The sequence below is a fragment of the Pelodiscus sinensis genome, chromosome 3 (assembly GCF_049634645.1).
Source record: "Pelodiscus sinensis isolate JC-2024 chromosome 3, ASM4963464v1, whole genome shotgun sequence".
In the NCBI taxonomy this organism is placed as follows: Eukaryota; Metazoa; Chordata; order Testudines; family Trionychidae; genus Pelodiscus; species Pelodiscus sinensis.
The window spans coordinates 5,704,555-5,848,045 of NC_134713.1; the positions used below are offsets into that span (position 1 = coordinate 5,704,555).

The window sequence follows — 143,491 nt, forward strand, 5'->3', positions numbered from 1 at the left end:
CAGGTGTGCAGCTTCCCTGCTGACGCCCCCTGTAGCCCCAATTTGTTCCTCTTCTGGGATACCCCGATCACTGGGGAAGCTAAACGAGCTGATGTGACTCCAGCTGGTAGAGATGAAATCTGTGGGAACCGTGCCTTTCGTTAGCGATTGTAACACTAGAAGACTTTCCCGGCGCGGCTCGGGTCCTTCAGGGCATGTGGCTGGCAGTGTGTGGGGAGCGTAGGAGTCAGGCCAGCGGCATGGGGATGTGAGGGGCTCAGGGGAGGAGGCCAGAGGTGTGGGGGAAGCAGGAGTCAAGGTTGGAGGTTGAGGAGGGGCTCAGGGCAGGGGGCTGGGAGGAAGGGCAGCTCAGGGGGAGGGAGTGGGAGGCTCAGGGCAGGGGGTGATGTTGGCCACCACCTTCTCCCCATATCCAGCCTGGGTTGGGTAGGCACATCCTGCCCTCCAGCACTCCCTGGGGAGAATTAAGGGGGGGACAGACCTCCCACTGGTGAGCCCTGCACCCATGCCAGGGGAGGGGCCGCCCAGGCCTCTCACCCGCACTCCCCTTGCCCAGGCCTTGGGCAGCGGGCGGGATAGGGCAGGCCGGCGCTCCCTGGGCTTCTCTCCAGCCGGCCACACAGCGCCCGCTGCTCCTCCTGAGTCCTCTGGCTCATGCCACGCACCGCCGCCAGGTGAGCGGCAGCTGGGCACAGCCAGCGGGGAATGGGCAGCTGGGGCATGGGATGGCAGCAGGAGCTGGCGCGGAGCCCCCAGGCAGGACACTGGCTGGGGCCAGGGCTGCCACCGGAGCCGACACGCAGCGCACAGCTGCTAAGGCACCGCAAAATGTGGGGCCTCGTTTGCAGAAGCAAAGGGAGGGGCCTGTTTATCCAGAAACATGCCACTGCCGGGTCCCCATTCAGTCAATTGCTGCCCTGGGTACATGAGCTCAGCCTCTGGTTTTGAAGGGCTGACTATGCCGCGATCCATGAGGGCCCCTGTCTGGCGGCGTCTGGCCACGTAAATAGAAGCGTTTTGCTCTCACTGTGTCTCATCGATATTTCTGTGGGGTCCTTCTCTTTGGCGTGCGCCAGGCCCCATGTCCCTTCTGGCGAAGAAGGGTGAATGCACAGGTCCGGCAGAACCAGGCAGCCACAAAGGTGTGATGTGAGATTTCCCTTCTTCCCGAGAGGCAGAGAGTGCTGCTGGGCCTCGCTAGCCCAGGAACGGTGTTACGTTAAAGCAAGGGTGGGCAGCATAAGGCCTGGGGGCCAGATCTGCCCCCCTGCCAGCTTGCCTGGACCTGGCCCCTGTGGTTTGGGGCTCCCCCCCACAACCTCCGTGCCTCTCGGGCCGGAGTCAGGCAAGCCAGAGCCAGCTCTGACCCACGGGCTCTGCCTAGAGGGGAGAGGAAGCGGCTCCATGCGCTGCCGTTACCCCTCCTCCCAGGCTGGCGCAGTAAAGCACTGCCTGGAGACTTTTTCCTCACAAAATCTACCCCCAGCTCGAATAGGCTCTGCTGTGCGAGGGGCCAGTGGGGGAGGGTCTTTCTGCTTCTCAGCTGGGGGCCGCGTCAGCGAGCTGGTTTGGCTTTTGCTTCTCACGTGCGGCTTCTGTGGGTCCGTGGCCCCCACACAGAAAGGTTCCCCGCTTCGGCTTTAAAGATAGAATGCGGTGATATCTCACTGGGACATCTTGGGAGCATCAGACTCAGTCCTGTGTGTCCTTCCGAGAGCGGAGCAGGGTTATAGTCTCCGTTCTGGCAGTGAGCTGGGACGACGATAACGCTGGGGGAAGCAAACATGTTCTGATTCGTTTCCACAACTCAGCGCCCGAAACATGGGGAGACGACACATTTTGCCAAGACAGACACATGGCACGATCAGGCTACAGGCAGTGACTGGACTTTACTGAGCGCTAATTAACCCTTTCCTACCTGTTATGCACTGGGACAATGGAAACGTCAGACCTGGCCTTGTGGGTAGGGCATGGTAGTGTTTTCCTTTTCCAGCTCTGCAATCTTATCGTGGCATCAAGCAGCACATGGTCACACATCTAATGAGTCACTTTCTCAGGGAGAGCTCATCAGTGACTGTTCAGTGACCTTGATTTGCAGAACACCATCATGTGGCGAGTGGGTATCGGAGCATTGGGTGTGCGGGAAAGCAGCGCATGCAGTTACCAGCAGCAGCCATGTAGCAAGGCAGACACATAACGTGAGCAAATGTGTGAGCAAGAAGGTTATCTCGTGGTGAGACCACGGAGCTGAAAAATCAGGCGATGTTCTAGGAGTTATCAGATAGGGCTATCTCCAGGATGACAGACAAGGCCTCATTCTCCAGTCACTCACAGGAGTACATCAGGAATGAAGTATGACTTAAGTCAACAGTGCTACCTCAGAGTAAAGCCACAGCAAGATAAGAACAAACCCCAGAGTCTTATGTCCACACTCTGCCACTGACATTTTCCATGGCCTTGGGCAAGTCACTTGACCTTTCTGAGTCTTGAGGCTGGTCTTCACTAAGAGTATGTCTACACTGCATGGATATTTCGGGATTTCTTGACAAGCCGCTCATTATTTCAAAATATTCTTTGAAATAACAGGTGCGCTATTTTGGCATCCTGCCAACCCTTGTTCCACAAGGGTTAAGGGATATCTCTAAATAGCACTTTTTTTCACAATTTGGTGCTGTATAGACATGCCAAATTTCGAAATACAGGCAGTCCCCGGGTTACATGGATCCAACTTACATCGGATCCCTACTTACAAACGGGGTGAGGCAACCCCGCACTGGCTGCTTCCCCCCCAGCAGACCAGGGAGACGCGAAGCTAGCGTTCCCCCCCCCCCGCAGCAGACCAGGGAGACGCGGAGCGGCTTTTCTCAGCAGACACCTCAGCTTGAGAATAAAGGACTGAGGGAAGTGAGGTGTGGGAGAATAAAACTGAGCTCTGGAGAAATGTTTGGCTAGAGTTTCCCCTACAATATGTACCAGTTCCGACTTACATACAAATTCAACTTAAGAACAAACCTACAGTCCCTATCTTGTACGTAACCCGGGGACTGCCTGTAGCCTATTCTGAAATTCAGTCGCAATAAGATATACAGTTTGCATAGTGCAAATTGCATATCTTATTTCGAGTTTAAGGGTGCTGTGTAGATGCACCCTAAAACACCAAGTCAACCTAAATTACGCTACTGCAGTTACATAAGTCTACACTGTGCTGTGTCAATGGAAGATGCCGTCCTGCCAATTCACCTTGCACTTCATGGGCAGGTGGAGTACAGAAGCTGACAGAAGAGCACTCTGCCATTGACTTAGGTTGCCTTCCCCAGACCTGCTAAATTAACTCCGCTGCATCAATCACAACAGTACCAATTCAGCCGTCAAGCCCTCAGTGTCCTCATCTATGAAATGGGCGTAATAATTCCCTATCTTTGCAGAGGGCCTGATAACCCTGACCTGCCACAACAGAGTTAACAAACGTGCCAACAGTGCTTTGAGAAAGGATTCTGATCTCCTGACTCGCTTTCCCTCCCTGATTAAAAGCCAGCAACATTACACATTTATACTGACACAGCACAGGAAGGGCATTCCCAGGTTGTGCTAGGAAATGAACCAGAATAACATAAGAGGGATATAAGATCTCCTTGCCAGCCATTCTCTGTGCACCATTACAATTACACGTTACAATGAAAACAGACTGTGCTAGTGGGAGCAAGAAATAACCTCCACAGAGCTGGTGTTTGGAAAGTGCAAGCTCCTTTTGTTTACTCCTCTCCTAATAGCTCCACATTAGCCAGCTGTTCCTGGGAAGAACCTCGCACCTTTTACCAGTCTTCCCTGCAGGCTGGATTACCATGCACAGCCACACGTAAGCCAGCCGTGCCAATGGTCAGCTAAACCAACAGAGTCAGTTCCAGCCAGCAACAGCGTCTGACGATCTGCTGACTCAGGCGCTCGCGTCCTGTCCTGTGACTAAGAGGAAGACATGCAAGGAGGCTGTGATTACAGAAGGGGAGGAAAGCACTCACTTTGTAACCCAGCGGGCTGTTGTGACACATTTTCTGGGGGGAATATAGGAAATTTCACCCGGGTGAGATACAAGGGCTGCACACACCCTGGGTTGCTCAGCAGCTCGTTCTGACACACCCAGAGTCAAGGCCCTGTGCTTGACAACACTGTGAAACAGACACCAGCCGAGGAAGAGCCTGATCCAACTCAATGGGACACTTCCCCTCGAGATCTCTGGCGTCAATCGTTATTATTGAACACTTACATTATGGTAGCACCTAACGGAGCCAGGGTGGCGGGGCTACACTGGAAGCTTGGATCAACCCCAGAATGACACCCAAGGGTGTGAAAAATCCACACCCTAGCAAAACGTACCAAAGCCAGCATCAACCCCCACACAGCCAGCGTTAGGTCAACTGCAGGACCCTTCTGCTGGCCTCGCTACCGCCTCTCTGGGAGGTGGCTTAAAAACAGCAACAGAGGAAGCCCTCCCAAGGTAGCATCTATATTGGGGTGGGGAACCCAAAGCATCTGGCCCCTTGCTTGCCTGGATCTGGCCCCTGGGGCTTGGCACCCCCCCCCTTGCCTTGGGGAGCTTGCACTGATGCTTCAGCCCCCTACAGTGTCTCCCTCTGGGGCCAGAGCCCACAAAATCTACTAGCCTGTCCCCCCCCAGGCTCTGGTGTGTGCAGGGAATGTGGGGAGTATCTTTCTCCGTCTCAGTCGGGGGCCATGTCAGTGATAGGGATGCCAGGTGTCCAGTTTTCACTCAGTCTGGTAATTGCGTCTTCTGACCAGTAAAAAAAAAAAAAAGCCAGAAAATACCGGACAATTAAAATGTCCGGTATTTCCTGTTATTCTCAGATGGAAGGCCAATGGGGACATTTTCCCCTCGCCGCGTCTGGCGGGGAGTGTGGGAATTTAAAGGCACATCGCCTTTTTTTTTTTTTTTTTTTTTTGCTCAACAAGTTTGGTCTCCTTTTTTTTTTTCCTCCTCCCTCAGTGAATTTTTTCCCTGCCATGTTCGGGATTTTTAGTGAAAGTATCTGGCAACCCTAGTCAGTGAGGGTTTGCTTTTGGGTGGGTTGGTTTTTGGGGGAGGTTTTTGCTTGTCATTTGGGTGCGGCTCCTGACTGATCTGTTTGTGGGTCAGCAGTCCCTGAACCAAAGCAGGTTCTCCATGGGAGCTGCAGTCGCCTTTCCAGTGTAGACAAGCCTTCAGTTGGAGGAGCTAGGTGTGGAGCGCTCTCTGTGCCCACTCAGGCACACTGGCAGAGCAGTGTGTGCGTGGGGGGGCATTAGGAGGAGCATTGCCAGCAGATCCAGAGAAGTGATTATTCCCCTTTATTCGGCTCTGGTGAGGCCACACCTGGAGTATTGCGTCCAGTTCTGGGCCCCCCCCCCACTATAGAAAGGATGTGGACGCATTGGAGAGGGTCCAGCGGAGGGCGACCAAAATGATTAGGGGGCTGGAGCGCATGACCTATGAGGAGAGACTGAGGGATTTGGGTTTGTTTAGTCTGCAGAAGAGAACAGTGAGGAGGGGATTTGAGAGCAGCCTTCAACTTCCTGAAGGGGGTTCCAAAGGATGGAGAGAGGCTGTTCTCAGTAGTGATGGATGCAGAACAAGGAGCAAAGGTCTCAAGTTATAGTGGGAGAGGTCCAGGTTGGACTTTAGGAAAAACTATTTCCCTAGGAGGGTGGAGAAGCACTGGGATGGGTCCCCTAGGGAGGGGGTGGAATCTCCATCCCTAGAGGTGTTTAAGTCTCGGCTTGACAAAGCCCTGGCCGGGTTGATTTAGTTGGAATTGGTCCTGCCTTGGGCAGGGGGCTGGACTTGATGACTCCTGAGGTCTCTTCCAGCTCTATGGTTCTAAGACCAGAAGAGTAAAGGGTGGGGTCGTGGGTCAGGAGTGGGATGGACTGGCAGGGCTGTGAGAGGGGCTGGCACGGTCGCGCCTGCCCTTTAGCTGGGCCCAAGCCTGTTTTACGAGTCCTTCCCTGTCCTGCTTTCCTGTCGAAGGCCCCGCTGGAGAAGGAAAGCCTGGAGGAAGATACTGACGCTCTGCTGCATCCCCCTCTCTCGCTGTGTTTAAAGCCCGATGGCAGCAGAACTCAGCACTCGGGGGAAGCATCTTCCTCGTAACGACAGACACAGGAGAAAAAAAGTACGAGCCTTCTTGTAAACAGGAACGTTCCATGTCGCGCGCTGCCTTCCTGCCTCCAACGGCTGGTGTCAGCTCCCGCCTGTGCCCTGGGTGAATGCACGCCCGCCGGCTGTACCGTGTCAGCAGGGTGCACCTGTCCCCCAGGGTCAGGGCAACGAAGCGGAAGGCTGCCAAGCTGAAACGGGAATGAATCGATTACTAACCACGGCTTCCTGAAGTTGCCCTCCCTACAGCACCGACCGGAGACCCTTTGCAGCTTGAGGATTTTCCGGGAGGCTAAAATGTGCTCAAGATGTGCATCCGCTGGCTCCGGGGAGAACAGCAAGAGCTGCCGTCGAGGGCAGAATTTGATTGCTAGAGTCCCAGGCTTCCTTTGACTCTCCAGAGAGAGGGATGGGGGGCAGTTCTCCTTCCTTGGCTGCTCCCAGACTCCCCTAGAGTCTGTGGATGGGTTGCAGGGGTCTGATCGGGCAGTGAGGTCGGGGCTGGACACTGAAGTTTTCTTGCTCAGCTCCACCCATGGGAGGCCGGCAATGTAGGCAACGGAAGGCACAGCCTTCCCAAAATTGCCTACGCACCCCGGCCACCCTGCGGCGCAGTATCCCAGCTCTCCAGCCACTAGGGAGGGCTGGGACAGTGGTACAGCAGCCCTGCTCCCTGGCTACCAGAGAGGGCCGGGGCCAGGGCTGCAACATGGCTCTCCAGGTGGCCAGGAAGGACAGGTCTAGGGGTGGGCGGAGCTTGGCTCCAGGGGCAAGGCCTCATGCAAAAGGGGCAGGGCAGGGGCTTGCCTTCCCCAGCTGGGCTTCCACCCGCCACCCATGGCTCCACCCCTTCCACCTCCCCGCATTGTGGAACATGCCCACCAGCTGCCAATGGGCAGACAGGCCCTCCCGTGCCCATATGGATTTAATATCCATACCCATTCTCAGAGGGGCAGCGCACCTAAGAACATCAGAACGGCCGTACTGGGTCAGACCAAAGGTCCTTCTGGCCCAGTATCCTGTTTGCCGACAGTGGCCAGCACCAGGTGCCCCAGAGAGTGTTGACCGAAGACAATGATCAAGCGATTTGTCTCCTGCCATCTCTCGCCAGCCTCTGACAGACAGAGGCCAAGGACACCATTTTATCCCCTGGCTAATAGCCTTTTATGGACCTAACCTCCATGAATTTATCTAGCTTCTCTTTAAACTCTGTTATAGTCCTAACCTTCACAGCCTCCTGCAGCAAGGAGTTCCACAGGTTGACTACACGCTGTGTGAAGAAGAACTTTCTTTTATTAGTTTTTAACCTGCTACCCATTAATTTCATTTGGTGTCCTCTAGTTCTTCTATTATGGGAACTAATAACTAACTTTTCTTTATCGGCCCTCTCCACACCACTCATGATTTTATAGACCTCTATCATAACCCCCCTCAGTCTCCTCTTTTCTAAACTGAAAAGTCCCAGTCGCTTTAACCTCTCCTCATATGGGACCCGTTCCAAACCCCTAATCATTTTAGTTGCCCTTTTCTGAACCCTTTCCAAGGCGAAAATATCTTTTTTGAGGTGAGGAGACCACGTCTGTACACAGTATTCAAGATGTGGGCATCCCATAGTTTTATACACCTGATGCTCCCATGGACTTTGTCCACAAAGAGGTAGTAACACAAAATCCTTTCACAGCCACATAGCGGGAGGACCTGTAAGGCCGACAGGCAGAATCCAACCTGGGACGCTGCACCACACCCAGTAGGTGTGTGGGTTACAGACACATGGGTCCCGATTGGTCTGTGACCCTGGAAACAGACGTCCCAAGCTGATACGGGAACGGAGCACCACGTAATCACAGCACACAATGCTAACCCTGAAAATTAAACTTGCTTGGTGTAGCCGACAGAAAAACCAACTCACATGGGAAAACTGCACTGGACTGTGTATAAAAGTGGCACATATGCCACGCAGTCGTGTTTGAGAGTGGACAGGGAAGCGCCATGAGCACTTGGGCAGCGGCAGGTGATGTGTAACTTGTCCACTGAACAGGATGCAAAAGAATGTGATGAGGTGGACAATAGCTTGGAGTGCACCACCTGGGGACAAATCCCAGCATGGCACCACAAGTACATGCACCATGCAAAGTCCCATTAGCGCTGAGTGCTGGATGGTGAAACTGGATGTTACTGAGAGACTGCAGACACCAGCTGACCGGGTTCACGGTGTGGTCCCTTAATAAAAACAAACCCATTGGGAATTTGCATCGCTCCAAAAGGTTTGAGCGAGGGCCTCACGTGCAGGCCCTAGCACATGTGAACAGCTGGCGAGGGGATGCCTTGATTTCAAAATACAGAAGCATTGGCAAGGATTTTGGCAGGTCGGACGTGATGCAGAAAGTGCAGAACTTTGCCCCCTCTGCCTCCCTTTGGCAGCGATACGTTTAAACAGCTTCCCTTTGGGATTTCTGCGGCACCGGGTGCACCAAAGCACCCTGGGCCAGATCGGCAAGGGCAGGCTTCCTTACGGAGGGTTTGCTGATTTCACTGTGCAGAGAGAAAGAGCCATGAACAGCACAGGAATTGGTGCTGGGGTGGGCTAAACGAGCTTAGCTACCCAGGACGGTTAGTGACACAGGTACTTGACTGGACTCCGGCAAAGTGGGGGCAGTTGTGCAAAGAGAAAGACTGGGTGCAAGGAAGCTTTACAGAGATTCAGGGGCATGTTAATCCAGCTAAGCCATGGCACCCCTGGTCTGTGCTTGAGCACACCTCGAACGCTGCTAGCAGGGCTCCCAAGCAGCACCAGTGACACCGGCCCAGGCAATCCCAGGAGCCCAGGAGCAACAAGCAGAGGCTCCGAAAAGCCCTTCCACTTCTTAGCCTCCCGTCAGGCCACTGCGGAAGAAACTTATTTTGGAAACACAAAGTGGCCATGTGATCAGAGTGCAGCAGAAGCACCATGGGGTAAGGAGATCTAGTCTCCTGGGAGTGACTTCTTATTGCCCTGGGCCCCACAGGACTCACACTGTTCCACAGGGGCAGACCCCTGGCCTCCAAGACCATGAGACTGGGCCTTCTGCACCAGCAAACCCGTATCACAGGAGAGGGATGTGAATCTGTTGTAAGCCCGACCCGTGCCAGGTAACTGGCTCCAGCAAAGGAGGGCAGGCGACTGGACGTGATGACCTCCAGAGGCCCCCTAGAATTCTATGACCCATCTGTTCCCAGCACCCCTGTGGGTCAGACTGTACATTGCAGCTCAGTCTTGTGCTGTAACCACGATCCCAGCCTTCCTCCAATTGTAGTAGAGGAAAGAGCTACATTTCCACAGCCAGGTGACCCAGGGAAGTGCCCTGGACTCATGCACCTCCAGGTGTCCCAGGTCACGAGAGGCCTGGCTGTTTGGTCTCCACAGTGTTCCTTTGTGTGATCTTTCATGCCTCTCTGCACTCGCTCTATGCCAAGAATGTGCCAGGCTCTCTGGCACTGGAAAATCGAAGTGGGTCTAAATTCCAAGCTGCTTTGTTTGTTCAGGTGTAAATAAATACGGCCCGTGTGATAAATCCACTCACTGAAGCAGGCCACCTGAGAGGTTTCGAGCACTCCTGGCTTGCAGGGAGTGACTGAGCCTCTACCAGCAAACACGCTGCCTCTCCGTGTTTCCAGATGTTATTTGCGGCTCAGTTCAAACGTGATCAGTCATTCCCAGGAAATTTTATTGCCGGCGCATCCCACCCACCTCTTCTAATCTCCCAGGAGCTACAAAGAAAGCACCGCTGCCGACTTTCCTCAGCTTGAAAGGGGGGAAATGGGACGGATCCCAAAGAAACTCTCTGCTCCTCCCCAGCAGAAGTGGCAAGTACAAGCCTAAAGGCAGAAGGGAAATGAAATGGAGCTCGCTGTAATAATGCCCTCCCATGGAAACCCGTGTAGCTTTTCTTTGGCATTTCCACTTTGACTGCACTGTCGCTGAATGATGCCAGACCATGCCAGGACCTGGAGTCCTGCATCTATCCCCAGACATCAGTCATTCAAGGGACAACCACTAGGGAACAGAGGAGACCTTCACTTCCACTGTGTGCTCAGCTCTTGGTCTAGTGCTAGCAAGGCCGCTCTCTTCTGCGACCGAGACCTCCCCCACTCAGATAGGGCCCCAAACGAGACTGTATTGTCACTGACCTTGGGCCGGATTCCAAACAAGGCCCGACAGATGAAAGGAAGGGGGAAGATGCTCAAGGACCCTCCTTGAGATTTCCCCATCCCTCAGTTTCTTGCAGGTTGAATAACTAAAATTTCCAGCCTTTCTGGACACAATTAAAGGTGAAGCAAAGTGCTCCTCTAAGTCTGCAGAGAGGAGACTCAGGTGATATGTTCAGAGAAAGGTGTGAATTGCCTCATGCATTGTGCTGTGTTAACTCTGAAACCTAATGATGCCCACATTATTCAATGTTTCATTGCTGAATCTTCTGAAAGAAACATCCAATGTGGTACTTCATTCCCTGAACATTTTAGATGAATGTTTATACCTTGCCTATGTCTCTCAGACTGAGTCTCTTAGTATCCTCCTAGTGCCCCACCTGTCCTGTATGGTGTTGTGCAAGGCTTGGATGCCCTGTCTGCTGTGAGGGAAGAAGCTCGTTTTCCCAGTAGCTTTCTGGTGGCTACGGAGAGAATCAATCAAACCAAGAACCCAAAGAGAGGCCGAGCAAACAACCCCCTCCCTTGAGGAGAAGACTGGCCTAGTAGTTAGAGCAGTTGCCTGGGTCTTGGTTTGAGTTGCTGCTTGTCCATGACCTGTGACAAATCTGACTCTGTTCCTCGGTGCCCCATCTGTGCAGTGGGGAGACCAGCATGGTCCTGCCTCGCAGGGAGGTAGTGAGCTCAGCTCTAGTGGAGATTACGAGGTGCTCAGGGAGGATGGTAACCGGGGCTGCGGAAATGCAGAGAGAATGTCTCCTTATGGTGCAGGTGCCTCATGCTTCCAGCCTTCCTCCAGGTGCCCGAGCGGGGAGTGGCCTCTCTGGGTGCTGGCAAAGTGCCAGCCAACGCAGAGACGGAGGAGGGGGCCAGGTGTCTGCGCTGGGAATCATTAACCCAGGTATCTGCGATGGCTGTGCCTGGCTCTCTGTGCATGGGTGTGGGTGCAGCCCAGACCGGCTAAGACGCACCCACAAGCCCCAGGAACATTCACAGCGACGACAACAACCAAAGCTATCTTGCTTGCTCCAAAGAACTGTTGCTTCTAATTATACGCTGGCATGAAAGTCTCCCTCTGACTTCTAGAAGCCTGACTTCGGAGATAAGCTGTGAAAGTCCAGGCCGCCCTCCCAGGCTACGCCACACCCAGGGACTGCTGCCGGCAAAGGAGCTGATTCTGAACAGGAGGAGAAAGTCTGCAGGAGGGAAGCTGAAAAGATGTGTGCACTTAGGGAAGGACGGTGAGAGAGAGCATCTCTGCATAGGCCTGCCAGCGACTCTCCATACAACCTTGGTCAGATCCCTTAGCTTTTCTGCAGCTCCATTCACATGGCTGTAATGTGGTGCAACCTGGTGGAACTCACCGCCACAGGCGCCTCCTTCTGGTCACTCTGGGAATTAGCTTGTCATCCTCCTTTCAGCTGGTGTCACGCCTGCTGTTACTTGTTATTCTCCACCATCTAGACCTCATTCAGGGCATTCCAAAGAACTTCAATGACTGGGATTGAGCCCAGATCCTTCTGCCCTAGGAGCACAAGACCCAGCCACTTGAGCTAGTGGAGAATCTCCATCAGCTGGTGGCAGTATAGGGCCGATGACACACCTTTGAACGGTTCTGATTCCATTCAATGGAGGGCAGTGGTGCACATACACACTACCCTTCTCTTACTAGCTTTAGAAAATTGCCAGGATTAATTTATTAATGGAATAAAGTGCCATGTGGTCCTCGGGTGGGGGGAGTTGCAGAAGGTGACAAGTTTGTTATTAAGTGGCAGGAATGGCTGTAAACAGCATCCCTTATATAGTCTCTAGCTCCCCTCCACCTCATCTGACCTGTACATGGAGCAGTGGTAAGGCCTGAGAGAGATTTTGGCCGTTGTAGCTTCTTGAGGCTTTGTCTACACTTGCAACTGATAGACCAAACTGTCACTTACAAGTGTTTAAAGCTTCCCCTCTCCCCACCCCAAACAACAAAAGTTTCGTCGCGGCAAGTGCGGCTGTCAATGCCGCGTTGTTGGCAGGCGCGTGGCATTCACATCCGGCGACCTTCAGCAGCCGGGCTGCGTGGACAAAGCCTTAGTGAAGTTCTTGGCTGGCTGCTGTGTGTCACCTGGAAGGGAAGTAGCGAGAGTCTACTGGCAGCGAGCGCTGAGGTGAGGTTGGGTTTTTGTAATCCAAGGCCGTCGGCCTTAGGAGCCGGCCCTGCCCGGGACGCAGGGGAATGAGATGACAGCAACCAAGCCCCCAAGAACCCGTAAGCTCCTTTCTGGTGGCCTTGCTGCCATGCAGGAAACAGCTGTCAAGGGCCCTGTTGAGACTAGGGACACCCAGAATTACTGTGGAAAGACCCCCTTTGGAGCCCTGGCTCTGGACAAGGTGTACGGGCAACAGTCCCTCTGATCTGATGGTGCTTTGTGGGCAGGGCAGCCGACAGATGTGCCAGACCCTTCAGCAAGGTGTGGGAGGGGGGCTGGCTCCACGCTCCCAGAAGGGGAGAGCCGCAGGCAGAAGGGGTGGGGCTGGTGCTAGCTTCCCCTTCAAGCCCTTCAGTGCTGACCGGCACTCCGGCGGCAATTTAAAGGGCCCAGGGCAAGAGAGGCAGCAGCAACTGGAAGCCCCAGGCCTTCTCTGTGCGCATGTTTGAAGGCATGATGATATTTTGGGACAATATCATGATGAAATCAACGGGGCAAAATGTGTCCGTGGGGGGTCAGATCTGTTCATGAGTCAGAGCACCCAGTCAAGTCACTGCTGCCCGTCAGGGCTTATTCGTCTTTCACAGGCACTTGGACAACCCTTAGGAAACGCTCCCAAATCCCCGTGTTTGCCGGGAAGGGAGCTCAGCCAGAAATCTCTCCCTCAAAAGGCACAGGGAGGTGCCAGGCGTGATCCCGCCTCCACTCTGCTCTTCTGCTGCCTGAGGCGTTTCAGACGTCCAGTCAGGGAGCGGAAGCCATTCGGGGTCACGCACTGTGAATAGCGGGTCCATAGGAACAACTGCCACACAACCCCAGGGCCGGGTGTGTGTGTGGGGGGGAGGGGTGATTTTCCTTGGTCTGCTTTGCAGGTCAGGCCTATGGCGCCATAAAACAAAAACGAAACACAGCGGAGTTTGTGGGTAGGGAGCAGAAGGCGAGGAACACGTAGAAGAAGCTACCAGGTACACCCATATTTAAAGGAATTTTCACATCGGGTCAATGATGTTCCTGATTAGACCTCCTGAAAAGCTGTCCCTTCGGGAAGTCAAAAGCCGGGCTCTGTCTCCCTCTCTCTCTAGCTGCTCTCAGCCAGTTTCCTTCTATTCCTACCTGTCCATTGGCATTAGGTGCTGCAGCCCTTAGCACAGACTGTCTTGTTGTGACCCTACGGCACTAAAACCATGCGCAGCCTTCAGGTGTCAAACTGAAGGGCGATCCGCGGAGGCTGGTTATCGGGAAATGCTCGTGCCCTTGGGATTCGGGAGCAATCGGCTGTATCCTGTGCCTCTGAGCAGCCCTGTGATTGGGTGGCTTCCTTGCGAGCCCGGCCCCTCACCATACGCTGTTGCTCATTCCCTCTCTTCGAGACACCCACCTGAGAACCCACGGTCGTCTCTGCACAAGCACCTGCTGATTACAACACTGGGCTTGCAGCCTGCACTTCGCTGTGCCTTTAAAGCGGTTGTTTTTCATCCCCCCCCCAACACTGGCCTGGATGGTTTGTCTGTTGACTCAGCCTCCTTAAAGGGGTGGGGTCTTTGGGGCTCTAAATTACAAACTTCCCTCTCTGCCTGCCCTGACCATATGCTAATGGGCTTGGGGCAGCTTCCCCCCACCTCTGGCTTCCAACAGGTGTGTTGTAAGCAAAACTCGTGAAGTCATTCTGCCGCTCTACTCTGCGCTCGTTAGGCCTCAGCTGGAGTACTGTGTCCAGTTCTGGGTGCCACATTTCAAGAAAGATGTGGAGAAATTGGAAAGGGTACAGAGAAGAGCGACAAGAATGATTAAAGGTCTAGAGAACATGACCTATGAAGCCAGGCTTCATGAACTGGGCTTGTTTAGTTTGGAAAAAAGAAGATTAAGGGGGGACATGATAGCGGTTTTCAAATATCTAAAAGGGTGTCACAAGGAGGAAGGAGAAAATTTGTTCCTCTTGGTTTCTGAGGACAAGACAAGGAGTAATGGGCTTAAAGTGCAGCAGGGGAGGTTTAGATTGGACATTAGGAAAAAATTCCTAACTGTCAGGGTGGTCAAATATTGGAATAAATTGCCAAGGGAGGTGGTGGAATCTCCCTCTCTGGAGATATTTAAGAACAGGTTAGATAGACATCTGTCAGGGATGGTGTAGGTGGAGCTTGGTCCTGCCTTGAGGGCGGGGGGCTGGACTCGATGACCTCTCGAGGTCCCTTCCAGTCCTATTATTCTATGATTCTATGATAATCCCTCTAGAGGCTAGGTCTACACAGCTTTCTTCTTCCGCAAAAGCCTATGCAAGTGAAATGTGGATTAGCATATTGCCGCACTTATTATTTATTTGCATAATAAATTAGGAGCTGTTTTTGCGCAAAAAGGCGCCATCTACACAGCTCCTTTTTGTGCAAAAACCCCCTCCTGTGCACAAACTTCTTGCGCAAAAATGGTGCCTACGTAATTATGCAAACGAAGCATGGCAATATGCTAATCCGCGCTGCATTTGCATAGGCTTTTGCAGAAGAAGGAAGCTGTGTAGACGTAGCCTCTGTGTGTGGGATTCTCACGGTTCCCAATAAAAGCGGAGCAGGGAGACCGGGAGAAGGGAGGGGTGAGCTGCAAGGCTGGGAGCAAAGCAGGTGTACCAAGTGTGGGACCCACATGACAACACAAGCACTGGGTTGCACAAAGGCGCTTTGGGAGATAGTGTGTGTGCGCACAGGCGCATGAGAAACAGCCGCACGGACACCCAAACCAGCGGCTGCAGCATCCCCGACTACTCCGTGCAGGCACATTCTGCGCCTCGCTTGTTCCCCAGGTCGGCAGGGCTGTGGAGCTCAGGCAGGGCGTGTCTGCACTAGGAAGCGATTTCGAAATAGCTCATCTCGATTCAACAACTCCTGAAATAGCAACATCGAACCAGCGTGTCCCCACGACGGGGGACCCGCGAAAGGAGTCTGAGGCAGGCTCCGAACTGCGGATGCGCTACCTCGGCTTAGAGCCCCGGGAAGCACTGGGGAGGAGTTCCTTCAAATGACTCTGGGGAGTCGTTATTTCGAAGTAGCCGCAGCGGAGCGCCCACGCTACCGCTGTGTCGACATAACTGTTCCGAAATCAGAGTACTTCCCCGAGGAAAGCAGGAGTACCGTTTTCGAAAGAACCGGCCCGTGATTTCAAAATAACGGGCGCGGGCGTGTGGACGCTCAGCTTATTATTTCAAAATAAAGCCCTAGTGTAGACCAGGGGTCACACTGCTCAGCACTTTCCCAAGCCACTTGGGCTGTTAAGACAGGGGATGCAATACAGAGGAGCTGGGAAAGGAGAGGAAATGTCATGATTACATGGGGAACTCCTCGCCACAGTGGTTCAGCTTTCAGGAGGTCCGTACGCAAGGGCACATCCCTATGTCTAGGCATCGTGAACACACACAGATGGTGCCCACCTCACTGCATTTGCACTCTCTAACTAGACAAAACAAAGGAAATATTATTGTCCCCATTTTACAGGTGGGAAACTGAGGCTCATAGAAACAGAATGATTTGCCCAAGGTTACATAGGGAACAGACAGCAGAGCTGGGAACAGAGCCCAGATCCCTCGAGGTCCAGTCCAATGTCTTGGCCATTGGAGTGTCGCTCCAAGCATTGTGAGCGTAACAAGGAGGAACAGACGTGGGGTGAAAGTGCCGGACCCACTTATAGCTCCTGCTCCGCCACAGATCATGTCCTGACTTTGAGCGAGTCCCTTTGTTTCTCCATGCCTCAGTTTCCCCATCTCCATGAGTGGTCATCCATTGATATTTGTAATAAAAGCACTTGGCTGGAAGATGCTTGAGAAATGGAAAGCATCGGTGTTATCCAACCGGCCAGACAACATTCAGGGTGACCTGGAAAGATACGACAAGGGAATTTTCACCTTGAATGACTCCTTTGCTTTTGCTGGAGGCCTCCTTGGTGGAACAGAGACCTTGCCCTTTGCCAGAGTGTCCCAAGAGCTTTTTAGCTCAGGTGTTTGAGTTAAACCAAGAATTGTAAATAGTCTGATTTCAATCTTTCTTCCCAGGAGCTCAGCTCTGAGTTGCTTCTCTCTTCATCATCTTAGAACCTCACTAGTTCTCTGGTCTTCTATGGAGCCTTTTAGCATAGAAAGAGAGAGAGAGAAAAACAGATATTTGAATATGAAAGTACCCGCCCCCTGTCCCCAATTCCCTCCTCCCTTCCCGTCAAAAAAAGCCCACATCCTTTTTCCAGGAGAAGAGGGGAAGCATAAGTTCAGGGCTTCTCTCTAGTCTCTCTCTATATTTTAGAGAGTTTATGCATCTGTCTGTCCTTCTGTGAGTCTGTCCCAGAACTCCTCCAAAAGACTAAGAGCTAACATGGTAGGCAGCTTCCTCTTATACTAACTTAAACCAAGGTCAGGGTTTGGTTGTGCCAGGACAATGGGATGTGTCTGGAATGGGATTGTTTTCCATAATACGAAAAGGGAGGGGGGCTGATAGGAGGGAGAGCAATACTGCAGAGTGACCACAGGAAGAGAGTGGCCAGCTGGGGCCAGAACTCCATGTTGCTGGCCACCAGCACAGGTAAGTGGTCCCGCTGCCCAAAACCCTGCAGTGCTGGATGGGGGTGGGGAGCAGCCAGCAGCCCCACCAGTGGCTGGAGCCAGGCCATGTAGCCCCTGTGAGCCCCAAGAGACTTCTCAGTCCCCTGCCCTGAGCCCTCTAGCCTGAGTTCCCTACCCCATGCCCTGACTCCCACATCCTCACCCCCTTCCCTGTGTTACTCACATCTTTCAGCCTCTTGTCTTGAGCCCTCCCATACCTCCCACTCCCCTGCCCTGACTCCCACACCCCCACCCCACAGACCGCCAGCTCCCAGCCCTGAAGGACCCGGGTAAGCGTGCTAGTCTACATTACAAAGAAACAATTCATGTTGTTTTCAGTAAGGCAAGCAGCCCATGTTTCCTCATGAACACGTCAAGCAACTGGAAGGCCAAGTCACTAAAAAAAAAATAAAAAATAAAAAAATCCCAATTTGTTAAAACCTTTAAAAATCATTGTGCTGGAAAAAAGGGGAAAGTTTGTGTTCCCTTGACAGCCCAGCTCCCTGCTTTGCTGTGCGCACCGGTGACAATTTGTGTAGATATGGCCGATTTGCAACCACGAGCAGCAGCATAAATAACAGCCCCAGACGACAGCAGCTAAAGATATTGCTGAAGACGCCAAGGCAGGGGAGGAAAATAAAGCTTGTGATTTATTACAATCCAAATATACTAACCCCAGCGAGACAGTTACATTTAAAATGAGAGCTGCCTGGGCACCGAGGAGTTTCTGAAGCTTTGTCTGTCTGGCATGCGCAGAAAGGAAACACAAGTCAGACATCGGTGAAGTCCAGGCACCTCTTGGTGGAAAGGTGGAAGCTGGTCAGCCGTGTACAGCACCCCACCCCGGCTATTTCACACGGGAATGGTGTATCCAAAATGCTAGAATTTTACCACATCTATTTCTCTGCCATCAGCTTTCCAAACCTGCCCATCAATGTTCCCTCTCACCTTTTCCATCCACGTGAGGATTTTTTCCATCCGGGTGCAGAACTGAAATAAATACCTGTGGAACTCCTTGCCAGAGGAGGCTGTGAAAGCTAGGACTATAACAGAGTTTAAAGAGAAGCTAGATAATTTCATGGAGGTTAGGTCCATAAAAGGCTATTAGCCAGGGGATAGAAATGGTGTCCTTGGCCTCTGTTTGTCAGAGGCTGGAGAGGGATGGCACGAGACAAATCGCTTGATCATTGTCTTCGGTCCACCGCCTCTGGAGCACCTGGCGTTGGCCACTGTCGGCAGACAGGATACTGGGCTAGATGGACCTTTGGTCTGACCCAGTATGGCTGTTCTTATGTTCTAGAATAAATTTTGTTATGTGCACCAAGGCACATACAAATGTGCACCACCCATACAAACCAAAAACCTAGTTGTGGGCGCTCTGCTAATCAGCGGGGTGGCATTTGAATCCCTCCTGAGCAGTCGCCCAAGCTCCCAGCTTACAGAAAACGCTGAAACCTATTACCCTATCCAGGTATCGTTACAGTCCCTGCGCTTGCAGAAAGAGCCGATGGACTTTCACTGCCCACAAGGGCTCAGGAGCACCATTTTGCATTGCATCTGAGACATGGCAGCACAGCGTCCCCGGCTCCCATCGCTGGGGTAATGGCGATAGTATGCTTCTCTGCAGCCCGCTCCGAGAACAAGAAGGATGCTGGAGCACAGAAAAGAAAGAAAAAACACAAGCAGGAGATCCTTAGACTGGCCAGAGGCTCAGGCTCATTCCCCACGTGATCCCGGGGTGAGGGAGCTTTCAACACAGAGGCAGAGACCAAGCGTCAAGGCCTACCTGAGTTCTGGCTCTGCCACTGAGTTGTTAGCTGACCTTGGGCCTATCAGTTAACTCCTATCCATTAGTTAATGAAGCCCGTACCTGGACTTCCTCAGGTGACTCCCTCCCTGCAGGCTCCATTGTTCATAAGGGGCTTTGGGGAGCTCTTGACATGCAAATCCTCCTTCCAGATCCCTGCCACCCTCCAATGCCACGCGCCCTGACTACTGCAGCATCCTTCTTAGTGGCCTCCCCCGCCCCATCTCAGCGTGTGGGCTGCCGCGTGTGCAGAATGCAGCCATGCCACCTGCCTTCCCCTCCCAGCCACGTTGCGTCACCCATGGGCACCTCCCTTCTTGGCAGGATCCAGCTCCTAGCGGCCCTCCTCCGTGTCCAGGCCCACGCTGCGGATTTGGTCCTGCAGGTCCCTTGGGCCAGAGTCCTCTCTCCATACCCCCCGGCCTTCTCCCTCCTCTAATTAGCCCGGCCGGCTGCCTGCCTGTCCGCCCAGTCCTGCCCCCTTGTCAACCCGAGAGAATTCCCCTCCACAGCTCAGTGCCTGCCGGCTGCCTCGGCCTCCCTGCAGCAGCCACGCTCCCTGGATTTCACCCCTGCACTTACGTGGGACTCCGGAAGACAGAGTTCAAGCCCCAGCCCTGCCACAGCTGCCCCACGGGACCCTGGGCAAGTCACTTAACATCAGTGGGCATGAAGTGCCTATATCCCTGTGTGAATCCTGCCCTCTCTGGCTCAGGTGCTCCTCCGTAAAGTGGGGACAATCGTTCTCCTCTCTAGCCTGACTGGTGAAATCAGGCAGGCCCACAGCATGTTTGTACAGCGCCTAGCACGGTGCAGCACTGGGCTTGCGGGGCATAACCAACAACAGTGGCACGGCACCGTGACCAAATGGCTTAAACCCTGCGTGCCTGGGTCGGCTTTCGTCCTGGCCAGAATCGTGGCAGCCAACACAAGCTGTAGATGCCATCAGTGAATTAAAGCCTTCCTTGTAATCCCTCTTTTACAAGGGAGCACACTGAGGCACAGAGCGAAGCCGTGTCTTGCCCAAGGAGCCTGTGGCACGGCTGAACACACTACCGGGGAGCAGGGCTAAGTGTCTTGCCCAAGGTCACCCAGAGCCTGTGGCACAGCTGAACACACTCTCGGAGTGCAGGGCTAAGTGTCTTGCCCAGGTCACCCAGGAAGTCTGTGGCACAGCTGAACACACTCTCGGAGTGCAGGGCTAAGTGTCTTGCCCAAGGTCACCCAGGGAGTCTGTGGCACGGCTGAACACACTCCCGGGGAGCAGGGCTTGCCTTCCCTTCTTGGAGCCAGAGACTCTCCACGCCCTGGCAGGAGCGGTGCTGGTTCAGTTTTTCTGCCAACCCACCTGCAGCCCTGGCCCATGGCAAGCATCGCGGACAAACCTGCCCTGCACCCTCTCTGCCCAGCCAGTGCCACCAACTCCTTGCTGGACTGTTTATCCGCACCGCAGTGTAAACAAGGCCGAGCCAGGCCAGCCGGCAAACCCCTCCTCTGGGAACAGGAAGGGCACCGGATCTTTGCTGGGAATTCCCATGTGACAGCAGCCAAGGCTGAAGATGAGCCGATAACCATGGAGCGCTGGCCCCCAGAGATCTGACTTCCCTTTCTCCTACCCGCTGCCCCCGGCTCTGCTCCAAACATCGCCAAGCCCTGCCTGTCCCCAGAACGGGGACCTGCACTCCCACGGTGCCTCAGCACCTCTCATCCCTTCCCAATGGGGCAGCCTCTAGCCGCCTCTCCCAGCTCCGCTGCCTCCCCACAGGGTCCCTCCAGCCTGCCCCCTGCTATTGGGGCCCCCTCGTGGATCTCCCAAATTAATTTGCCTCCCTCCCAGCTTCAGGCAGGCTGGATTAGGGCTAACCCAGCCGTGACCTCCTCTGCTTATATATATAGCCCTCGCTCTCCCGATATATCCATATCTCCCTCTCCGGCGGCCTCGCAGATGGCCCTGGAGTGGATTCCAGGACTCCCCACACAGCGGGATCCAACACTTCAGCTCCCAGCTGGCAGAGCAGCGGCCCAGGAGGGAATCCAACATCGGCCGGTCTAACGGGTTTGTCAGCGCAGCAGCAGTCACTGTACTTCAGGCTAAAATCGAGCCACGGCCCCTCCCCTCCCCTCCCATCCCCACACACCCTTTCCAGCCGCCCCACGCTGGAGCCCGTCTGTAAATCTCTCCCTGACTCAAACCCACCTTCCTTTGCAGAGGGCAGACGGGGCTCTGTTTCCTACAGCACATAAGGCTGCGCAGTGTGAACGTATCGCATCACTGCCTTCTACGGGGTGGAATGGGAACAGCCCCAGTGTGTCATAAGCCCTATACTGCGAATAGCGAATGCGGATTCTTCGTCAGGGCTTGTGTTTTTGGAGGAGGGGGAGCCACGCGAGACCTGCCCATGATTAGATCTGATCCTCTTGTTCCACCAGTCTTCCTGCACCCTCCGAGTCCCCCCAAACCACGACCCCAAGCGCTCCAGGGGTTCTCAGCAGGGCTGCAAAATCCCAGTTAATCAGGCTGGGCCTGCTGCAGGTGGGGCTGTTCTGTCCAGGATGGGCCGTGGGCCCCGCATGGGGGGTGAGGGGCTGCCCCAGTCCACTGGTTAACCGAACTGGTGAGCGTCACTCAGTAAGGATGCTGATTACCGGTTAACTGGTTAACCGTTCACACCCCTAGTTCTGAGGGTCCCGATTGCTTCCAGCCTGAAATACCTCACTAGCACCTGGCCCTTCCTTTCCTCAGAAAGCCGGCCCTCCGGTGCCTGGGTTCTCAGCTGCTCTCTGATGGCCCCGGCAGTGTCCCCCACAGGCAGCCCCGCTCTGCTCAGCCAATAGTCTTGGCAGCTCTGAGCTAAAACACCCCCCGTAACTGGCGCCTTGCTCTGGGCTAGAGCAGACGTCCCCTCAGGCTGCCCCCCAAAGCCACTCTCCCCATAGGGGTCTGCAGGGCACTGGCCTCTGTGACCATAGCAACGAGCCTCAGGCAGGCTCCCTCGGTGCTCTGAACCGAGCTCCCACCTCTGGGAGCCACCCAGCTGTGGGGAACATCTGCATCTGCCTTGGGATGCCACAGCCCCATCAGCCGACGGGGGGCCACCCCATCCTGATCGGGGAGCAGGGCCGGCCATAGAGGCAAACCAGGCAGTCGCCGAGAGCGCCAGGCTTCGAGGGGTGCCCCAAACCCGGCCGGTGGGAGGGACGGGCGAACGCCGTTGTCCCAGCGGGCGGGAGACAGGGAGAAGGCAGCGTGCAGCGCCTCTTTCACCCCTGCCGGGCAGAGGTTTCAGTGCCAGCTCCCCCGCTGCTTCGCCCAAACCAGTGAATGGGGGGTGCCAAAGTCATTGTTTGCTTAGGGCACCAGAACCCCTTGGGCCGGCCCTGTCTGGGAGCAATTCCACTGTGTGCAGGGGGTAAAAAGCAAGGACCAGGTGCAATGCAAGGGAGGATCGGAGCTCTGCTAGCGTGAGGGGCGGTACACAGAAAGCAGACTCAGACATTGCCCCCCCTCCACATACTACTCCCCCAGCCAGGGCACCCATGCTTTGGATGTGGAGTTCAGACCAGCAGGCTCAGTCTCGCCGCAGCCTGTGCAGAGACGACGTGACAGCCCAGATGGTCTCCTCATGGAACTGGAGTGACGCCGGGCTCATGACACACGGCTGGGCTCAACTGGGAACACGATAGACTCGCAGCGTGGATGGTTTGAGCTCAGCATTAGGGAGGAAGAAAAGATGGTTGTATGGACAATGCACTGGACAGGGACCCAGGAGCTCTGCCACCGACTCGCTGCACGACCTTGGGCAAGCCACTTAATGTCCCTGTGCCTCAGTTCCCAGCCTGTGAAATGGGCACAACACTTCCTTTGTCTGTCATGTTGACTTAGATTGTAAGTTTAGGCTAAGGATTGTCTCTTAACCAGCATTTGTACTGCGCCTAGCACAATGGGGCCCTGATATTGGGGGGCCTCTAATGGCTGCTGAAAAGCCAGTCAATATGACTAAAAATCATAGAACACTAGAACTGGAAGGGACCTCGAGAGGTCATCGAGTCCAGTCCCCTGCCCTCGTAGCAGGACCAAGCACCGTCTAAATCAGTGGTTCCCAACCTTTTTTTAACCACGGACTGGAAAACCTATTCACAAACTTTTGGCAGATAGGTAATATTTTATTTGAATATTTACATATTCATTACGCAAACAATGAATATGCAAACATGCAAATAAAAACGTTACCAGTCCACCAAAAGCCCCGGCTCCCAGAGCCACCACAAACTGCCGATTTCAGCTCCGGCAGTTGCCACGTGACGGGCGTCTGCCAGAGTTGAAGCTGGCTGTTCGTGGCAGCTCTGTGGCTCTCACCACAGCTCATGACAGCAACTGGTTTTCTTTTGGGCAAGAATCCAGTCTTGGCCTCCCCTCAGCTCTGCCAGTGCCCCGCACTCTGCCCCACAGCCCCCGCCAGCCCAGCCCTGGGCGTCAGCTTCCCTACATTCCACCGAGCCTCTTCTAGCTGAAGGTCCCCAGGACTCCCAAAGATTTGTGCCATTTCTGTCTGTAAAGTAGGGTTGCCAGGTGTCCAGTATTTTCACCTCCTGTCCAGTAAAAAGCTTCAGAAAATATCAGACACCTAAAATGTCCAGTACTTTCGGGGGGGTTTTCCCTGCCAGGAGGCGAAAATACCGGACATCTGGGAACCCTACGACACACTCAGCAACTGGGCCCAGCCCCGGACCCCCCCAGACCCCATGCTTATCTGGTTCCTCTGGGAAGCTGCTTTCTGGCTTGACCAAGAAAACAAGATGGCCACCGGCAAAAAGCCTAAAGGCCCCAAGCAAGGGGAAGCAATGCCTTCCCTGGGTCTTAGTGCTCAACCGCTCCCTATCCTTATTTTGACTCTGCCCACACTTAAAGGGGCCATGCTGGTTTCATGCTGATTTATTTATTTATTGCTTAACTCTCAGGGTCGTCTTTTTTTTTTGCTCAACAACTTTGGTCTCCCCCTTTTTTTCACCCTCCACAGAATTTCCCCCCCCCATTTTTTTAGGGGGGGGAGTCGGCCCTTTGCAGACCCCCCCACAGTGCGCAGCTGGCTTTGCAGAGGGCCCACAGATCCCAAGGAACAGGGCTGGGGTGGGTGCTTTGCAGTAGCTGGAGCACTCCTTTCTGGGCACCCCCAAAACAGCCCAGCATCGCTGCCCGGCTTTCGGCCCCAGCGCTCGGTGTGTTGGGCCTGTCGGGTCCCATGGCTCGGGGCCTGTGGTTTGTTTTGTGCCTCTGCAGGCCTGAGTCTCCTCTCCTAGTTTCACATCCTCATGCTGCAGTTGTGTGGAGCTTGCAAACACTCCCGTGGAGGAATGCAGGCTTGGGGGGGGGGTAGCCCCTGCTGGCAGCAGTGGGGCATTCCAGCTGCCACACGCCTTCCCCCTCCCGCCAAAGCGGGCAGAGCCTGGAAACTGCCCTTAATGACCTAGGGGGGCATCTGTGCTCTCTAGCAACTGTGCTAAGTCTTTCCGCTGCTGTGAACCCACTGACTTCTTGGTGGGTTCCCGTTATGCAGGGCTGGGCTGGCAGGGGCTGCGGGGCAGGAATGAGGGGCAGTGGCAGGGCTGGGGGAGCCCAGGGCTGGGCTGGCAGAGGCTGCAGGGCACAGCCAGGGCTGAGCACCACACACTCGCTCCGCCCTTGAACTTCCATGCCAACCTCCCTCAGCTGGCCCGGCTCCCAGCCGCTTGGCACCAGCCACCCTTGGAGCCACTTCCAAACACCCTCCCCCACCTCGCCCGCCCTAGCCCTGCTCAGAACCCCGCAGGCGCCTTGCTCGCCTGTCGACCTGCCAGGGAGGGGCAAGGGGGACGTGCCCGGGCCTGGCTAGAGCAGGGCTCGGGCGAGGAGGTGCCCTGGTGTCAGCCTGTCGCCCACGGCTGAGTGCGAGCCCCTTCCTCTCCTCTGCAGGCCCCCGTTCCCCACCCGGCTTGGCTCCCGTGGGGTCAAACCCTTGAGGGCGGGCAGAGGAAGGATTCGGTGCATCCAAGGGCAGAAAGGGCCACGCCGGGTGGACTTCTGCCCCGCCTAGGGGCTCGGGCGACCAGGCTCCTAAAGCGCTCCCCAGGGGGAAGCCGGGAAGCCAACCGCAGCCTGCATCCCGTGCAATGATCGGGGGGGGGGGGGGCACTTTTCTTAGCTCTGCCCTACAGAACAGCTTCTTTGTACAGGGCCTTACACACCTATGCCCAGAGCGACCCCCTCCCCATGCCAGCCCTGTCCTGCCCCGTCAGAGGGGTCGGTGAAGGGAGGGTGTGGGTAACGCTGGCAGGAGACTCCTGCCCCATGACAGCCAGCCCCGCCCCATCCCGAACCCCCAGTACCAGCCCCACCCCCTGCACACAGGGGAGCACTTTGAGGAAGGAGAAAGGGCTTAGATTGGTCCTGAACTCATCAGCTGGCAGTGAGACCAGCCCCCAGGGACCCCTCCACTGCCCCCCTGCACCAAACCCCACCTCCAGACCCTCCCAGTGCCGGCCCTAACTCCTCGAGCCCCCCACCCCGCCACTACTCCCCAGCATGAGTCACTGACCCCAAAGTCCCTGCACCCAGCCCCCCAGTGCCAGCCCCCGCCCCTTAGAGCCCTCAACACCAGACCCCCCAATGCCAGCCTCCTATTCCCAAAGCTCCACTGCATCCAACCCCCCCCAAACTACCCCAGTGCCAGCCCCCAATATTAGCTCTGTCCTCAGAGTCCCCCAGTGTTAGCTCACCACCCTGGATGCTCCAGTGCCCCCAGTGTCAGCCCCCCACCTCTTAGAGCCCCCCACCCCTTAGAGCTCCCCAGTACTAACTCTGCCCCCAGAGCCCGCTCAGTATTAACTTCACCCCCAGAGCCCATCAGTGCCAGCCTCCCACCTCTTAGAGCCCCCACCCCCAAAGCCCCCCAGCACTAGCTCTGCCCCCGGAGCCTCCAGTGCCTGGCCTGCCCCCCAGCTGCCAGCTGAGCACTGCTGCCTGGGTCGTGGCTGCTCTAAGGCTGCCGTGCTGGATTCCATGTAGCTCTCCCACCGCACAGCGAACTGCTCTTCCACATCTGGGAGGAGACCCCGCCCCGCCCGGTGCTGGCTGGCTGAGAGGTGGGGCAGGATATGCCTCTCCTAACAGCCATGGTAGGAGGGGAGGCACTGGGCAGTGTACCCCAACCCTGGCCCCCGGTGCTGCCATGGCCTGGCAGTCAGTAGTTCATGGCCCAGCACTGGTCCAGGGAGCGACAGCTGGGAATCACTGATCTAAATGAACCCGATGGACGTTTATCTAACCGCTCTTAACTATCTGCAATGCTGGAGATTCCACAACCTCCCTAGGCAATTTATTCCAGTGTTTAACCACCCTGATAGTCAGAAAGTTTTTCCTAATGTCCAGCCTAAACCTCCCTTGCTGCAGTTTAAGCCCATTGCTTCTTGTCCTATCCCCAGAGGCCAAGGAGAACAATTTTTCTTCCTCCTCCTTATAACACTTTTTTAGGTACTTGAAACCTGCTCTCATGTCCCCTCTCGGATTTCTCTTTTCCAGTCTCAACAAACCCAATTCATTGTCTTCCCTCATAGCTCATGTTCTCTAGACCTTTAATCATTCTTGTCGCTCTTCTCTAGGCCCTCTCCAGTTTCTCCACGTTTCCTGAAATGTGGTGTCCAGAACTGGACACAATACTCCAACTGAGGCCTGATCAGCGCAGAGTAGAGCGGAAGAACAACTTCTCGGCTGTGTCTAGACTGGCATGATTTTGCGCAAATACTTTTAACGGAAAAGTTTTTCCGTTAAAAGTATTTGCACAAGAGAGCGTCTATACTGGCATGTGCCTTTGTACAAAAGATGTGCTTTTGTGCAAAAGCATCCGTGCTAGTGTAGATGCTCTCTTGTGCAAGAAAGCTCAGATGGCCATCTTAGCCATCAGGCTTTCTTGCTCAAGAAATTAATTTGGCTGTCTACACTGGCCCTCTTGTACAAGAATACTTGCGCAAGAGGGCTTATCCCTGAGCGGGAGCGTCAAAGTATTTGTGCAAGAACCACTGATTTTGTACAAAGTCAGTGTTCTTACACAAACACTCGCGGCCAGCGTAGACAGGCAGCAAGATTTTGCGCAAAAGCAGCAAAATCTTGCCAGTCTAGACGCACCCCTCATGTCTGGCTCACCACACTCCTGTTAATGCCTCTCAGAATCAGGTTGGCTTTCTTTGCAACAGTGTCCCACAGTTGATTCATATTTAGCTTGTGGTCCACTATGACCCCTGGATCTCTTTCTGCAGGACTCCTGCAGATTATAATGAAATTATGATGAAACTTAGCCACCCCACGAAAGGAATGTAACCTCTGGGATCATACTGAAACACAAATAAAAAGCACCAGATTAAGGGCTCTTCTCCGGGTGTCTCTCTCTCTTTCTCTCTGTCCCATTGTGGCACTACCCGCCTATCATATGGTTTCTATTGGGCCAGGCAACGGCTGTCCAGCCAACAAGACTTGTGATATGAGGCTGTTTGGGGCCTTAACTCTGAATGCCCCCGCTTTGTTTCTAGTTTAGGCAGCACCCTCACTGCGTTAACATAGCCCCTCTTTGTTAGTTTACTACAACAGAGATAGTAGCCAGAGTTCAGCAAGGGGGAAATAATTAGGTCACAAACAATGTTTTCATTGATGGACAAGTGTGGGAGAAGGGTAGGGGGAGAGGAGTGCGCAACTGGGAGGCGAGCTAGTGAAAACTGCTCATCCCACGGCCACCACCTCACGGCCTGCAGATCTGAGGGGACCTTTCACAATGTCTCTCTCCCAAAATTCAACCCTCTCCTCATGTCAGTTCATGGCTAAGCGTGAGACTTCTGCTTGCTTTCTTGGCTTGCTGTTCCTGCTGGGTAGCGTGCGGTGCAAAGAGTGTCCACCAGGACTTGTTCTTGTTCCCTAGATCCTATTAAAGTCCTAGCCTTCGCAACATCCTCTGGCAAGGAGTTCCACAGGTTGACTGGGAGTTGTGTGAAGAAATACTGCCTTTAAACCTGCCACCTATTGATTTCATTTGGTGACCCCTAGTTCTTGTGTTATAGGAATAAGTAAATAACTTTTCCTTATAACTTTCTCCATATCAGTCATGATTTTATAGACCTCTGTCATATCCCACCTTAGTTATCCCTTTTCCATGCTAAACAGTCTCAGTCTTATTAATCTCTCTTCATATGGGATCCGTTCCAAACCCCTCATCATTTTTGTTGCCCTTTTTATATCTTTTTTTAGATGAGGCAACCACATCTGTACACAGCATTCAAGATGTGGGCGTACCATGGTTTTATATAGAGGTGGTAAGATATTCTGTCTTATTCGCTACCCCTTTTTTTTAATGATTCCTAACATTCTATTTGCTTTTTTGATGGCCCCTGCGCGGTGAGTGGATATTTTCAGAAAACCACCCACGACAACTCCAAGATCTCTCTTGAGTGGTAACAGCCAAATTAGTCCCCATCAATCATTCTAGACGAACAGTTGGGATTATGTTTCCAATGTGCATTACTTTGCATTTATCAACATTAATGTTCATCTGCCATTTAGTTGCCCTGTCACCTAGTTTTGCGAGAGCCCTTTGAAGCTTTTCGCAGTCGGCTTAGGACTTAACAATCTTGAGCAGTTTGGTATCATCTGCAAATGTTGCCACCTCACTGTTGACCTCCCTTTCCAGCTCTACTCTCCTTTTGCTCCCACTCCAAAGGGCTCACATTTCATGCAGCAGCGAATCCCAAGGGACCACGGAGCACCAGTGGCTGACCACCCACTCCACTAGAGACTGAAGAGAGACCAAATCAGCAAAACATCAAGTGACCACCAGCACTGGCTGGATTTGAATCACCTAGCAAGGAATGACTCTGCATCCCCTTAAGTAAGCCAGTCCCCTAGGCTCAATATATATGAACTCTAGACACAACCGGGCATGGAACAAGACGCCAGTAATACAGGTAGGGCCTGTTCCAAAGTCAATTGAAGTTAAGGGGACTGGACACCTCGAGTCTCCCCCCATCCAGATGGCTGCTCCCACCAGTGGCTTATAGAGTCTCTCTCACTTTTGCTCTCTCCGGCCTCCTGCCTCTTTAGTGATGTGTATACAGAGGAACAGCATCAGCCGGAGAGACATGCCCATCCATGGCTCAGCGTTTGGAGCACCCTACCTGGGAGGGTTTCAATATAGGGTTGCTAGGTGTCCGGTATTCACCCAGACAGTCTGGTATTTTTGCCTCCTGTCCGGTAAAAAAATTCAGAAAATACAGGATACCTAAGATCTCTGGTATTTTCTGATTTTTTTCCCCGGGCAGGAGGTGAAAATGCCGGGCACCTGGTAACCCTGAAACACTCAGTGCCCGGCCTCCCTCCCCAAGGCCCCCCCACCTCCCAGCACCCCCGGCCCCATGCTTACCTGGTTCCGCAAAGCTGCCGGCACAAAATGGCTACCAGCAAAAAGACCAAGGGGAAGCAATGACTCCCCTGGGTCTTAGTGCTCAACTGCTCCCCTGTTCCTATCCCTGCACTCACTCTTAAAGGGGATATGCTGTTTTATTTTAAATTTTTTTTTTTTTTTGGCTCAACAACTTTGGTTTCCCCCCACTTTTTTTTTCTTCAACAGAATTTTTTCCCGGTGTTTTTTTATGTGGGGTGGGGGTGGGGGTTCAGTATTTTTGTTTCAACCATCTGGCAACCCTATTTGAACAGGGTTCACCCACCTTGTTCCACTTCTTCTGAGGCGGGAACTGAGCCTGAGTCTCCCACCTCCCAAGTGGATAAACGTTAGAAGTGGACAGCGTCACCTCCTCTTCTCCCCCGCAGTTTTGAAAGGGAGCCGCTCCCAGAGGCAGCCTCTGAGCACACGCCTACTGGGGAGGGGGCCTACCCAGGACGTGGCCCAATGTCTGGATCCCACAGCGCTCTGCAGCAGCAGTGGGAGACAGGTCTCAGGACCCCAAGAATGAGGCAGCCGTGGCCTTGCTCAGAGGCCCGAGCAAAGACGCCTGTTGAGCTTTTGCCCTGCAGACGTAGCTGCACATGCGTCTAGGAAAACGCTGTCCGGACACAGCAGATCTTACAGCCTAATTGCATCTGAGGGAGGCAGACTGAGTTCATGCAAAGACTACAGTAACCCGTGGAAATTACTGCCACAGCAGGCAGCTGAACCAAAGTGTGGGGCAAATTCAGCTAGGCACAGAGCTAAATACAGGATGCCCCAGTGGAGGGGTGCTAGGAGAGTTAGCCCTGTTCTCTTCTGCCCCTTCCAACGGCCGTTAGCTAGTTCCTGTCCCCTCCTACAGCTCCACAAAGGTACTGAGGCACCTATACCCCAGCCTCAGGTATTTAATTCCCAGTTTTAGAGTTTACTAGATGCACAAAACTGCCACACACCGCAAGCGCCATCTGGCACCATGGGGCCCGAACACAACACCGCCGCACAAACAGCAAATAACACCATTCCGCCCTCTTGCTTCCCCATCGCCTACTGCTCAGATTCTGTCCCAGGCTCAGATACCACAGCACAGCAAGAGCACGGAAGCATCACAATCTAGGAGCCATTTATTCGTCACGGAGTGGCCATTTAAAAACTACTTACAACCGGAACTTTAGTACAAAGTGAAAACTGTACACACCTTTCCCAAGGCGAACGGCTGCTGACCCTGCTGGTTTTCATAGCCCCAGGCAGAGCCCAAAGGTGGAAGTTTTGGTTTGGGAGCTGCCTGAGAGAGCTCTTTGGTAAGAGTCCCTGAGCAATGTTATGTGCCAGCTCTTGTACCTCCTGCAATAGGAACACACTCACCTATTTGAGATTACCCTCAGGACAGCTAATGGGGGTGGAGGGTGGGGGGTGAGGTGGGCGGGAGGAGAATTCCCTGGCACAACCCAGCCATTTCCTGCTCAGTGTTTTCCTGTAGGCTTGGCTCAAACTTTTGTTTGTCTTAACTGTGAATAATGGGGTTGATAAGGGAGAAGGAAAGGCCCTTCCCTTTGCACCAAACACAATCAGATGCAGCTCTGAACAATGCTCCATTGCCACTCTGACAAAGTTCCTGAGGTCATACGGATGGTCCTGATGGGACATGCTGAAAGTAGATCTTAGCCCATGGAGAGCATTGGGCCCACTTGGGCTAGTGTCAATCAGCAGCAATGCTCCTGCAGCCAGTGGATTTATACAGTATCAGAGGGCAGATTTGGGTGAAATTGAGATAAGGCTACAAATTACTGTCAAAAGGCCCTAAAGTTCAGCCCGCAGCAGGGCTATAATTCCCAGACTCCACACGGGAGAGAGAGCAATCTGACACGTTATGATTTGGTCTGATAAATATCTGGGCTCCTACACAATTAGACACAAGTTTCCAAAAGCCACCTCTTAGCAGCCCAGTGGGATGTGTCGACATAGACTGATTTGCTGAGGCCTGCATGATGTACTGAAAACACCCTCCCCTTCCCTCCGCTTTCCCCAGGAGACTTCCAAGACATGCTCTTCATTTCTGAAACCTTGTTGCATCCAGGCAGGGGATGTTACCTCAGGGGCATTCAGTTAATAGCCAAGACCTTCTCCCAGCTGACTGCTCAGCGCCTGACCCACGCTGCTGTACAACGCTGGCTTTCAAACCCTGTCGACACAGGCGGGTTCTGGCAGTTGCTCTAACTACAGACTCCAAAAGGACAGACATCAGGTCCCCGTGCGTAGGGCTCAGGAGGATGCTGGTGGAAATCTGTCACTCCCTGAGCCTCCCGGTAGCTCTTACGTGGCGCTCCGGGCTCCAACATGATCGGTATCAGCTTTTTCAACAGCTGCTATGGGTAAGACATGCTCTTCCATGGGGCTGCCAACACGGTGCTGGCAGTGGCAGCGGAACGTTGCTAACTATGATCCGGAAGGTGTGTCCAGGTAGTGCCATGCACAGGGACGGGGCAGGAGCTGGGGGAGCGTTAGTGGCAGGCACGGCTCCTCCATGAACAGTCTGAAAACAGTCTGAGAACAGTCTGTCTCCGGGCCAGTCCGGGTTGGAGTTCTCTCTGTACTCGACGTATCCTCCCCTTGAAGCCGAGGCTCCTCATTCTTCTGGCTGGGCTGTGAGGGTCAGCCCCTCACCATCCTGTGGGGTGACAGAGGGAAGCAGAAGCCCGTTACCATGAGCAATAATTAGAGATGGATCCAAAGAGGCTCCAGATCCAACCTCCTCCAGGGTTTGGCAGTGGCCAGATCCGGGAGTCTGCTCCAGACGTGTCTAGGACAATACTAGGGCAGCTCATCCTTTGCCTCCCCACGGAACCCAGCTCCCTCGCCCCGTGACAAGAGAAGGCTGAGCCTTGATCCTCTTGCCTGCTGCAGGAAGAAGCTTTACGCTCAGTCACGCAGGTTTGTGGACAGGCCCAGGCAAGGGGGCACCATGCTGTGTTGCTGACTTCCTGTACAGGTCAGCACTTCTCTGCCTCCGGTTCTCCATCTGCCGACGGGGGATGATGGAAGGCGGGACACCAGCTTGGACCAGGCCAGAGTTTTGGGGGGTAGAGTCATAGATTCTAAGGCTAGAATGAACGAGCGGGAGTAGCTAGGCCCCTGCCTAGCACAGGCTGGGGAGTCCTGGTTGTGCTTGTGGCGGCGCGTTTGCAGGGGTGATGCCGACGGGACGTGCCAGCACACGAATGGGTCGCAGCCAGAGCTGCTTGTGGCTCACAGGCCTGTCTCGGCTTGGTAAAGAGAGAGAAGAACCCATTTCCCCCTCACCACATCTTGGTAAAGATGTGAACCCCCCCAGGGGACTTCTGAGCACAAAGTCAGAGCTGGGGTCCATGCAGCCTCACCTGCTCACATCAGCTCCCAATATGCCTCAGTGACTTCAGTGACTTTCTGCCATCTTTAACTGAAGGGGATTTCCTGGATTCCCCTCTTCTCCTACCACCAGTGTTCCCTGTAAGCTGTGCGCTTGGGTGGCCACCCAGGAGAGATTCAAATGCCGCCCAGCTGATTAGCAGACCAACCACAGCATGTGTTCCTACTGGTGGTGCACATCCACACATGCCTCAGTGCACACAACAAAATGTATTCTGCACGTGGATGGAAACAATTAGAAGGAACATTGCCTACCACATGTCATTTCCTAGCAGAGGGGCTGGGCTGGGCCGAGGGGCAGGATTCTGTCAGGGAGGTCCTACGCACACCCCCAGTGGGTCTCGCAAAGTGAGCGCTAGCTACCGACTTGGTAGGACTGATGTTAACTCAGCTAGCTCCTCCCCCATGCTGCTGCCCCTCCTGCTACCCGTCTCAGTGTGCCATTGCCCCGCCTCCCAAATTATTCAGCCTGCCCCACCCCCTCCACCTCCAGTGCCTCTCTCCAGCTCCTGCTCCTCCCCCTCTCCTCCTCCTGGTCTCCTCTCCACCTCCCAGATGTAGAAAGGGGGATGCGTGAATCAGAAGCGCAGGGAAGTGTTAAGGGGCTGCCCATAAATTGCATAAGACATTGGAAGCAGAGGGGTCCTCAAGTCTGCAGGAGTGACAAGGGGGTGGGTGGGCCTCGACAAACCCCCACAGAATGTGTTATGCAGTTTATGGGCAGGTCCTACACCAGGTGGAATTCACTCCTCTAGCAGCGTGTTTCCTCTCTGGGCCACTTCCCTGAATCAGCAGAGGGCACAGGCTGCACGGGGCAGCCACATGATAACCCCAGGCCTGCAGGGCGTGGGCCAAGACTGGCTCCGGCATAAGGAGCAGGCCTCGCAGAGTGTCCCAGGCTGGGCTGCAGAGTTACAAGAAAGAAAACCCTCCAAACCAAGCAGGGGCCTTGACAATCGTGGGACAGACTCTGAACTTTAAAGCCACTTTTCTTTCTAACAGTGGGGGGGAGGGGAGCCTTTAAGCTCAGTGGGGCCAGAAGGGGGATTTTGCGTTAACTTCCCTGAGCTTTGGATGTGGTCCCAAGACTGGAGCAGAGGTTTCAAAGCGAATTAGCCGGTCAGGATACAATTCCCCCATCCGGAATTTAGCCAGGGACTGGGGGAACACCCATCCTTGCTGAACCTAGTATGCCAGGATCCCTCTCCCGTCCCATCCATCAGCCCCCCCGACCACACAGTGCTCCTAGCACCCTGGTGGGGCACCCAATGAGCACAGACTCAGGAGGAGTTGCCCATGCCATGTGCCGAACAACTCTCCCTTCAGCCGGGCTCTCTGACCACGTGCGGCCAGGCCCGGCCCCGGGGAGCTGAGGGGAGCCAAGGGCGCTGCAGAATAGCAGCTCAAATATTCCTTGGGAGGCTCCTTGCCGATAGAGAGCGAGCCAGTCGCAAGCCTGCCCTTGGGGATGTCTGTAGAAGGGGGAGCAGGGAGAACCCCCGTCTAGATCAACCAGAACCGCGCAGGCGAGGGGGCTGTGGATAGTCAGGGAACGCAGGGCCCGCCGCACGTGGGGAAGTTATGGGCACCTCGCATTACCTGCTGCAACTCAGACCCCAGGCCCAGGGTTTCATAGACCACATCAAAGTGCTTTTCTGGGAGGGGCGGAGGCTGCTCCTCTTCTGGCTCTCTGGAAGTGTCCGGGCTTGCAGGCTGCGAGTGCCCGGGGGGCTTGGATTTCTTACACACTCGGGCGTACATTGCCCGTAGCTGCCGCTCCCTTTCACTCAAGGACTCGTCCGCGGCGTTGGCCTCCTCAAAGGTGAGCTCCTGCCACCCCTCAGGGGACTCCCCGGGGCCCCTGCTGGAACGATCAGCCATAAGCTGCTCCGGTCGCGGCAGCGTGTCTCCTGGTTCATTCTCCTCACCCCCAGCAGCAGCACGGCCTGAGTTCACGTTAGGCTCCTCTGCAGGGCCAGCACGTAGATCTGACGAGCTCCCTTGGCAGCCACGGATTCCTTTATCCCGGATGCTCTCATAGATTGGACCGTACGTGTCCAGACCGGAGCTAGGCTGCTCTGCGATCATTACCTGCCCATCCCCAGCCACTGGGAGCTCCCGGCGCTGCAGAGACTCTGGGGCCGTCGAGGGTTGGGGAGAAGCTGCTGGAGAACTGCTTCCCAAGCTACCTAGGCCCAACGCTCTGGATTCTCTCTCCTCTCGGCAGTTTGCCAGTGAGGAGCCCAGATCTTTTGGGAGGGTGGAAGCTCCTGGCTGGGGACGGGAGTTTCCAGGGAAGCCGTTCGCCTGCCTTTGGGCATGTGCTGCCGTGTCGCTGGGCACAGAGCCACCTGCCGAGAGAAAAGCAGAAGGGAAGACTGAGCCAAAGGCAGGCGCCTCGTTTTAATTAAGCGAAAGTAGGACAAACGAGGCAACTGCCACAGGCAGCAAACGATCCAGATGAGCACTGTGCTGGCCAGGTAGCGCGCGCATTGCAGCATGTAACTGAGCGTGGTACCCGGAATGGGGTGTCTGCACCCTGATGCCCCCATGCATCACCACAAACTCTCCAGCCCCTCAAGGATCAGTTTCATCTCCCCAAGCCAGTGTTCTCAAAGTTGTGCTCTGGTGACCCCAGGGAAGCTGACAGCCTGCACAGGTGTGTAGTGGGGCGGCAACATGCTCCCGGAAGGGGCGGGGCCTTGGGTGGAAGAGGCGGGGCTGCAGGCAGCCAGCCCTCAAAGCTGCACGGAGTGTGTGGCACAGAGCTCCAGCGGTGATTTAAAGGGCCCGGATCCCGGCTGATGTTGATGCCGCAGTGGTAGTGACAGCGGTTGCGAGCCCTGGGCCCCATTGAATCACCGGGCCCGGGGGCAACTGCCCCCTTTGCCCCTGCCATCAGCAGGCCTGGCTGACCCCTTTCACATACCCGCCTCTGAGGCCAACCCCTCTTATAAAAACACTTTTTTGTGTTTAACCCTATTTTAAATGCTGGACGCAAAGCAGCGTTTCAGGATGGAGGCTGACAGCTCACCACCCTCGTGTAATAACCTCACACTCCCCTCGGGGTCATGACCCCATTTGGGAACCCCTGGCCTACACCCTTAGCAAGCCTGAGACACCCTGGATACGTACGTCCGAGGGCTAACCACCGGGGTGCCAAGCCAACTCATCCTCAGCACACGTCAGTCCATGTGTGTCTAGGATGCCAGGGAGTGATGGCTGTAAAGGTTGGCAAGATGCTTAAGCACAGCTCTGCACTGACTCAGTGCAAGCCAGTTCCACCGTCACATGGCTGAGCACGTACACGCACAAAACCAGAGCACTCAAGCGTCCCGGCCGACATCAACCTTCCTCGCTCAAAGGCACAGCCCTGGGCCCTGGGTGAACACACACAAATAAATGCCCTGTGCCAGAGATTCGCCACCTCTTCCAGGCCAGGCACCTGCCCCAACCTCAGCCCATCTAACTGGACCCCAGGGGCAGCGGGTACGCTGAGCACCACCCGCCTGGCCCCGCCCACACTCCGCCCCCAGAACGCCTACAGTACTGGGGCTCTACCTCACCATGGTTCTGGGAGGGAGCAGCTTGGCTCCTGTGGGGGGCGGGGCCTGGGCAGAGGGGGCGGGGCTGGGGGTGGGGCTGGAGGCGGGGCCTGGGCAGAAGGGGCGGGGCTGGGTGGGGCTGGAGGCGGGGCCTGAGCAGAAGGGGCGGGGTTTGGCTAGGGCTGGAGGCGGGGCCTGGGCAGAAGGGACGGGGCTGGGGGCAGGGCTGGAGGCTTGCCTCCCCCAGCTCTACCTTCACCCACCGCCCATGCTGGAATCCCCATCTGTGACACCATGTGCTATGGGTGACCCACTACTATGGGTCAACAACTCTTCAGGCCTGACATACTCACTGCATCTAACACTGCCATGAGGCTACATAAGCACAAGGGACCCGAAATGCATCCCTGGAAGATTCAGAACTCACAGGTCACTAATATTATCATGTACACACGGGTAATGTATGCAAAACGACAAACATATGCTGAACTTATGTTCTTAGTACCCCTAGACCAGGGGTGGGAGATAATTTTTGATGGGGGGGCCACTCCAAGATTTTGGTAAGTGGTCAAGGGCCGTACTTTATGGGGTCAGGGATGGAGGTTGGGTGCAAAAGGGAGCTCAGGGTAGGAGACTAGGGTGCAGGAGAAGGTGTGGGGTCTGAGAGGGAATTTGGGTGAAGGAGAGGAGTGGCCTAGGGCAAGGGATTGCGGTGCAGGGTCCAGAAGGGGATATGGGTGCAGGAGAGGATTATGAAGTGGGGGGGGGGGGCAGGGTCTAGGAGGGAGTTGGGTGCAGACGGGGATGGGGTGCCAGAGGCAGGCTTTGGCCAGGTGGTGCTTACCTAAGCAACTCCCAGCCAGCGGCACTTTCAAGCAGCCCCCGGCTGGCTGTTCCATGTGGCTCTCTGCACTGGGGGCAGGGGAAGCTTCACACGCTGCTTCCACTCCCAGCAAAATCTCTCAGCTCCTATCGGCGAGTTTCCGATCAATAGGAGCGAAGAGATTTTGCTGGGGGCAGGGGCAGCGAGGAGGGAACAGCCAGCTGCTTGGAGCAGCGCTGTTCCGTGCTGCAGGAGCGGACTGAATGAAAAAGCTTGGCGGGCCAGATCCGGCTCGCAAGAGGTATCTTGTCCACCCCTGTCCTAGACAACCAACGTGGTTCCACCTTGTATCTCCCCAGGCCAGGTGTGACCAAAGACAAAGAAAAGCTCATTTATATGCAAGGTCAGCAAAGCCTTCAAGAGAATCAGCAGGGAGAGATGAATACTTAGCAATCGCAATGGGGGAGGGCAAAGGCACCCCAGGGCGACTCCCTGGCTCTGGAAGAGGGGTGAAGGACCCTTGGGAAGAGAGTTCAGCAGCTCCATTCCCGCGGGCGAGAAAAGGCTGGCCCTGCCGCACTTTTCAATGAACGCACGCCAAAGAATTATTGGGCTATAGGTGGAGACAGGTGGCTTGAACTGAATCGGCTGCTTATATTGTATTATACACGTGCATGGAGTAAGGTCTTTAAGGAAAGTTTGTGACTCGCTGGTGATTAATCATAGTGTCATAGAACACTAGAACTGGAAGGGACCTCGAGAGTCCCCTGCCCTCATGGCAGGACCCAGCACCATCTAGACCATCCCTGAGAGGTGTCTGTTCAACCTGCTCTGAAATATCTCCAGAGATGGGGATTCCACAACCTCCCTGGGCAACTTATTCCAGAATTTCACCACCCTGACAGGCAGGAAGTTTTTCCTAATGTCCAACTAAACCTCCCTTGCTGCAGTTTAAGCCCATTGCTTCTTGATTAATATCATTGTGGAAATGTCTTGATTCCCACTCCAGGAGGAACTGATGTTCTGCTCCAACCAGAGCTTTTCTCCCTGGGAAGGCAGCTATCTACCTGCCTTCAGAGGAAATGAAGCCCGGGGGGATCAAAACAATGGAGGCCGGATCTACATCCGAACCAGCAGGGAGATGGGAAGTCCACAGGAAGGGAAGGGCAGCTGGAAGTCTGTCTGCCTCCAGGGTCCATGAACTCTGGGAGATGGGAGCAGAGAGAGTCAGGAACTCGGTAGCCGTCACTCAGGGCATTAAAGGGGCCAGAGCTCTCGGAATCACAGAGCCCTGGATCGTCCCACTGTGCTTCAATACGGGGGTTTCTCCACACTCAGTTACACTTACGAGCTGCAGTGTTTTGTTTCTTTCCAGGAGCGACACACTGAATAACGGCTGGCAGTGTTGCAGGAGAGGGCTGGGCACTGCAGGGAGATGTCTCTGGGGGGACTCAGGGATTGGGGTTGGTCGTGACCCCCGAGGCAAGGTCTGGGCTGGAAGAACACTGACGCGTTTGCTGGCAAGGCAGATGAGTTGGTGTCACATGGCTGAATGTGAGCCAAACTCTGCCGTAGCACCGTAACTCAGTCCAGGGAAACTCCGTAGATTGTTAGAGGCAGAGGACAGAGCTGGGGTCACTGCACACAGTAACTGGCAGTGGAAGCCAGGGTCAGTCCTGCATGCTGGCAGGCTGGGGGTTGTCCTCCGGGCTGCGAATGGCCACAGGCTGGCATTCAAGGGACCCAGAAGTTGCAGGGCAGGCAGCAACACCACCACCTACTGGTCTGAGTTGAACCCCAAAGTGTCATCCGCCCCCTGTTTGCACTACTGGAAGGATGGGGGGTCATGCCCTGACACCCATTTGCAGGGCTGGGGGGTATGGGGCCTAGGGAAACCTCCCCCCAGGTCCTGCCCTGTTCCCACTCCACCCTGTCCCATTCCATCCCTGCTGCACCCTTCCCCCAAACCCAGCCTCTGCCACACCCCTTCCTACACTGGCTCCGCCCCTTCCCCGGTCTCCCGCGCAACGTAAACCGGGAGATTACCAGGGGCCAGACAGCAGCAGGGATCGCCCTCCTCCTCACACATTCACCATGGTGGCGGGAGCCAGAGCAACTCGTAGCATGCTCCTCTCGTGCCTTGGGGTAGGGGGCGCCTGGAGATGTGGGGCACCACGGGCGGGGCCAGGGTGGCAGGAGGGAGCAGACGGGTCGCTCCAGCTCCTGCCGCTGCGGTGAGTAAGAATCTAAGAACATACGAACACCAGAACAGCCAGGCTGGGTCAGACCAAAGGTCCATCCAGCCCCATAGCCTGTCTGACGACACAGCGGTCACTTGGCTCACTGATGGGGGGGGAAAGGGGGCAACTGCCCCAGGAGCCGGCGATGCTAAGGGGCCCAGGGCTCCTAGCCACTGCTCCTGCTACTGCGGCTGCCACCAAAACCCCGGGCCCCTTTGAAACACGCCAGAGTGGTAGAGCGCCGTGCCGGGCATTTCGCAGGGCTCTGAAAGCTGTGGAGGGGGTAGCACCACCACACAGGCAATTCAGAGGCTGGCTGCTCCTGCCCTGCCCCTTCCACACCAGGCCCCCAGGGCAGAGTCGGCCCCCACACACCTTGCTCTGGGGCCCATGGTAGCTGTCGGTCCCACTGTGCACAGGGGTATATTTCACCCCTTTTACGTTCATTTCCATGGAAGAGCCAAATATGCAAAGGTCCCAGGACAGAAAGAACAGAACCAATAACGCTCCTCCAAAAGGTGATCCCATGCCCGCACTGTGATAGCCCCACAAATCAACAGGCATTAAACAAGGCGGCTACAGATTCGGTCAAATTAGGTCAGCACTCTATAGAATCTCACCACCAGTTCCCAGCTGCCCTTCCATGAAGCAAGGGGACATAGAGAGTAGGAGACAATCCCAATCTGCTCTGAATACAGCCTACCCTCTGCAGAGAGCCAAAACTCACCCGTTCTTGGTTCTGGGTAACAATAACACAACAGAGTTCAGAGCAGCCCTTCTGTCCGGGTTTGGCTGTTCCTTGGATTCCTCCCTTAGGAGTGCTCAACCCACTACCTAGATCCTCTTTTTGTGGAGAGCCGTTACAAGCTTTCTCAGATCCAGGGGACAAGCCACCTGCCTTGGTGAGCAAGAAGAACCCACTTCACCAATTCCTGGTGGGATCAAACACCCAACAGTAGGGAAGGGATGTTTCAGGCAAGCTCTGCCAGCCCATTACATACACCACAAAAGTTCCCTCTACACTAGTGCTGGGCAATAAGTTTTGATGGGGAGCCACTCCAAGAATTTAGAAAGTGGTTGAGAGCCAAACTCTTGCATGATATGAATGGAGGAGCTGCAGGGTCTGGGAAGGAGGCTGGGTGCAGAAGGGAACCTGGGGTAAGAGAGGGAGTTTGGATGAAGGAGACCCTGGGGCACTGGGGGTGTGTCTAGACTACATGCCTCCTTCGACGGAGGCATGTAGATTAGCCAGATCGGAAGAGGGAAATGAAGCCGCGATTAAAATAATCGCGGCTTCATTTAAATTTAAATGGCTGCCCCGATCTGCCGATCAGCTGTTTGTAGGCAGATCGGGGCAGTCTGGACGCGACGCGCCGACAAAGAAGCCTTTCTTGATCGGCACAGGTATGCCTCGTGAAACCAGGTTTACCTGTGCCGATGAAGAAAGGCTTCTTTGTCGGCGCATCGCGTCCAGACTGCCCCGATCTGCCGACAAACAGCTGATCGGCAGATCGGGGCAGCCATTTAAATTTAAATGAAGCCGCGATTATTTTAATCGCGGCTTCATTTCCCTCTTCCGATCTGGCTAATCTACATGCCTCCGTCGAAGGAGGCATGTAGTCTAGACACACCCTGGGCTGGAGTGCAGGGGGTTGGATTATGACCTAGGGCAGGGAACTCGGGTACAGGAGAAGGTGCAGGGCCTTGGGGGCTGTGAGCTAGGGCAAGAAGGGACTGTGATCTGGGGCAGGGGATTGGGGTGCTGGATCTGGGAGGGGATATGGGTACAGGAGGGGGACAGAGGATTTGGGTATGTGGAGTAGGGGGCAGGAGTGGAGGACAGAGGAGTGGAGGGCAGAGGGTTGGGGAAGGGAGAGGCTGGGGCGCCAGAGGCAGGATCTGGCCAGGAGACTTACCAGCCAACAGTGGTTCCTGAATCAGCCTCCCTGCCTGTCCCACCCCACACAGGCTGCAAGCCATGTGCTCTGGAGCCCCCTTGTGCCTTGTGGGTATCTGTTCTTGAAAAAGACATCTCCCATTGGCCAGTTTCTGGGCCAATGGGAGCTGTGCAGGGGGCGAGAGCAGCTCCTAAAGCTTTCCCTCCTTCCCTCCGGACTCAGAGTTTTTAAAGAAAAAACACCCCACAGCCGCGTTTCTGAGCGGTGTGCAGATGGGGCGAGGCAAGCAGGGAGCCTGCCTGGGGCTCTCTGCCGCATCCACAGGTTGGATCCGGTGGCTTGGCGGGCCGAATTTTGCCCAGGCCTGCTCTACACCAACAGAAAGTGGGGATGTTAGAATCAATTAGAAATTTCAATGAAACCTGTTTATTAAAACCCACCTAGAATCTCTATTTTTAAAGAAATAAAAGCCAGGACAAACTCAGGGCCCAATAAATATAGCACTAAGAGGAAGACTTGCCTAGTGGTTACATCACTGAGTCCGGCAAGAGCTGGGTTCCATTCCTGGCTCTCCAACCGTTTTCCTTGGAGACCCTGAAGTAAGTCACTTAATCCATCAGTCCCTTAGTTCTAGAGCTGCAAAATGGGAATGATGGGAACACTTCCTTTCTTCCTCTATGTAGGGTGTAAGATCTTTAGGCAGGGATGGTGTCCCTAGTCTCTGTTTGCCAGGAGTTGGGAATGGGCAATGGGGTGGATCACTCAACAGCTGGCCTGGTCTGTTCTTTCCCTCTGGGGCACCTGGCAGTGGACACTGTCAGAAGACTGGGCTAGATATTTCTTTGGTCTGGCCCAGTATGGCCTCTCTCATGAATCATCTGTGTCTCGTTATGCCCTTGTACAGAGCCTAGCACAATGGGGCTTTGATCTCAGACGGGGTGTGTGTGACGGCGCGTTGGGGGTCCCCCGTCTCCTGCACCCCGAAATGGCACAAACAGACTCCACCAGCCGGTGGAATAGAGGAAGTTTATTGCCTCTCCAGGATACAGTACAGTACAGCACAGATGTAATCTGGTCACAGAGCTGGGCTAGGATGCCTCAGGCCCCCTTGAGATGGGGGAGACTGGGCCCCTAAACTCCAGCCCCTTTCCCTAGGCTGTCTCCTCCATGCTTCCAGCCAGCAACTAATTAACTCTCTTCCAGCCCTGCCCCCCAGCCAGGGCAGCATTCCACCTTCCTTTGTTCCTCTCCATGGGGGGTGTCTGGCCATACTGGTTTGCATAGTGACTCATCCTGTTTTCCTGGGTCGTGGTACCCACGGCAGCCAGTGGGGGTTACCCCAGAGCCAGCAGCATAGAAACCAGCCAGGTACCCCCACTACGTCACAGTGTGAAATTGCAGTACTGATACAGAATATGGGCGTGCTTCTTTAAATGCCATTTTAGAATGTGACGTCAATGAAAACTGGGTACATTTGTGTATCCCACTCATAAAACAACTTAATCATAGCAGCTGGAATTAATCTGTTATTTGAGCATCAGTAGATTTTTGGCTAAGAATGAGGAACAATAATCCTAAACTGTCTATGTAGACACAACTTTCAGGTTTTATAGAAACAGGCATCTACGATACATATGTTCATTGGAAATGTTTCCATGGGGTTTTTTGTAAGCAAATTGTTGAGGGCTTCCGACTTACAATATGTTCCTGCAGCAGTTGCAACCTAGACATCGTAGTGCTGTGCTAGTGCAGGAGGACCAAGGCATGAGACTGTCTAGCAAACAAAAGTTATATGGACCAGTCCAGAAGTACGGGGGGATGAAATAAAACTGAAAGGCAGCAATTTCAAAACTAATGAAAGGCCATGCTTGCTCACAAAACTGAGAATTAGACCGTGGAACTCATTGCCACAAAGTATTATGAGGCCTGGGGTGGAGGAGGGTTCAGCGGGAGGAATGGGACATTGATATGAATGACCGTAAAAGTTCTGGTGCTTGCAATTCAAGAAGGCTTTTGATGGAGGAAGGTTCAGAGCAGAGCCACAAGAATGAGAAAAGGAGAGGCTCTCAGCACTCGGGGTGTGTCTAGACTACAGGGTTTTGTTGACAAAAGTGGACTTTTGCCGACAAAACTATACCTGTGTCTACACTATCGCCGAGTTCTGTCGACATAACGTCGACAGAACTCGGCAGTTTTGTTGACAGCAGTAAACCTCATTCTACGAGGAATAACGCCTTTTGTTGACAGAGTTCTGTCGACAGAAGGCGTTATTGCATCTACACTGTCCTTTGCATCTACACTCTCATGTCGACAAAGCAGCTTGCTTTGTCGACAGAACTGGATGTAGTCTAGATGCTCTTTGTCGACAGAAGCTTTGTCGACAGTTATCTGTCGACAAAGCCTCTGTCAACAAAAGCCTGTAGTCTAGACGTACCCTCAGTCTCTTTAGTTAATCAAAGGGAAGGTTAAGGGTGATTTGATCCCAGTCTATAAGTATCTACATGGGGAACCAAAAGGTCGTGAATGGCCCATCCATCTAGCAGAGAAAGACCTACCAATAGGGCCCTACCAAAAATGCACCATAGACAGGGAAATCTGGTCTCCTACCATGAAATCTAGCCTTTTGTGTGCCTTGACCTGTACTTTACAGACGTCACGGGAGAGACGGGTGTTTCTCAAATTGGGCGTCCGTCCCCAAAAGGAAATTGCCAGGTTATGAGAGGCTCATGCACTAAGCTTCAGAGCTTCCAGGGTCAGTCCCGCCTGTTGGCAGTACATTAACAGTGCAAGAAAGGAAACCAACAAGAAACAATGGTAAAAACTGCATTGGCTCATCCAGGCTTAACCATCTGTGGTGTTACCACCACCCCAGGCAAGGACAATCTCAAGGAGACAATGCCCTCTCTGTGCTGCACTGACTGTAGCCTGTACTTATGGCTTGATAGCCATTACCAGCTCCCTCTGGTCAGCCGGAGCACTGGAAGACAGAGGAGGAGATGCAAAGCGGTTGCCTGTTCCCCCCCACACCGGCAACATGGGCAGGAGAGGAAAAGAATAGCTTTTTGGGGGCCCCTGAAGGCCCAACGGCTGAGGAGTCACTGCTGGTTCTCCCATGGCTCCGATGTTGCTAGTGTCTACGGCAGCGACACAAGGCAATGAGCAAACATCCTGCGATCCCCTTTTGAAAATGGCGGCTGTCCGGGAACCAAACAAACAGGCCGCGTGCAGTGCGAAACCTTCTTCCCTGCCTAGCTAAGAGCTGATGCAGCAAGTCTAGACCAAGGACCCGTTTCTTTCCCTGCCAGGTCTCCACACTGCACACCCCGTGTACCACAACCGGGATCAGGACCAGGCAGGTTCTGGTATTTGCATAGCACGTCTATTCTTCCCAACCACGGCGGACCACAGCGTTCTAGTCCACAGGCCGCTGAGTGTTGGTTCTTGTAGTGAGTTTATTCCTCTAGTCAAATATTTATTTAAGAAGGGCCTCTCCTCTCCGTGCAGGATTTGTCAACATTGGTGCCAGGCAAAACTATCCGCCAAGCAGGTTTGTTCACCTCACCACAAAAGAGCCTCGGAGGCACTGGGTTATTTATATCATGCTTTAAAGGGCCACTGTCCAAGGAACAGGCCCAGTATTTCACATTTCCCCAAAGTCCTCACTCTTTTACCTCAGGGCCCTGCTGTTGCTGAAAATAAAATCTACTTATCCATTCGACATGGGGCTGCTCAAAGCCGAGTCCCTCAGGTGGTGACCCAGAGAGCTGAACATGGTGTGGTCTCAGACATAGAAGCTGTGGTCCAAAGCAGCGCTCCAGCAGGAGTCACTGAATGGAGTCCCATCAGTTCTCTTTCTACACCTAAAGCAGTGTCCAGTCTTTGGAGAAATGCTGCTTTGTTTTGTGACACAGTTGCATTGGGGCAAGCAGCAAGCCGTGCCGCGCTCCCTCTAACCAGTCTAGCCAGAGCTGCTCCCTGGGAACTGGGTATTAGGCTGAGAGTTCTAATGGCGGGGGGAGGGGGGGAAGGGTTGCCTGCATGCTGTTTGTGACCATCTCCACTCCAGGACTGGTGTATGCAAGTAAACAAAGAAGTTAGACAGAGGCGATGTCTAGACTGCAGGCTTCTTGCGCAAGAAGCCTTTGGCGCAAGAATTATTGCACAAAACTTCTTGCGCAAGAGCACATCCACACCTCAAAGCACATCGCAAAAGCAATGTGCTTTTGCGCAAGAGAGCGTCCACGCTGTATGGACACTCTTGCGCAAGAAAGCTCTGATGGCCATTCACAGAACGGCCATCAGAGCATCTGTGCTTTTTCTCATTGGGGTTTCTTGTGCAAAAAACTCCTCTGGAACATCCACACTTGCCTTTTTGCACAAGAGCTGTAGTGCGAAAGGGAGTTCTGCCTCGTAGAAGGAGGTTTACCTAAACCAGCAAAAGCCCTCTGTTCTGCCATTTTACTGCTGATTTACTTGCACAAAAGCACATTTGAAGTGTGGATGCTCTGCAGGTTTTTGCGCAAAAACCTTGCAGTGTAGACATAGCCTAACAGTATACCCAGACACCACGTTTGGATACCTTTCCAACGGGAATGGGAGCTGAAAGGCTCTGACTTCTGCTGCTGCTGCTGGCAGAGAAGGGCAACTGGGGATTGAAATAGGTGGGGAAACTCACCACACCAGGAAGTGAGGAAGGGGGGTTCACCCACATGTACAAGTGAGGGGGGAGGCTCCAGTCGCTTTTAGCAGAAGAGGGGAGCCTGAACTCCAAGTCTCACTTTAATCCCTGTGATGCACGATCACGTCCCCTTTCCTTGCCGGCAGGCAGGGTTACTTGCCGATCAGAGGCGCAGGTCAGGACAGGTCAGTGTCGGGAGCCCCGGGTTGGCTGGAGGGATGACAATAGAATCTACTTATCCAGTAGATAACTGGTTTGCGGTGTCTCTTTGTAACTGACATGCAATTATGTAACGGAGTCTTGAACGCATACGAAAGCAGGGGCAGGTCTATTTATAAGCGAATCCCTCGCAGGCTAATAGGATATAATTGGTTGTTGCGTACTGCAGGCTGGTAATCCGGCCCAGATTACTCGTGCACGAAACTGACTATAATGGACCAACCTGCCATCGCCATCCTCGTGTCAAGCCATTTTACCCTTCTCTGGCCTGGGTCCCACTACCGGCTCTTCCCTGGAGCAGCCCGGCACATCACAGCAGTGCACCAGCAGGGCCAGTGGCCACCGCCTTTGGCAGCTTTGAGATCAGAGAGCGAGGCAGCAAGCAAGGGCCTGCAGAGCCGAGGGGTCACAGCCCAAGCGGTGCTGGCCTCCAACACTGCACCCATGCCCTGTTCTATGGGGCACGACCCGATGCGTGGCCAACACACACGCTCTCCCCTGCGCCCTTCCAAACCCCCTGGTGCCAAAGGTGTCTTTCAGCAAAGCCAACCCCGTGCGGCTGAGACGATGCCGCAGCTCTCTCAGGCCACATTCACACGGGCTCCGTATCCAGAGCTCCCTCGCCGACACGTTGCATGAGAAGTAGGGAGGTAAAATCCCATTTAATTGGTTAACCAGTTAAACGTGAAGTTTAATTGGTTAACCAGTTAAGGGGGGGTTCTCCATCCCCCTCCCTCCGGCCACAGGAAGGGGTGGGTCCAGCCCAGTAGGGTAGCACCTGCCTGTGGCCCTCCCCTACATAAATTCATGGAGGCTGGGTCCATCCATACCTATTAGCCAAGATGGGCAGGGAGGGTGTCCCTAGTCTGTGTGTGTCAGGGGCTGGGAATTGCCGACAGGGGAGGGATCCCTGGATGATTCCCTGTTCTGTTCAGTTCCTCTGGGGCACCTGGCATTGGCCACTGTGAGCAGACAGGACACTGGGCTACATGGACCTTTGTTCTGACCCAGTGTGGACGCTCTTCTGTTCTTATGTCCCGGGGCCCAGTTGCCCGGAGCAGCCACTGGCTGCAATACATACAGGCCACGGCGGACATGGGCCCCTCGGACCCTAGAGCAGCCCCTGTGCACGGCAGACAGCCCCCTGCCCACTGCAAGCAGGGAGCCACTCTGGCCCCCGCCAGTTAACCGGAACCGGGAAGCCTCGCCCATTAAGATTAACCAATTAACTAGTTAACCTCTCACATCCCTAACGAATGACACCAAGGAGCCAATCTCCAGAAGTGACCGAGGGCACGGCCTATGGCAGTACAAGCCGGCTCTCTATTCCCTGGCAGGGAGCAGGGTTCCTAAAGATTAACCTCCCCATCACATGGGCAGGGATCAAGCTGCCCTGGCTTCAGTTCAATGCAAATAGCCACAACTAAAAATAACCACCGCACGCCTAACCCAGCCAGCCATGCACGCATGCACCCAGACACTAGCCAGGTCAGGGCCGGAGTCCTCAATCCTGTCGGCAGCCCAGAGGGTTATTCCGCCTCTGTCTATTGCTGCTCTCTCTCCGCCTCAGAAGGTTTTTTGACCCCAAGGTCCCTTCTTTGCAGAGCCGGCTGTAACACCGTAGACGGGAGAGCTGCTGACCGGCCTGGCTGCTGTCTGTGGTCACTCACTGGGTAGGCCATGGCATATATTAATTCTGTCGTCAGCACGCGGCCGCCTCACCCCCTTCCCAGCCACACTGGCACCAAACGAGAGACTTCCACCACCCAGGCTACAGGGCCCAACACCTCTCGAAAACATTTTCTCTATCTATAAAAGTCTCGTCAGCCTCCTAAGGGGGCTACTGAGATCCAGGGAAGACCGAGGGCCTGTCCATTGCTCTCCTGCAGATCCAAAAAACCCAACCACAAAAAAGCCAAGGGCCATGAGGCTGAAGCGCTACTGTGGCACGGCGGAATGAAGAGGGGGAGGGCAGAGAGCAGCATGGAGTCTGGGCCGGGCTGACCCTGGCACTCCCAATCCCCTACATGATGAGAGATCTGGCTAGAGCAGGGGTTCTCAGACTTTTTGGCCCACAGCCCACCCCACTCAATGCAAACCTTTCTGTAGGCCACCAGCCAACCATCCATGAGGATAAAATGGGTGCAGGAGCAGGCTGAGGTAGGAGGGTTTAGATCGGAGGGAGGATGCAGGAGCGGGTTGGGTGTATGGCCAGGAGGCTGGGTGCAGGAGTAGGCTGAGGTGGGGGGGGGAGGTCTGGCCAGGCTGAGGTGAGGGGAGGGTAAATTAATGGAGATTGCCTATCTCCTAGAACTGGAAGGGACCTTGAACTGTCATTGAGTCTAGTCCCCTGCCTTCACAGCAGGACTAAGTACCATCCCTGACAAATTTTTGCCCCAAATCCCTAACTGGCCTCCACAAGGATTGAACTCACAACCCTGGGTTTAGCAGGAGCAGGGTGTGGGTGCAGGGTCTCGACAAGGTGTGGGTACATGAGGGGGATAAGGGTGTGGGGTCTGAGCATGAGGAGCTGGCGGTGCTTACCCAACTCCCTGCCTCCTGCTGCTCCCAGGCACTACTCCCATTGGCTGTAATTCCAACCAATGGGAGCAGCGGGAAAAGCCTCTAGGCAAGCAGTTTCCTGTGCTGCCATTTCCCCAGCCACGTAAGGTTGCCAGATGGTTTAACAAAAAATACCAAATCCTCCCCCCCCCCCCCCAAAAACCCACTGGGAAAAAATTCTGTTGAGGAAAACAAAGGGGGGGAGATCAAAGCTGTCAAGCAAAAACAAACAAACAAAAAAACAAACAAAAAAAGCCCACCAGTACAGAATTGTCAAGCAAAACCAAAAAAATTTGTTTTTTAAGTAGGCTGCCCCTTTAAGACGGCCGCCATCTTGGAAGCCATTTTTAAAACCCCGCAGCTCCGACTCGCTAAGTACAGGGAAGCCAGGGGGGAACAGGCAGAGGGCGGGGGACAGGGGCTGTTGGGGCGGGGGCACAGGAGCGGCTTTGCAAGCCGTGGGTGGGCCATGGCTGGTGTTGAGGGAGGCATCACGTGGCCAGCTCCCAGGTCTCTGCTGGGCACGTGGGCCAGAGCAGCGTGGCGCCTGGCAAGTGCCCCCCTCCTGCCCCCCTTCACTACACCTCTGCCGTGCTCCTCACTTCCCCACCCTCGCCCCTGCCAGATGTGGCAGGGGAAAATTATCTCCACCGGGCTTCCGTCCGAGGGAAACAGGAAATACCGGACGTTTCACGTGTCTGGTATTTCCTGGGGTTTTTTACTGGACGGAGCCTGCAAATACCGGACTGTCCAGGTGAAAACTGGACATCTGGCAACCATTGGAGCCAGGGGAGGGGGAGCCGCTTCCTTCCCCTGCAAGCCAGATGTGGCCCACCAGGCTCAACCCTCTTTCCCCTCAGTGGGAAGCTGGTGCAGGCGCTCCAACCCCACGGGCGGGGGGCACAGTGCTGGAGTGCCAATGTGGGCTCCTTGCTGTGTGTGGGGGGAGGGGGGTTGGACCACACTTCGAGAACCACTGAACTAAAGCAAGTGCCCCCATAGTTCAAGAAGTGGCTGTGTTACAGGGAACAGCATTTGTTCCTTCTGATTGTGGGTCCAGCTCAGAGCCCGTCCCCCCACCTGCACCCCAATCCGCTGCCTGAACCCACAGTCTCCTCCCACACTCCAAATCCCTCCACCTCACCCCCACAACCCTCTCCTGTGCCCTGAACCCCTCATTTCTGGCCCCACCCCAGAGCCTGCCTCCCCAGTTAGAACCCTCCCCCCTTCCACACCCCAACCCCCTGCCCCAGCCCAATGAAAGTGGGGGAGAGTGAGCCAACTGGAGGCGAGGCTTCAGAGAAGAGGTGGGGCAGAGGGTGTGGCCTTGGGGAAGGGGTGGGCCTACTAGGGTATTCGATTTTGTGCAATCGGAAAGTTGACAACCCTAAACTCTTCTGGGGAGTAGGATGACCCTGCGATAGACCGAGACACTCTGCCCTGCCAGTGAACAACTGGCACCCTGGAAAGCCAAGAACAGCACACTTCCAGGAACACAAAGCGTTCGTTTCTAGCCCTGGGCTCTCCCTGGTCCCTAAGCCCAGCGAGGCTCTGGGGGTCCTGGTGAAGGACCACACGAAGGTCTGAGTGTCAGGACTTGATATGTGACCCTCCCTCCCGGCGGTGCCACTCCTGAAATGGGGGGGTGGCGCAGTTCTGTGGCCTGGGAGTTAAATCGCCCCTGTTGAGTGTCCCGCTGGCCAGGCTTTCATTATTCCCCACAGCGCATTACCCACCTGTGCCCCGTTACCAGGGACCTAGGCTGCCTGCAGCTGGAGCAGGCTCTCCCTTCACCATGCGCTTCATCCAGGGCCCTTCGTAAGCCAAGCTCAGGTTCTTCATGGAGCAGCCAGAGCAGGAAACCCAACCGCCAAACCTGGGCGTGTTTGGACTGCACAGTACACACTTCCCAGTGCTCCACTTGAATGGGCCCGGCCCAGCTTTTCAGTGCACGGCATGAATATTATACTAGGACTCCTCCACTCGCAGCTCTGTGAGACAAGTGGTGTTATCCCCATTTTATAGATGGGAAACTGAGGCTCCCAGGGGTTTTTAGAGATGTGCCCAAAAGCCAGTAAAGGAGCCAGGAATAGAACTCAGAACATCACGTACATAAGCTGCACAGGTCTCAGGTTCGAGTCTGTCCACAGACAACCGGGGTCTGTTGGCATTACACCTCCTCCCAATAGACATCTGCCTGCTGGCTGATCATTTACTCCGGGAAGGGGACTTGCAAGAAGCAAAGAACAACAGGATGAGGAGAGAGCCTGAATGAGCCATGCATCTGCCTGGTCCAGACACACTTGGGTGGCAGTGTTCCATCTAATTTTTCCCCCAATCTGTGTGCAGAATAATTTTTGTTAGGTGCACCAAGGTATGTGCACCACCAATAGGAACATGCTGCTGGCTGTGGGTGCTCTGCTAATCAGCTGGGTGGTATCTGAATCTCTCCTGGGTGGCTGCCCAAGCATGCAGCTTACAAGGAGCCCCACTGTGCACGTCCTACATTCTCTCCTGGGCCTGAGGCCCTGCCTCATGGTGTCCCTGGATGGCTCACCCCACATGCTTCCTTAGCATCCTATCACTGGCATCTGGATCTGCTATAGGAGTGGGGGGGAGGGGTCACACATTCATCCAAAATTGGTTGTTAGGTTCCCAAATATGATCCCTGGGGCTTGAATCCTCAGCTCTAGAACTGGCACAGCACAGAGACGAGCCCAAAGTGGGGGCTGCTGGCACTTGGGGCTTCAGCCCCTCGGAGGAGGGGGGAGGGGAGCTGCCGGTGCTCAGGGCTCCAGCCCCATAGCGGGGAGGAGAAGGAGTCGCTGGCACTTGGGATCCAGCCCCATGGGTGGGGGAAGGAGCTGCCAGCACTCTGGGCTCCAGCCCCATAGTGGGGGGAGGGGGAGCTGCTGGTGCTCGGGTGCACTCGGGGCTCCAGCCTCAAAGGGGTGGGGGAGGAGCCGCTGGTGCTTGGGGCTCCTGCAGCTGAAGTGCCGAGTGCCGGCAGCTCCCCGTCCACCCTGCCCCACTGTAGGGATGAACTTCAGCCCTGCAGCATGCAGGGTGCACAGGGGAAGGGAGTCGCTGGCACTTTGGGCTTTCGCAGCTAAAGCCCTGAGCGCTGGCAGCTCCTCCCTCCCTTCGCTGCAGGGGAAAATTGAGACAACGTGCCCGTTTTTAAAAAAAAGTCGGGATGCTGAGAAGAGGTCTTAAATCTACCCTAACTACATGGAACTGAGGCGTTCAAAGCGCTTCCTTTAGCTCAAATATTAACGAGCTAAACCTCAAAGCTCCTTCGGGAGAGCAGAGAGGTGTCATCTCCTTTTTACAAATGGGGAAGTTGAGGCACAGGGCAGCGAAGTAACGCACCTCCAAACTCAAAATGGAAATCAGCAAGGCTTGGACTCGAGCTTTGATCCTGCGGCTACATGGCTTCCCCTTATCATATCGACGATCTGTCCTCCGCCCCACGCGTCGGCAGTCACAGCACCTCTGTGAGGCAGCCTTGGGCATTTCTTGCAACGGAGGCAGGGAGGTTAAGAGGGGCCCGAAGCCCCACACAGCATCCCAGATGGGATTAGACCTCTAGAAATCCTGGCTCCCAGACCACCCGACCCTTCTTCTGCAGCACGGCAGGTAGAGAGAGATTGTGAAATGCCCAGGATGCAACACAGTGTTCCGCAACCAAAGTGACTCTTGGCCTTTTTGTTCCCCTCTAGGTTTTAACTATTGTTTGGGGTTTACATTCCTGTTCTGCAGGCTGTGGAGAAATCAGCACAACACAGCCTTCCCCCTCCACCCCCAGCCCCAGTCAGGGGGAGTTTAGCCAGGCTCCCTGCTAATTAGCTCCCAAACAACCTATCATCTTCTCAATGAAGCATCTCAGAAGGAAACCACAATGATTCATCGGGAACAGCAGCAGTCACTGTTCCGGGACCAGCGTGTGAGAAGCCTATTCCTCACCCATCACGTCCACACTCCCTGAAAGAAACCCACTGACCAGAGGCCAGAAAGTCAAAAGGTTCCCCTCCCATGCCTTCCCTCAGGACTCACACTTCAAGCTTTCAAAGCAGGGAGCTGGGGGCGGGGTGCCACACCTGGAACACACTGATAGTGTCTCAACACAGAGCAATACACAGCAGGCCCAGAGAAAATCCCTGGGAGCCACTGCCTGCCCAAGCCTGTTGTGAAATCGACATCTCGGTCTATCATCACAAAGCCTTCCCTTCCCACCACCCTGGGGCTTAGCTTCCTCTCGAGAGCCTTTCCTGGGCAGCGGTATCGCCACCCAACGTGCAGAAAAATGAAGCAGCCCCTTGGAACCTATTATTAGTGAGTTCTGCAGTCCCCCAGCTGAGGTCTGTGGAGGGTTCTGTGGCGATCCGGCTGGTCACCGGAGGCTGGCTTTTCCTCCTCCTCCTTCCTGGCTGCAAAACTGCATTAATAAAGCACAAAACACACCCGCGTCCTATTGTCACACTGCCACGGGAGTGACTGCGGAGTGCCACGGGGACACACGGAGATTGTGAGTGAGAAAGGAGTCGATGGTTGCGAATGGGACAGGCAGACAATGGTTACCAGGACGCGAAGGGTCCACAAGGCAATCTCTAGGAAGCAGAGGTCTGCTCTGTTACAAAGTCAGAGACTCATTCAACTGTCAGATTTGGGGGAGTTTTGCTTAGGAGAATCTGCCCTTTTCTAGAGTGACTAATGATTCCTAGGACTCAACTCAAGGTACATTAAAAATAGGCCTCGTTTTCAGAATGTGCAGCATACCCACCCTCTGAAAATCAGCTTGAGACATCTCCAATTGGCAGCCGCAAGCACCAGACACTTCTTGACCTCTGTGTGTCAAGCGCCCTACCTTTACTTTGCTGTACAATGCTGCCCGTCGTGTGAACAACACTGAATAACGTATTCTTGCAAACAGGCAAACAGAACATGCAGCGACCCTTGTGTTTGATAGGCAGGCAGATTTGGAATTGTTAAGTCTGCAGATTAATTTCTTCTATTGGAGTATTCCATTTATTTATTGTTTTGTTAAAAAATCCTTTCTCATGTCAACGGGCTTCTGGCCAATACCGAACCACAACTGACAGGAGCCTGCTAAAAGCACCACGCAGTTCGGGGATGGCTACACTTCATTCCTCTTCTGAGAGAGGAATGCAAATGCAGACACCCGCAACTGCAAATGAAGCATGGATTTGAATTTCCCGCGCTTCATTTGCATAATCGCATTATGGCACTATTGCGGAATAGCGCTATTTTGAGAAACAAAAAGGGGTTATTTCGAGATAAAACACTTCTTTCAAAATAACCTCAAGGGCAATTGCGCCATAATGCGATTATGCAAATGAAGTGTGGGAAATTCAAATCAAATTCAAATTCATTTGCAGTTTCGGGTGTCTGCATTTGCATTCCTCTCTCGGAAGAGGAATGAAGAGTAGACATACCCTTCTTGACCAGACTCACGTCTCTTCTGAACCAGGAATGAACCACTCTAGTGCAGGGTTGCGGAGAGTCTTCACCGGATCCTGGGGGAAGCTGGCTCTGGGGCCCCGAAGGGGCATGGTCTTGGGTGGAAGGGGTGTGGCATCAGTGGAAGGGGCGGGGCTGACGGCTAGCCTCCCCCAGCTAGCCTTTCAGGATGAATGGGTCACAGGGTGCACGCTGTCGGGGGCTTCAGCAGCGACTTAAAAGGCCTGGGGACCCTGCTGCTGCCAAGGTAGCAATGGCAGTGGCCAGAAGCCCCGGGCCCTTTTAAATTGCCAGGCCCTGGGGCAGCTGCTCCCTTTACACTCCCCCCACCCTGTCGGCGACCCTGCGCTAGTGAAGTGGACATGCTAGTCGAGCGGGGTCCTCCAGTGGACATAAACAGAACGGCTTTACTGTGTGTCAAGGTCCCTAGACTAACAACAGTTAAGGGAGAATCTCCTTTCCCTCTGACAGCGGGGATCTGGAGCAGAGTGGCATGCAGCACAGCATATGTCTACACTGTACAGTTAACCTAGACTTTTAGTGGAGTTTTAGCCTTAATCCACCTACTGTCTACACAGAAGTACCCCTGGCCTGGGTCTGTAAGCCTACACTACTCCCCGGGCTGGAGTGTAGGTTACACCCACTAGGCTGCTATGTCTCTCGAGTGCTGACAGTCCTCCAGTGCGTCCCGACAAGCCCCTTCAGCGACAGGCAAGCTCTCCTGCAACTGACATAGCTGCCTGGCAAAAGAACCCTCAGGCATTTCAGCACAAAGAACAAGGGACTCCAGCCCCAGCCATCCCCTGGCGAGAACAGAACCAGTAAACATGCAGGCGGGGACGCTTGCATCCAGGCTAGCTCATCGCAGGCACTGACCTCTGAGGTTAACAGTGCAAGGTAGACAGAGCCTCAGTGACAAGGCTGAGGAAGGAAAGATTTGTCCCCGTGCAATCAGACAGTTGCTCCAAATCAATAGATCTATCCTTCCGCCTACATCTCTGATCGGCTTGTTCCAGTCATGGTGAGCGTCGGGCTTTTTTAAAAGTGAGTCAATCTCTCAGTCATTTTAGAGTCATCATTAAACTCTCACCCTCGTTTCATTCACTGGCCTAATTTCCATTGAGTATTTCCTCCCCTCCCATATACCTAGAGCCTCTATTTTTTCTTGCCTTTACCTTTTCCCTGTGCCACGTTACTGACTCTCAGATGTTCTCTGGTTGCCTTTTCCAGACATTCGAGGTATTTGACTTGACCTTGTGTACACTGGCAAGTTTTGTCGCCCATAAACCCTTTTTGGTGACCAAACCCGGAGAGCGCTCGCAATGCGACACAACAAAAGTCACGACAAAAGTCCAGTTTTGGCAATAAAAAAATTCCACCTCCGCAAGGATCTTTTGTCTCTCCCCCTCTCTTTATTTCTGTGCAGACCATAGAGGAAATAAGACTAAAACCCCACGAAAAGTCTGACCTGTGACAGCCCAATGTACTGTCAATCTGGGGCTGTCCCTGTCCCTCACATAGTCATTGTCTGTCAACAGAGCGCTAGCAATGTGGCCATGGTGTGTGGCTATGAGGCAGAAAAACAGGTTTGTTGCGTTTTCAGTTTTGACAACTTTTGCATGTCAACAGCACTTTTGTCGCCAAACCTTCCCAGTGCAGACATAGGTTTCTTGGCCAGACGTCCTTGAAGCCACACTTGCTGCTGCTTGTTCATAGGGTTCCTTTTCACAGGTCCCGGGTTGATTTGGTCTGGTGTCTGCTGGGATTCCCCAGCCTTCTCCACGGGTTGATTTTAATTCTCCAAAACCATCTCTCCTGAAATCTTATTCCTGCCTGGAGTGATCCATTCCATGCTCCTGTTCCTAGGGTAGGGCATGTGAGAAGCTGCTGCTCAAGGCTAAGTCGTCCCCTTTTTATTTCCTTTGCTCTGAGACACTTGTTCCTTCATCCATATTGATCAGGTGTTGAGCAGAGTTCCAGCCAGAAGTATAAATATCGAGCTCCGTGTAATGTTCCTCTCCCGGCCAGTGGCAGCTGAAACCTTTCAGTATTTGTCATGTATCAGCAAGATACCACTTCCAGGCTGCGCTGTTCCTAGAAACACCAGCAACTGAAAGCCAGATGCAGAGCCAAGTCATTAGTATACCATAAAGGGAGACGGAGGATAAAAACTGAAAGCAACGGCTTTATGGAGGAATCTGTGCCAACAACTCACAGGTGACCCTACAATAGCAAACGGTGGGTTCAATGCTTTGCTCTCATGCTACCCTACAGTCAGAAAGGGCACACAGGCTAGCTCTGCCACAGCAAGCCGGAAATGTTCCAACGGCCTGCCTGTTTGCTGGGAGAAAAAGATGCATTTCTTAAGAATTTTCAGATTTCAGGTACAGGCTCCCAAGACTGGGAACAAAAGTATAACTATTACAGTAATTACTCATTTAACACGTGCCAGCTTAACACGTTTTCGCAATAGCACGATTTTTATTTAGGGAACGTCTTTCGAATAACACGACTGTCCCCGAAATAACGCAAAAATAATCAAGTGGAGGACTACTTTGCACGGCGGTATAAATTGGTGAAAACAGTGCTAATACGCAGGAGCAGATGAATAAACGTGGTCGCAGCGCTCCTCCGCTCACTCATGTGTTTTTCTTTGTGTTTTAACAAATCGCAGCGACTTGTGTTGCTAGTTATCTTGTGTTGCTAGATATCTAATGTTGTCGTTAACGACCCAGCACCAACAAAAAATTGACTTTGCCATCACCACCTGAAACGCAACCCCCACCTTTTCCATTATTTTTAATGGGAAAATTGACCCCGCTTAGCACGTTTTCGCTTAGCACAAACATTTTCAGAAACACAGCTATAGTATTAAATGAAGAATTACTGTAGTTGGTAAATACCATGCAGATGATCCAGAAAATTCAGAGAGGAAGTGGCCAGAAGGGACCATTGTGATATTTAGCTCAATGATTCTCAAACTGCTAGTGGTCCTCAGCCACCTTACAGGCAGTGAACAGCTCGAGCTCAGCCCCCCCACAGTGGGGCGCCTATGCTGGCACTCCAGCTTCCTGCAGGGAGGGTGCAAAGGGGAGGTGAAGAAAGCCCCAACCGTCCCTGCCAGACCATGTGCTGCCCCTCCTTCCACCTCCACCCCACTGGGGGAGCAGCAGCACAGTGACACGCTGTCTGGAGGCTTTCCCTACTGCTCCCATTGGCCGGAGTTGTGGTCAATGGGAGTAGCGGGAGGCCGTGCTTGGGAAAGATGGGGGCGTGAAACCTGGTAAGCACCCCTCCCTCATGCCCAGATCCTGCACACCAATCCCACTCACTCACCCCCCACCAAGACCCTGCACCCCCAGCTTGCTCCTACATCCTTCCTTGCTCCTGCAGCCTCCCTCCTGGCCAGACACCCTACGCCCAGCCTGCTTCTGCATCCTCCCTTGTTCCTGCACCCTCTGTCCTGGCCACACACTGCACCTTCCCCCTTGCTCTTGCCTCCTTCCCCTGGCCAGACACCCAACTCCCAGCCTGCTCCTGGACCCTACTCCAATCCAGATGTTGCACCCTCACCCCCTCCTGCACCTCACCTCCTGCCCATATCCTGCACCCCCATCCCTCTCATTGGCAGCCCTCTCCTGCCCACTGAACACCTCATTTTCGTCCCAACCCCAGAGCCTAGGCGGGTCCACAAAATGGGACCCCAGAAGAGTAAATCTGGCCTATGGGAAGCCCTGAATCTCAGTCCTCCCTGTCCCTCCCCCTTCCCTGGTGGGGCTGGAACACCAGAGGGTGAAGTGTCTCAGCTGAGGGGCCATATCAATGACAGCTGGAAATTTTTGGAGGGTTGTTTTTTTTTTTTTTTGCATCTCATTTGGTGGTCCACTATTGATTTTTCTGTGGGTCAGCGGCTCCTGACCCAAAAAATGTTCACCACGAATAAAGAAAACATGGGAACCTTTTGTGTAGGACGTACATTAATGTTTTACTTTATTTAAAATGAAATTTGATAAACTAACGTGAGAAAGTTAAAGCGCTTCATCTGTGTAATAATTTAAATGAATATTTCCTTTCTTACTGGTTAAATTAAACAGTTCGCCCTAACTGCAGCACTAGCAAAATGGATCGGGCGTAATTATGTAATTAACGGCAAGTTTCCATCAGCAACTGGTGGTTCACAGAAATGTTTGCATCAAGCTAGGTGGGCCACGGGCCCAAAAGTTTGAGAACCACTGATTTAGTTGGACCTCCTGAATAACCCAAGACCTATCACTCCCCTGAATTTATTCCTATTGAGCCTAGGGCAGATCTTTTAGAAAAAAACATCCAGTCTCAATTTAAAATTGCCCAGTGATGGAGCATCCAACCTGACCCTTGGTAAATTGTGCCAAAGGCTAAGTACTTTCATGGTCAACACTGTCCACCTTATTCCTAGTCTGAACGTATCTAGCTTCAGCTTCCAGCCCTTGGATTGTACAAGCTGCTCACCAGAAGATCCCTCTATGATCCAGTGTCTGTTGCACAGGTAGTTACTTACAGACATGATCAAATCACCCCTTAACCGTCTCTTTGATAAGCTAATCAGATCGAGTTCCTAGAGCCCCTCGCTATCTGGCCTGTTTTTCAGCCCTTTAATCATTCCTGTGGTTCTACTCTGAGCACTTTCCAGTTTGAGTCTGGCCCGACTGTCTGGTGACAAGATCTGCACTGCAAGACTGAAGAGCCGGGTTCAGCTCCCTGCTCTGGTTTCTGGTTCCCAAGTCTCTGAGCATCTCCCATGGGAAAAGGGATCACTCCCACCCCTCAGCAGTTTGAGAACCAGCAGGACTGCTCTCCACATGAAGCCTCATCCAGTCCCTTTTGGGCAGATGGGGAGTACGTACAGTTTGGAGTGAGCTAAGGGTATGTCTGCACTACCACCCTAGTTCGAACTAGGGTGGTAATGTAGGCAACCGGAGTTGCAAATGAAGCCGGGATTTGAATTTCCCGGGCTTCATTTGCATATTGCCGGGCGCCGCCATTTTTAAATGTCCGTTACTGCGAACTCCATGCCACGCGGCTACACGCGGCACGGACTAGGTAGTTCGGATTAGGCTTCCTAGGTAGTTCGGATTAGGAACGAGGAGTAACAGTAGTTCGGAATAGGAAGCCTAATCCGAACTACCTAGTCCATGCCGCGTGTAGCCGCGCGGCACGAAGTCCGCACTAGCGGACATTTAAAAATGGCGGCGCCCAGCAATATGCAAATAAAGCCCGGGAAATTCAAATCCTGGGCTTCATTTGCAACTCCGGTTGCCTACATTACCACCCTAGTTCGAACTAGGGTGGTAGTGTACACATACCCTAAGGGAGCAAGAGAGATTCTCAGTGTTCCACAAAGGAAAGTGAAGGATCTCTACCCTGAAACACATTTTTTAAAAAGTGATGCTAAAAACCAGATTCCTCTGAAATCTCAGTCACTGCCCCTGATGGCGTCACGATAAATGGAATCACAGTCCTCTTTAAACAGGAAACATTTATTAGAGAAAACAGCTACTAGGTACAGGCACAAACAGGCTTCCACATAGCTTGAGTTCCAGCTTTGCCTTTACCAGAGACCCACTCCACCTGGTGCTGGAGCTCTACAAAGCACACAGAGCCATCTAGTGGCTGAATACTATACTAGAAGTAAATATAACAATGCGTGTAAGGTAATATCTTTTCCTGAACCAACTTCTGTTGGTAAGAGACAAGCTTTCCGGCTACACAAAGCTATTTTTCAGGTCTGAGAAAAGAGGTGTCACAATGAAATACATAAGTAGTTTGCACAAATTCTAAGAGACCATTCGAGGGGAAGTATGAACACCCACAGCAGAGAAAGGCAAAGGCCAACTGCGAGTTTTTCTTTATTGTGTAGACATACTCTGTGTAGCTTGAAAGCTTGTCTCTCTCACCACCAGAAGTTGGTCTGATAAAAAATAAAACCTCACCCACTAGATCATCTAATATCCTGGAACCGACACGGCTAGGAGCTACAACACTGCATTACCGCACACAGCATGCATTACCCCATAGCACGCAGACCGTAGGAAGTGGTAGGGACATGAAAGGCTTGGGGGTAGCAGTTAAAAAGCTAAAGCAACAGAGGCTCCGTGACACAGGACCGAGCGATGGGGTCACCACCAGACAAAAGATTCGCAGCTGCCATCTCTGCGCTGGGCTCAGTGCCGTCACACGGGGCAGCTCCCTCACGCAGAGCAGGAGAGCGTGTGAATTTACAGCGATGCTCTTACAGCTTTTGGGAAATCAGTTCTGAAGCAGGAGCAGGAAGGGGTCTGCTGGAAGGGGACCTCTCACCATTAGCTGGATTCGAGCTTCCTGGGAGAAGAGGGTGCCCAGGCCCCCTGACAGAGAGGGGCAAAGGGGGCCGCTGCACGGTGGCCTGGTGTTCCAAAGGGGCCCGGAGCTCCTGCAGCAGCGGTGGTGGCCAGAGCCCTCTGAACTGCTGCAGGATACCAGCCCTGCGCTCCAGGTAGCGCTAAGAGCCTACTGCTCTCACCCTGGCCCCTTCTGCCTGAGGGTCTCCCCTTGTGGGCTGAGGGAGCCTCACTGCCGAGGCACATTTGACTCACGGAAAGGATCCGAGCTCTGCCCATGGATCTGTCACAAACCGCTCTGTACAGCAGGGGTGGGGAATCCACGGCCTGTGGCTTGTTTTGATCTGACCCACCAGGCTCAGGGCTATGCCGCCTGCCAGAGCTGAGGTGAGCTGGCATGGAGCCACCTGCGCCCCTCCCTGGAGCTGCTCCAGGCAGACGTCCCCCCCCCCGCCCCCTCTGGCCCAGACTCCCCACCCCCAGCCCGTTCCTGCAACCTCCTGCCCAAACCCCGCACCCCCACCCCATTTCTACACCCTCCCTCCTGCCCAAACCCCGCACCCCCACCCCATTTCTACACCCTCCCTCCTCCCCAAACCCCGCACCCCCACCCCATTTCTACACCCTCCCTCCTCCCCAAACCCCGCACCCCCACCCCATTTCTACACCCTCCCTCCTGCCCAAACCCCGCACCCCCACCCCATTTCTACACCCTCCCTCCTGCCCAAACCCCGCACCCCCACCCCATTTCTACACCCTCCCTCCTGCCCAAACCCCGCACCCCCACCCCATTTCTACACCCTCCCTCCTGCCCAAACCCCGCACCCCCACCCCATTTCTATACCCTCCCTCCTCCCCAAACCCCGCACCCCCACCCCATTTCTACACCCTCCCTCCTGCCCAAACCCCGCACCCCCACCCCATTTCTACACCCTCCCTCCTGCCCAAACCCCGCACCCCCACCCCATTTCTACACCCTCCCTCCTGCCCAAACCCCGCACCCCCACCCCATTTCTACACCCTCCCTCCTGCCCAAACCCCGCACCCCCACCCCATTTCTACACCCTCTCTCCTCCCCAAACCCCGCACCCCCACCCCATTTCTACACCCTTCCTCCTCCCCAAACCCCGCACCCCCACCCCATTTCTACACCCTCCCTCCTCCCCAAACCCCGCACCCTCACCCCATTTCTACACCCTCCCTCCTCCCCAAACCCCGCACCCTCACCCCATTCCTGCAGTCTTTCTCCCTCTCAGAACCACCTTGCTCCTGTACTCTTCCTCCTGCCCAGAGCCCCACCCCCAGCCTGCTCCCCAGCAGCCCCTTCACACACTGGACCTCTCATTTTTGGCCCCATCTCAGGGCCTAGGGGGTTCCATATAATCTGCTAGCCCCAGCCCTCAGAAGAGCCCTGAGCCTTAGTGCCCCCCGCCATGGTGCTGGGTTGTGAGGGAACCGTGTTGCCCCGAGTTACATGAGTGAGGTGAGTGTCTCCTTTTTTTTCCTGCTTATCAGTTCAGAGCTGGGAGGTGGCTCTCATAAGGCCCCTCACCACAAAGAAGTCAGGGACCTTGCACTGGGAAGGATAATGCTCCTGCCAACGGAGTAGCATTCACGAGTGCCCTTAAACTTCGTCGCTCAGAGGTTTGGGTTTTTTTAAGCACCTGTGAATGACAAAAAAGTTGTCCATCAAGTGCAAGTGTAGACACACCCCAAGTCTCTGGTCTGGGCTTGACAGCAGGTGCTGAAACAGACCCAGGCTGGGCGATTTGCCCTCGCAGTGGGAAGGACAACCACTCCTCTGAAAAGCTAGTCACACAGAGCAGGAGGTCAGAGGCACAGCTGGCTCCATTTAATGTATCTTGGCTAAGGTAAGGATGGGCCTGGTCTGGGAAGTGTGAATCTGGATCTACGCTTTCCCCTCTTCTGGCTGGGTTCAGAGGCGAGGTTTTGGGTCAGGCCCAGAAAGAGATGGCGTGGTGATTCTGGGGCCCTCCAACACCTCGACTCCGGAAGCAGTGTGGCCTGTCCAGACTGAGTGAGCCCTTCCCAGGTAATACTATTGGTCTGTCTTCCGAGCAAGTTGTGAACATTTACACCCAGGCTCTTTAAAGCAATCCACTAAGTTCCATGCAGGACGTGGCGAGGGCTGCTCCACACAGACCGGTAAAATGTAGGTCCTGCCTCTCCCATGTGGATGCTGAAGACACCCCAGTATTTTTGATAAAGGCAGGGATTTGCCCTGACATCCCTGGCAAAATGACCCTCTCCCCTGCCTCTTCTGTGCAGCATCCACCCCAGAAGTGGCCGCACTTCACTGGCTCTGGGTGGTAGACGTACATGGAGAAGCACTTTGAAACGAGGCGCTATAGTAATGCAAAAACCGTGCAGTGACTGCATAATCCGCGTACGCGTGTAGCTACAGGTTGGACCTCCCTGGTCCGACACCCCTGGGGCCTGCGTGGTCCCGAAGGAGGGATTTGCCGGACCACGGGCTCTCAGCATCGCCACAGCAAACCACTGCCCTGCCACCAATGGCCCCAGCCCTGCCACGGCAGCCCCCAGTCCTGCCGCTGGGGCTCTCAGCTTCGCCACAGCAAACCACTGCCCTGCCACCAGTGGTCCCAGCCCTGCCACGGCAGCGCACAGTCCTGCCGCTGGGGCTCTCAGCTTTGCCACAGCAAACCACTGCCCTGCCACCAGTGGCCCCAGCCCTGCCACGGCAGCACACAGTCCTGCCGCTGGGGCTCTCAGCTTTGCCACAGCAAACCACTGCCCTGCCACCAGTGGCCCCAGCCCTGCCACGGCAGCACACAGTCCTGCCGCTGGGGCTCTCAGCTTTGCCACAGTAAACCACTGCCCTGCCACCAGTGGCCCCAGCCCTGCCACGGCAGCGCACAGTCCTGCCGCTGGGGCTCTCAGCTTTGCCACAGCAAACCACTGCCCTGCCACCAGTGGCCCCAGCCCTGCCACGGCAGCACACAGTCCTGCCGCTGGGGCTCTCAGCTTTGCCACAGTAAACCACTGCCCTGCCACCAGTGGCCCCAGCCCTGCCACGGCAGCGCACAGTCCTGCCGCTGGGGCTCTCAGCTTTGCCACAGCAAACCACTGCCCTGCCACCAGTGGTCCCAGCCCTGCCACGGCAGCGCACAGTCCTGCCGCTGGGGCTCTCAGCTTTGCCACAGCAAACCACTGCCCTGCCACCAGTGGTCCCAGCCCTGCCACGGCAGCGCACAGTCCTGCCGCTGGGGTCCCTGGCCAGACCACTGCCCAGTCGGAGCACAGAGCCACCCTTCCACCAGCTCAGCTGGCCCCTTGGCAGGGACCCCAGCCGTTGGCCTCCCTGCAGCCTGCCTGGGTGGGTTCCTGGCCCCCGCAGGGCTCCACAGAAGTTGCCGGCCCAAGGAGTCCCGGCTGAGAGAGGTTCGACCTGTAGTCACAGAGGCAGATACTGACACCATCGTGTCGGTGACTGTAGCCAACACCTTGTCGGCCGTCGCTGCTGGTCTGCGGAAGGCGCATTGCCAGTAGCTACTGTGGAAGCCCCCAGAGGCCTCAGTCAGGATGAGATCCACGTGGTGCTTGGCCCAGCACAGGCACATGGGCCCCACCCCGAAGGAGCATGAAACTGGCTGGTTTCAAACTTTTTTCTCATGACCCACTTGAAGAAAATTGTTGATGCCGCGACCCAACATAACCTGACTGGAGGGTGGGCTCTGGGCTGGGGCTGAGGGGGGGAGCTGAGGGAGGAGGGGTTTACTCCCAGTTGGTGGTGCAGCAGGGAGGCTTAGGCAGCCCCCTGCCTCTCCTGGCACCACAGACCATGCTGCGCCCAGAAGTAGCTGCCAGCAGGTTCCCAGCCAATGGGAGTGCGGAGCTAGTGCTTGGGGCAGGGGCAGTGCACAGAGCCCTGTGCGCTCCCCCCCAACACACACACCTAGGAGTCAGGCCTGCTGCCGGCCACTCCTGGGGCACAGCGCAATCTGTGGTGCCAGGACAGGCAGGGAGCTGCCTTATCACCCCCACTGCTCCCCTCTTCCCCTTGCAGCAAGGAGACCCAGGGCCTGACATGCCACGCCCGATTCCTGGGTCGTGACCCTGAGTTAGAAAACCACGGACTAGATTATCCTAGCTATGAGTGTGTGTGCGAGGATGAGGGTGCAAGAAACCCCCTCGCCATGTGCACCTCTGTACTGGGGCTCATCACCCCCCACACGCTGGGCTCCCTGCTGGAGGCTTATGGGGGGCAGCGACGCTGACTTTCCCAGTGGGGGTGGGGCCGAGGCAGGGGCATGGTCGTGCCTCCTTCTGCACCAGCTGGGAGAAATGCTTTATGCAGAAGATCCAACTGGATCAGGGTTTCCCAACCTACGGGTCGTGACCCAAATATGGGTCGCCATTACATTTCAAAAGGGTTGCCAAGTGTCTCCCCAGGTGGCTCTGCCCCCTTTCCTCCCCCCGTTTTTGAATTGCCTTGGGTCACCAAGTCATCCTGAATTGTCAAAATGGGTCCCCATCTGGAAAAGGTTGGGAACTGCTGAACTAGATCCTATTGGCCCCTTTCTGATCTCCCCGTCTAGGAAGACTCTTCCTGCTGTGGTTGCCCTCTCCTTGCTCTGGGTGACGCTCTTTGGTTTCACCTCTCCAAAGCTGCCTTACCAGGACCTACGAATACCGGCAGGGGCACACCGGTTACTGCCTCCTCCTGGGCAGGGACCCGAGGGCTGGGGCAGCTATGCCGTCAGTGCACGAAGTCACTTGTGGCTCTAGTCGACCTGCTCTCAGTCTGTTCCCAGGGAAAGCCACGCGAGAATTTTCCCATCACCTTGAACGGAACCAGAGCAGGGCCTTAAGTGACACACTCCTGTCTGGAAAGCATGCGCCCTCCTTAGAACGGATCCTCTCGCTGCTGTTAGACCCGGGCAGCCCAGAGCCAACCGGGTTAATCAGAGATTTAGTCCTTGTCTCCCCCAAATCATAGAACACTAGAACTGTAAGGGATCTCGAGAGATCATCAAGTCCAGTCCCTTGCCCCACGGCAGGACAGTAATAGAGAGTAAAGACCGGCCAGGCCTGGAAAATCAGCTGGGGAGGAAGAACATAGGGCTGGGAAGCTTCCTTTACCAGCAGAAACCCCTATCCCCATCCCGTAGCCTCAGACATGAAATCCATGCAGTTTAAGCTCCACAGATGTTGTGCTAAACCACAGCCTCCATCTGGCTAGTACTCTGCAGCATAATCCATGTGAAATAAATCCCAGGCGCCCGATGCAGGTTCTACAGCAGCAGAGGCCTGTCTGCTCTCCCCGGATGAGACAGCAGGTTACGCCAGTGTGGTCCCTGTGAAGAGAGCCCTGCTCCAGTCCCATTATCGGTTCACTGGCATTAACTCAGCTGCAGTGAAAAAGTCTTAGAGGGGTCGTTGTGTCACTCTGTAACTAAAAACAATGAGTAGTCCTGTGGCACCTTCGAGACAAAACCCACTTCGTCAGATGCAGTGGAAATAACAGAAACGGATGCTAATGCGGCTAATTAAGTGGGCTCTTAACTTTTGATATCAAAATGAAGTTGTTAAAGGCAGGGGAGACTGGTTTGATAATGCAACATCCAGTTAATGGGACACTTCCAGCCCATTTAATTAGCCTCATTAGCATCGGTTTCTATTATTTCCAATCCGGCTTGTTGGGGTCACTGGGCATGATCCTAGGTAACTCGGGGGAGTGGAAGATCACAAGAATTGATGAAGGCCCCCCGCTCTAGGCCCAAGCACCCTAAACACCCCCCCCCCCGGCATAACTTTTCTCTGGCTCACTAATAGCTGTGAACGGCAAGACAGACCTTGAGGTTGCCTAGTTACTATCAGTGGTATAGAAGAAGAATTCAGATGTCTCTGTAGAGGGGAGGAGGGAGGAGGAGGATAAGGCTGGCAACATGTCCCAGCCTGGGAACCTTGCTACAATTCACTATTTTCCTGCAAGTAAACAACCTGGGTATATAAGGAGGGAAAACTGCTTACGTTGGTGTGCTTGATCTGAGATGTCTAGTCTCCTGGCACCTATTTGAGCGTTCAAATAAACTTTTTTGCTTCTCCACACTGGTGTGTTTATTGGAGCGCGCACACTGGGCAACGAACCCAGCTGTTGCCTCCCTCAGGCACTCTGTGCCGGCAACAGGCTCATCTGATGAAGTGGGTTTTACCCACGAAAGCTCATGAAGCTGAAGCGCTCTAGTCTGGCACCTCTGGGACCTGACCGGTACCAAACCAGAGAATTTGCCAGACCACAGGAGGTCAATATTGTTTAGCGGCATTACCAGCACTTCCACTGTTGACTGGGCTGTTAGAGGACATAAAGGGTACGTCTACACAGCAGCGTTTTTCCAAAATGACATAGTGAGCATCTACACTACAAGCCTTTATTTCAAAATGTCAAGCTTGAGGACTTCTTACTCCGACTCATGGTAGCCCTCATTTCTTGAGGAGTAAAGGAAGTCAAAGGAAGAGTGCTCTTCCTTTGACTTCCTCTGTGTAGACCGTGTCAAAAGCTGAATTAAGCTATTTTGTCTTAAGCTACACAATTGACATAGCTGAAGTTGCATTGCTTATTCCGACTTTAGCCCTGCTGTGTAGACATGCCCTCGGGGATAAATTAGAGCAAATAACAGCACAGAACACTGAGAATGAGGCCTAGAGGCTGTAAACAAACTTTATGGGACCGTGGGAAACTTGCACGCCCGTGAAAAGTGGACATCTGGCTAATTCAAATCATTCCAGACCACGGATGTTGTCAGACCAGAGAGTTCTGGACTAGAGAGGTCCAGCCTGTACTATATATTTTCTCAGCTGCAGTGGGTTTTGGACACTGCATTACTAGACTGTTAGCAACAAATTGGAGACAGATGAATGACAGTGACAGCTAGGGGCTGGAAAGACCAATCAGATGTAGCAATGCACTGCTAGCCAGGACTTCTCCTCTTTACCATACTACATGCCAAAGTCTACTGAAACGTCATAGCTAGCACAGGGACGGAGCTCAGACCAGATCTACCACAAGCCCAGGTCTCTAGAGCTACCAAATTGCCACTAGCAATAGAAGGCCTTTGGCCCAAGCTGACCAGTTCCCCAGGGGCAGTCCCCACACCTTGAACTTCTACAGCATTTTCCAGGAAGGGACGCACTGTGCTCCCCAACATGGGTGACAGGGGTTTCCTGCATGTTGTGAAACTGGTGCGTGGAGATATTGAGCGACTCGCCTAGGTTACACAGCTGTCAGTAGCACACCCGAGAAGAAAACAGAACCAACAAGGGAAGAGACAAGCCGTTGTCTGGCTTGTCTAGACTGCTCTTTGGGGGAGGGTCTGCTTCTCCTGATAGAGCACCTGGTGTAATGGGGCCTGATCTCAACTGGGGGCCTCTACATGCTGATAGAGTAGAAATCAGAACAACATCTTCTGGCTCCTGCTAAGGGGCTCCCTCCATAACTCCCAGCTCACTCACTCGGCAAGCGTGAAAGTGTTTTATTCCCGGTGCGTGGCTAAGTAAAGCACAAAGGATGCACTAAACAAACATCTGAAGGCCACAATCGCCAGGGGAGGAGAGGAAGAGAGGCGCAAGGGATTACAAGCTGGGCGCGAAGGTGGAATATCAGGAGATGCATCCTGGTGGGACCCGCACTGATGGGGGTCACTGGATTGGACAACCGACACGTGTTATTACATTGGCAGGAAGAGAGCTACGCTGGCCTGGGGCAGATGGGCTGGATGACGTGACAAGGCTTGTTCCATCTCCAGGACCCACCATGCCACATTGAACAGGGGACGCCAAGCAGACACGCCAAGGGCTCCGACTTCCACAGCTGCTTAGCGTTTCTCCTTGCTGCAGCCATGCACTTGGCCAGAGGCTGGGAGAAGGGAACCCCTCTCTCACGCTCCTGGGAGGAGGATGGCTCATGCGACAGAGCTTCATTTAGAAGGATATTCAAATGAACATTTGGGCAACTAACTGTGACCCACCACCAGCCACCAGTCTCCTGGCCTTTCCCTCCACTTTGCTCCCAGCTGCTTTGCTCTGGCGCATCAGGGCCAGGAAGAGGAAGTGCTACAGACACAGGGATCTGGGTGCCAGGTGCATAGACACACCCCTGGCTTGTGCCGGGCACCTTTGCACATGGTGGCCACTGGCGTTGATGAGCATGTGGGCGGCCTCCCAGGAGAGATTCAGATGCCATCTAGCTGATTGGCAGAGTGCGCACAGCTGACCGCAGCCAGCAGCATGTGTTTCTATTAGTGGTGCACATCTGCACATGCCTTGGTGCACATACAATTTATTCTGCACATAGATGGGAAAACGTAGAGAGTCTGCTATGAAGTGATATTCATCAGGCTTGTTTTTAAAGCTTCCCCCGTACACGCCCCAGCCTCACAGACCTGGCCTCTCGCTACAACGGCGCCAGCCTCCTCCATCCCTAACGCAGCCCGCCAGGAGCAGGGTGGAAGAGGCACTTATTTGCCAAGCACTTCCTCACTAAGGACAAATACATGGAAGCCGGCACCTTCCCCTGCTCCCCTGGCTTCCCATCTAGCCTGACCCTGAAGCACCCAGCCCTGAGGGGACGAGCAGCAGCGGAGATGGGCCAGACGGAGGGGGGAGAGGGGGAGTTTGTCTCTTTGCTCTGAGCACCGGCAGACAGCAGCAATAGGCACCAGATTCAGATCCCCCGACCCTTGGGGAGCAGAGCTCCAAGCCCACGTGAAATGAAAAGGCGCAAGGTACATCCAATAACCGACAGGGCCAGGATGAGTCATGGGCTGGTTAGTGCCCCTGGGTGCTGCCCCTCCGTCCTGCCACACGAGACACCCAGCTGGGTTTCAGGCCCCTGTGGCTGGACGTGGCGTGGGGGCAGGAGAATGGCTCCCAGACAGGGCACATGGAGGGGCGGCAGGATGCCTGCCTCCATGCAGCAGAACTTGGAGCTATAGGGTGGGCCATGAGGAAATGGGGGCCCTGATGCCACGAAATACAGAGGGCCCCAAAATGAGGGGGGAGGGCGCTCCCAAGCCTGTAGACAGAGGGGACCATGCAGGCCTGAGTGGAAAGAGTCCTGGGGTTTTCCTTCTCTTCCCCACACCCTGTCCGGCTTCCCTTTCCTCTCCTGAGCGCTGCCCTGTGCCAATTCCTGGTGCTGACTCCCTCTGGCGCACTGCCGGGGAAGGTCCCTGGGGCCAACTTCAGCCCCAGCAGCTGCACCAAGGGTCTCGCGCTGCTGTGTCATCTCCCAAGGTCATTTCAGGAAGGTCCAGCTCAGGACAGCCCCGTGGGCAGTGAAACTCCTTCCCTGAGCGGGGTGACACACACCAGGCCTGCCCTGCTCCTGAGATTGAGGTATTCTCCACCTGCCTCTGAAACCTCAACCCTTGGGACTCTGGAGGGTGTCAGGTGACCCAAGGACTACGCCCTTGCTGAGGGAAAACCACTGACAGCCCTCTCCTCAGCCCAGGTTCTCTTTAGCCTTTCCCTCAGCAAGCAACTCACCCATTGTGCCCAGGCTAGCGGGCAAGGCAGGAAGGAAGCTGCTGACTGACTGGCATGCACGTACTTTCACCACCTGACTGGGATGCACGTACTTTCACCACCTCTCCATCAGTGGGCACTTCACTGAACATCGCGACAGAAGTCCACAGCTTTCAGGCCAATTCTGAGCAGCCACGGGTCACAAACCCTAGAGCCGCTGACGGGCACAACTGGCACCAAGGCTGCCTTTGCCGGCAGCCTTTAGGTGAGGCCAGAGAGTGACGGCCCAGGAGCCCAAAGTCCTGCTTATCGACACAGGTGGTCTTGGTGGAGCGGAGGCAGGTGGCCCATGCCGGGTGCACAGAGAGGGCTCCATTCTCCAGGGCTGCCCAGTGGGCACTTTTCACCAGGAACAAACCCATTTCCAAGCTCTGGCCTGCACCACAAGGCCATTCTGAAGAGGCCGCACAGAGCTCTCACTTTGGCTGCTGCTCCTTCCCTCAAAGCAGCGTCTCCCGGCTCCAGCAGAAGCAGGCAGCACTCACACGGGGTCTGGGTAGCACCTTCAAAGGCCAGAGTCTGGATGCCATCAAAGGCGTCTCTTCACCTCCCCTCCCCCGGCCCCTTCCCAGTTCATTTGGAGGAAATTCTAATTACACTGAAATGCAAACAAAGCCCCTGAGGAAGCCAAATGTTTATAGTGACTTTATAAAGGGATTACACAAGATTAGCCATGCAAGGGGACAGGTGCTTGCCAAACCACACTCACACACACACACACACACACACACACACTATAAATCCCGCTCCGCAGGCCCTGCTCAGAGTCAGAGTACATATCCAGCCTGCACTTGGGATACAGGGCTCGCTCACAGGGGACATTAGCAATTCCATCTGGCTTCCATGTCAGCCAGGAATAAACAGATCCAAACAACACCCAGCCAAGACAGTCCCACGCCCTGGCTGGCACCCAGCAGGGGCGGTCTGTCCATATAAGTGAACTAGGCAGTCGCCCAGGGCCCCAAGTTAAATGGGGCGCCAAATGGTGGCGCAATATCATTGAGGGGTTTGGAGGTGGGGGTGCCGATTGCATGGTTTGCCTAGGGCGCCAGTTGCTGGCAGCTAGTCTAGGGCAGCCCCTGGCACTCAGGAGACATTAGGCAATTTCACATTGTATCTCTTTGGAAAGAAAAGCCTCCCCTTCCAATAGTGACCAGTCTCGGGCCGGCTTGGGAGAGACTAGTGCACATGGGAGTTCTATGTGCGGCCCATGAGACTTTTGGCTTGTTCTCATCCACGCGCAGCGTTGCCAGATTCCACCGGTTCCTATCTGTGTAGTTTGTTTCCTGCCAGTGTTACTGAAGCAACACACGCGTGAAGTGAGGTGTGTGCTGATTGCACACAACTGCTGACTGCCGTGCGCTCCCACTGCATCCAGTCACAGCGCTGCTGCGGTTCCATCCGCACACCCTGCAAATTCTAGGGACACTAGTTCAGGGAACAAAACTGCCCCATCCCAGGAGTCCGGCTTGATTATCACAATCTGGTGTGCCTCTGAGATGATGGAGGCCACTCATACAGCCCCCTTGCTGGCCTTCGCTGCCCATCACTGGACTAGTGCAAACTCTGCCCTTCATCCCACGCAGGCAGATTGAACTGCCTTATGCAGCAAAGAAATGGAAATAAAATAAAGTGGGCTCTGTTGTTGCGGGGATCCTCCACATGCAGAGGGCTACGCACATGCTTATTGGATAGTCGTTCCCCCCACCTTGCTGCCTCTATCAACTTAAAAGCCGGTTCCCCCCCCCCCCCAGCACCATCTCTACGGGGAGGGGGGGGCAGAGACGGACACAAGGGTATAGCAGGGGAAATGGACGCAAGTCAGGAATCAGCTGATTCTCAGCTCGCATCCAGTCCCCCCCCCATACACTGCACTTCAGCCTTTTAAATGTATTAAGAACCTGATGGCTCTTAATACATTTAAAAGGCAGAGCCGCAACAGGGTGAGTTTCCAGCCCCGGGCGCTAACCTCGCGGTGGCACTGCAGTTCCCCCCCCCTTATCAACTAATCGACTAGTCAATAGAAATTCCATCGATTAGTCGATTAGCTCATCAAACACCATTTAACATCCCTATCACAAGGCACTAGAGACCTGTTTTCTTTTAACGTATGAAGGACTCCCTGTGGCTGGGCCAATGCCTCCTGCAGGTGAGACATGGTGCTGCGGGCTCTCTGCCTCAGTTTCCCCAACAGTGTCTCCAATGCTTTCTGGGGGCTTTCCCTGCTCTGAGCCAGCATTTTACTATTTAAAATGGTATCAGCTGGTAGGATCCATTTACATAAAGGCGCCAACATTGTTTCCCTAGGGGGATTATTCCAAAAGTCTCTGGTACCCAGCCTTAATTCCCCTGATTGTTAAAGTTGGGCCTACTTCAGGAACCCATTACCCCAAGCATTACCCCTTTAAGACCTCACAACACAGGTTCAATTCCCTTCTGGAGTAGCAGAGACCCAAGTCACTAAACAAAGGGGTCTGTGCCCATAAACTGTCTGGGCTTAAATCTCATCCCCGCTGGGTTATTCCTGCAGCTGCCACCTGGGTGCTCTCTGTCCTCCTGTTTCCTCTGCCATGGCCCAGCTCAAAAGCCTCAGCAAGTCCCAGGTATATCTGAATAGGCCCTTGTCAGGGCCTACAATCCCTCCCGGGAGAGTGGAGCTGGCAGCAGACCTAGGAGCAGCTCTGAACGCCTGCCCACCTTCTCTCCCTATAGGACAGGCCTGTTGCTCTGTGCTCCTCCCCAGCCAGCCACCTGCTGAGCAGCATTCCCCTTCGCCCCACCCCTCCCCCCCTCACCCGCCCTACCGGTGTGACAGGCAGGGCTGACTAGGCTCCCAGCAGCACCTTAACCCTGCGCAGGAATCAGCCAGGTGGCTAACCCCATCACGCTCCCACCGGCAAGGGATTTGCAGCATCCAGATAAGCGAGGCAGACACCCCAGGCATCGTACGAGCTCCCCTATGGAGCTGAACTGATCCACGAGGCCCCGAGACACCCCGGCTGTGATGACTATCCAGCTATGTTATTTATCCATAGAGACTGAGAACTCCAGACTGGACCTAGGAGGAGCTGGGCATAGACCCGGAGCACCGCTGCACTAGGCAGGCAGGAGCTGTGATCAATTAATACCTGGTGTTGTCCCAGCACAAAGCGTCTCATTGTCCTACCTTCCTGCACGGATGTTCCAGCACTCGGTTGCTTCTCTTCAGGGCTGCTGGCTGACTGGTATGCCAGTGGAGTCTGCAGAGAGAAACAGCAGTGTGACAGCAGCTCTATTGCGGGGGGGTTGCTCTCGGCCTGGCTCTGCAAAGCAAGCGGGCACGTGGGGCCGTGTGGTGCTGAAACGGAGTCGTAATAGCCAGACCTGGCTTTTTTCAGACCTGTTGCCGGCAAACAGGACTGGTGAGACACCGAATGGGGACCAACAGACCCCGGTGATGGGCACAGTGTAAATGCCCCGAGATTAGACCCTTTCAAGAGCATCACCCAACACAGCGGTCAGTCCCCTCTCTCCAGTTCCCAGAAAGAGGACTCTGCCAGGGGGGAGGGGAGAGCTGGGGGTGGGAGTTACCTGCAATGGGGGGCGGGTACTCCCTGCTGGGGGCGGGTAATGTTATTCCCTTATACGGTGGCAGGGCAGCTAGTGCAAACCCAGCACTAGTCATCAGTCAACATGGGCCTACAGGACACCCAGACAGACGGTACCACTACTGCTGTGCAATGGGTGAAGGTGGCCAGAAGTGCTGGAGAGAGGGGGGACCTGTGTTAAATAGCTCTGCTCTGAGCCGGGATAGCTGATGTGGTTTTTAACAGCTGGTGGGGCTCATTTATACCAGGCCACCAACGTCATTTCCTGGGGGGATTATTCCAAAACCCAACTAGCCTAGGTTTCCCTGATTATTAAAGCTGGGCCTAGCTCAGGGCTCCATTGTCCTAATTATAGCCCCTTTGGACACTTGCATCTTCTCTGGCCCTTCAAATCCTTACTCCCCGCCCCCTTGGCTTTTGATTGGACCCTGACAGACACTGAGACTGTCGACACTGTAGGGAAACAGTGTGTGTGTGTGTGTGTGTGTGTGTCTGCCAGGGTGCATCCTGGTCCGATCCCATGCTGGGCAGTTGCTCCCGGCTTCCTTGCCCTTCCCCCCTGCAGTTCCTGGGAGCTCCTGAATGTGCTCCTGATGGGATTATCAAGAGGGCTGGGGGAGGGCACGGGATGAACAGAGCAGGGGCCAATCACATCCTTCTCTCCAGCAGAGCATTGGGACCCCGGGCATTGCTAGACTAGAACTGGCTCTGAAGCGTTCATTGATTCCCTCGCGGTCCCCACCTCAGGGCTCCAGCCATGCCCAGAGGTGGCTGCCTGGCCCCCTCTGGTTGTAGAGATCAGAGAGGGGGAGCCTGACCCGGCCACCTACAGCTTAGCACAAGGGCAAGAATGTGTAGGCGCCTGCTGCCACCTGTCTGCAAAAGATATTAGTATCCGTGAAACCCGGTCCTGACCATGTACAGCTACTGCAGCTCCCATGTCCGCTGAATTCCCTGCCAGGGTGCATCCTGGTCCGATCCCATGCTGGGCAGTTGCACCCGGCTTCCTTGCCCTTCCCCCCTGCAGTTCCTGGGAGCTTCTGAATGTGCACAGGAAGGGGAGTGGAGTCCGAGATAGCATCTCAGATCGCCTTTCAGGAAGGTCTTTCTTCCCTCCAACCTGCTCTGGTTCTTCAGCGCGCTGGACCCCCTCTTCCCAGCAGCCGGAGGTACAACCCCCTCACATGTACCCACCCCTTCACATGTACCCACCCCCTCATGTACACCCTCCTCACATGTACCTACCCCCTCATGTACACTCTCCTCACATGTACACCCTCCTCACATGTACCTACCCCCTCATGTACACCCTTCTCACATGTACCCACCCCCTCACATGTACCTACCCCCTCATGTACACCCTCCTCACGTGTACCCACACCCTCACATGTACCTACCCCCTCATGTACACCCTCCTCACCTGTACACCCTCCTCACATGTACCTACCCCCTCATGTACACCCTTCTCACATGTACCCACCCCCTCACATGTACCTACCCCCTCATGTACACCCTCCTCACGTGTACCCACCCCCTCACATGTACCTACCCCCTCATGTACACCCTCCTCACATGTACACCCTCCTCACATGTACCTACCCCCTCACATGTACCCACCCCCTCATGTACACCCTCCTCACCTGTACACCCTCCTCACATGTACCTACCCCCTCATGTACACTCTCCTCACATGTACACCCTCCTCACGTGTACCCACACCCTCACATGTACCCACCCCCTCATGTACACCCTCCTCACCTGTACACCCTCCTCACATGTACCTACCCCCTCATGTACACCCTTCTCACATGTACCCACCCCCTCACATGTACCTACCCCCTCATGTACACCCTCCTCACATGTACACCCTCCTCACATGTACCCACCCCCTCACATGTACTTACCCCCTCACATGTACTTACCCCCACCACTTTTCATTCATAAGCTTGTTTTATGTAGGTTTAGCTGAGGTAAGGCAGGGCTGGCGACGGACATTACCAAACCCTGGGCAAGGTAGGGGGAGGGGGTTTCGCACTGGGCCTCCATGGAAAGGGAGGGGCCTCAGGAAGAAGGGGCGGGGCTGGCAGCTAGCCTCCTCCGCCCAGCTCTCAGCACTGCCTGGAGTGCGCCATGTGGGTCTCCAGACGTGATTTAAAAGTCTCGGGGATCTGGCACCTGCTGCTGTTGCGATAGCAGCAGCTGGGATCTCTGGGCCCTTTAAATCACTGGGTGCGGGGCAGCTGTCCACAGCCCTGGGTATGGCATTGAGCTGTATGTGAGGTGACACAATGGGACCTACAATGAGGAAGTTTTGTACACAGCTCCCGCAACACGCAATGGGGCCACAACCAAGTTGTCCAAGCAGCTCACGAGCGCCTGTAACCATCTTTTATCATTTTCAGTTGAACTTTGTTCACCAGATCAGCCTCCCACTGAGCAGCCTATACGTCGTATGGCAGAACAGGTAGGTATAAACGCATGCAAGCTCCTAATGCAATGCTATTCCAGGTATAGCCATTAGTACACACTGTGGCAAAGCGCCAGCTGTGTCCCATGGGTCCCGCGCTCCTGGGGGTTAGTGTTTGCCTCACAGGCTCGCTGGGGCCCTCCACACGGCTTATTAAAGGCAAGGATCCCAGCCTACTGAGCCACCCTCATCACAGGTTTGGGTGAAACCCCTTCGTAGTCCTGGTCTCCCCTGCTCCGGGGCAGAGTTTGTGATGGTGTGGGGAAGGCTCGGGGGGACCCCGGGTCCACCCATTGCTCTGGCTTCTGTTGCCAGCGGCAACAGGCAGGGCTACTGCCAATTCCAGTCTAGCAGCTTTTCCCTGGGCCACTTCCACAAAGGATCCCTCCCAGCACATTCCCTCTGCTACCTGCTAGTCCGTCCTCAGCTCACACCCACACAGCTCTTCTACATCACACTTCTGTCTTCCTGTCCTTCCCTCTTTCCCTTCCCCCTTCTTTACCCTTTAAAGCAGCTCCACAGGCCTTAAGTGGCTGCAGGTGTCTGATTAGCCTGCACTTCCAGCAGCTCTAATTGACCCAGGTGCCTGCCTGATTATGCTGCACTAGGCTGTTTACTCAGGGAAGAGAAAACTGTTCACCCAGGCCCCAGCATGTCTTCTCTCCATTAGTGTGTGGCAGCCAGCTGGTTTGGGTCTGTCTCAGTACATACTATGTACAGTTTGAAGCTCTCTAGTCTGGTACCCTCAGGACCTGACCTGACCAGTACCGAACCAGAGAATTTGCCAGACCCCAGGATGTCGGTATTGTCTAGCAGCTTTACCAACACTTCCACTGCTTACTGGGCTCTTAAAAGACATTTGGGGTAATTTAGAGCTAAATAACAGAACAGAACACTTAGAGCCAGGACTGGGAGCTGTAAACAAACTTTATGGGACTGCAGGAAACTTGGCCCCATCCACCATAAATGGACATCGAGCTAACTAAAATCATGCCAGACCATAGATGTTGCTGGACCGGAGAGTGCCAAACTAGAGAGGTTCAACCTGTAGCATATAAGATGCCTGGCAGAAAGGTTTTCATTTTTCAATTGCCTGTGCATTCAGTACTAGACTATAAACTAACTTTTTAATTCAGTGACACGTACGCCTCGGTCAGTACTAATGCTGGAAATAACACACAGTTTCATGTTAGAAATATGCAAAAGCTATGAGGGGAATAAGTGGCCTAACAAGAAGTAGAGAAGATAAATCCACACACACAAGTCCATGCTTCTGCCTTGAAGAAGGAGGAAGAGCATGTTACAGCTCTTACTAACTACATCATCAATCATATGACAAACCCATTTGACCCTGAACCATACCCAGAGGTGCCTGTCAGCATAGCTGTGGGACTACATGTCATACCAGATGTCCCGGAGTAAGTACTGAAAATAGCCGATCATGGTGAAGAACAAGGGGAAAGATTTGTGAGAGGTGCATTTGATTCCGATGGGTCCGGGACCAGGCCCTGCTGCGGCTCTGCAGTTTAAATGTAGTAGGAGCTAGGCTGCCTGCACGCCCGGTTCCTACTGTTTAAACTGCAGAGCCACAGCGGGAGTAGCTCCTGGACCGGAATAAAACACCTTTCCTTATCGATTCTTTGTGTAGTCTATACAAATTGTATCAACGATATGATTAGTCAATTACCTGCCCTTTCACATCCTTACTTCCTGTAGTCTCGAAGGGCCCACTGCCATTTAAGCTTCTACAAGATCTAACTTGGGACCCTACCATGAGAAGTTGCTGCACAATTGAGTCTGTCATCAGAACAATCCTCTCTGTTCACATGCCAAGCCAACAAAGACTGTTGTAATCCGTGCACTTGCCTCCGAGATCATAGAGATGAACAAAATGTGATGATGACGACCAAAAATCGCACCAGCGCTATGACATTTCAATAATACCTGTCCAAATGTGCTCGATGGTGTAGACTGTTGTAGTGAAGCTCCGAGGTCACAAAACAATCTGATTTCAGGTCTTGAAATAACACACGGCCATTAAACTAACAGAAACGAATGCCCATGTTTCAAAGCAGTCATTTTAATGGGCCGATGAGATCACTGTCTATCTCAGTTTCTAGGGTAACAGCATCACCTGACAGCTCCGCATACCTCAGCCTAAACTAGACATAATAAACCTTTCAAATGATGCAGGAGGTGTATGCATGAGGCAAGGGGGCAAATCGGTGGCAGTTGCTGCGCACATCCTGCCAAGTCAATGGCACAGCCAGCAGCAAGCCAACCAGACCAGAACTGGCCTGAAAGACACCTTTCAACTTCAATAACCTTGGTTCAGGCTCAGGAGAGGTCCTGTAATGGAAGATTATTCTCTCTCCCTTTGGGGATTCTTAGCATGGAGAGTAGCTGCAGAAGAAGTTGCTTGCGCTAATGAAGCCAGTCAAAAGAGTGCTCTTCCTTGGACTTGCTGCTGTGTAGACAGCGCCAAAAGCCAAGTCAAGCTACTTCAACTTCATCTACATAATTAACGCAGCTAATGCTGCCACTCACGTGGACACGTGCATGGTTTTCAGTAGTGTAAAAAAAATGGCTCTTTCTGCAGGATGCCAGAATTGGCTAGATTCTCGATTCTTTATCTTGTCTTTGCTCCCTCTACCATTTATTTAAATCCACCCTCTTTAGCACTTAAGCAACACTCAATGTTTCAAATGGCTACAAACTTTTGCCCCTTTTGTCTGAGGTTCGAAACGCTGAACAAAATGCTATGCTGCTTCTTTCAAAAGCTTACAAATGAACACTGACTTAATACAGCTTTGAAACTTTATCTGTGCAGAATTTTAAAAAGCTGATTCCCCTTTGTTTTTAGTAGCGTAGGTTTAACACACAGTCCCGGGTGTTTTTTGTTTCTTTGTCTCTGCTGCCGCCTCACTGCATACAGGCAGTCCCCGAGTTACGCGGATCCACTCCGCGGCTTGGCTCTGCTTTGCCCCGCCCCCCTCTCCCTGGTCTGCAGACCAGGAGGAGTGGGGGGGGGGGGGGCAAAGCAGAGCCAAGCGGCGGAGCGCCTGGCCAGCTGACAGCCCAGACACGTCTGGGCTGTCAGCTGATCGCGCGCTCCGCGGCTTGGCTCTGCTTGGCTCTGCTTTGCCCCCCCCCCCCATCCTCCTGGTCTGCAGACCAGGGGGACGGGGGGGGGGGGCAAAGCAGAGCCAAGCCGCGGAGTGCGCCATCAGCTGACAGCCCAGACGCGTCTGGGCTGTCAGCTGGCCGGGCGCTCCACCGCTTGGCTCTGCTTTGCCTCCCCCCCCCGTCCCCCTGGTCTGCAGACCAGGAGGACGGGGGGGGGGGGGGGGGCAAAGCAGAGCCAAGCAGAGCCAAGCCACGGAGCGCGCGGTCAGCGGACAGCCCAGGCTGTCCGCTGCCCGCGTGTTCCGCCGCTTTGCTCCCCGTCCCCCTGGTCTGCAGACCAGGGGGACGGGGAGCAAAGCAGAGCAAAGCCACGGAGCCCGAGGGCAGCAGGACAGCCACGGCGCGTCTGGGCTGTCCCGCTGCCCCCGTGCTCCGTGGCTTTGCTCCGGACACCTGTGGTACAGCAGCTGGGGCGCTGCCAGTTGGTCCCGTAGCGCCGCTCTGGGCGCTACTGGACCAACCGGGCAGCACCCCAGCTGTTCTGCCCCAGGCGTCCTGATTCAGCCACTGCTGGTCAGATTCAGCAGCGGCTGAATCAGGACGCCTGGGGCAGAGCAGCTTGGGTGCTGCTGGGTTGGTCCAGTAGCGCCGAGGAGCGGCGGCACTACTGGACCAACCCAGCAGCACCCCAGCTGTTCTGCCCCAGGCGTCCCCAAGTCAGCCGCTGCTGAAACTGACCAGTGGCTGACTACAGGAAGCCCCTGCCCCGGGCTTCCTGGAATCAGCCGCTGATCAGTTTCAGCAGCAGCTGACTTGGGGATGCCTGGGGTTCTTAAGTTGAATCTGTATGTAAGTCAGAACTGGCGTCCAGATTCAGCCGCTGTTGAAACTGATCAGTTTCAGCAGCGGCTGAATCTGGACGCCAGTTCCGACTTACATACAGATTCAACTTAAGAACAAACCTACAGTCCCTATCTTGTACGTAACCCAGGGACTGCCTGTATTTACAATTCCAGGTGCAGGCTGGGCTGGTTAGTTTGGGGACGTCTACACTGTGGGACAAAGTCAAATTAAGCTATGTAACTTCAGCTTCATTAATTGAGTAGCTGAAGTTAAAGTAGTTTAACTCGGCTTTTGGTGCTGTCTACACAGCAGGAAGTCGAAGGAAAGGCACTCTTCCTTCGACTTCCCTTACTCCTCGTGGAAGCATATTACCGGCATCAACCGGAGCGCCCCTCTCACTTCCAATTAGCTGCCTTAACTAGACCACTAATTCAAACCCACGAAGTTCGACAGCAGCATCTTCGGTCTTCCGTTGTAGTGTAGACGTACCCTTTGTAACTCTGGTGTTTGTAATTTAGGCTCTACTGTAAAAAGCAGAAACTCTTCCATTTTCCGACACTAGAGGGCTGTCATAGCACAAGGCACCGAGTCTGGTATTTCGTACACAGCACAGCTAGGACAGAAGTAGCATTGCAGATTTCTGCCACATGGGCTTACATATCCCACCTAGGATCACTGGGTGATGGTTAGCATGGCTAACCAATTCCCCATCAGAGGATAGGCCGAAAGGTACAGCTTGTGGGGAAATGACAGATTTGGCCTGTGGGGTGTGAATTAAGTGGGAGGTCTTGACTGGAGGGGGGCGATCTCAAAGCCGTGCGTGGAATGTGCTTTTGCGATATGCACCTACGAGACGGTTGTTAGTCATTCTCAGGGTACATGCACGGGGCTTGTGTAGCCTGGGACCACGAGCTGTTATGGCTAAATTGGTGTAACTGCCAAACAATGTAGCGACAGTCGGGGGTGGGTGGGGGGGCGCTTGTGGCCTGGCTGGCTGGGAAACACCTGTCGCTGGCAAACAGCCAACTCACACCATGGTCTCGTAACAAAGGCCAGTGAGCAGATGGGGCGGGGCTTGGGGGAAGAAGGGGAGCAAAGTCTGGGGCGTGTGTGCTTTCTTGAACGCACACTGGGATGAGGGTGAGCCTCAAGAGCCCCTTGACTTCCTAAAGGGACGTCCATTGGGCCTGTTCTTTGCCTGTGACTCCAGAGGCAAGCCCATCGCACCTGAGCTTATGGGCCACGTGTGATGAGCCAAGGCACAAAGGCTGCTTGTGGCTTTGAAGTTGTTTTCTCTGATGCTCTCTTCTGTTTGCTCATAAAGGACACTGGTCACCGTCACCTCCCACAGGCCCCTGGGGACTGAGTAGGGCTCTCGTAGGGGCTAATCAGCCCAGGGCTCACGGCTTAGGAGCTTCTTCTCTAAAAGACCCCTGCAGGGTTGGGAGCACCCAGGGCTGCCCATGCCGCTACACTCCAGCTCAGACCCCGTGTTTGTGACAGAACCCGTCTGTCCCAGTCCCTTGCTGTTCCCGGAGCTCTGGGAAGCCTTCCCTAGCTGCTAGCCTGGCTTCTCCCTCTTTGGAGCAGTGGCTTTATCTGGCAGCTTCTCACCCCTGCAGTCCCTCTGTCTGGCAGCCACCTTTCTGCTCCGAAGTTCCCTTTCTCGCTGAGCTCCTTAGCCTTTCAGCCTCCCTGCCTGCCTGATTCACTCCCTGAGTAGCTACTCCCAGCTGAACCCTTCTGGAGGTGCCAGAGGTCAGCTGGACCCCTGCCCACGTCAGAGGATTAGCTGCCCTCTGACACTCCTGGAGGGAAGATACACAGGTGTCCGGTCAGACCTGCACAGTAGTAAGTGGCTGGCGCAGGTGCTGAGGGTGGGGATTGTTCTCTGCTGGAACTGCAAAACTGCACTGCAGGATAAGTAAGGGCAGGAGATTCAACACTGGGGGAATACACGCCAAGAGACTAATAGGGGGCAGTGATGCAATGAGCCCCATAGAACTGGGAAACTGAGGCACAAAAAGGGGAGGGGACTTGCCCAATATCAAAGGAGCCAAGCGTTCCTAATTTCCACTCCTGGGTCTGAATGCTTGGAATGGGCTTCCTCACCATCTCTGGGCACTTTCTCTTCCCTCCTTCACGGTCCTGCCCTCAAAGAGCCATCCCCAGCACATTAGCACAAGCTCCCGTTGGGAGAGCTCAAGCTCCCGTTCACCCCGGCACTGGCCCCTCCTGTCCTGTCTCTCTCCAAGCATGAGCAAAGCTGAAGCCCCAGAGAGCCAGCCCCTGGTACAAGAAGATGAAGAGGAAAGCAAAAGGAAAGCTGGCAGGAATGCACCCATGTAACACTGCGGCAGGATCACCTCTGCACCTTTCCTGCAGGCCTCCAGAACTTACCACTCTGATGAGCCTGGAGGCGTTGGCGTCTCTCTTGATGGGCCTGGTGGAAAAATGTCGATTTTTCCTGGAAAGACAAAAGAGACACCAAAGATTCATTTTGTTCATCCGGAGGTTGTGTGGGATGTTTCTGTGATGTTCAGCACCTCTCTGTGCCCCAAAACCATCAAATGGATAGATCAGAAGGAGTCCGGGGGATATTTGCTGCCCCCAGGAAGAATGGATAGAGGAATTGTTTCGATAGGTAACTTAGAGTATCAGGGGCAAACTCCTCTAAAGGGAAGTTCGGTCTGTTCCCAAGGGCAAGATGATGAAGGCAAAGGGTGGAACTCAATCATTTGAGACATTTTACTCTAGAAGAGAGAGTAGAAATGGCCCTGCCCCTGGGTGGAGGATGGGCTAAGATGGACAGCTTTCCCCATCAGTAATTTCTAACGTGACTTTCTGTATCGGCCTCATTGTCAAGCCCTTGCCTCTGTGTTTAACATAAGAACGGCCACACTGGGTCAGACCAAAGATCCATCCAGCCCAGTATCCTGTCTGCTGACAGTGGCCAATGCCAGATGCCCAAGAGGGAGTGAATTGAACAGGGAATCATCAAGCGATCCTTCTCCTGTCACCCATTTCCAGCCTCTGACAAACGGAGACTAGGGACACCATTCCTACCCATCCTGGCTAATAGCCATTGAAGGACCTAACCTCCAAGAATTTATCAAACTCTCTTTTGAATCCTATTAAAGTCCTGGTCTTCACCACATCCTCTGGCAAGGAGTTCCACAGGTTGACTATGCATTGTGTGAAGAAAAACTTCCTTTTGTTTGTTTGAAACTGACTATCTATTAATTTCATTTGGTAAGCCCTGGTTCTTATGTTATGGGAACAAGTTTCTATGGGGAGATGGGCACGTTGGACCATGACTGGCTGAGGGAGACCTTGTAATGAGTGCAATGGGTCCCAGGCTAGGTCTCAGTGCCCACAGCCCGAATGTTTACACTGCAACTGTATAGCTCTGTGAGCCCAAGTCAACTGACCTGCACCAGCCGTGGGTGCAATAGTGAACCATAGACCTATCCTGTGACTATTTTTACTGATTCCAGTGGGCTCAGGATGAGACCCCAATCCAGCAAAGCACTTGAATATTAACCGCAGGAATGGGACTAGCCACAGGCTTAAGTTCAGGCACATATTTACATTTTGCTGATCCCGTATGGTAAAACAGGGTGTGACTCTCCAATCCCCCATCTTGCTGCACAGTAACGCTTCCAAGGAGTAATAAGCCAGGCTGCACTCCGGGGCTTTCACTGCACTCGCTGCACGACCTCCACAAAGGAGAAAGGGGATTCAGGGGCAATGCGCCATCTTTCCAATGGGACAGACCCACAAGGAAGGGGTTTGTCTGCATGGCAAGTCAGGGTGAATCTAAGATTTGGTATAGTTACATGATTATTCAATTAAACATCCCTATCACAGACACATTTAAACCAATATATCTTGAAAAGAGTAACCAAGCTAAGCTATGGACCAGGTTTAAACTGACTTAAGAGCATCCACACAGGAGTTAGCTCCACTTAAACTAAATCTACTTCAAAGCACACCTTTAGTGAAATCACCTTTAGCGAAATTGGTGCAGACCTGCATATAGACCAGATGCTGGTGTAAATCACATTTTCACATATTCATATGTGACCCAGAGGCATTGAGGCCACTAACAAGGGAGAGGGAAGTCTGCTCTCCAGCCTCAGGTAAGCTCCAGAGCCAGTTGGCTTTTAGCTCATGTGCTAGAGGTACATGGCTTAAAGCCCCTATGGTCACAGGTTCAATCCCACCTGAAAACCACCCTGCCAGCTTTACAAATAGATTAGGAACAGCTGTGATCCTCTAATCTGACCTCCCATGAGGCATGGGCGATTGAACTGCCTTGAATTAATTCCTATTTGAACTGGAGCTTGCCTTCCAGAAAGCAGCCAGTCTTGATTCGAAAGTGATGGAGAATTCACCACAGCTGTTCCAGGGATGTTTACCAGAGAGGGGTAATTAATTTCCACCTTATTTCCCATCTCAAGTAGTCTAGCTTCAGGGCAGCTGCCCCTGGGATTCACAGCGCCAGAGCTCCTGGGTGCAGTTACACTGCGGCCAGTTTTCCTACTATCGACAAGCCCTTAGACTGAATTTGGCCCATTGTTGCCAGGCCTGAGAGCCCAGCCCCTTCTACCAGCAACACTTGTCAGGAATACAGAGCACGAGCAAGAGCAGGAGACTTAGGAGGGAGAGCACCTACCTTTTAAAGTGGATGCAGAGAAGGAGTAGAAGAACCATGAGCAGAATGGGGACCATAGATGCTGAACTCCACTGCAGCAGGCAAGAGCTGAAAGTGACTGTCAAATATTCGGGTCTCTCTGCCAAAGAGGGAGCCATGTGCCCAGGTGGAAGGCAGGGCAAGGGGCATAAAACCACTGAAAAAAGAAACACACATAGCAAATAAAAATCAGTGCCAGCATCAACCTGCAGCATCAGAAGGTAGCAGGATGTGACATTGGAACAAGGGTGTGCTTGCAGCTGAAGGTTTGCATCAAAGTGTGATGAATAAATGTGTGTGTGCAGAGTTTAGGGAAGTGGTGTGTTTGGGAGACTGGAGTTTTGCAGGAGGTGAAATTCAGTTTTACCCAGAATAAACCTTTATCTGGAAGTGTGCCCAATTGATAGGGATGCAGAATATATCCCAGCCTATCGGTAGAGTTTATGAAACCTAACAAAGTTTTACAAAGGCTCCTGTAACAACCCAAGAAATGCTGCCAGGGGTTATTAAGCATCCAACATTACAAGGGAGGAAAACCAAAGGATTAGTACCAAGTGCTTGAATATTGGAACCAGAGAGTGAAAATAACCAGTGGGCCCCCAAATTCAAGCCCATCTCCATCCTAAAACCTCACATCTGTCATGATGGACGTCTTTCCACTAGAGATGGTTTGAAAAAGGTTGAACAAGTCAGGAAATGCAGTTCTGCCAAAAATCAAAACACTTCATGAAATGGTCACGATTTTCCTGAAATTTTGTTTCAGAATACCACCACCAAAACATCCCTGTTTTGACATTTTTGTCATAAAGCATTTCAATTTTCCTCTTGAAAGGGACTTTTCAAAGTTTTATTATAACATAGTATGAAAAAAACTGGGGCCGTCAAATGTTAATACATAATCAGACTCTCAGTATTCAATCACAGAATACCAATCGAAATGTATTATAAATATTTTGGATGTTTTTTCTACATTTTTAAATATATTGATTTCAGTTACACTACAAAAGACAAAATGTGCCGTGCTCACGTTATCCTATTTTTCACTACAAATATTTGCATTGGGGAAGTTATTGGTGGGGAAGCAGAAGTGCTTTATTAAGGTTCAACTTCCTGTTTCCCACCCTGACGGGACAGAGCTCCTAGGACTCCACAGGGCAGCCAGCCAACCATTTGCCCTTTTGGGACTCTCTCTCTACAGCTTTAGAACTAACTCCCATTGTCACCAGGAAACTAGCATTTCTAACTTCCACCTTGGCCGCATCATGATGCCTCCTGAGCCACTGCAAGGGAATGAGGCCTGGACTGCATTGGGGGGGGGGGCAGAAATAGAACATGACATTGTCCCATTCTCTCTCTGGGGATCCTCTGTGGAATCCACAGGAGCAGAAGGGAAATCCTGCACAGAAAGAAAGTGGCAAAGGAAAGGAAGTGACAGGACATCTAGACTGGTGGTTCCCAACCTTCTCTCTGCCGTAGCACACCTGGATACCTTTATTATTTTGTCTCCAAAATGAACTTGTCCTCATCACCTCAGTCAATGCTGTTTACCACCCCAGTTGTGTACAGTCTTTACAACACACTAACGAACATCATTATTCATTGTACTGACTGAGACAGGTATTTTCAGTCCACACATATGTAACCACCACCAGGTGGATTTGAACCTGGGACCTCAGTACAGGATCCTCTCCCCTCTGAGCTAAAAGCCAGCTGGCTCCCAGCCCATGCTGTAGAGGTCTCTTGATCTTAGCTGTGGTCTAAGTGCCACTGCATGGGACAGCGAACCACACTAGGTGTGTGGGTTACACATACATTCACCCAACAAGACCCCAAATGCAAAAATGGATTGGTTTATTACACGATAACCAGATATACAAAAGATTAAACGTTAATCAAGAAACGTTAGCTAATGATATTCTGCATCAAGATGTAGAGTATTTATTACCTTTTCATCTTTGAGGCTCTTCTTTTGCTGCAGGAATTCTCACCCACACATCTGGCCTCTCCCTGCCCAGCAATGAATTCTCCCCCAACCTCCAATCAGTTCTGCCCCACAGTTCCCCATCAGTTCTGGTCTTACCCTCCACCAGTCTGGCCCCCACCTTACCCCACAGATCCCCCAAGCAGGCCACACCAGTTCTGCTCCCCCAGGTCCATCACCTCATACCCAGTCCCTCCCAATTCAGTCATCCCCTGCCTCACCTTTGCCTCTCCTGGAGTTCTTCCCACCTACCAACCCTGGGGGGCTGCAGCATGGTCCTTTCTCCCCTTTCAAGCTGGGGAGGGGCAACTCCAGGTATCTTCCCCCTGCTCCAGCTGCAAGAGGGAGGGGTGAGGCAGAGGAGCCAACCCATTACTCACAAGAGGGGAGGAGAGGGAGATTGAGCTCTGATTGGTTGCTCTGCCTTGGAGGAGGCTGGGAGTGAGGCAGATGGCTAATTAGACGGCAGCTTCCCCCTTCCTTCCCCATCCCACAGGACTCAGATTTGTTATCTGAACCTGACTTTGGGGGATGGCGCATGAAATCTTGGAAACAGGCCTCATTCCAGAGAGCAAAAGTTGAAATGGCAAGCTAGACCTTTACAGTGGGGCTCTCCTCTTGGTTTAACCCCAAACTTCCCGTGTGACCTTCCCTATAATCACAAGATGAAGCTTGTTCAAGATAGATCATGTGAGGTGTCACTGGAACAGTTCTGGCTTGCTGAGTGTGATTATTGTTATGCCATGGGGAGTTTCACAGTATAGGAAGAAATCAGTGGAAATGCAAAGAGCCTGAGTAGTTGCAAGTGTCCATTTTATTGCATAGCACAGAACTCACTAGCACAAGCCCAGACTAGCTGGGCTTCCCTGCAGGAAGCCTGCTAAAAAGCCTGTGGGTCCCCTAGACGATCGAGCTATAAAAGGAGCAATCAAGGACGATAAAGCCATTGTGGAGAAACTAAATGATTTCTTTGCTTCAGTCTTCACGGCTGAGGACGTTGGGGAGATTCCTGAATCTGCACCGTCCTTTGTGGGTGATGAATCTGAGGAACTGTCCCGGATTGAAGTGTCATTAGAGGAGGTTTTGGAACAAATAGAAAAACTTAATGTTAACAAATCTCCGGGACCGGATGGCATTCATCCAAGGGTTCTAAAAGAACTTAAATGGGAATTGCTGAGCTATTATCTGTGATTTGTAACCTATCCTTTAAATCGGCTTCCGTACCTAATGACTGGAAGGTAGCCAACGTGACACCAATATTTAAAAAGGGCTCTAGAGGCGATCCTGGCAATTACAGACCGGTAAGTCTAACTTCAGTACCAGGCAAATTAGTCGAAACAATAGTAAAGAATAAAATTGCGAAGCATGTAGAAGAACATAATTTGTTGGACAAAAGTCAACATGGTTTATGTAAAGGGAAATCCTGTCTTACTAATCTGTTAGAGTTCTTTGAAGGGGTTAACAAACATGCGGACAAGGGGGATCCAGTAGATATAGTATACTTGGATTTTCAGAAAGCCTTTGACAAGGTCCCTCACCAAAGGCTCTTGTGTAAATTACATGGCCATGGGATAAGAGGGAAGGTCCTTTCTTGGATTGCGAACTGGTTAAAAGACAGGAAACAAAGGGTAGGAATAAATGGTAAATTTTCAGATTGGAGAGGGGTAACTAGTGGTGTCCCCCAAGGGTCAGTCCTGGGACCAATCCTTTTCAACTTATTCATAAATGATCTGGAGAAAGGGGTAAGCAGTGAGGTAGTAAAGTTTGCAGATGGTACCAAACTGTTTAGGATAGTCAAGACAGAAGCAGACTGTGAGGGACTCCAAGAAGATCTCACCAAACTGAGTGATTGGGCAACAAAATGGCAAATGAAATTTAATGTGGATAAGTGTAAAGTAATGCACATCGGGAAAAATAACCCCAACTATACGTACAGTATGATGGGGGCTAATTTGGCTACTACAAATCGGGAAAGAGATCTTGGAGTTATCGTGGACAGTTCTCTGAAAACTTCCACACAGAGTGCAGCGGCGGTCAAAAAGGCAAATAGGATGCTAGGAATTATTAGGAAAGGGATAGAAAATAAGACCCAGAACATCTTACTGCCCCTGTATAAAACTATGGTACGCCCACATCTTGAATACTGTGTACAGATGTGGTCTCCTCACCTCAAAAAAGATATTTTGGCCTTGGAAAGGGTTCAGAAAAGGGCAACTAAAATGATTAGGGGTTTGGAACGGGTCCCATATGAAGAGAGGTTAAAGCGACTGGGACTTTTCAGTTTAGAAAAGAGGAGACTGAGGGGGGATATGATAGAGGTCTATAAAATCATGAGTGGTGTGGAGAGGGCTGATAAAGAAAAGTTATTTATTAGTTCCCATAATAGAAGAACTAGAGGACACCAAATGAAATTAATGGGTAGCAGGTTTAAAACGAATAAAAGAAAGTTCTTCTTCACACAGCGTGTAGTCAACCTGTGGAACTCCTTGCCAGAGGAGGCTGTGAAGGCTAGGACTATAATAGAGTTTAAAGAGAAGCTGGATAAATTCATGGAGGTTAGGTCCATAAAAGGCTATTAGCCAGGGGATAAAATGGTGTCCTTGGCCTCTGTTTGTCAGAGGCTGGAGAGGGATGGCAGGAGACAAATCACTTGATCATTGTCTCTGGTCCACCCTCTCTGGGGCACCTGGTGCTGGCCACTGTCTGTAGACAGGATAGTGGGCTAGATGGACCTTTGGTCTGACCCAGTACGGCCGTTCTTATGTTATGTTCTTATGTAGCTGGGCTGATTCCAGTGACCTACTCAGTTACTATAACAACAAAATCTATATCTACAACCCAGGCTCTGCCCCGCCCCGTCAGCTCCAGCCCCCTTTGCCAGTGAGAGACTGCTCCCTGACAGCTGCCCAGCTTGCTGCACCCGCTCCGCCCCACCCTGCGCCTCTCTGGCTCCACGCCACCCGTTCCCTGTGCTGCCCCTGCGCCCTGCACCCTGGTCCCCTGCACCCTGGTCCCTGCAACTCTCTGGCTCTGCGTCACCCCTGCACCTCGTTCCCCACGACCCTCTGGCTCTGCGCCCCCTCTGCACCCTGCAGCCCCTTTTCCCTGCAGCCCTCTGGGTCTGTGCCCCCCATTCCCTGCACTGCCCCTGGACCCCGATACCTCTGCCCCTCCCGTTCCCCGCGTCCCATTTCCCGTGCCTCCCCTGCACCCTGCATCCAGCTCCCCCCAATCCCTGCGTCCCTCTGGCTCTGTGCCTCCCATTCCCCGTGCCACCCCTGTACCCCCCACACTCTTCCCCGCATCCCTCTAGCTCTGTGCCTCCCATTCTCTGTGCCACCCCTGTACCCCCCCCCACTGTTCCCCACATCCCTCTAGCTCTGCGCCTCCCATTCCCCATGGTGAACCCTACTCCCCCTGCTCCCTATACTCCTCTGGCTCTGCACTGTCCCTGCACCCTGCTCCCCCTGTGGGTCGGGAGTGAGGGGTGCTTGTGCATAGGGAGGGGCTGGACAGGGCAGGGAAAAAGCTGTTGTGACCCAGGAGTGAGTGAAAGGGGAGGGGGAGTTTACTTGAAGCGCCTTTGCCTTTATGGAAAAAAATAATTAAAATTCTATTTGCTATTTATAGGGCTAAAATGCCAAGACGAAAATGAAAACAAACAAAAAAAATTGCAAAGTGCAAATGTGTAAAAGCCAACAAAAAAAGGGGGGAGGCGGCCAAACATTTTTTCGCTTGGGGCGGCAAAAAACGTAGAGCCGGCCCTGCACAGAGGGCAGCAAAGGGGCAGCTGCCCTGGAGCCCAGTAAGTTAAAAGGGCCGGGAGCTCCCAGCTGCCGATGCCACTATCACAGTAATGCCTGGAGCCCCAGGCCCTTTGCATTTCTCACAGGGAGCGGGAGCAGTTTGCTACTTGGCACAGCGCGAGAGGGAGCCCGGGCAAGTGAGACAAAGGCTCAGTGGTCCCCCAGTTCCAGGCTGCACCCTGAAGCCCCCTCCCCCCATCACATCTTCCCTTCACCAGACCTCAGTTCCCCATCTGGGCCCTGGAGGGACCCCCAGTTCTCTCCTTTCTCAGGGGAGTAATGAGAACGAATGGATGCTTGTGAAGAGCTGCAAGGAGCCCTGCTCTGCTAAAGAGTGGCGCTTGCTATTTCCAGTTCAGTGCCTGGGTCTCTCCCGCCTCTCCGTGTGCCTGGAAGAGTTCCCCACACCACAGTCCCTCCTTCTCTGGGAAGAGACGTTATGAACATACCTATGCCATGAAGCACTGGAGCTGTGCTGGCCCCACCCTTTGGCTCTGTGTATGATCTGTCTTGTCTTGAGCTGTTTGCTTTCACTTAGCGCCAGCCCTTTCCGAGTAAGGGCTGTGTTACCTGCTCAGCACCAGCCATTTCCCCTGCCACACTGGGTATGCTAACACTGCAAGGAGCTAAACACAATAGAAGCGGACGCGGCATGTCCTTTCCAGCCAGCATTAACTGCATGGAATGTGCTTAGACAATGACGAATAGAGCCGAAACTGGGCTCGGCCCAATAGATCCAACAAATCACAGTGCGCCTGTCTCATTTTCTGTGGCTGCTTCCTGCTCCCCCTTCTCAGGAGAGATCCAGCCTGCTCTGAGAGTGCCGGTCCCTCTAACATTCATGGGTGAATGGGCTTCTTAGCTCTCCATAGCCTCACCTTTATCCAGCCCTGCAATTGGGTGGCACCTGGAAATAGACAGGCTGAGGATAGGGTGAGGGGGGAAAGGACATTCAGAGCCAGATTCTCGGTGGGTGGAGTCCTGCTGGCGTCCGCACCTATGGATCCGACCCTCTGCTCCCAATCTCCAAAGGCAGGGAGGAGAAACTGTTTGCCAAATGAATCAATTGCTGCTCCTCTGCCCCCACCCCCAGAACAGAGCCATCAGCCTCCCGAACTATATGCTTTCTCTCTCTGAGCACACGCTGAAAGGGCTTGAGTGAAATCAGGAAGAATTTGCTTCCCCAGAAAGAAATAAAAAGTTCCCTTTCTTACAGTGACAGAAAATTGGCCCTCAATCTGCACTGGAAAAAACAGCGGAGACCCTTGTGCTTTGGGTGGAACAACAGATGGGTTATATTAGCATAAATAGCCCCGAGGGAAAAGGTGAAAACTTAGAAGAAGAATCTGCTACTTTTCAAACAACCCTGCAGCAGAGGCGACAAAGACGAGACCCTCGGAGGAGAAGACACAAGAGCCACATGGGCCCTGGAAGCAACCATCAGGATGATCCAGTATGGCTGAGCCCAACCCCTGAGAGAGTTTCCAGCTGCACCGACATGATTTATTTCAGTTCTTCTCAGTTTTGCCTGGCCTTCAGCGAACACGCTCATAGCAAGGAATCTAAGACACATACCAGCCTTGCTGTGTTCCTGCTGATCCTTTACCAACGCAGCCTTGAACCCTGCCTCTTGGCAAAGGCGGTTGATTGGCAACAGCGACGTCTTCTCTCAGCTGCGCCCCGGCGCTCTGGAAGCTTTTGCAAGCAGGGACTCTGGCTATCGCTCCGCACATCTAGGACTGCACAGCGCTATCACCACGTGCGCTCCTGGTGCCATAGAAACAAAGCCAGGATCATAACAGGGCCAACTTCTTAGACATTCTCCAGCCTTGTGCCTGGGAATTGAACTTGCACACGCGGCAATGCCCTTCCGAGAGTGCCTACATGGCAGCAGGTGTTACTGCAACGGGGGGGGCCTTCCTGTGCTGGCGTTAATCTAGGAAGAGAAATGGGCTAGCTGCCCAAGTACAAGCCTGCTGGGGAGCTATTTGGGTTGCTAGCCAGTGCTGAAGCCCTGCCCCCACGTCTAAAGTACTATTGTTACCTGTGTTAGATAGATTCAAGCTAGGGTGCGTATGCCTGCCTCTGGCAAGGTCGGATGAAGCAAAGGGCTTTAGGGGCTGCAGGCAAAGTCTTCGAAGCCAGCCTTTCCTTGCGGGGGGGAGGGGGGGGGAGAGTGGCTTGGCACGCTGCTGTTCCTCCCCTGCCTCACTAGAGCCATGTTGCTGAGAGCGCCGGGAAACTCTGTCCCTGCATGCTGCCCTGGCCTCGAGGCTCCAGCTGCAGCTCCCATTGACTGGGAAATGCAGCCAATAGGAGCTGGGGGGGAGAGGGGAAATGCCATCAGACAAGTGCGGGGCAGCATGAAGCCACCTGTTTACCTCCCATCAAATGGGAGCTGCCCAGATAAGTGCCCCATCCCCTAATCTCCTGGCTTCGCCCTGAGTCCTCTCCCACATCCCAACTCTATTCCAGACCCCGCACCCCAACCCAGAGCCCCAGTCCTGAGTTCACGCACCCTAGCTCTCTCTCAGACTCCACACCCCAACCCTGAGCCCCGCTCCACCCTAACCCCCGCCCAGACCCATCACTCCACCCTCAACCTTCTGCCTTGAGCCTGCTCCTGCACACCAAGCCCTTTGGCCCCAGCCTGGAGCCTCCTCTTGCATCCTAAATGCCCCATCCAGCCCTACCCCAGAGCCCACACTGCAAATGAAGCCCTCACCCCTTCCCACATCTAACCTGCCACACATCTAACCCCCATTTCTGACTCTACTCCAGAGCCCAGGGGGCCCCACAAAATCTGATAGCCTTGGATCCCCAGAAGAGTTAATTCAGCCCTAACCTCTGTTACAATCACATCTTCAACTGCAGCATAGATGTACCCTTTGTGGCTGAGCTACAGCAAGGCGAGGAACCATGAATCACAGCACTCAGGGAAATCTCTGTATGTCAGCTGGTAGAGGCCTGTGGCGCTGAAGAGCGAAGCCTCCAGGCCCAGCTCCCTAGGGTGGTATTTGGGGAGTTTACGTAGGTACTGCAGCATGTATATTTGTTATAGTGTAATACCCCCAGCACGTCAGGCCAGGCCATACCCCCTACCATAATGAGACTCGACGGTACTGCCTGCGGCTCATCAAACCCACTTCCTTGTGGGTAACCGAGGAGGCTAAGGGAGCGACCCCTGACAGAAAAGCCCCGCTGCCCTGTGGGTGAAATCAGGAGAATGCCAGTCTATGAGAGTAAACTCAGACCGAAAATCTGGAGAGGAGCCCCAAAGGTGATTGGTCAGGTGCTAACATCTTAGTATCTTTCCAGCAACTCCTGTAGCGGATCAAATACTAGACATACTGGATCTTCCTCTCCTCTGGATTTTACTGGTGATTCCGGGGTAGGGGCAGTTCCCGATGCATGGAGAACTCAGGGCCTCCATATCATCTGCCCAGGCTTGCCTGCTAGGGAGGAACTCCAGCTTCGCCTCGAGCATCAACATAACACAGAAGGCAGCAGTTACCAGTTCTAAGCTCTTACCCGACTGGCATAGAGTTGAGCACCAGAGGCTGTCTCCAACAGTGGGAGAGATCATCATTTCTCACTGGACTACCACCACTCTCCATAACACTAGGCTGTCCCACCACAGTCTGCCTGCTTCAGAGGCTTGGAGCTGAGAGTTTTGTCACTGGCCAAGTGGAGTATAACCCATGTGCCAAACACATCGAGTGAAAGAAAGAAAACATCCTTAAAGAGAAAGAGAGAGTGCTGGAACGTTTGTGCCATGACAACTGGATTATCCAAGGACCTTCAAGTGCTCAACGATGCACATAAAACTGCCATGACGAATGAGGAGCTGAAACGACTCCTTGTGGACTTCGTGTCCCTCCAAGAAATACAGTTAGCGTCAAGCGGATCTCTCGGAGAAAAAGATGACACATTTCCGTGGCCAGGGAAAAAGTGCAGAAGACAAGCAAGAGAGAGCAGGGTGTGGGTTGCCATCAAGAACTCACTTCTGGGGATGACTGAGCCGTGGTTCTCTATTACCCTGGTCAAGTCACTTAGGTTTTGACTTCAATGGGTGTTAGGAGCCCAACCACCTACAGGGATCTGAGCCAGTCTGTACTTCTGTTTCTCACCTGTAAAATGGAGATACGGCTATTTCCTTTCTCTCAGCTTTTGTCCGTCATATCTCTTTAGACTCTAATCTAATCATAATAGTGGAAACTGCAATATGTTTATGTAGCGCTGACAGATAGAAACAAACCTGGGACCTCTGGAGCTTAGTGTATGAGCCTCTATAGCTTGAGCTAAAAGCCAGCTGGCTCTCAGCTAAGGCTGTAGAGCAAACTCATTCTCTCTCTGTAAGTGGTCTCTGCCTCTGCATGGGATGGTGTACCACAATGTTACTCTTACATGGTCAGAAACATGGTGTGATCTGAGGAAAGAGATGGGATTCAGGAATTCTTGGCTTCTAAACTTAACCATGAGGCACCATGTGATCATAGCAAATTTTCTCCACTTCTCTGAGACAGCTTCCCCGTGAAAAAATGGGAATAGTAATGATGTGCTCTCTCTCAAGGTGAGTCGTAGAGCCCTGCCTGTATACAACATTTATATCTGCATCTGACCCACAAAATGGTTTGCAGATGTAAAGCAGACATCCACAGATTTGCAAGCTCTAGTGATTTGAGAATTATTTCATTAAATAAAAGGCTTGTAAAAGGCTTTGGAAACTGGGAAATGCTACATATTGTTATTTCAGATTCCTATTTTCCTTCTTCCCCCAGCGGAGGCAGTATTGCCTAGTGATTAAAGCATTGGACTGGACAAGTTGCTGCACCAGATTGTGCCTCAGTTTCCCATTAAGTGCAAGATGAGTTGCACTACAGAAGAACTAGGTATTATTATTTATACTATAATTGACGGTCCAGTCACTTTTTTCTGCATTCCATCTCTATCCAAGGAACCTTTAGACAGCTCGCCTCACAAACCACTTTGCTTGGTAAAGTGCTTGCAGAATAACTCAGATGTTTCTGGAACTAAACTGCAAATGAGATGCAAACCCTCACTTGACAGGGCTTGTAATCACATGACGCTATATTACAGACTTAACCGAACATTCAGAAACAAAATCTGCTTCTTCACTGCTACCTGAGCTCATCCTTATTGTCAAGGATCAGAGGTGTGAGAGTCAGGGTGTGTCTATGCTGCAGCATTTTTTTCGGGAAAACAATATTTGCGTCCACACTGCCATTGAGTTCTTTTGACAGAAAGTCAAAAGAACGAAGGGGTTTTTCCAATGGCAGTAAACCCCATCCTACGAGGAAGAAGCCTTTTTCCGAAAAAACGTTTTCGGAAAAAGGCGTATGTGGATGCAGAAGAGGGAGTTCTTTCAAAAGAAGAGGTCTCCAGGAAATAACAAAGGTGCCCTGGCAGCCAGTCTGTCCAGACTAATCACAACTTAAATGCGAGACAGCGTCCAATCAACGTGGATGCTCTCTTTTAAAAAAAGCACATCACTTTGTCATTATGCTTTTTCCGTGTGGACGCTTTCTTTCGAAATACGCTTTTCCGAAAGATCTCTTCTGGAAAAGCTTCTTCCGAAAGAAGCTTGCAATCTAGACACAGGCTAACAGGAGGCTGGTCTCATAGCAGGCAGAGAGTATTAGAAAAGGTGAGTCCTAGAGAACACTCAGGGCTTTCTGCATCTTAGACGAACTCTAAGAGGAGAGGAATGCGGGAAGGCAAAAGACAACCCCAGAATGCAAAGCGGTCCTCACAGATCCAAGGCGGCTCACAGTGGAAGCAGCAGGAGCTTCTGCCTGGTGAATGAGAACCAAGCTCTGAACGCTGAAGAAAACCAGAATCCTGCTTGTGTGGCACAGACAGCCAGGTCCAGTCTAAGTACTGACACGGGCTAGCTGGCGAGGAAAGTGGAAAAATACAGACTAACCTTTTCAGGAATAACTAGTGAGAAAAGGAGCCTTACAGAGGGCAGGTGAAAACCAGGCCTCTTTAAGGTGTCCTAATTGGAGCACCCCAAATCCCTAGACACTCCTAGTGAAATATCTTAGCTGCAAGGTAGGTATCTCTTTCAGCCTACTTACAGCAAGCCGCCTGTTCTCAAAGAGGAACAGCAGGGAAGAATAACCAAGAAGGAATTGAGCAGCAAAGTAGACAAGTAATAACAGCCAGGGTGTAGGTTAAGTAACCACAGCAGGGGCAGAGGAAACACTGCTCAGTATGAGGAGACTGTCCTCTAGTCCGGCCATCTGGGGGTGCACACCAATGAAATGGATTTGACATGGGGGGGGCAACACCAAATCAAGAGAAGCTGTCAGTGGACATTAGGCACCTAGCACAGGAACAGATTAGCTGGTCATGGCCTATTGTAGGGTTATGGCCAACTAGCATATTTTTAAAGGCTCCCATGGGTGTTTGCCAAGGCAGGTGGAAAGGTTTTTAAAGCTGCAGCTGAGTGAGGTGCCAAGTTGTGTTTTAGAAAACCTACTAGCTACCATATTTTCAAATACCACTTACTTGACTAGTCTACACTGGATCAAAGTGAAACCTGATTCACCAGGAAGGGAAATTATTTTTGTTCAGGCTGCTTACAACTCACTATTTTGTCTCCACCCCACATACCTATTTAACTCAAATACATGAGAAACACTTGGCAGAAATGTCTCAGTTAAAGACTCAGTCCCCATCAACTTCCCAACTTCTTCAGTGAAGGAATGAGAAAGCTCCCAAGGAAATCCTGAACCCCAGAGGAGAAGCAGGAGTTCTCAGGGGGATTTCTAGGGGGGAAAGCATGGAGAAAACCCTTTTTTTAAATAAAAAAGGCATATTTACAAGTGCTAGCTAGAAACCAGCTGCCCATGTGATCTAGTAATATTCAAGAAGACCTGTGTTCTAGTCCTGACGGCCACCTTGCTGAGCGGTCTTGGGTCACTAACTCTCCCTGCATAACTGTCAGTTTTGCATTTAGAATGCAGGCTCGTTAGGGTGGGGATGGGCTCTTTGACTCAGATAGGGCCCAGCCCAGAAATACCAGGTGCCACATATTCCCCAACGCATTAGTCCCACGGCAATTTGCCTCACCCTCTTAGGGACACAAAAACAGGAAACCAGCCACTTCTCTTCCTCATCTGGGCTCCCAGACTCTCCCACCCCATGCCTTGCATGCAACTCAGATCTGCTCCCAGCATGCAAACGGGATTCTGCCATCCCATCACATGGAGGCGAACCCTGACCCCTCCTCAACAGGCCTCATGTCACTCAATAACAGCCCCTCTGAGCCCCCACAGTATCCCCCAGCCACTCCATAGCTGCCCCTGATCTCCTGCAGTACCCCCCCAGCCACTCCATAGCCGCTCGTCTCAGCCCCCGCAGTACCCCCAGCCACTCCATAACCGCCCCTGAGCCCCTGCAGTACCCCCCAGGTACTCCATGACAGCCCCTGAGCCCCTGCAGTACCCCCCAGCTACTCCATGACAGCCCCTGAGCCCCTGCAGTACCCGAGCCTCTCCATAACCACCCCCTGAACCCTCACACTATCCCCACAACACCCTCTCATACCACCCCCTTAACACCCACAGTACCCCCATGTCACTCCATAACTGCTCGTCTGAACACTCGCACTCTCCCCACAACACCCTCCCGTACCATCCCCCCTTAACTCCCTCACTCTCCCCATCACTATCCCCAAACCACTCCACAACTGCCCCTCTGAGCCCCTGCAGTACCCCCCAGCCACTCCATAACTGCCCCTCTGAGCCCCTGCAGTACCCCCCAGCCACTCCATAACCGCCCCTCTGAGGCCCTGCAGTATCCCCAAGCCACTCCATAACCGTCCCTCTGAGCCCCTGCACTGTCCCCACAAGTCTCCCTATAGCCACCCTGAAACCTCTGTGCATTTCCCCTACAATCAATCCCTCATCTCGACCTATAACCAACCCCTTGGAACTCCCCCACTGCCCGCACAGCCCCTTGTGTCTCTTTATAGCCACCCCTCCCCACATGCCACCTCGCAATCATGGGAACTACCCCTCAAACTCCTGCTACTGATCCCAGCCCTCACAACCCCCAGGCTGCTTTTATCCTCCACCCTGAACATCTATGCCTCTCCCTCCATCCATATTGCTTCATACACGCCCCTCCCAGACACCTCTCTTTAACCATGGTGAAACTACCCCTCACCTAGTGCAGTCCTCCGGCCCTCCACCATGCCACGGACCCTGCTGGTCTCCCCCTCTCCCACAGCACTTCATAGCCACTGTCCTCCAACCAACTCCCTGCAGTTCCATGAGCTCCCCCACTTTGCCCTTTGCAGGCAACTCTGAGACCCTCCCCCGCCCAAAGCTTGGAGACCCTCACCCTCTTCATCCCATTCACATCCCCCCTCCACACTTCAAACCCCCAGCGAGAAGCCTCCCACTCTCTCCTGAGTCTGAGAGAAGCAAGGCGGCAGGCTCAGTTCCAGGAGGAGGGAGGGACGGGGAGGGGATCTGTCAGAAGGCAGGACTTCTGCAGGAGAGCACAGGAAGAAGTCCCCCCGGGAAGACAGGGGGATGACTAGGGGATATGCAGTAAGCCACTTAGGAGAGCAAAGGGTCTCCCCCTGGGAGAGAGTAGATTACCCCCCCACACACACACATCTTAGGGACAGGAATGGTGCCATGGGGAAGAGAAGGGGGTGGAAGGAGTCACCCGTATGCCCTGCCAGGGAGAGCAAGGTGCCCCCATGCTGGTTGTGCCCAGGGGGGAGCACACAGCTGCTGTTTCCACCCTCATTCCACTCTCTTCTCCCAGAACAAAACTTTCTGCAAGCACAAACTAGCCACTCACCACAAGGAGAAGCAAGTCCCTGGCTCGGAGTCTCCCAAACGCCCTGCCTCCTGGAAAGGGGGAGGGGGGTTTCCTTCTCTTCGGGGCAGCGTCTCCCAGCTGCGAGCTGCCTTTCCCCAGCTGCGCTAAACTTTGAACAGGAGCCTGTGGGTGGGTAGCTGCTGGCTCAGGAACTTCCTGGTTGTTCAGAGAGAGCCCAGAGCAAAGGCATCTGCCAAAACCAACAGAGCCAGCTGTGGCTGTGCAGGTAAAAGGGGCCCAGAGGAATTCACCCAGCATGGGCAGCAGCCTTGGCCCGGGAATGGGGCACACGGGATGGACAAAGGACCCATTTTAAAGCACCGGCCCAAGCCGGTCAATTGACTTGTTCACCCAGCCCCCTTCTCTGTCGACAGGCGCCCAGGCAACTCCCCAGATCTGAACACCCCTGAACAGTGGGGGCAGCTGACTTTCAGACCCAGACGGCAAGGCCATCCCTACTGGGGTGCAGGGCCCTGGGCAACCCCAGGCCTCACTCCTGCCTCTTCCTGCTCCTGCTCCTGCTCCGCCCGTAGCAGGCTTCATCCCACCCTTGCTCCCAAGCCGGACCCTGCTTCATCCCACTCCACCTCTTCCTGCCCTGCTCTGTCTCTCCCACCCCCGTTGCCCTTCTTCCCCAAAGGCCCGTCCCCTGAGAGATGCAGGACGGGGCATTCCCAGGGGGCCTGGCGCAGAGCGGCAGCAGGGGTCAGCCCCCCGCTCCAGCACTCACCCGGGAGGCAGGAGCCACAGGAAGCAGAGCGACTCAGCAGCCTGCTCCAAGCCTGGGGGCTCTGTTTCACCCCAACCCGCTCTGCTCTGCTCCTCTGAGCCACATCGCTCCACTTCCTACTGCTGCCGCCACCCCCCAGCGCCCCCTTATGTCGTTCCCCAAGCCTCCCTGAGCCCGCCTCAATGGGGGGGTGTCCCATCCACAGGACAGTTGAGGTGGTCACCATTGGGGCCCCCCAAAGCAAAAGCCTGGGGTGGCCTATGGACGAGACAGCACTGCCAGAGGGGGGCTCGGTTCTGCTGTTTGTTCCAGTCTTTGCAGTGGGCTGACTCTTCGCTTGGGATCTTACCTGCCCAGCTTCTGAGCTGAGTCTCTGAGTTTCCCCTTCCACCCACCGCGGTTCTGCTGGGGAATGAGGTGTCTGTGCTTAATTGGTGCCTAGTGCCTAGTGCCAGCACCTCCTAGATTGCTGCCCCAGTTATGAAGGGAAAAAATAACTGCACCTCTTTCATTGCAATTGAATCCTGGTACAGCACCCCCCAAAGCCTTCCCCAGGCCCGCTTCAACCCCTCAGCACCCTCCAGAGAAGCTTCCAGGCTGCTCCAGCGGCTGGGAGGATCCTGTAAGTACCCCAGCCACGACCTTATGCTGGGGGATGGTCTGAGTAGGGTGACCTAGAGCATCCTGAAGAGATCTCCCAGCCACCCTCTGTAGGGAATTTGTGGCAGCTCCCCTCAGGGTATCCTGAAGCCCCCGCATAGGAAAAGGGGCTTCTCCCAGCCTGCCTAAGCTTTTGTGCAAAGAGGAATGATCTGGCCTGGCAGCTGGTGCTGTGGTGGATGCCTCTCCACAGCAAGGGTTAAAAGGCGTCGGATCAGAGTGCCAGCATCTGACTGGCGCTTTACACAGGTGGATACGATTGCACAAGGCCTCGGAGACTGAGCCCTCTTTTATAGCCCCAGGAAACGGACTGCCCTTTTTGCATTCCCCGCTCAGTTAATCATTGCACTTGGTGCAGGCTAAAAAAATACTAAGCCGGGCTGGGAAAGCCATCAGCTCCAAGGCCAAACGGAACCACAGTGAGCCTCTAGCCCAGGCAATACATTTTGGGGGGGGGGGGCACTCCGAGAATTTGGTAAAGGGTCAAGGGCCGCACTCTTCCATGATATTAATGGAGGAGGTGTGGGGTCTGGGATGGAGGTTGGGCGCAGAAGGGAGTTCAGGGTAGGAAATTAGGATGCAGGATGCGGTGCAGGGTCTGGGAGGGGGTATGGATATGTGTATGGGTACAGGAGAGGATTCTGAGCTGGAGAAGGAGTGCAGGGGGTGAAGGTCTGAGAGGGGGTTGTGACCTGGAGCAGAGGATTGGGGGCAAGAGGGGGTGTAGGATCCAGGAGGGGGTATGGATTGGGTGCAGTGAGGAGTCTGACCTGGAGGAGGGGTGCAGGGCCTGGGAGGGGGTTGTGACCTGGGGCAGAGGATTGGGGGCAAGAGGGGGTGTAGGATCCAGGAGGGGGTATGGATTGGGTGCAGTGAGGAGTCTGACCTGGAGGAGGGGTGCAGGGCCTGGGAGGGGGTTGTGACCTGGAGAAGGGGTGCAGGGCCTGGGAGGGGGTTGTGACCTGGGGCAGAGGATTGGGGGCAAGAGGGGGTGTAGGATCCAGGAGGGGGTATGGATTGGGTGCAGTGAGGAGTCTGACCTGGAGAAGGGGTGCAGGGCCTGGGAGGGGGTTGTGACCTGGGGCAGAGGATTGGGGGCAAGAGGGGGTGTAGGATCCAGGAGGGGGTATGGATTGGGTGCAGTGAGGAGTCTGACCTGGAGGAGGGGTGCAGGGCCTGGGAGGGGGTTGTGACCGGGGGCAGAGGATTGGGGGCAAGAGGGGGTGTAGGATCCAGGAGGGGGTATGGATTGGGTGCAGTGAGGAGTCTGACCTGGAGAAGGGGTGCAGGGCCTGGGAGGGGGTTGTGACCGGGGGCAGAGGATTGGGGGCAAGAGGGGGTGTAGGATCCAGGAGGGGGTATGGATTGGGTGCAGTGAGGAGTCTGACCTGGAGGAGGGGTGCAGGGCCTGGGAGGGGGTTGTGACCGGGGGCAGAGGATTGGGGGCAAGAGGGGGTGTAGGATCCAGGAGGGGGTATGGATTGGGTGCAGTGAGGAGTCTGACCTGGAGGAGGGGTGCAGGGTCTGAGAGGGGGTTGTGACCGGGGGCAGAGGATTGGGGGCAAGAGGGGGTGTAGGATCCAGGAGGGGGTATGGATTGGGTGCAGTGAGGAGTCTGACCTGGAGGAGGGGTGCAGGGCCTGGGAGGGGGTTGTGACCTGGAGCAGAGGATTGGGGGCAAGAGGGGGTGTAGGATCCAGGAGGGGGTATGGATTGGGTGCAGTGAGGAGTCTGACCTGGAGGAGGGGTGCAGGGCCTGGGAGGGGGTTGTGACCGGGGGCAGAGGATTGGGGGCAAGAGGGGGTGTAGGATCCAGGAGGGGGTATGGATTGGGTGCAGTGAGGAGTCTGACCTGGAGGAGGGGTGCAGGGCCTGGGAGGGGGTTGTGACCGGGGGCAGGGAATTTGGGTGCAGGGTCAGGGGGTTATGGGTGCAGGAGTGGGGGTGCAGAGAGTTTGGGTTGTGACTTCAGGCGAGGAAACAGGAGGGGAAGCAGAGGACTGGGGGGAGGGAGAGGCTGGCATGCCAGGTGCAGGCTCTGGCTGGGAGGCACTTACCAAGGTGGCTCCCGGCCAACAGCCCAGCAGGTCCCTTGGGCAGGCCCCCTGCCTTCTGCACCCTCGCATCCACTCAAAGCGGCCCGCTGTAGGGGCCATGTGCTCTTCTGAGCGCTGCAAGCCACGAAGCCGGGGGTGAGGCTTTGTGCACTGCCTTTGCCCCTAGCACAACCTCATCGCTCCCGTTGGCTGGAATGTTTTCCCTGGGGGAGTGCAGGGATGGAGAATCCGCCACGCCCCTTGGTAAATGGTTTCAGTGTTGTTACTCCCGCCATTCCGATTTTACACCTTATTTCCAGTCTGATTTTGATTCACTTCTGCTTCCACCTACCGGATGGCGTGGTACCTCTCCCTGTTAGATGGAAGAGCCCATTTTCAAAGAGTTGTGTCATCCATCTGCCAGGTTCAGCCGGCAGCAACCATGGCCAAGTTCAATATCTACGGGTTGCTTTCCATCCATCCAACACTGAAACATCTCAAGTCTCCACCCAATAACTTGGGAAAATTATACCCCACCCTGGGCAATGCTTCCCCACTCACAAACACTGGGTCTGAGTGTAGAAAAGACACTTAATGAAAGGAGGGATGTCACTGGACATTAGAGAAAATGCCACAAGCAGGATTCATAAACATCACACTGTGAGCAGGAGACCCACCCCAGAGTGCATGGGGTCAGAATCTGCTGCCTCCCATTCTTGAGTTCCACATCAAACATTCCTTTTCTGTGTCCCTCTCTGTTCCCTCACCATACTCCTCTCATGGTGGTTGTCCTTGGTCAGCAAGGGCCCAGGGTTCACAGGCACATCAGATCTCCCACCTGGGGAAGAAGGGACCTTGCCTGCTCCACCCTCTGCGCACTTGCTTTGGCTGATCACCCGGCCAGCTGCTGCTTCACGCCTCTGGCTGTCCCACCACCTGCTACTGCTCACCAGCCCACTGTCAGTCACCGTCTGCTGCTACCTGCCTCTCTGCTGTGACCTCTGCACATCAGTACTCTTAGTACTTTTCAGCTCTTTGCAGGATGGGCAGAAACAGTCTCACCACAGTTGCTTTCAGTTCTGATTGAGCATTTAAAATAAAGAGGCTCCTATTGAAGCCTATTTAGCTCTTTCTTTGGACAGGCCAGAGGAACAGGTTAAACCAGGCTGGGGATGGCTAGGAAGAGGACACACACACCTTTTGGCTGGGACACTTGTCCTCCACCCCTCTTACTTCACAGGGCTCTGGCGTTCAAACCCCTGACTTAATGAGATCCTTTCAGGTGACCTCTTCATTTGGAACAAGTTAAGCACACTCCTGCTTTCCTATTTCACTACCCCTGCATTCAGTACTAAAGTGATTTGTAATCCAGCAGCAGCCACAGTTTATTCACTTTTAGCAACACTGCTCCATCTGCTAGATACTAGACAGAGTAGGTGTGTTCAGGGAAATACAGCTTGCACCTAAAGCCTCTCCCCCTCCCAGCTAGCTGTCAGGGGAATTCATTCAGACTCCTTACATCTGTTCCCCATATAAATACTTAATCTCTGCTTGGTCAAGCTAAATAGATTGAGTCCCTTGAGTCTATCACTGCAAGGTGTGTTTTCTAATTCTTTAAACATCCTTGGAGCTCTTCTTTGAATCCCTCCCAATCTATCAACATCCTTCTTAAATGGTGGGCAGCAGAACTGGACACGCCTCCAGCAGCGATAGCACCAGAGCCAGATACAGATGTAAAATAACTTCTCTACTCCTATTTGAGACTCCTCTACTGATGCATCCCAGAGGCACATTAGCTCTTTTTGTGACAGTCACATTAGATCTCATGTTCCCTTAATTGTCCACCAGAACCCCCAAATCTTTGTCAGAGTCACAGTTTCTCAGGACAGAGTCCCCCATCTTGTAAGAATGGCTGGCATTCTTTGTTCCTAGATAAAGAATTTACATGTTTCCATATTAAACACACAGGCTGTGTCTACACTGGCAAGTTTTTCCGGAAAATCAGCCGCTTTTCCGGAAAAACTTTCCAGCTGTCTACACTGGCCGCTTGAATTTCCGGAAAAGCACTGATGATCTCATGTAAGATTGTCAGTGATTTTCCGGAAATACTATGCTGCTCCCGTTCAGGCAAAAGTCTTTTTCCGAAAGACTTTTGCGCAAAAGGGCCAGTGTAGACAGCACAGTACTGTTTTCTGCAAAAAAGCCCCGATCACGAAAATGGCGATTGGGGCTTTTTTGCGGAAAAGCCTGTCTAGATTGGCCACGGATGCTTTTCCGCAAAAAGTGCTTTTCCGGAAAAGTGTCCTGCCAATCTAGACGTGCTTTTCCGAAAATGCTTTTAACGGAAAACTTTTCCTTTAAAAGCATTTCCGGAAAATCATGCCAGTATAGACGTAGCCACAATGTATTTGCTCACTTGTGCTTAGCTTACCAAGCAATCCAGACCGTGCTAAATCAATGACTTGTTTTCTTTATTTACCATCCCTCAAATTCTCACTGCTCACTTTATCAGTGATGATGTTACGTTTACTTCCAGGTCATTGAGAAAGATATTAAAAAGCCAGGAGCCAATCTCTGCATACCCCACAATAAGCATGCCTATTAGATGACGATTCCCTGTAAACAATTACATCTGGAGACCTCTCTGTTAGCCAGCTTTAATCTATTTAATGTCCACCTTATTAATGTTATATTGTTCTAGTTTTTAAACAAAGGCTGTGTCTACACTGCACCCCTTTTCTAGAAAAAGGATGCAGATTAGACACATCGGAATAGCAAAATGTGCGGGGGATTTAAATATCCTACTTGTAGGAATAAGAGATCCTCCGGAAAAGGGCTTATTTTCCGGAGAATCACGTCTAAACTGGCGCTTTTCTCCGGCTTATCCCCAAGCCGGAAAAAAGCGGCAGCCATGTAAATGCAAATGCCACCGGGGATATTTAAATCCCCTGCGGATTTTGCTATTCCGAAGTCTACATTAGCATCCCTTTTCCGGAAAGGGATGCCAATGTAGACACAGCCATAATATGTTTTGCAGTAGCAAGTCAAAGGCCTTGCAGAAGTACAGTACATCAGTATTGCTATCTTTAGCTACCCAATTTGTAATCTCATAGAAAAATATATCAAGTTAGTTTGACAGGATCTATTTTTCATAACCCGGTGTTGATGTGCATTAATTACATTACCCATGTTTAATATTATTCACGTCCCATATCAGCCTCAGCCTGGCAGTTTATCTTTCAGTATGATCCACTGTAGTTTCCCCTTTCACCATTTCCTTTTGATTTTCATATTAATCCCAATCTTCTCCAATTTAACTAGTAATTTCCCATGTGGAACTGTATCAAATGCTTTCCCAGAATCCCAGTAAATTAGATCTACTGTATTTTCTTTGCTTAGAAAATATTCTCAAAGAAAGACATCAGGTTGGTCTGACATGATCTACCTTCTTTAAAATTTGCTTTCCTTGGGCATGCTGATTTCCTTTCCTTAGATCATACAAAATCCCTTTGTTCGGGAAATGATTGAGAAGCATGCATTACAATGATGTTACCCTAGTAGCTTGCTAGAATCTTTCATCTTCCCTCTGCTTAATGCAGAGATTTTTCTTGACAGTCCTTCCAAAGTGAAGTCAGAGTCTGTAGATAGGTTGTCAAGCACTGTAAAATATTGCTCTTAGATCAGAAATGTGGGTCTCAGGGCAAAACTTGCAAAAGGAGACCAAGCAGAATGCAAAAAGCAGGCCCGCCAACATGGGAGAGGGGGTGGGGGTGGGGGTAAAAGGGTCAACTGTCCCGTGTCCCAGCAATTCAAAGGGGCCAGAATCTCCTAGCTACTGCAGCAGCAGCCGGAGCCCTGGGCCCTTTAAATCACCGCCGGAGGGTCACTCCATGTGGTTTTGAGGGCTAGGGTGGGAGGACCAGCGCTGCAGCCTGGGTAGTGCTGAGGGCTGGCTGCCTCCAGCCCCACCCCTTCTTCCTGAGGACCCTTCATTTGTCCAGGGCTCACAGAAGCTGTTGGCTCCCCTGCATACAAGACAACCTTTCAGAAAGCTGGCAAGGGTGGGGTTTGAACGCACAGGGCATGGGTGTCGCTCAAGTTTAATGATTTACCGCATAGCACCTTGTACCCTGCAGTTACTATGAAAACAGACAGCCTGCAAACATTCTAGCATCAATGGCGCCTGGAGAATTGTCTACACTTGAACTGCTTCAGCAGAGCAGCTGCACCGCCACAGCATGTCAGTGTAGACACTACCTACCTCGACGGCGTGTAAGAGAGAGAGCGAGAAAGAGAGAGAGATATTGGCGTAGGTAATACAACTCCCCAAAAGGCATATCATGACCATGAGGGATGACCAGCAGCCTGGGGACTGGGTTAACTATGTCCCTTACCTAACTAGGTAGCAGTTAGCCAATAAAAATACAGATAGGGATTTCAAACTGGGACAAAGGAATTTTGGGGGTTTTAGATTTAAAAATCTGCAGCCTTCCTTGGCAAACACAGGTCTTGCCCTTCCCCCTTGCCCTGTGGATTCAAATTCAGAACTCCCTATCCCAAAGACAAAGGCTGGCTGGGTGTGTCTTCCCGGGTAACAAGGGCTATGGAATTCCCTTGCTTCCCCCAGCTAATCAGGTAGTAAGCAGTCCAGACACCAATCTGGCACCCTGCTGCTTTCAATCTAGTTTTCCATCAAGTTTTCCAAGTGGGCCACTGCCTCACAGAAAAAGGGCCTCGGTGAACTGGTTTAATAGAAGCGGCGAGGAGTACTGTGGCACCTTATAGACTAACTGAAGTGTAGGAGCATAAGCTTTCGTGGGCAAAGACCCACTTCGTCAGAAAGGAAGTGGGTCTTTGCCCACGAAAGCTTATGCTCCTACACTTCAGTTAGTCTATAAGGTGCCACAGGACTCCTCGCCGCTTCTGCAGATTCAGACTAACACGGCTACCCTCTGATACTTGGTTTAATAGACTTGAGGATCTCTGGTCCCTTCACAGAATCAGACTGGAAACATTTCTGGTTCAACAACTCACACTTCTCAGCAAGCTGGTCCAACACAGTCACTTAGTCACCAGAGGGTTGTTTCATCTCCCTGGCTGTCTCCATCTGAAACAGCCTCCAAACCCTCTGCAACTTCCTCATCCTTGTCCACATTGGATCTTTCTAAACCCAAGTCACCTTCACCCCCTTCAGGCACAGCAAACTGCTGGCCAACATCACCATAAGGATCCTTTTCCTTATGACCTTCTGTGAGCAAAAGCTCACCCTTCCCTGACCCTACAGCAGCATTGGTCTTCTAAGCCACTATTAACTCCTCCTGCATCTCCCTTACCCCTGAACAGGCAGGTCTCCACGGTCAGAGACATCTTCCTCCCCCTTGCAGCTTTCTAGACTGCTACACACTTCCACCCTGTCTGTAGGTACCACCAGCAACTTACCCTGATGCTCTCCCTGTGTCCTAGTTAGGTTAGCACCCTGATCATGCAGAGTCACTCTCCCTTCCAGCAACAGGCAACACACAAGCACTAGACTGGTCTGATCTCTGGGATCCTGACATGACACTGACTGGGCCCACCCCAGTTGTAGCACTACTGTCCCCAGCAGACACAAACCTAGGGTCCTCCCCTTACTGGGCTTCAGCTGTCCCCAGAACTAAATCTGGACCTACAGCCCTCTCCTCAGCCATCCCAGGCTGACAGGCACCTCCTGCAGACAAAGAACTGGGAAGAAATCCTTCCCCCTCAGGCATACTGCCCCTCCCAGCAGCCAAACTGCCAGGCTCCACACACAGAGGTCGCTCACACTGAGCACTCTCAAATACATCACCTTCAGCTTGTGCAGGTTCGATTTTACAAACCTCACCAGCCAACAAACTCATCATTCTCCAGAATTTTATCTTTTTCCTCAACTAAAACTCCACTCTGGCCAGCCACTCCAGACGTTCCAGAGAAACACTTCTCTGATTCCAGCCTCACCTCTGAAGCATCAGGCAGACAAGCAGGAATCTTACTCACAGCCCCACAGCTCTCCTGCATAGATACACAGCTATCTCCCTCAGACAAACACTGAGGGTATGTCTACACTACCACCCTAGTTTGAACTAGGGTGGTTAATGTAGGCAACCAAAGTTGCAAATGAAGCCTGGGATTTGAATTAGGCTTCCTATTCCAAACTACTGGTACACCTCATTCCTCGTTCCTCGTTCTCCTTGGCTTCTCCTTGCGCTTCTCCTCGTGCATCTCCTTGGCTTCTTGTTGGGTACGCTCCATGTGTAGGAGAAACTCCATCTCTTTCTCAGTTAGAGGTCTGCCTGCCATTAAGGCATAATCCCACATAGAAGGTGCTGGTGAGGGGACAGGAGGGCTGCTATAGCTTGCCCCTGCCCTTTCAGGGTTACTCCCTCCGGATTCACAGGGACATGTTCCTGTCTCCCCTCCTTTGGGTATGAATCTGTCCTGGAGCTGGACATCATGCCTTAACTACCCTCTCTATCCAGTTATCCCGAAAGCTTGAACAAAACAAACTGTTTGGGTAGGATGGTCTGTGTCTGGCTTAAGGTTAACCTTCTGTCTGCCTCTCCCCATTGCAGCACAGAAAACAAAAGAAAAAAAACAAGAGAAAAAAACCCAGCAAAGTTTGCAACTCAAAAGAAAAACCTGTGTCCTTTTCAAAATCCTGGATTCTCAAAATGATCCCATCACTATGCCATCATGTCAAGGCCCACTCTGGCACGATGAATACAGAGGTGGGGGCCTGCAAAAGTACCCCAAAACCTTACTTTCCATGTTTTGGTATAAAACTTCCCCCCCAGAATCTTAAAAACCTAGATTTGGGGGATAAAAATCTGGTGCCACCACCCAAGTAATGGTAAGAAAACCAGGGAAGAGATCACTTGGGAAATCTCAGCCCTAAAGTAAAACCAGGAAGCAAAAATTAACTAATATCAGGTTAATTTAAAAAAAAGAAAGAACTTTTATTATCACCACAATACTCCTGTTACAAGCATAATGATTAGATGGAAAAGTCACCAATTAATACACTCATGGGGGACCCTCCCCATGAGCCAAAAGCTTAGATACAAAGGAGGGGAAAACACATTTTTAAATACACAGACATCAGATTCCCATTCCCAAACCATAAAACAATAAAACCCAACGGATTTATCTAAACTTTGCCCTACTTACAGATAGTGAAGAGTCTTTTCTTGGAGGGAGAGACATGTTGTCTGTCCCCCTCAGTGACTCAGAGACAAAGGAGGGAAAAACCCAAAAATTCCTTTGTCCCAGTTTGAAATCCCTATCTGCATTTTTATTGGCTGACTGCTACCTGGTTATATAAGGGACATAGTTAACACCTTAGTCCGCAAGCTGCTGGCCAATCCTCATGGTCATGACAAGGCAGCAGCTAGATAATGGAAAAATTCCACCAACTTAGCACTGTCTACGGTGGCTGTTTCTGTCTTAACAATGTCACTTGGGAGTGTGGATTGATTGCTCTCCTGACTTACATTTCTAATGAAGGCCAGGCCACAGTTTAGCTCCATTTGCACCTTTCATCTTCCATGGAACCATAGAAGACCAGGGTCGGAAGAGACCTCAGGAGGTCACTAGTCCGGGACCCTGCTCAAAGCGGGATCAGTCCCATTAAATCTTTCCGCAGCACCCGTTTAGATCATGTCAACCTGGAGTTTTATACTTAATTCTCAGTGAATATTGCTTCCCCAAGGAGAGGGTAGTTGCCAAGCACTAGCTGAGATAAATCCAAAGCAGCCGAGAGGAGTTTGGAGAGGTTCAGAGCCACGGACCATACTCAGCAGGCCTGCTGACAGTGGAGGGAAAGGGGCCAGTTGCCCCTAAGGCTGGCGATTCAAAGGGGACTGGGGCTCCCAGCCACCACTACTGCAGCTATGGCAGCCAGAGCCCTGGGACCATTAAATCACCGCCAGACTGCTGTGCTGCGTATTTTGGGAGGCTCTGAAGTCTGGGGGGCTGCAGTCTGGGAGGTAAGGCTCTGCACGCCCCTCCCATTCAGAAGTGTGGAGCCGGGGCCTCTCATCTTGACCTGGGGCCTGTGGAGACTGTCGGTGCCCTTAATACTCCCAGAGTATTTATCAATGGTCCACTGTCAGACTGGGGGAGTGTATCGAGTAGGCGTTTAGTCAGTATTTTCATTAATGACTTGGATCCTGGAGTGGAGAGAATGCTCATGAAATGTGCAGATGACATCAAGCCAGGAAGGGCTGTAAGCCCTTGATTAAATTCAAAATGACCTTGAGAATTTGAGTTCAACAAGAAATAAATTGAATAACGACAGTTCCAAAGGATTTCAATTAAGAAGGAAAAATCGTATGCACGACTGCAAACTGGGGGATAACTGGCGAGGTGGTCTTAGTGCTGAGAAGGCTACGGGGTTATGATGGACCACAAATGGAATAAGAATCAACAAGGTGAGGCAGGTGCCTTCTGGGGCAGATTAAAAGGAGTGTCACGGGAGAGGTGAGATATAATTGTTCCTCTCTCTTCAGCACTGGCGAGGCTTCAGCTGGAGTAGTGTGTGCAATTCTGGGCGCTGTGCTTCAGGAAAGACGTGTGCAAGTTGGAGAGTCCAGAAGAAAGCAACAAAAATGGCCAAAGGTTTAGAAAAATTGACCTATGGGAAAATGTTACAAAACCGGGGCCTGTTGCATCTTGAGAAAAGAAGCCTGATGGGGGGACCCTAGTACTAGTCTTCAAATTATGCTAAGGACTGTTGTGAAGGGGCAGTGAGAAATTGTTCTCCATATCCACTGAAGGCCATTAATCTGTGGCAAGGGAGATTTAGGACAGACTTTGGGAAAAACTGGCTTCCAAGTTAGGCTGTGGACTCCTTCTTGTTGGAAGTTTTAAGAACAGATAAAACTAGTACCCATCAGGGATGGCCTAGATCTACTTGGTCCTGCCACAGTATGGGGGGCTTGACTCAGTGCCGCTGGCAGGGAGGGGCAGAGAGGCCCACTGGGGCCCATCAATTCAAAAGAGCCGAGGGGTCCCAACTGCTACCACTGCTAATGCATTAGCAGCAGTGGCCGGAGACCCAGTCCCTTTAAATCACCTCCAGAGCACCGCATCAGGTGCTCCATGCATACGAGGGCTGGTGGGGGGTAGTACCATGCTCTGTGAGGCACTGAGGACTGACTGCCCAGCCCCACCTCTTCTGTCTGAGCCCCTTCCAGGGACTCAGAGCCAGGCCTCCGCACACCTTGCCTGGGGTCCGTGGGAGCTGTCAACCCCTCCGGTGGGAGTGAGGACTTCTCAAGGTCCCTTCCAGACCCAAATTTCGGTGTCCATAGTGTGACTCTCAGGTGTGCACAAACATTAAATAAAACACAAAGACACGGAGGGTGAGATAATCTTTTCTATTGGACCAACTTTTGTTGGTGAATGAGATTGGAGAGGTCTCGCCGCAGTGCAAACAAGGAGAGGGAGAGAAGGAGAAGAGAGCAGCAAAATTTGCCCCACTTCCCTCCAATAGCCACCAGCATCTGCCCCTTCTGTGATAAGACCTGCAACTCTAGAATCAGGCTGATCAGCCATCAATGGATCCACAAATAGGAGGGTGACAGGAAGACGCCCTACTTGTTATCGATGACTGCTGAGAGCGAGAGAGAGAGATTGGACCAACTTTTGTTGGAGAACGAGACAAGTGTTTGAGCAGCACAAGAGCTGAGTAGCTTGAAAGCTTGCCTCTTTCTCTAATAGCAGTTGGTCCAATAAAAGTGATTACCTTACCCATCTGGTCTCTCTAATATCCTGGGATCAGCACTGTTACAACAACACAGCAAATTCCCAATTAGCATGAGATTTTGTAAATACATGATTCTTAGGAGATCTGTAGCTCAGGAACTTCTTGCTCAAATGATCCCAAATTTGGATAGCTAACCCTATGAGCCCTATGAGGCACAGCAAATTTCAAGAAAACCCAAAAGACATTTAAATTTCAGAACACAGAGGCGTTGTCTTTTAAACAGAGAGGGCACATCTACACAGCAAGGTTAAAGCCAGAATGAGCTACGCAACTTCAGCTACGTCAATTGAGTAGCTGAAGTTGAAATAGCTTAATTCAGCTTTTGGCACTATCTACAAAGCAGGAAGTCAGAGGAACAACATTCTTCCTTCAACTTCCCTTACTCCTCATAAAATGAGGTTACCATGAGTTGGAGTAAGAAGTCCTCCAGCTCGACATTATTTCGAAATAAAGGCTTGTAGTGTAGACTCCCTCTTTGTTATTTTAAATAACTGACATTATTCCGAAATAATGCTGCTGTGTAGACGTAAGTTAAGTGACTCTCAACTTTAACTACAGCAGGACTCCCACTCTGCTATAAAGTAACATCATACAGTTGGGGGGCGGAGGGGTGGAGTGAAATTCATTCTGAACCTATCTAGCAACCAAATTGCTGCCTTGAGGCATGGGCACAGACAGCTGTTCTAATATTTATCCCAACTAGTATAACTGCATCTTGTTGTTAATCCTATAAACATATTTTTTTCTTATTTGGCATCTTGTTTGTTTCAGAATTATCCAGTAGCAGTAAGTTCCACAGGATAAGACACTATCCCATTTCTCTTTTTAGATGTGATGCCTTTTCATTGCCCAAAGTGTCTTCTTGCTCTTTTATTACAAGAAAGGGTCAACAGGACAACTGAATTAGGCTTCTCAACAGCCGTAGGTAAATAGGTGGAGACTCTGAATGGAAGGAGGATGAGGAAAAGAATAGCTACTGAGAAGGAGGAAAAGCTGAAAGTGGTGAAGTGTGTTCATTTTCTAGGTGCCAAACTCATCTTTTAAACGACGTTTAGGTAGCTGATGTGCAGTGACCAATATCATGTCAGGTGGAGTAACTGTCTCATTCTTTCCCTGTGGTCCCGCTATTGGTTGATATGTATCCATCTGTTCTCTCTTCGTTTTTTACTTAGATTCTAAGATTTTGGGAGCACAGTCCATCCTCTTATTGGGTCTGTGCAGCACCTAGCACAGTGAAGTCCTGGCCCATGACTAGACTAATGCAATACAAATACATAATAATGTAATCAATTAATTATCTTTTATTCTCTTTAGGGTTCCATTGTTCCGTATTTAACTAAATAAACTGAACCATAATTTAGCAAAGAATTAAAGCACGTGCTTAATTTTAAGCACATGAGAAGATTCATGACAGTCAATGGAGCCATTTTTATGCTAATATTTGAGCACAGTCTTTGCTGACTCGGGGCCATCATCTGTGCTGTCGTGCTTTTGGGTAGACCTGGCTCCCCTTTGAATCTCTGAATGGTGGCAGTATCCATTATTGCTGTATTCAATTAAGATGGCAAGTTTTACTGAAATGAGAGAATCACTTTACTGTCACATCATTAGAATTCAGACACTGAAGCACATAAAAACAATAAAAATGTTAACAGCCAAGTAGGAAAGAAAAAAATGAAAGCGCAATAATTTAAACCTGTTGTTTCAGGCAATAAATTACTGTAAGTCATTTAATTAAAAAAGCAACACAGAACCTCTGAACTCTCCCAGTTCTGTTTAACTGCTACACGCCCCCACCAAAAAAACCCCACCCTCTCTCTCTTTCTCTCTCTGCTTACTTTGTTTCAGCAATTCCAAACCAAAGTGCTTCAGTGTTATTTTTAAAATTGGAATCATTTGTTTGAAATGGGAGAGTATGTTTGAAAAATGGAAGGTTTTCAGTGTGAGCCTTCTGCTTACAGCAACAGTTCAATTTGCCAGAGAAATCCGAGTGAAGACAGCAATTCGGGACTTCCAAAAGGGGAGTGGAGTGCAGCTGAGCAGAACACAGTCTGAAACATTTAAGAGCAAGGAAGGATCCAAAAAAGTTTGCTTAGAAAAAGAGATTTGGGGAGGGGGAGGAATGGAGTCATTTAGGAAGATATCAGATAAAGGGAAGGCATTTCTGATCTGTGAGTATGAAATATTCAAATACTCATCCAGTCTCTCACGTCTCTTCTCTATTCTATTCTAGACTCTTCTACCATTCCCATGATTGCAGGGCCTGATTTCTAGCAGCACTCATCTCAAACTACCTTAATGAATCATAGCCCGGATTCACTATTGCTTTGCACCTTGGGTCATCACTTACGCCAGTGCAAAGTTGGTGTAAAACTTTACTCAATTATGCTGGTAGCATTGTTCACACATTTGCACTAGTGAGTGTGACTACACATAGTGCAAGGCTGTGGTGAACTATATCCCACATTTTTAGTCTGCTTTAGAGGGAAAAACTTCAGAAAAAAGCAACAAAAGCTGTCAGGGACTAGGTGTAATGGTGTAAGAGGGAAGACAAAAATCTAACAGTGTAATGCTGTTGCAAAAAAAGCTCACATGATTCTGGGATACATTAACAAGTGTGTTGTGAGCAACACACGAGAAGTCATTCTTCTGCTCTACTCTGCGCTGATTAGACCTCAACAGCAGTATTGTGTCCAGTTCTGGGCACCACATCTCAAGAAAGATGTGGAGAATTGGAGAAGGTGCAGAGAAAAGCAATAAGAATGATTAAAGATCTAGAGCAGGGGTTCCCAAACTTTTTGACACAGAGACCAGTAAATCCATTCACGAGCTTTTGGAGGACCCGTAACATTCATTTGCATATTTGCCTATTCATTAAGCAAATGATGAATATTCAAATAAGTTGTTTCTGGTCCTCCCAAAGCCCCCAGTGCCAGCATTAGCAAAGTTTTTGATACAGTCACCCACAATATTCTTGCCAGCAAGTTAAGGGAATATGGATTGGATAAATGGACTGTAAGACGGATAGAAAGCTGGCTAGATCAGGGTTTCCCAAACTTTTTACTTTAATCAGAACCCGTTTTTTTCAGTACTGTTTTTTGCAGCCCAAAAATATAAACACATATAAAAAAGTGTGACACATTTTGTAATTTTGTAAAAAATTAGACACATCACAATTGCAAATGAAGCGGGGATTTAAATCCCCCCTGCTTCATTTGCATAAACATGGCTGCCGCTTTTTTCTGGCTCGGAGCTTTGCCAGAAAAAAGCGCCAGTCTAGACGTGGATCTTTTGGAAAATAAAGCCTTTTCTGAAAGATCCCTTATTCCTTATTTTAAGAGGAATAAGGGATCTTTCGGAAAAGGCTTTATTTTCCAAAAGATCCGCATCTAGACTGGCGCTTTTTTCCGAAAAGCTCCGAGCCGGAAAAAAGCGGCAGCCATGTTTATGCAAATGAAGCAGGGGGGATTTAAATCCCCACTTCATTTGCAATTGCGATGTGTCTAATTTGCATCCCTTTTACGGAAAAGGGATGCAGCCTAGACACAGCCTAGCAGCGTAGATGGGTGCATTCTGCACAAAATCCCCCTTTCGCGCTAGTTCTTTATGCCTCAAAAAAGGAGGTAAAAGGATCTTGCGCAAAAGGTTTTTTTTGCACAAAATGGACCCATCTACACTGCTTGTTTTTGTGCAAAAAGCCTTGGGCAGAAAATATGCAAATGAAGCACAAGAAGTTGCTAATGAGTGCTTCGTTTGCATGCTCTCTGCCAGCAAAAGAGGCAGTGTAGACGTAGCCTAACTGTCAGGGTGGTTAAACACTGGAATAAGTTCCCTAGGGAGGTTGTGGAATCTCCATCTCTGGAGATATTTAAGAGCAGGTTAGATAGACATCTATCAGGGATAATCTAGATGGTACCGGATCCTGCCTTGAGGGCAGGGGACTTGACTCGATGACCTCTCGAGGTCCCTTCCAGTTCTAGTGTTTTATGATTCTATCTACATTCCCACTCTAAAATCTTGGTTACCCAAGAGTTAAGGTTGTTGTATTCTGAGTGTGACTAATTCCCCTAAAAACAAAGAAATGCAGCCCTGGAATACATAGACAGCTACATATGTGCTATATTGCTGCAGTGTCATAAGTATCAAATAAAATAAACATTAGTTGACTAAGAGATAACTAAAGGAGGGCAGGACAAAATAACCATCTACAAATATTTGCAGGGTGGGAGGGAAGGAATTATTTGGTGTTTATTTAGGGGGTATAACTGGGAGGAACAGAATGTCATTTAGGCCTAGCCTCCGTTGGGAATTTGCACCAATGGAGCTGCCCCTGTGCAAACCCCAAGGGAACTGAAGTCCAGGGGTATGTCTAGGCTACATCCCTCTGTCGCCAGAGGGATGTAAATTAGACATACCGAAATTGCTAATGAAGCAGGGATTTAAATATCCCACACTTCATTAGAATAAAAATGGCTGCCACTTTTTGCTGCCGTGGCACTTTGCTGGCAAAAAGCAGCAGTCTAGATGGGGGTCGGTTGACAAGGAAAGCCTTTTCCAACCGATCCTTTAAATCTCGTTGCACGAGGCATAACCCCTAGGGCTGGGGTTTCATGAGAGAGCTCAGCTCCCAGCTTGCTGAACACTTTTGAAAATCTGGTCTGAATTGAGAGGCACTCGGATCCACAGCCTGCTTCCCTGCCTTGAGTACAGCCAGTCCCCGAGTTGCGAATGGTCGACTTACGACCATTCGCAGTTACGACCAAAAGTGTCGTAAAAGGCAGACCCCGAGTTACGAACGCAATCCGCGCTTACGAACAGCATGGTCGCGTGTAACTCAATGGGGTCCGACTTATGAACAAACCGAGTTACAACCAATTGTTTGGTCCTTAACCAGTTCGTAAGTTGGAGACAGGCTGTATTAACCCACGTCCTTCTTTCAGAGACCTCTCTACTGCCCTCCAGTGGATATCGTGCTTCACATTTTGAGCTGCAAGCCTGCAAGCAGATCAGCAAGAGTGGCTTTCTTTACCTGGGTGGATCCCCAGCTTAAGGTGCTATGCCAAGAGACATGATGGATGAACATGAGTTGTGTCTAATTTGCTGAGTTGTATCTAATTTGCTGAAATTAGAGTACTCCACACAATTTAAATCCCACACTACAGCAGGGCATTCTGCAGCTCAACAATGAACACCTCCTTTAGCTGACACTACTGGAAGGAAGAAATTAGAGAAACCCTCCCTTCTCCTCAACGCTATATTCCCAGCTATACATTTTATAAAACATTAATCTGTTGGTTTCTTAGTGGGACTAAGTCAGGAATAAGTCATCCCAGGCTTAACCACAAAAACTTTTACTTTGTGGAAGATTTTTTTTTTTTTTTGGTCCTTTTCCCATTGAAAGATCTATTTGCAAATGCCAGGAATTGTGGCAGCTGCTATTTATTAACATTTTAAAGCCTGGAAACTCTTTCAGAATATTGATGCTTATTAAATTCAACTTTTTTTATCTTCATATCCCATTTCTGCTTCTGAAATGACAACTTAATGTGAATTAGTTTTTCTGGTCTTTCAGCAGCATTGACACTTCTTTTGGACAGCTACAGCAATAACCATAAATTCGTGAGTTTTAAGGCCAGAAGGGACAATTGTGTCTAGTCATCTAATCTGACCTCCCACATAACACAGGGTACAAGATTGCACCCAGAATTTCCTGCAGCACAGGAAATTAGTATTCACTGTTGTGTAAGGGAGCCTGTACTTGTGACTGCTCTAAGGATAGCTAGGGCCAGAGTCTCATCGGATGTAATCGGCATTGATTCATTGATGGTGACAGAGCTATACCACTGTGTAAGGCCCTGCACGGATACAAAAGTTAGATCCACATCTGCATCTGTCTTTGTGAAAATGAGTCACGGAATCTGCATTGACATCTGCGGATATAAAGTGGGTATCCACAAATCTGCGGGGTTCTAGACACAAAATTTGTATCCATAGCCACATCCATCTCTGCAAAAATGAGCAATGGATATCCACATTCACTTCTGCGGATGCTGATACAAGCAGATGTAAGGTGGATATCTGTGGATTTGCAGGGCTATATCAATTTGCACCAGCTGAGAATGAATGTAGCCATTAAACTGCTAAGGATTTTGAGATTCTAATCTCTTTGGGACAATTCGTCACTTGTTATATTTTGTTCCATGCCTATCACAATAGGAAAGGAGGATAAGGTCTGTATGCACCGCAGCATTATAAATGTTAAATGAGACCAATAAGCCAAATTTTGCCACCTGACTTGTGCCACCTCAAGCTATTTTTCAACATTTCCCCCCCAAAGGTAACCCACAAACCTTCCAGATTTCTCAAGCTAACAGACTTCTGATTCCACTTAATACAAACATTTCCCCAAAAGTAAAAGGTGAGTCGCAGTCCACCTCCACCAGCCCCCATCATTTCATTTAGCTGACTGGCATACTGGGTTCATGCAGCAGTTTCTGCAGCAGTAGTGCCATCTGTTGGAAAGCTCACTACAGTAATGCATGAAATCACAGCCTCACTAAAGACCATGACAATTTCACTGTGTGTGTTCAGTGTTGCTCATTATCTGTGTTGTTGGTTGGGGTTGTTTTTTTTTTTTTTACAACTTTAGAGACACTTTTTATGTCATTGTTAACTCAAAGGGGCCACAGTCCTTTGGATCATGACTCAACTCTCACAACACCCCTATGATGTGGGTAGGTAGCCTCTTGTAGATGGAGAAACTGAGTTTCAGAGCACTTAAGTGACTCACTGAAGGACACAGAGCAAATCTGTGGCATGGTCAGCAATAGAATCCTGTCCTTTTGATGGGCTGTCTTGTGCATTGGCCACACAACACTATAGTTATCTCTCCCCATAGTTCTATTATTCCTGCTTTGGATTAGTCCTGAGAAGGTAGGACAAGGCATCTGATTTTTGCACAAAATGATCACACTCGCAGTTGGTTGGCAGCATCAGAACAGAGAAATTCACTAAGCTCCAGGGGGTTAGAGAGAATTGTTTCCTTCTCCAAACTGTGTCTGTTACCGATTTGCTGAATTCCAATCCCAACTGAACAGCTGAGGGGGAGAGGAAACATTTCCAGATGTGTTATGTGGCTGTAGATACAACGAGGAGGAGAAATACTTCCCTATTTGTCAAAGGGGTATTTTTTTGTAATTCTTGTACCCCCACCAGGTTAATGACTGAGGGTTTGCTCTAGTAAGACAATTTGTACTGGGGGAGCCTAGGACATGCTGTAAAATGACAAGATCAGATTGCTGAATTCTTTTCCTTGCAGTTCATCTCTTTTGCACTTCGCCTATTCTATCCAAGAACTCAAGAAGCTTTACAAATATTGGCCCCAGTCCTGGAATGTGACTCCGCAGGCAGACCCATGCACTCGTGCAGAGCTCCACTGAGGTCAATGTGACCCCAGTTGCAGGGCAGGAGCTACTGGAGAATTAAATCCCCCAACAACCCTGGGAAATGGATTTGGGTTATCCCCCATTTATAAAGCTGGAGAAAACTGAGGCATGGAGGTGCAGCAACTTGCCCAAGATCACAGAGCATATCTGTGATAGGTCAGGGAAAAGATCAGCCAGAGAAGAAAGCACTTTTGGTATCAGCCAGGCATCCCGGTAGCAGCTGAGCCACAAAAAAAGGCCCATTGGGCAGCACAGTGATCTAGCACCTCTTGAAAGTTGGTGCCGAGGGCAACTGCCCTACTTAACTGCCCCAGAATCAGCTCTGAATGGAACCTAGATGGCCAGACTCCCGGTCCTGTGGCTTGTGCACAAAAGCTGCTTTCTCCCCCTTTTCCCTTTGAAGTGACATATTAATGCCGTTTAATGGTTATTGTCAAGGCAAATTTGGACTCAAATTTAGTTTTTATAAGAACAAGGTTGTCTAAAGCCTAAGACCAAGAAAAATGCTTCCATTATTTTTTTTTAATTTTGTAAAAATGCCCAGAGTGGTGGATGGGTCCTTTGATGTAAATTGAAATACATAATAAACAACCCCCCTGCAGTCAGTGTTTGTGGTCCAAGCACAGTCGCAGCGGGGAAAGGCCTGTGAAACAGATCCAAAATTGGATCATAAATGAAAATGAAAATAACTAATTCATTTCCACTGTCCAAGCTCAGGAAAATACACGAAGTAAACTAGGTCTTGGAAAGCCGAAACCTAGAGTGGTGTGATTGTAATAATGAAGATTCAATAAGCTACTAAACCTACTCCAAGACTTGGAGGAAAAAAAAAACACTCCAACATAATAACCAAAACCTTAGCTCATTCACGCACCAGCAACATATCATCTGGCATTACTGCATTCTTTCCTTATCGTACGTAGGGATGGATGCAGTGTGACTCCTTGGAGATGGCAAATATCAATGTGTATTCTCCTCTGCCATCATTTTGCTGATGGGCTTAAATTGGAGCAAGGAAGGTTTAGGTTGGACATTAGGAATAACTTCCTGTCAGGGTGGTTAAACACTGGAATAAATTGCCCAGGGAGGTTGTGGGATCTCCATCACTAGAGATATTTAAGAGCAGATTAGACACCTGTCAGGGATGGTAGATGGTGCTTGGTCCTGCTGTGAGGGCAGGGGACTGAACCTGATGATCTTTTGAGGTCCCTTCCAGTTCTAGCATTCTATAATCATTGAGTTTAGTAAGTGGAAGATTCTGAGACTGCACCAGTGGATTCGAGTCTCCTATCTGGAATTTTCTGAAGGGTTCTGTCACAAGCCCGCCTTAGTCAGAGGACATCTTGCAAAGTGAGCTTGCCTCATGTCAGTAGCCTAATTAATATCTAAGTGTAAGCAGGATCTGAATGAGCTTTCCTCTGAAATGTGGTTACCTTTATAGTACGAGTAAAGGGCAGCAGATCAGTACTCAGCCTGCATTGGCTGAGGATGTTAGGGAGATTCCCAAACCTGAGTCATTCTTTTTAGTTGACAAATCTGAGGAATTGTCCCAGACTGAGGTGTTATTAGAGGAGGTTTTGGAACAAATTGATAAACTTAACAGTAACAAGTCACCAGGATCAGATGGCATTCAGCCAAGAGTTCTGAAAGAACTTAAACGTGAAATTGCGGAACTATTAACTGTGGTTTGTAGACTATCCTTTAAATCAGCTTCTGTACCTGACAACTGGAAGACAACTAATGTGATGCCAATATTTAAAAAGGGTTCTAGAGGTGATCCTGGCAATTACAGACTGGTAAGTCTAACATCAATACTGGGAAAATTAGTTGAAACTATAGTTAAGAATAGAATTGTCAGACACAGAGATGAACATATTTTATTGGGGAAAAAGTCAACATGGTTTTTGGAAAGGGAAATCATGCCTTACTAATCTACTAGAGTTCTTTGACAGGGTCAACAAATATGTGGACAGGGGGATCCAGTAGATATAATGTACTTAGATTTCCAGAAAGCCTTTGGCATGGTCCCTCACCCCAGGCTCTTAAGTAAAGTAAGTGGTCATGGGATAAGAGGGAAAGTTCTCTCATGGATTGACAGCTGGTTAAAAGACAGGGAACAAAGGGTAGGAATAAACAGAATGGAGAGCTGTAACTAGTGGTGTGCCCCAATGGTCTGTTCTGGGACCAATTGTACTCGACTTAGTTATAAATGATCTGGAGAAAGGGGTAAACAGTGAGGTGGCTAAATTTGCAGATGATACCAAACTGGTCAAGGTTGTAAAGACCAAAGCAGACTGTGAAGAGCTTCAAAAAGATCTCACCAAACGAAGTGATTGGGCAACAAAATGGCAAATGCAATTTAATGTTGACAAATGTAAAGTAATTCACATTGGAAAAATAACCCCAACTATACATACAATATGACAGGGACTAATTTAGCTATAAATACTCAGGAGAGAGATCTTGGAGTCATTGTGGATAGTTCTCTGAAAACATCCACTCAATGTGCAGGGGCAGTCAAAAAAGCAGACAGAATGTTAGGAATCATTAAAAAGAGAAAAGAGAATAAGATAGAAAATACCTTATTGCCTCTATATAAAACTATGGTATGCCCACATCTTGAACACTGCATACAGATGTGGTTGCTTCATCTCAAAAGAGATATACTGGAATTGGAAAAGGTTCAGAAAAGGGTGCAACAAAAATGATTAGGGGTTTGGAATGGGTCCCATATGAAGAGAGATTAAGAAGACTGGGACTTTTCAGCTTGGAAAAGAGGAGACTAAGTGGGGGATATGATAGAGGTCTATAAAATCATGACTGGTGTGAAAAAAGTGAATAAGGAAAAGTTATGCGCTTATTGCCATAACATAAGAACTAGGGGTCACCAAATGAAATTAATAGGTAGCAGGTTTCAAACAAACAAAAGGAAGTTTTTCTTCATACAGTGCATGGTCAACCTGCGAAACTCCTTGCCAGAGGAGGATGTGAAGATCAGGTATTTAACAGGGTTCAAAAAGGAGCTAAATAAATTCATGGAGGTTAGGTCTATCAATGGCTGTTAGCCAGGATGGATAGGAAAGGTGTCTCTAACCTCTGTTTGTCAGAGGCTGGAAATGAATGATAGGAGAGGGATTCTGTTCTGTTCACTCCCTCTGGGGCATCTGGCATTGGCCACTGTTGCAAGACAGGATACTGGGCGAGATGTACCTTTGATCTGACCCAGAATGGCCGTTTTTATGTTCTTATGGACTTTCTCCAAAACATCCACATCCTGTATGTAATGGGGGGCCCAGAATAGGACGCAATACTCCAGATGAGGCCTTGTGTTTATTTTCCAGTGCCGTTGGTTTTCATCCATTTGAAGGTCTGTAGGGTAGAAACTGGGCAAATTGCACTCATATTGAAGTAGTGTGTAAGCAGCCTTCTACATTTCTTTTAGTTCTCCCAGATAATAGGTAATTACAGATGACTAAAACCTCTCTTTATTATAATCACAGAACTCAGAACTGGAGAAGACTAAGAGGACTTTCTCTTATAAGGGACGTAGGAGATTCTGATATGTTAAGTCACACCAGGAAACCACGTCTGATTTTTTGGTCTCTGGTGGAAAAGGGTCAAGAATCTTAGATTTTGATTGGGTATGTCCGAAGTTGCTGTTTACAGAACACAGGTGATGGGCAGGGATCTAGTTAATCAGATGAGGTTGGTACTATGTTTAAGACACTAAAAATATATATTTTCCTAGTATAGCTCCTTTATGGAACAAATAGCAGCAGCTGCCATGGAGATGTTATATGACTGCAAGTGAAAGCTGAGGAGATTTGAGCAATTGCAAAAGGTAAGGGCTGTGTCCACAATACACCATCTGTTGAGTAGTAGTGTAAATCTGGAATCACTCCACTAACTTTAATGAGGTTGTTCTGCAGACACATTAATGTGAGATCAGAATTTGGTTTAATCCCTCTGTTAAGATGCGGTCTGCACTGTGAAAAGCATGAGAACCATTGGCCTATCATGTTCAGCGACTAGTGCAGGATTGTTAATTCCATCCTTGAGTACTGCAGCCATCTCCTCTCTGTCTTATACACCTCCAAACTGGCACTCTAAAAATCACCTCCCTTAGCCTCCAAAGGACTTTACAGCTGTTTAGTGATGCCACATGGCTGTTGAGTGTGATTATGCTGGTATTAGCCTAATGACTTACTCCCTTGACTCTGGAGGGTGATGAAGGCAGGTGATGGAGGTTGATTGTTAGGCTTTGTCTATGCTTACCAGGAGATCGATGCTGCAGAGATCGATCTTCTGGGGATTGATTTAGCAGGTCTGGTAAAGACCCTCTAAATCAACTGCTCATCATTCTCCTGTTGACTCCAGTATTCCACTGGCTCACGAGGAGTAAGTGGAGTTGATGGCGGAGTTTATCCCACTGAAGTGGGGACACTGCGGTAAGTCAAACTAAGGTACGTAGACTCCGGCTACGCTACTCATGTATCTAGAGTTGCGTATCTTTAGTTTGACTTTGCCCCCTAGTGTAGACCTTGTTGGTGCATCATGCCGCAGTGCAGATACTGAAATAATCAGTCAATGTGAAATAAACAGGGAGGGAGAGACCTTGAATCAAAGACAATTGGATCCTATTCTGTCCATACTGATGGGATCTAGCCCAGTTGCCATCTTTCCTGGGGAAAGAATGGATCTGAATATATAGTCAGTGGTGCCCATATATTCCATGACAAGCTCGACTGACATTCTGTGGCAAGGCCCTTGTCTTTGGCACACCAGGGCAGCAGACTGGATTGCTGCAGCAGCTTCACTTACATTTGAAATTAGATGGTTTTACTGAATTAACCATGAAAACAAAAAATGCAACCAGAACAGTGTCCCTTGTGTGGTTTTATTTGGGACCAAATTCATCTTCTGCTGCCCCTAAATGTTCCATTTTTCACTGTGCTATTAAATTTTGTATTGAAAACTTCTGTACATGATGGGCAGTTAATGAAAAAAATAATAAAGACTGCACTGTAGAAGTCGCATCTATTACTTTTTTGCCCACAGTCCTAATCAATTGCAACCCCATATCCTGCTATTATTTTCTGGGAACTGTAGGTGATGATTGTGCTCCCTTTGTTAGCTACAGGCATCTGCTGACAGACATCAGATGTCCAGCACAGGTGCACTTCAGCTGAAATGACTTGTATGCTAAGGCAAATACTGGATAGAATATATTAGCTCTTTTTTCCCCCTCTCAGATTGCTTGACCAGCTTTGTAAAAAGGGATATCCGCAGCAGTATATTTTTAACCACAAAGAAGCTCTCAAATAATTATCCATGTGAGTTGTTTAATCATACTTGGCTTCTCATCAGCTTTGTTGCCCTGTTGAGCAAGCAACACAGCAGTGGCTGATTCACACTGGCCTCACAAATAGAGGGAATTTTACTACACTGGTGTCTTTTCATGTTTACACAAAACCTAGTGTTGCTTTTATTTCCTGCTGTGTATTGGTCAGGCCATAGAATATGAAACTGCCTTACAGATGCTGGGATGAGTCTAAACAGGAGTGTATTCCACCCAAATAAAGTTCTGATTTTCTTACAGGCTCTTATTTTCTAGGGACTAACTTGAGATCCTGAAGTCCTTATTTACAGAAGTTCTCATCACACATGGCAGCAGCTGAAGTCAGCAAGAGGTGTGTTTTGAACATCTGACGACCTATTTACTGCTAAGTATTCTGAAAAAAAATCAGCCCTTGTGTATCTCAGATTGACCAAGCAAAATGAGTGGACAATTTGACTGGAATCTCTCAGTATTGCAGTTTCCCATCTGTAAAATTGTGATAACACCATCTCACATGAGTGTTGTGAAAAAAAATTAATCCTTGTGAATTGCTCAGGTCCAATAGTGATGTCCATCCTAGAAATGCCCATGAAGTAATGAATAATTTTGTCATCAGCACAGGGTTCAAACAAGCCGTAGATGAGGCATGGAGCCACATGTTGAATGGTGAGAATAAAACAAAATACTGAACAGTTGCTCAGTCAGCGAGCACCCTCCAGCTAGGGGTTCTATGGAAAAAATAATCTGTGATCACGTATCACGATATACACACACAAGGGGGCTGACTGAAGGTTGCACAGACAACCTTGATGCTGGCATTTCTTAGCTTTGGAGTGCTTGACTTTGCAGCAGTCACATCTTTCTAATGCATTGTTTGTTAGCTTGCTGTTTCACTGATACGTGTGCTACTGGCAGACATGGAGCCAATGAAGAATGTGGAATAAAGCCCTTCAATATGCTATTCTAATTGGGAATTTGTAAACTACATATTTTTGGTTGACTGTGCTTGGTTGTACACAAAGCTGGATTTTGTGCAACCCCTGTATAGATGAGACTGGGGCAATCCAGAGTTTGCACTCACAGATTGACACAGGAATTACCCGACCACAGTACAGAGATACGGACAACTTTACTACCTTTCTTGGCCAATGGTACCTGCAGGGGAATTCCCTTTATGAGGTGTGCTCCTAGGAATTGCCATGGACACAAAGTGCATTCACAGGACCTGAAGTCAACTGCCATGGATACGGAGCCAGCAAGAAATTCCAGGACCTTGGCAAAGAGGGGTTTTATTTTCCAGAGATGCCATAGATTCTATATAGATTGCAGGGATCCAGGCAGTTTATGGCATACATGGTGCTTTTTCCATGGAAGGCAAACTTTATCCCCCACCCTTGAATGTGATTCTGGAGGACATTCCTTGCAGAGAAACTGGCAGAGATTTCTCTCCCCCCATATTATTTGGTTTGCCCTTTAACATTCATCTCTGCAAAACTTTGACTTAGGGTACCCAACTTGAGACATGTAGCACCTGTTTTTTTCACATGGAGGAGTGGGTGCTCAGCATTTATGAAAAACAGACCCAGGGGTGGTGTCCCAAAAAATGGAGGCACACCAAGCCTGTAGCCACATGTGTGAAAATTTTGGCCTTACACTGTGTTGTCATTAAATCTGATATCTCCAGCCATTATTTGTCACCTTATTTTTAACTCCTTTAAAGCTGGTGTTCGTTCCTTTTGGATGTTCCTATTTAAAAATGTAATGACTTTTAAACATTTTCTGTGAAGCTGAGAAATTTGATCTTGTCCTCTACTTCTTGACTAGATGGATCTAATAAAATATACTTCATTTGTCTACTTCCCATTTTCTAACTCAGACTTAGGAGAATTATTTTTAACTCTTATAATCCCTCTCTTTTATTTTAGCATCTTTTAAAAAGAGTTTGACCAACTAACTGGCATGTTGGTGAAAATAACCGTAATAAACTCCTTTGTCAAGGAGCCAAAATTCCATTTTTAGAGAATTTCATAAGGAAAAATGAATTTTAATCTAAATTATGGAGATGTGGCCACTATTCTATAATTGTCAGTACTCAAAGATTACCTTACTTTTTCTTTCTCTATGGTATTTAGATGTCTCTGTTACTGCAGTACGTGACTGTCACAATATTTTAAGTATTTATCTTTACAACACTCCCGTGAGGTAAGGCAATGCTCTTATTCCCATTTTACAGATTGGTACCAATGGCAAACAGAAGGTAAGTAACTTGCCCAAGATCCCACGGGAGATCTATGGCAGAGCAGGGAGTTGCACTTGAGCCTTAAATCCCAGGCTAGAATCCTAATCTCTGGGCTTCATCTCCCCTCTAGTAGCCAAATGTTCAGGTATTTGGTACTTACATGGAAGCAGACACTAGTTCATTTTTAGGAATGCCAGCCTCTGCACATGAGTTGTGAGCAGGCAAGTATGGCTGGTCAGTAACCCCACCACTCTGATACTAAGCCATTCAGCAAAGACCCTGGATGATGGGACAGTCTCGCTTATACCTTGGTGAAACAGCCTCCCTACAATATTAAGGAATGTTCTTGATTAAGAGTAGGCTGAAGCCCTTGGTTTTAAACATATTTCCCCAGTAAGAAAGACACTGTTAAATGGTTACAAAGCTGATTCTGTGCATCTTCCTTGAAAAGGATCTAGACTGATGGTGAGGAGTTGCTCCCATTATCAAACGTGACATGCAAGGGAAACAAAACGGTGGTCCTGCCTTTTTATGCCTAATTGCAAGTATAAAGGAAGATCTGAAGTATTGGGGGGGTTAATTTTTTTTTAACATTAGAATCATAAGGACATGGAGTGTGATCTTGTTCTGGGTGTCTTCTTGTTGGACTCAGTCATGTAATAGGAGTTCACAGTCTGTAATTGAAGGAGTGGTGACGCTCAGTCTTTCACAGATCTTTCCAACTTTTTACAAAGGGATTGAGTTACACAGCTGGTTTCAAAAGCAAAACAAATGAGTTGGCGTGGTCATCTGACGTGGGGTTTGCCCACAAAAGCTCATGATCCTATTATATATACATTTGTTAGTTTTGTTGCTTTTAAAAGACTGAGTGTGTCACCTGCATTATTCACTATGGACCAGATATTCAGCTGGGGCAAGTCAGTGTTGACTCCACATGGATGTCAAGGGAGTGATATTAATGTACAGCAGCTGAAGATCAGGTTCTTCCTGTCCAGTGTTCAAGGGAATTCTGGTTTGTGGTTATGAGGCTCAGCCCTGCATGGTACTGGGTCCTGATCCAGCACAGATCTTAAGTACATGCCTAACTTTAAGCATATAAATAATCAGGGCTGGCCCTAGACCAGTGGTTTGCAATCTGTGAGGCCCGCCCACCTCGGTGAGGGGCATGAAGTGATGTTCATGGGGAAGTGGCTGTAGCCCAGATCACACCCCACAGGGGTCAGGGAGAAAGCACTGCCTTGCTCCGTTCCTGGCTGTGGCCTTGCTATCAGACCTGAGCCCAGGGACGTTCCTGACCCCAGCTGTTGGCCCTGCACCAGGGTCTTGGCTGCTGGCCTCGGATTGCCAACTGTCTAATTGCACAACCCCAAACTTCCTTTCCTTGCCCCCAGCAGGGTCAACGTCCTTGCTGGGCCCATAGGCACGGTGGGCGGGGAAGGGGAAGAGAGCTGCTCCATGACTCCAGAAGGGGCAGGGCTAGAACTAGACAGCCATCAGTGCTGCCTGGAGAGCAGCACACCATGGGAGGCCGGTATCCTAGTCAGGAGAAGGCAGAGCCTTCCCAAACCACCAGCATGGCCCCGCCCACAAACTGCCCCCAGAATGCCTGCTGTAGACATTCTGGGAACGGGGTGTTGCTGCCCCCAGTGCCTAGCTCCCCATGCTCTGGGGCTGGGGAAGCTGAAGCCACACAGGGGGTGAGAGATGCAGGCTTGGGGGGGGGGGGGGAGTTTGGGTGCAGAAGAGGGCTTAGGGCTGGGTAGGGTTGCCAGGTGTCCAGTATTCTACCAGACAGTCCGGTATTGTGCTCTTTGTCCGGTAAAAAAAATTAGAAAACACCGGACAAGTGCAATGTCTGGTATTCTCTGATTTTTCCAGCTGCGCACCAGACGGAAGCCTGGCGTGGACGGGGGGGAGCGACTGGGAGGCGGGGCCACGATCAGCGCTAGGAGCCTGTGATTGCGCAGAAGCCTGCTGAGGGTTGGGGGAATGGCTGGAACTTCCAGCCCCCGCAAGGCTTCTGAAGCGCCCAGAGCGCTACGAGGTGGGGAGTCCCAGCTGGGAGGTGCGGCCATGATCACTGCTCTGGGCGCTACCAGGTGGGAGCCCAGCCACTCACCACGTCCCTGCAAGGCTTCTGCGCAATCACAGGCTCCCAGCGCTGATCATGGCCCTGGGTGTCCGGTATTTTTTGGGAGATCATCTGTCAACCCTGGGGCTGGGGCAGGGTGTTGGCGTATCTGAGGGGGTGAGAGATGCAGGCTTTGAGGGGAGTTTGGGGTGCAGGCTCTGGGTGGTCAGCATTTATCTCAGGTGGCTCTGAGAAGTGACTGACTGTCATGTCCAGCTCCTAGGCTCTGGGGTGTCCAAATGGCTTAGCATGCTGCTCCTGCTTGCAGGCACTGCCCCTGCAACTTCCACTGGCCACTCAGGATGGGTAGAGTGCAAAGAGACCCTCTGGCTGCTCCGGTGCATAGGAGCGGACATGCCAGTCCCTTCCAGGAAAAGCACACAATGAGGGCAAGGCAGGGAGCCTGCCTTAGCCTTGCTGTACCTCTGGCCTTTTAGTGGCCTAAAGTCCCCTGGATTGGCTTCAGAAACCCTTGGGAGATCAAATCTGATTCCAGGAGAGTCCCAGCAATCTGGGAGGGTTGGTAATCCTCTGCCAGCCCTGCACCTGCGGACCTGCTCCTGGCTCTAGCTGCAGGCCCATACCCAACCACAGCTACAGGCTCTGGCCCCTGGCTAAGGCTTCCACTCCCATCCCCATTCCCAGATGTGGTCCTGCTCCCTGCACCATGGGGCAGAGAGCGGACAGAGATAAAGGAGGGTGTAAGGTAAAAAGTTTGGGGTCCACTGCCCTGGATAATATGGTGCTGCAGACAAGGAGTGTCTTTGGCTCTGCCCTCCAATTTGTTAAACTTCTGAATACTTTCTTTGTATTGTATTTGTAGCCCATTTCACAACTTTGGTACCATTTACATGCAAGATTCACCCTGTCATATCAGGCAATAAATTTACACTTTTACAATGACACGATAAAAGAAGGCACACAATATTGCTGCTGGACTGTCACTTCACTTCATTCTTATAGCTCGCTGACTGACTGGTGACACCCCACCCCTTATATACCCGCGAGGACATGGCTGAGAACATTCTAGGAGGTTTGAGGAAAATTTAGAACCCAGAAAGAATGGAAGGTTCCATGAGATTCTACAAAAGTCCAGAACATTCCAGGAGATTAGTGGAAAATGAATCCACATATGGAACACTGAAACATTTGACTTTTGACCATTCTTTTTGCCCAGCAATGAAAACAGCATCCCAAGCCTGAAGCTGCCCAAGCCCAACATCCCAGGCAGTCAGCAGAGTCACTTGCCTCTAAATTGGCCATATAGTCCCTAACATGCTCCATTGCTTTGCTGGATCACAAGCAAAATGGCCTGCACCTTACAGTGCTATTTTCCTCATCAGGCCCGGTGGCAGGGGGAGCAAAGGGAGGAGTTGCTCCAGGGGCACAGGACTCCCAGCTGCCACCGCAGCTCCTGTAGCAATGGCGGCTGATGTACTGCGCCTTTGAGGGCTGGGGTGGGGTGTGCCAGTCTGGGCTGCACAGAGGGCTAGCAGCCCCAGTCCTACCCCTACTGCCTGAGGCCCTGCCCCTTCCAAGAGCATGAAACCAGAGCCCTCCCACCTTACACAGGGGCCCACGGAGGCTGTCGACGTCCCTGTTCCTCATTGTCAAAAGTACAATGATGTAATTGCTCTACTTTTTCTGGTAAAACATTTGGATTTCTCCTCTCCTCTCCAAAGGACTCACTGGGAACTGTATGTACCAACGTCCTACTAGAACATACAGCAGTAATAATGATTTACATCCAATAGTTCTTGTGTTGACAACCTTTTTAATGGCTCATTGATTTTTTTTTTAATGTGAATTTTTATCACATTTCTATGGATTGTTTCCCTAAGCATTTATTTAATGGAACTGTTTTTAATAATTGCCCTCTACTTCCATAGAATATTCAGTTATTGCACTTTTCCTTTGGACATTTCTGAAATCATTTCTGATTACATATGTTTCTAATCCATATATACATATACAGTACTATCTATTTGAGAGAGTTGGTCTGTCAGTCTGTCCATCTGTCTGTCTGTTCAAAAACTCCTCCTACATGACAAGATTGAGGACCACCACATTTGATAGGCAGCTTCCTCTTATCATAACTTAAAGCAATGTAAGGGTTTGGTTGTGCCAGGAGAATGGGATGTGCCTAGAAAGGAATTGCTTCTTTAAAACCCTAGAGAAAAGACAATCACCAGGCAGGTGAACAGGGTTGGCTAGGAGTGCCCCACCCCCTGTCTAGGACTGCCACAGCTTTGAGCCCTCCCCCCCAGGCATCCTTTAGAGGGAGCAGGGCAGGATGGGTGGGGCTGAAGCTTCTCCCCTCCCCGGATTTTAACAGGGCCATTCTTGGTTGTTCCCCTTAATCAGGGAGTTTAATCAGGGAGTGAGGGGAAAATGCAGTTTTTTTGCATTCCTCACTCTGGCTGGGGAATGTAGGGGGCAGACAAACCTGGATCTGCCCCAGCTGAGGCACATGCATCTCTACCCCAGCGGTGCCTGCTGGAGCTGCAGTGGCCATGGAGAGGCGCTTCTCACCTGGCTCCAAGATGCTGCAGTGAGAGAGGGCTGGGGTAGTCCTCTCTCCCCAGGGCAGCCTGCCTACTGAACCCCTCATCCTCAGCTCCACCCCAGAGCAATGCTTTAAATGAAGTCGGGATGTTAAATTTAGATTAATTAACTAATCAAATAGTCGATGGGATTTCCTTTCAAAAGGAAGCCCCGCAGGGAGCGCAGGGCATTCTCCTGCTGGCCCCACGCTCCCTGTGGCACCTCAGCCTTTGAAATGTTCAAGAGTCACATGTACATTTCAAAAGGAAGCCCCACACTCCATGCATCACCTGAGCCTTTGAAATATACAAGAGCCCCAGTGGGGATCTTGTACATTTCAAAAACAGAATCAGAGCAGAACCGGCTCATGCCATTTCCCACTGTGCCTCTACCTCTCCTGCTCCCTGTGGAGACCATGCTAGGGGGAACCGGCTTTTAAGCCAGCTACCCCCAGCACCAGCTCCTGCTCCTACTTCTTGCTGCCTCTCTCTGACAGAGGCAGCAAGGTGGCAGGGAAGCAGCTAGTCACATAATTAGTCAACTAGTCACTTATATCCTTAAAATGAAGCATCTACATTTTCATTTATTTTTATTTTCCTTATTGGCTAAGAACCCAACTAATGCTGGGTAAATCTTCTAGTATAGATAGATAGATTAAATTTCATATCTATCTATCTATCAGTCAATCTCAATCTGTATAATTTCATGTGACTGTCCATAACATTATTCCCTTTTTTGTTTTGGTGTAAGGTAAACAAACATTTAATGCACCTCCTCTTTCATGTGTAGATATACAGAATGGCCACAGTTTTCAAAACTGACAGGTGAGTTTGAATGCTTCAATTTTTGGCACTCCAAATTGAGACATTTCAGAAGGAAAATGTTCAAAATATCCTAAACATGCACTCTAGGTCCCTTTAAAGTAGCTCAAGCTTGGCACCCCAAAATATAATGTATTTATGTAACACAACTATTAAACACAACACAACTATTAAAAGCTGCATACAAACTATATAAAAACGAAATAAAACTGGAATTTCAGGGGAGCAACAAGCTATATTGATGTAAGGCAGGGTGAGAGTGATGTATGAATGTCCACACAGAAAACTTTAATCCCCTGGCTGTCCTAATTGCACACAATTCTGATGAACATCCAGCTGTAGTTGCAGCTTACAGGCATGTTGCTTTTGATTATTGTTATGGGGTTCTAAATATTTGTCAGTTCCCAGACTGGGCAGCAGGGACGGTTGGCTCTCTGGAACAGCATATGGAGTGAAAAACACAGATGGTACTGCCTGCAGACCAAGAGACAGGATAATGTATATCTCCCCATCAGTCTCCCACTGAGAAAATATGTAAACTGGAACAGAGACAAGCTGTTGAATCCAGACTGGGGCCTTCTCTGAATAAGCCAGATATTGACATTAGCTCATCAAATCTGCAGGGATCTCATCTTAGGTAAACGTATTTGTACTGTAACAAATCCATAGCCCCTAGTGTAACTCCTTCAGTTATGATTAATTATTATTTGTATTATGATCAAAAAGGAATCCTATAAAAAGTGGAAACGTGGACAAATTGCTTAGGAGGAGTACAAAAGAACTGCATAAACATATAGGGACAAAACCAGAAAGGCTAAGGCACAAAACGAGTTACACCTAACCAGGGGCATAGGGACGTGCTGGCTGCCGTTTTGCACAGCTCCCATTAGCCGGGAACATCAAACTACGGTCACTGTGAGCTGCGAAGGGCCATGCCTGTGGACAGTCATTATAAACAAAATGTTTCGCAGCCCACTAGTGGATTACCTCAATGGGCTGGGTGCTGATGGTTATTGACTCCTCGTGTAAGCCCTCAACTTAGCAAGGGAGCAGAGATAATAACAGGCAACTTCAAGAAGGTTGAGGTGTTTAATGCCTTTTTTGTCTTCACTGGAAAGGTAAATTGTGACCAGATATTTAACACAGAAAATATAAATAACAAGCTAGAAGGAACTCAAGCCAAAACATGGCAAAAAGAAGGTTAAAGAATAGTTAGATAAGTTACATGTATTCAAGCTGGCAGGGCCTGCTGAAATGCATGCTAGGGTACATAAGGAACAATCTGAGACAAACCTGAAACCATTAGCAATTATCTCTGAAAATTCACAGAAGATGGGTGAGGTCCCAGAGGACCAGAGAAGAGAAAACACAGTCCAAAAACATAAACAAAGAGGACCCAAAGAACTAATGACCAGTCATTCTAGATACTGGGATACATTCTGAAACAATTCCTTTGGAAACACCCTGAGGTTAATTAAGTTGTAAGTGAAAATCAGTATGGATTTGCAAAGAACAAACTGCGCCACTCCAACCTAATTTCATTCTTTGACAGGTTTCCTGACCTAATGGATGGTGGGGAAGCTGTAGATGAGATATATCCTCATTTTAGTAAGATTTGTGACAAAGTTCCACATTATAGTCTCATTAGCAAACTAGGGACATGTTATGTAGAAGAAGTTAATACATAATGGGCTGTAGTGGGGTAACTGCCCCCACTCTGGCAGTGAATGGTGTTAAAGCAGGCTGGAGGGGATCTGCAGTCCGCAGCTTTGTGTCTGCCACTATGGCCAACTGCAGTCTCAGTCTTGCCCCTCATCCCAGGGCAAGCCCAGTCCATAAGGGCCACTCCTCAGTGTGGCTAGGTGTGGTGGTAGGGGAAAGGGTGCCATCTGACTGCAGTTGGCCATAGTGGCAGACACAAAGCTGCGGACTGCTGATACCCCTAGAAGAGGGGCAAAAGACCTGTGTAATGGGCACTGCTGGTGGGCAGTGTCCTGAAGAGGACGCCATGGTCCTGGGAGCAACGTGGGTTCAGAGCGAGAGCATGGAGGGAGCGTGGTGCAACTGCTAGCAGGAGGCGCCGTGGCAGTCAGTCTCACCCTGCTACAGGGGTGCACAACGGATTGGAAGACCACACTGAAAGAATAATTATCAATGGCCAGCCAGATCCATCCCACAGCCTGCCCCTCTGACATGAAGCAGTGCCGCTCAAAGTGGTTGGCTGTTCCATCGGGCTCTCTCTGCTGCAGGGGAGGAGGGAAGAGAAGGGGGGCTTTGTGTGCTGCCCCTGCCCTCAGAAAAAATTCTCAGCTCCTATTGGACAGCTTCATGGAACAGCCAGCTGCTTCGAGCAGTCTGGGGCTGCTGACAGGCAGGGAACCTTGCCTGAATGCTGCTGGCTGGGAACTGCTTAGGTAAGTGCCTCCTAGCCAGAGCCTGCCTCTGGCATTCCTTCCTCTCCTGCACCCAAATTCTCTCCTAGGCCATGCACCCAATTCTACATCCTTTCCCCAAGTCTGAATCCTCTCCTGCACCCATACCCCCTGTCAAGGCTGATTCCCCACTCTGGCACAATGAGTGTCCATTAGTAACCAAGAGTCCATGGAAAGGTTTGGGGAGGGCAGGGGCTCAGCAATGAATGCAGAAGTAGGGGGCTGCAAAAGTACCCCAAAACCTTATCTTTCCAGGCTTTGGTATAAAGCTTCCCCCCAAAATCTTAAAAGCCTAGATTTCAGGGATAAAAATCCGCTGCCACCACGCAAGTAATGGTATGAAAACCAGGGAAGAGATCACTTGGGAAATCTCAGCCCTAAAGTAAAACCAGGACACAGAACTGAACCAATACCAGGTTAATAAAAAAGAAAGAACTTTTATTATCACCACAATACTCCTGTTACAAGCATAATGACTAGATGGAAAAGTCACCAATTAATATACTCATGGGGGACTCCCATGGGCCAAAAACTTAGTTACAAAGGAGAGGAAAACCCATTTTTAAATGCACAGACATTAGATTCACATTCCCAAACCACAAAACAATAAAACCTAATGGATTTATCTAAACTTTACCCTACTAACAGATAGTGAAGAGTCTTTTCTTGGAAAGGGACATGTTGTCTGTCCCCCTCAGTATCTGGAGAGTCTACTGCCCAGAGACAAAGGAGGGAAAATACAAAAATTCCTTTGTTTCAGTTTGAAATCCCTATTTGCCTTTCTACTGGCTGACTGCTACCTGGCTAGGTACAGTTAATCTCTTAGGGTGTGTCTAGACTGCAGGCTTCTTTCGAAAGAGGCTCTTTTGAAAGCATCTTTCGAAAGAGCCTCTTTCGAAAGATCGCGTCTAGACTGCAGGCGGATCTTTCGATAGAGGAAATCCGCTTTTTCGAAAGAGAGCACCCAGCGAGTCTGGATGCTCTCTTTCGAAGACAGCCTCTTTACATTGAAGAACGCCTTCCTTCGAAAGAAGAACTTTCGAAGGAAGGCGTTCTTCCTCGTGAAACGAGGTTTACCGCCATCGAAAGAAAAGCCGCGTTCTTTCGAAATAATTTCGAAAGAACGCGGCTTGAGTCTGGATGCAGGGGAAGTTCTTTCGAAAAAAGGCTACTTTTTTCGAAAGAACCCCTGAGTGTGGACACGGCCTTAGTTCCTAGGCTGCTGGCCATCCCTCATGACCATGACACCCCCTCACAGACCCTGCACCCCATTCCCCAACCCCAGGTCACAACCCCCTCCTTCACCTGAACTCCCTCTCTGATCCACATCCTTTCCTGCTCCCTAGTTCCCCACCCCAAGCTCCCTTCTGCACCCAACCTCCTTCTCAGACCCTGCATCCCTTCCATAGAAAAATGCAGCTCTTTTCCACTTTCCAAAGTTTTGGAAGGTCCCCCTCCCCCAGCAAAAAATATTGCCCACCCCTGCTCAACAGCTTTAGCAGAGAGCCAGCTGGCTTTTACCTCATGCGTTAGAGGCTCATGCACTAAGCTCCAGAGGTTCCAGGTTCCAGTTTGCCTGTCCACATTACAACAGCACAATGAAAAGGAGAAAGAGGTCTGTCTGGGTATGTCTACACTACAAAGTTAATTCGAACTAACAGACGTTAGTTCGAATTAACTTTGATAGGCGCTACACATGCGAACCGCTAATTCGAACTTAATTCGAACTAGCGGAGCGCTTAATTCGAACTAGGTAAACCTCATTCCACGAGGACTAATGCCTAGTTCGAATTAACTAGTTCGAATTAAGGGCTGTGTAGCCACTTAATTCGAACTAGTGGGAGGCTAGCCCTCCCCAGCTTTCCCTGGTGGCCACTCTGGGCACCACCAGGGAAACTCTTCTGCCCCCTCCCGGCCCCGGAGCCCTTAAAGGGGCACAGGCTGGCTACGGTGCCCATGCCAGGTACAAGCCTGCCAGCACCCAGCCAGCAGACCCTGCACCTGGCACGGCTCAAGCCAGCTACCCGCTGCCACCCAGCCCTCCGCCTCTTCCCGGGACCAGGCTGGCGGCTCCCGGGAGTCTGCCCGGGTCCGCAAGTGGCGGGCGCCCACCTGGTCTAGTGCGGACATCGTGGACCTCATCCACGACCTCCGCACTAGGCACAGGAAAGTGGCCGTCTAAGGCAGGATAGCTGCCAGCCTAGCCACCCAGGAGCAGGTTTGCATGAAAATCAGGGTGGTCCACTGAGACCCCCGACCCTGAGCCCTCAGCTTAGAACGGCCGTACAGGGTCAGACCAGAGTCTGTCTGCCGACAGCGGCCAATACTAGGTACCCTGGAGGGGATGGACCAAAGACAATGACCAAGCCATTTGTCTCGTGCCATCCATCTCCAGCCTTCCACAAACAGAGGCCAGGGACACCATTTCTGCCCCCGGGCTAATAGCACTCCATGGACCCAACCTCCATGACTTTATCTCACTTCTCTTTAAACTCTGTTCTAGTTCTAGCCTTCACAGCCTCCTGCAGCAAGGAGTTCCACGGGTTGACTATTTGCTTTGTGAAGAACAACTTTTTGTTGTTAGTTTGAAGCCTGCTACCTATTCCTTTCATTTGGTGTCCTCTAGTCCTTCTATTATGGGAACTAATAAAGAACTTTTCTTTATGCACCCTTTCCACCCCACTCATGCTTTTATAGACCCCTATCATATCCCCCCTCAGTCTCCTCTTTTCTAAGCTGAAAAGTCCCAGTCTCTTTAGCCTCTCTTCATATGGGACCTGTTCCAAACCCCTGACCATTTTAGTTGCCCTCCCCTCTCCCACCTCCTTTTCCCAGTCTCCCCGAGTTTTGTTCAATAAAGAGAGTTTCTATTTTTGAACACATGTGTCTTTTATTTTGTACATGAGGAAGGGGGGCAAGGGAGGTGTAAGTGGAAGGAGGTGAGGGAGGAATGGGGTACGAGCCCCCGATGGGGAGGACTGGGCTGGTTCTGCGGGCTCCTCGGGGTGGAAGTTCTCCTGAAGCCCCTCGATTGACCCCCCCCTCCGGATGGCAGCCTGCGGCAAGTGCAGCCGGGCTGATGGCCGAGTGCTGTGATGTGCCGAGTGTGGGCATTCAGGGCACTCCAAGCCAGGATTGCTTTGCTGTCTGTCCCTCATTGAATCAGACAAGCGAGCAGGGAACCCCTGAGAACTGTCTGTCCGGGGTGGGGGTCGGGTCCCTTTAAGCACAGCCCTCGGCTAGCCTGAGACAACAGCTCCATGCTCTAAGTCCTAACCTGATGCCCTGCTGGCACTGCTTCCAGCCATCCATAACCCGGGTTCAGGGTCCACTCAATGTGGACATGCTAGTTCGAATTAGCAAAACGCTAATTCGAACTAGTTTTTAGGTCTAGATGCACTAGTTCGAATTAACTTAGTTCGAATTAACTAATTCGAATTAATTTAGTTCGAATTAGTGCTGTAGTGTAGACATACCCTTCCTGAATAGAAACCATAGCAGAAAGGAAACGAACTGGATATTGATTCTTGATGCAGACTGAGACATGAGATGAGCTTTAGGAAAAAATAGGATTGTATGAAACATGGATAAAACACTGGGGCTGTTATGTAGCTCTCTGTTCTTTTCCCTCCAATACTTTGAGTGTGATCCTACAAAGTAAGGAATGCCTCCCGTGAGATTCAGAGTGACTTCAGCTCCAAGGGCTCAGGACGGCACAAGACTCAGCCCTTAGACTGCCACATCAGGAAGGCCCTCTGGAACGGGAACTGAACCACAGTGGCCCAGCTGAACAGCTGAGGCCAGAAAGGCCCTGAGAGGGCAAAGACATTTCCTCTAGAGAGGGAGCCCTGAGACACCACTCAGAACAGGGACAACTTGAGAGAGACATTATAGATGGCACTGAGAGGCCCCTATGGACTCATGCCTCAGAAAGGGCTTGCCTCATTCGATCACATAGAGACTGTGTGTGACTTGGCTGAAGGGTTGAGTCACTGAAGACGGGAGGGTGGGAGGCAATGAAATTGCTGAGTCCCTGGGCAAGTTGAGGGCAGGGGAGCAGCTCTGGGCTCCCGGAAGGGACAGAGCCTCAGGCAGAAGGAGCAGGGTGGGGGGCTAGCCTCCCCGCACCAGCTCTTCAGTGCCGCCCAGAGTGAATTGAATGGCCCAGGTCTCTGGCTGCACCCTGAGCACATTTGAATCGCCAGGCCGCAGGGCAGTCACCTCCTTTGCCCCTGTCTCCATCAGAGGGCCTGCTGAAGACCCAACACAAACAGAGAGAGAGAGAGGACAGGCACACATCCTGAGACAAGGTCACTTGCAAGAGGTGTGTACACCCTTTTATACTTGCTTTTTCATAAAGTCCCATCTTACGAGGTCTTGTGACTACATGAGATTCTCAGACTTTATCTTTTAAAAAGTACGTTTCTACCCCTCATGGTTGACAAAAGATGTTTAAAAACATAGTTGGAATCTACCCAAAAGGCTAAAGTAATATGCACATGAAAAGAACCCCATATTTATTTATGTATTTATTTATTTAATTATTTTAAATCATAATACCTCAAGCTTGTAATTTTTGGGACTAATCCTTGATTAGATATTGGCAGTACTGCCTTAATCACTTCAGATTTATATCACCAGTCCAACTTCTGCATAATTATCTAAATTTCAGATGGCCACCCTAATGACCTGCCTCCATCACCCAGACCCAGGTAGCTCCTACATTAACTTTACTCCCCCACACTCCAATTTGCAAGAATCCTTGCAAAGGATCAAGATAACAAGCTACTAGGAGATTACTGCAAACGGATACAGTTTCAAAACACCCTGGGCAAAATCCTCAACTAGTGTAATCTCACACCACTCTAGCCAATTTCAGCAGAGCTACACCGACATGCACTCATTAAGGATCTGTCCCACTGACGTAAAAGTTCCTTTTCTGATTTTTTTTTTACCTGAAAAGTTCTACTCTGAGATAAGAAGCAATGTGTGACATTTTCAGAAAGATTGGTTGCTTTACAGGAAAAGTTATGGTATGGATTTAAAAATGACATAGATCGGAAGCCACATTTGACTATAGTTGCTACTTCACATTTGTTGATTTCACAATGGAGATAGAACAGGGGTATCTGCCCTTTCAGAGCCTTGAGGTCTGAGGCCAGCCCGCCCTGTTCCAAGGCAATAATATTTTAATAAGAATTATAGAACACTAGAACTGGAAGGGACCTTGAGAAGTTATCAAATCCAATCCCTTGCCCTCACGGCAGGACCAAGCACCATCTAAAATCATCCCTGATAGAGGTCTATCTAATCTACTATTGAATATCTTCAGTGATGGAGATTCCAAAACCTACCTAAGCAATTTATTCCAGTGTTTGACCACTCCAACAGTTAGGAAGTTTTTTCCTAATGCCCAGCCTAAATTTCCCTTGCTGCAGTTTAAGCCCATTGCTTCTAGTCCTATCCTCAGAGTTCAGGATTCTTCTTCCACCTCCTTGTAACACCCTTTTAGGTACTTGAAAGCTGCTAACACATCCCCTCTGACTTCTCTTTCCCAAACTAAACCACCCCAATTCTTTTAGTCTTCCCTCTTAGCTCATGTTTTCTAGCTCTTTACTCTAGCAGTAGAGGAATAGCTTAGTGGTTTGAGCATTAGCCTGCTAAACCCAGAATTGTGAGCTCAATACTTGAGGAAAGCCATTTGGGGCAAAAATTTGCCAGAGATGGTACTTGGTCCTGCAGGCAAGGGACTGGACTTGATGACCTTTTCAAGGTCCCTTCTAGTTCTAGGAGATAGGTAATCTCCATTTTTGTTCCTCTTCTCTGGACCCTTTCCAATTTCTCCACATTTTTCTTGAAGTGTAGTGCCCAGAACCGGACACAATACTCCAACTGTGGCCTAATCAGCACAGAGTAGACCAGAATTACTTCTTGTGTGTTTCTCGCAACTCTCCTGTTAATGCATCCTAGAATCATGTTTCCTTTTTTTTTTTTTTTTTTTTTTGCAACAGTGTTACATTGTTGACTCATATTTAGCTTGTGGTCTACTATGACCTCTAGATCCCTTTCTTCAGTACTCCTTCCCAGACAGCCACTTCCCATTCTGTATGTGTGAAACTGATTGTTCCTTCCGAAGTGAAATACTTTGCATTTGTCTTTATCAAACTTCATCCTATTTATCTCCAGTTTGTTCAGATCATTTTTAATTATTAGTCTCTGGACTCAGTAAGAGGGATTATCAAACCCAGCAGGGAAGAAGTCGGGGACTGCTCGATGAGCACCTGATTCTTATAAATGCTAAAAAATAGTTACTAGAACTGCAGAGCTATAGGAAGTAAATTGCTCCTATGGTAGACCATGGAGCAAGAAAACTAGAGAGGAAAGACAGAAGACTTGTGTCCGGGAAAAGACCCGGTTTAGCTAATGAATTCATGTTGAGCTAGTTCCCTCTGGCTATATCTACACTACCAGATTATTTATTTCAAAATAATAACTCCAGAAATAACTATTTTGAAATAAGCTTATTCCTCTTCACAAGCAGGAGTTATTTCAAAATGACAAGCCCATTATTTCGAAATGACAAGCTTGGTAGCGTGGACACGGGCCTTGCTATTTTGAAATAACTCCCCAGTGTAGACATGCCCTCTGTGGGTTACATTGTTCCACCAAGAATCGTTAGCATAGTGCCCCAGGAAAGAGCCTTAACAGACTATAAGTGTGGTTTTTAATCCTTTCAGTGCTGCAGAGATAGACCAGTAGCCTACAGAAGGGCTCAGTGGCACCTGCTCAGCCAGTTCTTTCGCTCTGCCCAATAAAACAAAAATGTGGTGATTGTTCGATGATACTAAATGTCATGAAGACTTTGAACTGGTATTTCATCAGGCAATGAAAAGTCAGCCTGTATAATTCCCTGCCAGATGTGGTCCTACATGAGCCAGAGGATCAAGCCCTGCTGTTACTCTCACCAGCGAAACACCATTACTTCAGAGGAGTTAATCCACCTTTACACTGATGTAGCCAAGAGCTGAATCAGTGCATCAACTGCCACTAGATATAAAAGGAGCTGTATGAGTCTGACTAATAACACGCTTGTACATACTAATTGTACATTGGCAGTCACATCTGCTTAAGGTAAAGCATGGCATCCAGGAAGGAATTTTCCTCTATGTCAGCTCCTTTATTTTAACACTGCACAGCTAGGTGTTCCTGGAGTATCCTTTCTCCTCCATGCCCCTTGCAATCTTGGCATAGATATCTGCATTTCTTTTGCTGGTTCATACCTCAGTGAGAGAAAAGATTCCTTTCCCCACACAGAAATGAGGTACAGAGTCTCCTGCACAATCCATGCTGGTGCTGGTGACCCTGGAAACTCATGGAGCTCATACTCATGGTCAGGTGTGCTGCTCAGGTCTGCTTGCCATGCTGGCCATGCCGGAAATGAAATTCACATTTTTCCAGGGCTTTTCCTGTTATCTGGAGCGCAGTAGAGATGAAAATTGTGGCCAGACCAGTCACCACCGGGCATTTTGAGACACCTTCCAGAGGCCAAAAACATTGACTTTCAGCACTATACCTGCACTACTGGAAAGGTGACCATTGAAGGTCAAATTTAGCGATTACTCCTCATGAAAGCAGGAGAAATAGACTTTACGGCTGTGTCTAGACTGGCAAGTTTTTCCGGAAAATCACCTGCTTTTCCGGAAAAACTTGCCAGCTGTCTACACTAGCCGCTTGAATTTCCGGAAAAGCACTGACGATCTCATGTAAGATTGTCAGTGCTTTTCCGGAAATACTATGCTGCTCCCGTTCGGGCAAAAGTCT

General features: G+C 51.4%; 1 protein-coding gene across 1 annotated transcript; it reads right to left on the minus strand.

Annotated features, from left to right (window-relative positions):
• Nucleotides 1–29,334: 29,334 nt before the first annotated feature.
• LOC102462815 (uncharacterized) lies at nt 29,335–99,624 on the minus strand. Its single transcript, XM_075923288.1, has 6 exons — nt 99,490–99,624; nt 84,841–85,015; nt 82,563–82,629; nt 73,306–73,378; nt 34,370–35,121; nt 29,335–32,033 (listed from the first exon to the last, which is right to left on the minus strand). Exons 2-6 carry the CDS (start codon nt 84,975–84,977, stop codon nt 31,992–31,994), a joined length of 1,071 nt encoding a protein of 356 aa, XP_075779403.1. The 5' UTR covers nt 84,978–85,015; nt 99,490–99,624; the 3' UTR covers nt 29,335–31,991.
• Between the last annotated feature and the right edge of the window lie 43,867 nt (nt 99,625–143,491).

Coding starts and splice junctions, on each gene's coding strand:
- LOC102462815 (XM_075923288.1), bottom strand. CDS start 84,977: ATGGCTCCCTCTTTGGCAGAGAGACCCGAATATTTGACAGTCACTTTC. Junction 35,122..73,305: donor TGGAACATCCGTGCAGGAAG/GTAGGACAATGA, acceptor TTCTCTCGGCAG/GTGGCTCTGTGCCCAGCGAC. Junction 32,034..34,369: donor TGGGGTCTGAGTTGCAGCAG/GTAATGCGAGGT, acceptor GTCACCCCACAG/GATGGTGAGGGGCTGACCCT.